Below are 144,179 nucleotides of genomic sequence, written 5' to 3'. Positions count from 1 at the left end.
GTCTCCGACATGGGGAGGGTCGGTAAATGGGAGGGGCGTGGATCTTAAGGCTTGTGTCAGCATTCTCCGTAAAGATTTCAGGATTTTTCTAAAAGCTAGGAATAGTTTGGACTTTTTTTTATTGAACAACGTTGCTATTTAGGAGATTTTTTTTAGATATTTAGAGTGATATTCAAACAATAATGATCTGGAACTTTTTTTATTGCTTAGATGGATGGACGAGCTCACAGCCCACCTGGTGTTAAGTGGTTACTGGAGCCCATAGACATCTACAACGTAAATGCTCCACCCACCTCGAGATTAAGTTCTAAGGTCTCAGTATAGTTACTCTATGGTAGGGTCACTGTGTTGTGTCTCTACTTGTGATGTCTGTGTAGCTGATAAGACCAGTAGAACCTAAGATCAGCCTGATATAATTAAAGCGTTTCGATTATAATTTATGAAACCTGATCATGACAAAGACCAAATTTTTCATTGATACACTTTACGGTACGATCTTGATTTTTAATTCTAAGTAGCTGACCCGGCAGACTTCGTAGTGCCTTAATCGATAAATAAAAGACCTAAACTTTTGTATAAAATAACTAGTCAGGTCATAAGTATTGTCACACAGTAAAAACTTTTCTTTTAGAACGCTGGCCACAAAAAATTTTATTGAATTCGAATTTCGAATTGTTCATGAAAATAAAAATGGATACTTTTAGAATTTTACTCATTTTTAAATATGGAGTGGACGCTTAAAGAAGACCGTGTTGCAGTTATTGCGTTGCATCGTTGCGGTTACGCGCCAATTCAAATTTTTAACATACTGAAAAATTTGAATATAACCAAAAGATTCGTTTATCGTACCATCAAACGATACAATGAAGACTCTAGTGTAGATGACAGTTCAAGAAGTGGTCGCCCTCGGTCTGTTAGGACTCCAGCAGTGATAAAAGCTGTGAAGGCGCGAATTCAAAGAAATCCCTAACGTAAGCAGAAACTGTTGGCCCTTCAGATGGGGTTAAGCAGAACCACGGTGAAAAGGGTGTTAAATGAAGACTTAGGGCTTCGGGCATATCGAAGAAAAACAGGACATCGTTTGAATGCTCGTCTAATGGACCTGAGACTGAAGAGATGCCGCGCTTTGTTGAAGCGGTACGCGGGAAAAAAATATCCGGAAATTCTTTTTTCGGATGAAAAAAATTTTTACTGTAGAAGAGAGCTACAACAAACAAAATGATAAGGTGTACGCACACAGTAGTGAAGAAGCGAGCAACCGTATTCCGCGTGTCCGACGAGGTTATTTTCCATCCTCGCTTATGGTATGGTTGGGAGTTTCTTATTGGGGCTTAACAGAGGTACATTTTTGTGAGAAAGCTGTAAAAACGAATGCAGTTGTGTATCAAAATACAGTCCTGACGAACCTTGTGGAACCTGTTTCTCATACCATGTTCAATAACAGGCACTGGGTATTCCAACAAGATTCGGCGCCAGCTCATAGAGCGAAGAGCACACAAGATTGGCTGGCGGCGCGTGAAATCGACTTCATCCGGCACGAAGACTGGCCCTCCTCCAGTCCAGATTTGAATCCGTTAGATTACAAGATATGGCAACACTTGGAGAAAAAGGCGTGCTCAAAGCCTCATCCCAATTTGGAGTCACTCAAGATATCCTTGATTAAGGCAGCCGCCGATATTGACATGGACCTCGTTCGTGCTGCGATAGACGACTGGCCGCGCAGATTGAAGGCCTGTATTCAAAATCACGGAGGTCATTTTGAATAAACTTTAGTGTCATAAGAATCTATGTTTTGTTAAGTTCATTTTGGTATATGAATGGTTGCATAATGAATAAACTTGTTTCAATTATTTTACATTAAACATGTGACAGAATTTATGACCTGACTAGGTAAACTTAAAACGAACAAAAGGAAACCGTCCGACGGGGGACACATCAAAGGGAAAACATAATTGTTATTTTTATTTAATACCTTTATTTTTTATTTATTTAATATCTTTATATACCTTTTAAACCTTCTCTCGACTTCCAAAAATAATTCAAGACCAAAATTAGCCAAATCGGTCCAGCCGTTCTCGAGTTTTAGCGAGACTAACGAACAGCAATTCATTTATATATATATGGATAGATTGCTACAGTGCAGACAATGGATCACATGATCTTGTAAATTCTTTTTACGTATTCTGATAAAAAATGCCTCGTACTAATAATAACTTAAATATTTATGTAATTCGTTGAAGATCTTTTATCATTGAAATAAACACGCATTTTATTTTTTGGCATGTTACGTCAACAGATTCCTCAGCATATGTACTTGTCTTATTTTATGTTTACCTATTATGTATCAAACATGGATGAGAACAATACTCGGGTCCTCAATCGTCTTCGAGACAGATACCTGCGTATGTTCCTAAGTATAAATTATCACATTTTACTTTTATCTTGGCTGTATGTATATATTATTGCATTTCTTTTCATGCCATATCAGAAGAATTATGAATTCAAAGTATTGGCGGAACTTAGTATATGAATATGTTTAATGCACATGAAACAAAAATCTTTTGGTTTGTGTCGATTGCATTTTTATGTACTTTATTCAATAGAAAGTAGCTCTGACTTCATTATCACATTTTATTTTTTACTAACGACCCGCCCTCACTTCGCTTCGGAAACTGTAATTTATTATTGATTTCTCCACTATTTAATGGATGTTATTATACATATGAACCTTCCTCTTCAATCACTCTATTTAATAAAAAAAAACCGCATCAAAAACCGTTGCGTAGTTTTAAATATTTAAGCATACATAGGGACAGACAGATATAGGGACAGAGAAAGCGACTTTGTTTTATACTATGTAGTGATGTGTCGGAGTTTTATTTCCTGTTTGCAGGTAGTTCTTAAAACAGTACATAAAGTATAACGAATAGCTCTCTATGAATATTCATGGATGCGGTCTCTTCTAGCGGCAACAACATGATTCGAGGATACAACTCCGGAAAATATATAGAACTTTGGCTAGGAAACTGTATGTAGCAATACAGCCCATCTACTTCGACCTGGAAGCAGCTATTCGCAAGCGTAGACTAATAGTAATACTAAGCAATAGAAAGCGTCGATATTTTACCTCAAGATGAGCATCGACATTAATGTTTTTGTTGTGGCTCTCAGAACCACTTAACATCAGTAAGACTGAAAGGTACCTCTGTTATTTAATAAAAATATAAATGGCGATCTACTTCTGCAACTACAGATTCAGACAATGTAACTATAAAGTACACATTAAAACACAACTATTAGCAAAATATTGACACGCCTTATGAATAGTGTTGAAAACAATTATTATTTTATTTTATATTATTATTTTGATTGAAATATCTAAATAATTGAGCAATAGTGATAGGATCATCAGCTTTATTGTACACTCCTTATCATTAATTACTTTTGTAGACCGTTTGAATGATAGCGACCGCTAGAACATTGTTGATCTGTTGTCATAATTGAAAAAGAAAATCAAACAAACTGCTGAATGTCTCATACACTCTCCCGATTCACAGAGGCTGAGACTCATTGAGATACGGTGACCTCACGAAAATCAGTCTCCACCCCATTATCATTTCACTTTTATGCCGTACTCCACGTTTAATGTAATTGCCCGACAAGTGGGCATGTGGGGGATCCGCACCCGCCACAGCTAATTAATTTGATGGTAGCGGTCCCGCTGCTTTTATGGGAATTAAAGATTTTATGTGGTATGTTGAATTAACGTAACTATTCCTGCAAGTCTATACGTGCCTGCTTTTAGGTTTTAAATAAAGCAGCAAATACTGAAATATAAAATAGTACTTTATTTGATTGGAATATCATCGAAGGTTTATCCGATAATCATAAATAATAAATACGCAACTTCTGAAGTATCTTGAGGATTAACTTCTTCGACGGCTTCCGTGACGGTCGCTCAGCTGATGTTCTTTTTGTATACCTTATTCAAGGGAAGGCTGATGCCTAAGAGAGCAAGGGCGAGGTTCTCACTGTGAACCCTCACATGGCGAATACTTTCGAGAGGATCTGGCACAGGGTACTTCTGCCAAAGTTACCATCTTACAGAATACCTGTAGGACTCTGCAAGTGAATCCTTAGCTTATTGGATTAGCGGAGAATCACAGCCTTGATGCTGCTGCTCCGATTCCATTATTATTTCATATCTCAAGTTACCAAATCCCATATAAGAAAGTACCTAAAATTTTGTTGTATTAATATTTATATTAGATTAGATTATTGATAGAAGAGTGATTTTACCCTATTTTTAGTATATACTATAGCAACACATGACTTTTTCTAAATAGTTGGTATAATCGATTATACAGCATCGAACCATAATAATAGTAGTTAGTCGCTTCTGTCCAAGTCTGAAGTGAAAAAGTTATCTGAAATAGACACACGTAAATCAGTCAAAAGTTTTAGTTAAAACTAAAACTAAGTCAAACTACAAACTAGTGTGTATTCTATTGGCAACATCGGTGATATTCAAATCGAGCGGAATGAGGGATGAGAGTGGCAAAAACCCTGTGCCCTCACCTCATTACCATAGTCTGTGTCAACTTTGCTTCAGCACATTGTGCAATGAAATTTTTGGATGTGGCATCCTTAATACATTGTAAATAGTTCTAATAGTCGTTTATAGTCGTCGTGGCCTAAAGGATAAGACGTCCGGTGCATTCGTGTTGAAGCGATGCACCGGTGTTCGAATCCCGCAGGCGGGTACCAATTTTTCTAATGAAATATGTACTCAACAAATGTTCACGATTGACTTCCACGGTGAAGGAATAACATCGTGTAATAAAAATCAAACCCGCAAAATTATAATTTGCGTAATTACTGGTGGTAGGACCTCTTGTGAGTCCGCGCGGATAGGTACCACCGCCCTGCTTATTTCTGCCGTGAAGCAGTAATGCGTTTCGGTTTGAAGGGTGGGGTAGCCGTTGTAACTATACTGAGACTTTAGAACTTGTATCTCAAGGTGGGTGGCGCGTCTACGTTGTAGATGTCTATGGGCTCCAGTAACCACTTAACATCAGGTGGGCTGTGAGCTCGTCCACCCATCTAAGCAATAAAAAAAAAAAAAAATTATTGATTTTACATTTTCTCACTACTGCCCTAGGAGCCGGTTTATACTAAAGCAGATAGATAGCTATGGATATTGAAGTTTGGAGTATTTATTCCAAAATATTTGTGACTTGGCTAGTTGGTGACTTGGTAGTTCGGTTGTTTTTTTGATTTTCTTAATCGAAGAACAACTTCAGCTAATCAGCTTTGATTATTATGTAGCTTTTAAGGATCCCCCGAAATAACATTTTTTTTTGTGGCAGTATCTAGGCTGCGAAAATGCCACATCAACATCTTTCATACGTTCTACAACAAAAGCTCGCGTAACTTAGGTGCGTAGTAAAAAGCATCTTCTCAGCATCGTGCGGCGGACAGGCCACTCGTCATAAGTGACTCGGTGATAAACGACCTCCCCGGCACTCCCTATGTACGGGGGATCTTCGCAACATTCTGACGCGAATAAATAACACAAGAAAATGGTCGTTACAAATAATTTGTGGTTTTTTTTTATATCTTTGTTTTCGGAAAATAATAACAACGTTATTTCGTTTATATTATTGATTGATGATAGTGGTTAGTGACTGCGTGTAGTGAATTCGCTGGTTTTACAATTGGGCACCAACTATACTTTTAGGCAAAACTAGACAGACGAGCTCATAAAACAGCCGATATGAAGCTGTTAGTGGAGACCTTAAATGTAAATACCACCGGACAGCTTAAGGCGACACTATGAGGCGAATTCGTACACTATTGTATTTGTAATTGTAGAGGAAACCAAAACATTTCAACATAATGACCAAAAAATTTATTGATTTCTTGATGTTCAAATAATCAATAGAACATTTTTTGTACGTTTATTATTATTTATTTATTGTTTAGGTGGGTGGAAGAGCTCACGGCTTACCTGTTTTAAGTGGTTACCGGAGCCCATAGACATCTACAGCGTGAATGCGCCACCCACCTTGAGATATAAGTTCTAAGGCCTCAGTATAGTTACAACGGCTGCCCCACCCTTCAAACCGAAACGCATTACTGCTTCACGGCTGAAATAGGCAGGGAGGTGGTACCTACCCGTGCGGACTCACAAGAGTCCTACCACCAGTAAAAAGTGGTAGCCGGAGCTCATAGACATCTACAAAGTAAATGCCGCCACCTACCTTGAGATATGAGTTCTAAGGTCTCAGTTTTAAAAGTACAACGGCTGCCCCACCCTTCAAACCGAAACGCATTACACTTATCCGTGCGAACTCAGAAGAAGTCCTGCCACCTGTAATTACGCAAATTATAATTTTACGGATTTTATTTTTATTACACGATGTTATTCCTTCACCGTGGAAGTCAATCGTGAACATTTGTTGAGTACGTATTTCATTAGAAAAAGTGGTACCCGCCTGCGGGATTCGAACACCGGTGCATTGCTAAATACGAATGCACCGGACGCCTTATCCTTTAGGCCACGACGACTTACATAGTGATTAACCGATGACGCTCCGCCTTAACTATTGCTTATTGGATTATAAGGATTGATTTCCTGTGATTACTCACGAGCCATCTATCACTCGGTAATATAACGGTAATACATATATCGGTAATATCACAGAAGCCAACTTGGGAGCGTCAATAACCATCGTACCATCACAATCGGATGGACAGGTTAGGGATGCATTCAACTTTATTTTAACAAATAGCTGATTATAAGTCATGAATTGCTGTCACACAGAAATGTGCTGATTGGGCGTGATCAAGAAGGAATTAACCAAACAAAAGACCTAACTACGAAATAACATTTGAATAGGCGTCAAGTGAAATATGAATACGAAGCTCCTTCAAACTTGCTTTCACCTTGACGTCTTAGATTCGCGGAAAGCTTAGAGAATACATTTCCACAATAATATTTCTGGCGAACAAAGATAAAAACATATTAATTACAACACAGTAAATCAAATACAGGAGAGCAATCGTTCACAGCGGTCGGCGATCTATCTTCCCACTTCGCCGTAATTTCGTTCCTAACCCCGATACTAGATGGCGCGCAACTAATTTATTATGCATACTGATGACCCCCCTTAATGAGCGAAGGTTTATTTCCTCCGTGGTTTTCTTAAGATTTTTGGCAACAGTTTCCGAGATTGCACAAAATGGGTTGATAACGGAGCCGGCTGGCTATGGTTTCTTTGTTTTAATTTGTGATGGGGAGAAGTACAAGTTTTTCGGGCGGGAAATATAACCATACCAGTCTGTACTTATGTGTATTTATTAGTATTTGGCAGAATATTGAAATATCGAGCTTAGTACTCGGTGAGGTCAGATGACCCACCCTATTTTATGGGTGATAGAACAATGTTTTACTTTAACCGATTTCAACCAAAGCAAAAAATCGTGGTTGTGTCAGTATTGATGTGGAATTAGCAGAAGGGCATCTGTGAGTGCCTTGAGCACAACTTGTACGTTAACGCCTTTTTTTTTTTTTTTTTTTTTTTTTGTCAGGAGGAAATCGCCGGACTCCCACCCTCCACTGGGGATGGAGGGTGGGGCATGTCGGAGTCGAACCGACTAAAACCTCCTGTCGCTCAACAACCAACGTCCAACCCTCGCATGAGACAGAACTCATGAAAGGCAAGGGGAGGAGAGTGAAGCGTTTAGTGCGGAGCACATCTCTCCCATCACCCTCCCCCTCGGGACGCCGGACTGGCGGTCGTCGGCGCCACGACCACCAGCCCTCTCGGTCGGCAGGCTATCCGAAGCCCGCCTAGATGGCGCCGGTTAGAATGGTCTATCCTACGGAATACCCCGCTGGGTCAGAACCAGCGTGGGTTGAGGATAGCCGGCCTTCCATCACCCGGATGCTCTTGCGTAAAACGCGTGCAGAGCAGCTTGCACGTCGTCTTCTTAGGCCCCCTTCGCCGGGCCCCAGACCGACATATGAGGGGGACCCGAAACACTTAGAGGGCCAGGGCTAGGGCGAGATCCGCCTCCCTGGCCCCCGCTCGACGGCGGCGGGCTTGTGCGTCTCTCACGCGCCCCGCCGCCTCCTTCTGCGAGATGGTGCACTCGCAGAAGTCGAGCATCGCCTTCCACGACTCGTCGCTGCCGAGCATCGATGCCACAACACTCGGCAACGACAAGTCGTTTCCTATTTTTGCGACGAGGACACGGCGCCACCCCTCCCATGCGGGGCAGGCAACGAGCGTGTGCTCCGCCGTGTCCAAGTCGCAACCACAATGGTAGCACTCTGCCGTCGGCTCGGCTCCGATCCGGTGCAGGAACTCACCGAAGCAACCATGCCCAGTGAGCACCTGCGTGAGCCGGAAAGTGAGGCGTCCTCTGTCACGATTCACCCAATCCACAAGAATAGGGCGAATCGCCTCGACGGTCCTACGACCAGCCGAAGGATCGGCCAGCCGCCTGGACCATGCCTCCAGCACGGACCGCCGAGATTGGGCCCTCCGCGCTCTGACCACACTGGGGCTGGGACGCGCCACGCCCCGGGCACGAAGGTTAGCTCGCCACTGATAGTCAGCGGCGAGCGCCTCCGCCTCCAGGACCCAAGGCGGCGTCCCAGCCAGTACACACGCCGCCTCAAAAGAGATGGTGCGATAACCACGGATGACCCTGACCGCGATGGTGCGTTGCGGCCGTTGCAGCAACTTCGCTACCCCCACGGCCAGGGACTGGCCCCACACGGGTGCCCCGTATAGGGCCATTGATCGCACCACCCCCGTATAGAGACGGCGCGTCACCTGGTCAGGCCCCCCGACGTTGGGCAGAAGCCGGCTTAACGCGCCGGCCACCCCCAACAAACGAGGGACCAGGTGCTGAAAGTGAGCACGGAAGGTCCAACGACTGTCCAGAATGAGGCCGAGGTACTTTAACTGCACCCCGACCCCGATCCGGACGCCTCCAACCACGATATGGGCATCGACAGGTGGCACTCTCCGGGGCCTGTGGAACCACATGGCCTCGGATTTACTGAGCGCCACGTCGAGGCCCAATCTCCTGATTTTGCCGACGACATGCGCTACCCCAGCGGTGGCAAGACGAGCAGACTCAGCAAAGCTCCCTCCCCGGGCCACGACCAGCGTGTCGTCTGCGTAACATATTACGCTTAGGCCCGGGAGGAGGGCACCCCTCAGCACCCAGTCATACCCGATATTCCACAAAAGAGGGCCGAGTACCGACCCCTGTGGAACACCGCGCACGACCGGGAACCGATGTACGACCCCATCGTGTCCGGTACACGTGACCGATCTGTCCTCCAAGTAGGAGCCGACCAGCCGGCGAAGGTAGAGGGGCACTCCGTGTCTTTCCAGCGCCCCCCCTATCACGGACCAGGGCAGGGTGTTAAACGCATTGGCGATGTCGAGCGACACCGCCAAGGCCACCCCACCCCCACAGACGGCCTCCTCCGAGAGGGCCCGCACGCGAAGGATCGCGTCCACTGTTGAGCGACCCTCTCGGAAGCCATACTGCTCCGCCGACAGATCGGGTCCCACCCCGATCAGATGCTGGATGATGCGGGCTGCCAGAATGCGTTCCAGCAGTTTGCCCACCTCATCCAACAACACGATGGGACGGTACCCGGCGGCAGTATCCGCCGGGCGCCCCTCCTTTCTCAATAGCACAAGTCTGCCCGTCCTCCACGATGAAGGAAACCGTCCCGACTCGAGGCAGGAGTTATAAAGCCTCAAGAGTCGGTCCCCTAGGGCACCAAGAGCCAAGGCCCAAACCCGGCCATGGACGCCGTCCGGGCCAGGTGCAGTGTCCTTTGCGCACATTTTGCGTACTGCCACACGGAGCTCCGCCCCTGTTATATGGGGCACCTCAGCAGGGGCGTCGCCGTCGTATTCCGGCGGCGCGCCCATAGCGGGAGCGACAAATCCCCCCTGCTCCTGCGGGAACAGCGCCGAGACGATGTCCCGCAGCTGCTGAGGCTGGAGACGCTCCGTGATTGGGGGGGCCCATGGGCGCATTTTATTGCGCACCATGTGATAGGGTCGCCCCCACGGATCCTCATCCAGCGTCTCCAGGAGACTCTCCATGTGTTGGTCCTTGGCTCTTCTGATGGCCAGCTGCAACGCCCTCTGTGCGACGCGAAATGCGCCGTACAGCTGGGCCTCTACCACCGCGAACGCCACCGGATCGTTGCGCCGCGGCAAGCGACGGCGGCGATGCCTCGCGCACTGGCGCCTTGCCCGAACGCACTCCACGCGGAGTTGCGCGATTTCGGGCGACCACCAGTACACTTGGCGATTGGGAGGTCGAGGGCTAATCCGGGGCATCGACACGTCACAGATGCGACGCATCGTGTCCCGGAACCACCTCGCTTCGTCCTCGACCTCAACTGGGTGTGGACGCATGGGCGCCCACGCCGCCACCGTAGAGGCTTCCATCAGGAGCTCCTTATTCAGGCGCTTCAGTGCCCACTTGGGGAATGACCGGGACGCACCACGGGGGTGGTCCCCGTGGACGTCCGCGACTGCGGAGCGGGCGGAGAGATCAAACCGAATATATCGGTGATCTGACAGTGTCTCCGCCCCCTCCAAAACTCTCCAGTCGCGGATACGGCGTGCGATGGCCGGGCTTGCGAACGTAACGTCCACAACAGACTCGCCCTGCCACCGCACGCACGTCGCAACCGACCCTCTATTCACCAAATAGAGGCCGGTCACGTTCGCCCACCTCTCCAACAGCCTACCACGAGCGTCCGAGCGGGGGGAGCCCCATGCGACAGACTTCGCGTTGAGGTCCCCCGCGAGAATCACTGGACGAGGAGCGAGGACGTTAACGCCTGAGAGAAACAAATTATTTTCAGAGCAATAAAAATGTAAAATAAAACATAGTTGTTCGATGAAGCGTTAACATTCCCTTTGAGGATATTTCTTATTGAGGGATATCAAACGGCGATCCGAGGGTACACGGGGGCACCTGTTTACTCGGTGCTGAGGGGTATATTTGCTCGGATGAATGGTCAAAGAGAGCTTGTATTTTAGATAACCTTCTGTTTTTATTTTACCTTTGAAGATAAATAGAAATATCGTTGTGATTATACAAGTTGTAGGTGGAAATTTGTGACTAATCTTACGGAGGCACAGGATAAATATTTATGGGATCATTCAGGATGAATACCATTTTTTTGTTAAAATGAATAGAATATTTTAACAAAAAACTTTAAGCTTATGATAAAGTAAGGTCTACTTTAAATGGTGAGTCTTATTTTTGTTAACGTACAAAAGTTAACCAGGTCGGTATCTTACAGCCTTCATCAAGAGTATGGCTGTCTGTTGTGGAGTTCTCGGGGTGGCTTTAGCTTGAAAACCATTCAGACGATACAAAAAATTATAGGTTTTCATAAGTCAAGTCAAGTCATGCAAGAACAGTTCTAGCTGGATCACGCTACAGTGGGTTCAATTGGTATTCCACGAACATTTCGTTAAATATGTCTGCTTCCATCAAATAGGCATCATATGTAAGAATGGCGAAAACTGTGGCTCCTGTGATGCAGTTTGATAACTGTCTTTATGCATAGGATGATGGGATGCTAAACCTCTTTACACTGGTACTGGTGATTTGGACATCATTCCTTTAGGTGAATGACGTGTGTTTATACGCCCACCATTAGATGTTTACAAGCTCGTCCAAGCATGTCTTCATACTATTAAAAAAGCACCGTTACCTTGTGATAGCCGAACTTCATGCAAACATTCCACACATCCTTTCTTATAGCCAACACATGGTACCGGACGGAAAGCAAACAAAGTCAATAGCTGATTTATTGCCTCTGCAGACCTGATCAATCTTGTTGCCATATTAGAAATACACTTACATATTCACCCCAGCGGACCGTGGCCAGTTCGAATAATGAAATGAGAATTTATTGAAAGCGTAACAAGAAAAGCATCGTTATGTTTTATTGTTATTACGATATGCGAGTGCGTTTTTATATTTTTATAAATTGCGTCAGTTTCTCTATTGATTATTTACAGTCCTTTATTTTTATTTGTATACTTTTTTTATTGATAAAAAGTATGGTTTGAGTTCATTAGTATAATTATTAGTTGGCTTCATTTTTTTTAATGTATTAAAATAAATCGATGTTCAATGTTTCACCGTCTTCGATAAAAACTTCTTTGATATTGACGAAGTGTAAATTATGGAATTATCAAATTTAGTTTCCACTGACTCCACACGTATTGACGCCACTGCCTGCCGCCCACAGAGACTAGGCCGAAGACTCTATACGGGCATCCTAGTCTTCAGAACAGAACTGACAAAGTTTTGTGGTTACAATCCGGGTCATAAACAATACGGATCAGGGAAATACTTGCTCATACGATAATAGAGATACATAATGCTATGTACCTATTTCGTCTTCTCGCATTGAAACTGTATAATTTCCAAACTTACTAATTTTACAGGGGAGTGTTTTAAAGGTATGACATGTAATATTTTTAATATCAATCATCTTTGCAACATTTATTTTTTATTTTTTACCAGTTACATTATCTGCCTTTTAAAGTAAGAATTATACTAATATTGTTAATAGTAGTCAAAATATGGGTAAACTAAAAAAAAAAAGTAAACCTAAACTACGCTCTTTTGACATTATCTATGATAACAATATTGGTGATAGATACCAAATGTTTACGCATATTAACTCAATTTCGAATATTTTTGGAAATTGTACACTTTTAATACCAAAAGGTGATTTCAGCTAGTATTTTCCTTTCACTCTCAGTAAAACCTGCAGGGATTTAGGGTTGAAGACATCAACAGTTGGAAGGAGTAGGTAATTGAGGAGATGATAGTACCACCACGAATGAACTAAGGTATGTAGTAGCAGTAGCAAGTGGTGACCAGGATCACGTACACTTACTAAATAGCGGGCGAGGTTATGGCAAAAATTTTTTAGATCGTCTGACCAAGAACTGATGAGTAATATGCATATAGCGTATGGCGAGGGCAACGGTTGCGGTCCAGTGACGTTCAGCACTAGTTTCAGTGACATCAAGCATAAAAATGTTTCAGTGCGAACAGCAAACAGCGTCCGCTTTTGCCTTCTCTAATTACTCGCTCAATTAACATGCTGCTTCCCCCCTACTAATCCTCCGCGTTATCAGTAAGCGCTAATGTCTTCGTATTTGCATTTCAGTGGGAGGATCGCGTAATTTAAATATGCTCTGGTAAGAAAAGTATTGTTATTGTTAGATATATTATTTTAATACTACAAAAGAAGAGCCACGGTATATGTTTGGGAGATAACGACAAAGGGAAGATTTTTGACCGAGCGGGTGTAATTGCTCGGCAGACCGACGCTCCGAATATTGTTGTTCGGAACTTGTATAATTTAAGCTTATGTTGAAAATGTCGTTAGCGAAATTCAGCTATCTATCAAATATGCTCTATGAAGCTTACCGTCTCATATGCAATAGTCACTACTAATATCAAAAGAAGCTCCAAGTGGCTTAGTGTATTTGCTCAGTCGATTGTTACAAATAATAAAAGCTGTGAAAATAGCATCCTTGAAGCGGAAACGGAAAACATTGTTCAATTACTACACCGAGCATGGATACTCATTGTTTTAGTTAGTCTAAGCTTAGTGAGATCTCAATGGATGCAATGACAGCTTATAGATGCCCGTGCCTACCCTCGAGACGATAAATCTTATGTGTTATGCCAATATGAGAAATGTAAATTTTAGAGGGTGCTGGTAATCATCACCTGTTATCTTTGTTTTCTTTTTTTTTCAGTCCACTACTGTGTAATTACGATTTCACAGACACGATGCCGCTGTGCCCGGACAATGAATATTTGGAAGATCTTTCCGAATGTCTCCTTAACACTGCGGGACCATATTTGAAAGACTTTCAACTAGTGCATATGAGGTATTTTCGAGACAAGAAGCCTATAAGCCTATAAACAATAAGCCACACAAAGGACCCACCTACACCCATAGAACTCTGGACATAGTCGCCTCCCGTACCGAGCGAAAGAACACGGCTATAACTACCGCATTAGAGGACAGTCGCGCATGGGGCTTATTAAACCGTAAATGTGGGCCCCGGGTAGTTGAAATTCGACTATAATTAACTGAAATTATAAGTTTGTACACTATTATGATTCTATTGTCAAAGACTATTAAACTTCTATACTTACGGATTTCGCCAAATAATATTAAAGACAAACAATATTAGTCTATTCTCAATTTGACCACAGACTTTTTTGGTACAGTTTTTCCTTATTAGGAAAGGCAAGGGGATCTAAGCCCATACAGCTTTGTCTGTTCTGTATAATTTCTGAAATAAATTTTCAAAATTTGACTACAGACTATAAGCAATAAGAAAAGTTTGACAATAAACAAATAGTATGAATGCGTGTATGTGTCAAATACATGGTAGTATGTGTAATGTTTTTTTATTGATTTAACGTATTTTTTATGCATAATTTAAAAAAATATTAACATTCTGCACTTCTTCTCTATATTCTCTATAAGTGTGGGAAATTTCATACTCCTCCGTCCGCGCAATTTTCGTAAAAAGAGGTACAAAGTTTTTGCTTCAAGTATTAATAAACCGTATAACGCTGTCAACGTATTAGGTCACACACGGTAAGGTTTCTTAAAAACCCTTATCATTCCATCAATTGCTTATCCACTCCAGCGCATTTCTCGTCAAATCCGTGTTTACTGGTTCAATTAAACTCTCCTTCGTTTATTCTGTAAATCCGTGTCGTTATCTGTAGGCGTTAATGTCTTCTGATTTACATATTGGAATCAAAAACTCACAGAGTTGAGATTGGCTTCGATCAAGTGTTTAGATGTGAATTTTGAAAGCATGTTTAAGATAAGAATTAAATAAACACTGCGATTCCATGTACAAGATTTTGGTTAGTTCTGTTACATTTCTTATTTTATTTTAATACTAGCTGACCCGGCAGACTTCGTAATGCCTCAATCGATAAATAAAAGACCTAAACTTTTGTCTAGAATAAACTCAAAACAAACAAAAGGAATCCGTCCGACGTGGGACATATCAAAGGAAAAACAAAATTGTTATTTTAATTTAATTCCGAGCATTTTCATATTTATTTATTTACCTTTTAAACCTTCTCTGGAATTTCATAAATAATTCAAGACCAAAATTAGCCAAATCTGTTCAGCCGTTCTCGAGTTTTAGCGAGACTAACGAACAGCAATTCATTTTTATATATAGAGATAATGCAACTTTTTGGTCGGTTTGTTTGTTTTCTTAAATGCTATTGAGGGTCGTTTTCAAATTTGGGGCCAAAAGCGAGTTATTTGATTTGATTCTCATAACCTTAATGTTACCGTAATTATAAATACAGTAAATTTATTGTCATTACAACAGACACGTGCTCCTATAACTATATACTCGTAAGCACTGTTAAATTAGGAGTTATACATTAAAAGCTACCCCAAATCTCATTCGTATCACTGGTTCGAAATTCAAATTCTAACTTGTTTGCTATTTTTCCAATAATGCGTGTTGAAATTCGGCAATTTTATTTAATGAGTATATAACACAATAATAAAGGAAAACTAGCTGGATATTAGAACATTATTAAAAACAAAAGAAGTAAGACTTCTAAGCTTTTTAAAAAAGTTCCTATTTAAATTGTCATCCGTGTTGGCGTTATCAAATGCGTAAAATAAAATATATGAATTAATATTATATAATATTATAACGAAAATGAGTGATTGACTTGATTGTGATGAAGCATTTTTTATTCTGAACACGCCTAAATAAAAAAAAAAAAAAAAAATTCAGAAAGTTTAAATTCATGAAATCGGAACTTTTATGCCGCAAAATTGAAAACGACCCTAAAAATCAAAGATGACCAGCTCTGTTTATCTCCGTGTGATTTCAAGAATTGTCCTAAATTACATAGTGATAATTAGATAGTGAATATCATAATGTTTAACTGAGTGTTATTATTTTATTTAAATTCATTATTTTATTTTTATTTTTGATAGATTTAACTGTTAGGCAGAGACTTGGCTCTGCCCCTGGCATTGCTGTAGTCTATGAGCGACGGTAACCACTCTCCATCAGGTGGGCCATATGCTCGTCTGTCTAAAAGCGCGATAAAAAAATATCTGCATGCAAAATGCTAAATCACATCGAATGACATCTTTTTAAAAATGTACTTTATCTTAGCTTAGGAACTATGGATCTCTGAATAAAATGTCTCATTATACGTCAAGTATAATTTTGTAGTATATTGTTTAGTAAAATAATCTTAGTGATTCTGTAATTACTCTATATTGTTATAAATTGACCTCCCAAAGCTCACTGTTTTTTCAGGCCGTGAGCCGAAATTGGTAAAGGCCAGGGCTAGTCACCCTAACCGCTTCTATTAGATCCCTGATATCTATACCCATCTTTAGTTATTGCAGCTTTACATATTTTCACACCTAGTTTTCTTTTTCATTTAAACATAAATTCTTTGGATTTACCATAGGTATAAAATAAATACGCCATCAAGTTAGATTTCAGGTGTCACTAAAAAACAGATGTCTAATTGTTACATTTTATGTTACTAGATAGATCAAGTTATTAACTTAAAACATTTTATATCAATATCACTGTGATCAAAACATAATATGAATTTATAACTTCGGAAATCTTAAAAGTATCTGTAATTTATTTCGACAAATCACCGACGGCTTACAAAAATATCAAAAAATAAATAAAGGCTTACTTAGCAGGACTTTTTCATTGAAAACTCGTTTCTCTAGTGGTGAAAAACATGCAATACAAACTAAACAATTTTATTAATGGGATTTGGTCAAAACCTCGACTAAATAGGAATCAAACAGTTACAGTATTCTATGGAAGTTAGAGCCCTCTATTGCCGAGTAGATAAACTACTGTTTACTTACATAAAATTAGACATTCAAGAATTCCACATTATGTCTGAGTAGCATTCATGTTATGATGTCTATGGACTCCGGTATCCAATAAACAGCAGGTGGGTCGAGAGGTTTTTTACGCGTCTATATAATAAACATTCAAAATACTTAGTAAGCTTAGTGATTAGTTATAACATATCGTTATTTATATGATGTAATAGAAAAATATGCTATTTAAAAAAAAACGAAATAAATCTTCAATTGGCAGATTTAAAGACAAAGGAGAGACAATTATATTTTATATTCCATTTTCTTAATAACTGACTGTTTCGTTGTCCCGCCGGACGACGCACTCATATAGTAACATCAAGTAGGATTGTATTCTTGTTTTTACAAACAAAATTAAAATTATCCACGTGCGATAACTTTTCCATTAAAAATATTTTTTTAGAAACTTTGTTAATTGACTGTCCGACAGGCGCCGAGTCCCGAGCATATTTTTAATTTTGAATATATTACCGTAATTTTAAAAAGTTACCTTTTCCCCCCATTCCCGGACACAGAGAGAGGAGCCGTTTTAATTTTTTTCCATTTATTAATATCTTCAGTCAGTTTAATGTATGCGGAATGGACTGAACCTTAATTGAAAAGTTTTGCAGTATTTCGACATGCAGGTAGACTTTGATTAACGAGAGTGCCAAAATATCATTGGAGGGTCGGTTTCTGGAATGTATATTAGAATTAATTTGGAATTTTTTTGGGGCTGCCTATGGTTTTGGGCAACGCAGATATTGTTTGAAACGTATCCGTTTTTACTCGACCGCGACAAACTCAAAAGAGGCCTACAATTTAAGCTATATACGCTTAAGTAACAAGTATCTGTGTTTAGGTGTTGTTGTGTTACTAAATTGACCCGAAATTTACACCAGCGTTCCGAAGCGTAAATTTACGGTGAAGACGCAACCAAAAACAGGTTGATTTGTATTCACAGAGCGAAGGAGGTGACTGCCAGTGTCCCCGGCAGTATGTTAGCTGTAGTTAAATGTATCGCAATCGTTTTAGATCGTGAATGCGTCCGAATAACTAAGGCTTTAATATGTTTTTGGGGTTTTCGTGAGTTCTAACTTTTTAACGCGATGAAAACATTGTTAGCAGTCACTTTTCCGGGACCACGGACACTGTACAGAGTCAGTTTTTCAACATAAATGTAGCTGTAGCCACGTTGTGCTTGTACTGTTGGCTCGTACCCACTTGAGGTGGGCTGTGGGATTTCTTTTATTATTGCCTGGATGGTTGGACGAGCTTATAGCACATCTGGTGTAAAATGGCTGTCGTAGCTCACCTCTCAACCTGAATACAACCACCATGAGACAATAGAATGAAGTCTTAATTGTGTTTTACTTTATATCGGATAAGTCAGGCGGTGCATGGTGAGGGAAGCATGTTACATGTCCGTAAGAACTCACATTAAAGCCTATTGTGAGTTCACCGATTAAGGTCAATTGGCGATCCCAGCTATTTGTTAAATACTCAGAGATACAGTACTCTGGTCGTCATGCCCTAAAAGATAAGACGTCCGGTGTATTTGTATCGAGCGATGCACCGCTGTTCGCATCCCGCAGGGTACCAATTTTTCTAATGAAATATGTATTCAATAAATGTTCACGATTGGCTTCCACGATGAAGGAATATTATCGTGTAGTAAAAATCAAAGCCGCGAAATTATAAGTTACTTAATTTAATTAAGGAGTGCTGCTGCCCATTGACCGTCAATGATTTGTAATTATAAGTTCCCGATTTCGAGCAAAGCTAGAGCTTAATGCGTAATATTAAGTCTGATGCAGTATTTCCAGCTCAGAAACAATAGAAGAAGGAATTGGTAGGTTCTATTGCATCTCATTCATGGCTATGTAGGTACACCGAAATACCAAAATACCAAATGTACCTATTCTAACCGATTTTATGAGCATGGCGCTTAGTCTAGTCGCGACACACTGGTGACGTAGCCCATTAAATCGACAGTAATCTATTAAAATAAAACAACCTTACACAATTAAGTTCAAAAATGTTCCTAATTTAAACTAGATCCGTATTATACAGGTTTTCTTTTGAAGGAAATACGGTGCAGCTAGGCAAAGTTTGACAAACAATTTTATCTAAGACTAACCAAGAACATCTCAATAATCATCGACGTTCGAAAACGTAAGTTAAGAAAAATAAACGGTGACTAAAATCAGTTGTTATTTTATTTATTTATTTTTTATTGCATTGATGCGTGGATGAGCTCACAGCCCACCTGGTTTTAAGTGGTTATCGGAGCCCATAGATATCTAAAACGTAAATGCCGCCCCCCACCTTGTGATAAGATCTCAGTATAGTTACAACGGCTGCCCCGTCCTTCAAACCGAAACGCATTACTGCTTCACGGTAGAAATAGGCAGCGTGGTGGTACCTACCCGTGCGGACTGTCAAGAGGTCCTACTACCAGTTAACTCATAAAACGTTGACCGAAAAATAATAGCGTAGCGTTATAAAGAACGTGCCCCTTTCAAACATTTCTGCTCAGTGAATATGAAATTAATGCAAATGTAAACTATATGTAGCCCCACGTGTGGGACTTTTAGGCTGGGCTTTCCGACGCGACTCCACACACAAACCAACGGTTATTTATATCAGAACAGCTGGTTTTTCTTAGATAAGCCTATTATTTTTAATTTATACGATATCTTTTTCGAAAGTAGTCAGCTCTGAAAGTAATACTGTAGAAAAAATATTTTCAACTTTTTTGTTTTTGACATGAAGAATATCTAAAATTATAACATTTTCTAAAATTGGTCAAAGAAATAACATATGCTTAAAATGCACAAAACAAATATGAACATAGTACCTACTTGTTATCCTATTCGTACTATTGACAAAGCCTGGAACTATTGAAAGTAGAACATCCAAGATCATATTTTTATACGTTAGTGCGCCAAGAATTAGTCTTCCAACTGATAAATAAGAGTAACTACGAGTAACTTTATTAAGTGTGTGACTCTTTATAATTTGTGTGTGTCAAAAATAAGTTTCCAAATATAACAAACAGATGACGCCACACGTACGAACAATAAAATGTGGTTGTAATAATTTAATATAAGTAAAACTAATAAATTTTATAGTATATCATAGTATATAGTAGTCAGTAGTTTGTATTATTATATTAATTAAAAATATCGACAACTGTTTATGTGTTATTGCTATTAAAAATGCCCCTCATTAGAGATTAAATTTATCATTTTAGTAATAAAATCACAATAAATAAAGCTTATGATAATCATGAATGAAGTTTTATATAAATAAAAAATCTGGAAAATAAATTAAAGTGCGGCTACTCGACAAGAGATGGCGCTGTAAGTAGTAAACTTTGCATCCTAAGATTTTCGAAGTGAGAGATCAACATTGTGAATTTTTGAAAAGTAAGCACGATTCAGTAATGAAAATTTATGACTTCTAAGTACGTAACATATCTTTAATAGGTGTTGATTTATTATATTTTAATCATTGTGTGGAAATTATTATAATGATAATATTTAATTAGTTTAAAATGACTGCAGAAATCTGAGATTGCTGATGTAGGTAGTAAAACAAAAGTGCAAACCAAATATGTTTCATTATGTCGAAAAATAATCCAAAACGGTTACTTAATAATTCATCAATGAACACGTAATGAACTACAAGCGATTAAGCATTAAATGTTACAAGCATTTTAACGCTTCGAGCAAATGGAGGCAAATTTATTCGTCACAGTAATGCCACGAATGAATAATTAATCCTGAGAATTTCTTGTGGGCCACGCGACTTGCATGTCTGTGCGTTTTGTGGCACTGATCTTGGAACTTATTGTTACGGTCAATATTATGGTTAGACGTTCACACGATTTATTTGTTACGTGATTTTTAGGTTATGTTAATTTTGAGGTTAGAATTTATGTAATTATTGAAGTAATGTGACGTTTATTTCTATTGTATTCTTTCGGATGCAACACAGTAATAGTCCCGTACTTTTTAAATTTACAAACACTACCTTTACTTACTTTGATTTATTATTAACCAAGCCATTGAAAATTGTGGTTTGAGACTTTTCAGTGGATTCTTAGTTATCTAGTTTTTTACACCAATTCATGGCGTAACGTATCGAAGGTAAAGCTTAATTTGCTGGTAAATGTATTTTTATTAGAGAGCACACCTGATAGCAACATAGGAGCCTGCACTAATTACGGGCTACTTCTACCACGAGAGAAATGATTTCTAATTGAGGGATACATAAACTGATGTATTGATTGCAAATAAGATTTGTACATTCATCATTGAATAATTTTATTTTTATATTTTCTTAGTGTCATTTTATTAGTCAATTAAAAGCCATGAAGATGACGTCGTTGTCTCATTATACTCGGCTTGAACACACTTTCTCAGCCTTGTCTATTGTTTGACGTTTAATGTCAAATTGTTTTTTTGTTTGTTTTGAAGTTCAAGGATTTCCATGAGCGTAATTGTTAGAAGCGGGCGCACACAATTTAGCTAGGAAGAAAACAGTGGATTATTCAAAGCTTTTCAACTTCTCTTGTACATTATTTATTTATAGTAACTCTAAATATTTATATGAAATTTTAATTTTGTTTCGAAATATTCGGTTTTCTATATTTTAATATGAAATGACACGACGCCAATGATAAATAAGCCGGTGTTATGTTATGCCCCTCACACTAGTACCTAAGTTATATATCAATTCTCATAAACACATAATGTACTCTAACTCTTAGTTCTTAAGTTCTAAATCATTGTTACTATATAACATACTTATTTCCTCATGTTACTGAATCATATGTATATTGTTTACTTTACATCAGATCTTCATTTGGAATTAGAACATTAGTTAATATTGTATTCCTTTCACATTGGTAAAATTCCGTCATTTATTAATTGTGTCCTTACGGATTCTAAATATGTTTACCAATAAGGTTCATAGTCTAAATGACTCATTTACTAATTGTTTAGTAAATACTATTCATGTATAAATTCTCTTTCTCCTTGAAACTTAAGAGTTCGTCATCAATCTTCAAACTTCTAACATCGTAACTCTGTCCGTGTAACATCAGATTTTTGTAAAGGATAAATAAATTCAGTGTATATTAAAATAAAGTTTTTTTAAAACTACAAAACCGCTCACCGCGTAACAAATTTGGCGCAGTCGGTAGGATTCCGCATAGTAATATCGCCAAGACGAAGTTTTAACGTGCATCACCGCATCGCGACGGGACTCACATCGCCAAGCAACAGCAGCAGCAGCAACTACGGGACACACATCGCCCAGCAGCAGCCAGCGACCGCAAGACGACGTGAATCAAGCACGGTAGCTGAAGGCTTTTGAAATAACTTCGCCGAACAGACGAGAGCCCACATGCAGAATCTAATTTTTATTGTACTGTGGTAAGTGGTTTTTATATGCTCTGAATTCATCCTTAATCCTTAATCTGTTACACAATCCTAAATCTTTTTCCTAAATCATATATATTGAACAAAATCTTAAATCAAATCTTAAATCTTAAATCATCATAAATCAAATCAAATTCGCGACTTTTGGTAGAATTTTTTTCATTATTTCTTAAATCATATATTTTCTTAAATCAAGCCATTCAAAATGTTTAGCGCAGAAAACAAAAATATGGCTTTAGAAATTACGATTGCTACACTCTTACAATTAATTCCAGAATTTAATACATCATCTCCTAGCCAAGTGTATCGATTTATCAGATCATGCGACTCCGCGTTTAGTTTAGCTTCTGTTCAACAACAGATGGTTCTTTTAGTATACGCGTTAAATAAAATCACAGGGCCAAGTTCATCAGACGTTCATGCCAAACAGTTTTCAACGTGGTCTGACTTAAAATGCTTCCTAATACAAAAGTTTTCTCAAACTAAAACGTTAGGACATCTTATGTTAGAACTACAATCCATGTTCCAACAATCAAAAGAAACGGTTACTGACTATTTTCTTCGCGTGAATCTTTGTCGAAGTAAAATAATAGAAAAACTGTGTATCGAATATAACGATGACACCCTAGAAGGACGTAAAATTACTGCTGAGGAAACAGCTCTCAATGTTTTTATTAACGGCTTAAATTCTGATATAGGCATAATGCTTAGAACTAGAGATTTCAATAATCTAACTGACGCCGGGAATTTTGCTATTCAGGAAGAAAAAATTCGAAATATGAATGCTGCTAGACAAAAACTCTTTAATATGAACCCTAGCATAGTTCCATATCAAAATCATGGTCAATCCAGACATATTCGAACTCCACAACCAAACTCTGGCAACCATAATGTTTCAACTCCCGTAAAATCATGTAACTATTGCAAGAAGCCTGGTCATTTAATTCAAGAATGTCGTAAGAGACAATACAATGAAAGAAATAAACAATATCCCAACTCAGTCAAAATTAATGATTTAAACTCGCAGGCGGCCGAACTCACGGGCAATGCTTCGGAAACCGCGAATATTTAAAGCCCAATACGAATTCAAACGACGTCCTAAATCAATTTAACAAACACAATAAGCAAAAAGCTTTAAACTATAAAAATCAAACTCAGGTCACAGAAAATGTTGTTAATTCAGTTCATCGGGAACAAACAACTGTTTTCACCCCTCAGTTCGAGAGCAGTAACTCACATAGTTCAGCAGTCTATCGGAGACAACTTAGTGACGTTGCGACTCAAACCGAAGACAGTGACTTCGAGACTTTTGTAAGCCCTAAAGCTATTTCAACTCAAAAATCATCAGAACCTCTTGACAAAATCACAAAATCAAATTCTAAATCGAGTTCTAAACGAAACTCAAAATCAAATTCTAATTCTAAATCAAAATCTAAATCTAACTCTAAATCAAAAACTAAATCAAATTCTAAATCTAACGAAATCATTAATTTGAATTCTCATTCAAAATCGACTCCTAGCTCAAAAAATCAAAATAGCATAGAAACTTACAAAATATCTTCATTCAATGTACCCCCAGAAAATCTACTTTATTGTAAGTTTCACATCGAAGGACAACCAGTAACCCTTCTTATCGACACAGGCGCTGCTATTTCTGTTATTAATAGAAACAAAATAGGTACAGCCCCTCTAGATGAATCGAACATCGTGTCTATTGTGGGAATATCTGGAACTAACTCTACCATTCGTAGTTTTGGTACAGCACAACTGTCCCTCGATAATCTATCAAAATTCAAATTTCACGTTGCTAACTTAAATATCAGTGTAGATGGTATTTTAGGTAACGATTTTATGAACAAATTCAATGCTACCATTTATGTTCAATCTAAGACCATGCGTCTTAAAGACAAAAATTATAAGTTAACAATTCTCGGTGATAAAGATGAGTCACCGTCCGATTGTAAACAAGTTCTAGGAAAGCGATCTGAAACTGTCATCGCTTGTTTTACAAAAGACATCTGTAATGGTAACGCGTTCGTCGAAAAACAATCTTTAGACAAAGAGTTGACCATACCAAATGCACTTATCTCAGTTTCCAATGGAAGATTCCTCATAACTTGTGTCAACTCAAGCGACCGTGATAAGACGCTCAGATCATTACCATTAGTAGAAACTAAATCGTTATCATTAATTAATAACTCAAATAATGCTAATTCACAAATAAACTTTACAAACTCATTAAATAATGGCGTCCACGATAAACGAGATAAAGTTCGTCAACTCGTGAGAACTGACCATCTAAATAACGAAGAACTAAATTCTCTAGACAAAATTATTTCAAAATTTTCAGATATCTTTTATTTAGAGGACGAACCTTTGTCCTTTAGTAACAATACAAAACATTCAATTCCTACTACTTCTGATATTCCGATAAATACCAAAACGTATAGGTTTCCTTTTATTCATCAAAAAGAGGTAAAATCTCAAGTTGAAAAAATGTTAGATCAAAAAATTATTCAACCTAGTTCATCTCCTTGGAGCAGCCCCATTTGGGTTGTCCCTAAAAAGTCTGACGCTTCTGGAAAACAGAAATGGCGTGTAGTTATAGACTACAGGAAATTAAACGAAATCACTATTGGAGATAGTTACCCTTTGCCAAACATCACCGACATCCTAGACAAGTTAGGTCATTCTATTTATTTTACTACCCTAGATTTAGCATCAGGTTTTCACCAAATTGAACTTGATGAAAAGGATATTCCTAAGACAGCATTCAGTACTCCTTATGGTCACTATGAATTTTTAAGAATGCCCTTTGGACTCAAAAATGCTCCAGCTACTTTCCAACGCGCTATGGATAGCGTTCTGTACGGATTGCAGGGAGAGCGTTGTTTTGTGTACTTAGATGATATAGTCGTTTTTGCTTCTAGTCTTCAGGAACATGAACAAAAACTAACTGAAGTCTTAGAACGACTCCGTAAATATGGTCTCAAAATTCAACCTGACAAGTGTGAATTTATGCGCAAAGAAGTTGCCTATCTAGGCCATATCATCACAAATCAAGGCGTGAAACCAAATCCTGAAAAGGTTTCAGCAGTTAAAAACTTTCCTATTCCCAAATCGTGTAAAGATATAAAATCATTCTTAGGTCTCGCAGGATACTATCGTAGATTTATACCTAACTTTAGCAAAGTCACTAAACCTTTAACGAGCTTACTCAAGAAAGATGTTCCATTTATATGGAGTAAAGATCAGCAGTCAGCATTCGATAAATGTAAAGAAATTTTAACAATGACTCCAATTCTTCAATATCCCGATTTCAACAAAGATTTCGTATTAACTACCGATGCATCGTTACATGCTATTGGTGCTATCCTCTCACAAGGAGATATTGGCAAAGATTTGCCAATCGCATATGCCTCACGTACTTTAAATAAAGCCGAGTCTAATTATTCAACTATAGAAAGAGAGTTGCTTGCCATAGTATGGGCAGTTAAGCATTTCAGACCTTATCTCTTCGGAAGAAAATTCAAAATTGTTACAGACCACAAACCTCTGACGTGGTTATTTTCAATCAAAGATCCAGGCAGTCGTCTCGTAAGATGGCGTCTCAAGCTCGAAGAATATGAGTACGAGATAGTTTATAAAGCAGGAAAAATGAATACTAATGCGGACGCTCTGTCTCGTCCAGCTATTATGAATTCTAACGTTATAGACTTAAGTCAAGATGATCAAGACGATTATCTACAAATAAATTTTGAACATTACAAATCCTTAGATCGTAGCAATATAAATACTTCTTTTACTAAAATGTCTCCAGATCAGTTATTAGATACGAAGCACAAAAATATATTTATCCCTATGTCATGTGAACCTACTTCACAAAATAATTTATTTCATGAAGCTATCAGTTTATGTTCACAAACTGAATCATTTTTAGAAAATCAAAAATCTCTATACGAAGTACATTTGTTAAATTCAAATCATAATCAAAATTTATTCTTTACATGCACTAGACCCAGACACTTCGATCCATGGGATTCTGAAAGTTATTTTAAATCTCTTCTCTCATGTCTTCAAAAACATGAAATCGATACATTGTACGTTCCAGATCTTAAAAATGATAATACATATAAACTAGAAATCAACGAACAACTCTATATATCTTCATATATCGCTGAATCATACAATTGTAAAATTATAATTTGTGAAAATAAAATATCTTATCCTAAGCCTGACGAAATTCCTAATATTCTAAAAACCTATCACGATGAGCCTCTATCTGGACATCGTGGAATCCTAGAAACAACTAGAAAAATTCGTGATGAATATTTCTGGAAAGGAATGACGAACGACATTAAAGAATACATAGAATCATGTGTCGTTTGCCAAAGAAATAAAATTCAACGTAAATCTTTTAAAGCACCTATGGTCATAACCTCTCAATCTACTGAACCATTTGAGCGCATTTCAATGGATTTAGTCTCATATTCAGAAATTAGTGATAATAATAACAAATATGTCATAACGTTGCAAGACGATCTCACAAGATTTGTTCAAGCATATCCTATTCCTGACAAAGAAGCAGTCACTATTGCTAAACAAATTTTACATTTTTGCCAACACTTCGGTGTTCCAAAGCGTTTTCATTCGGATCAAGGTACCGAATTTACCAACAACATTCTTAAGCAACTAACAAAATTTCTCGGATGTAATCATACATTCAATACAGCATATCATCCTCAAACAAATGGCGCTCTTGAACGATTCCATGCGACTCTTCGAAATCACATACGCATGTATTGCAATCGTCGTCATAAAAATTGGGATCAAATCATCCCTCTCGCTATTTTATGTCATAATACCTCAGTTAACTCTTCCACGGGTTATACTCCTCATGAACTGTTATTTGGTTTTAAGCCTCGTCCATTCTACTCGCTAAAACCAATCTCTGATTACACAGCTTGCGATTATTTAAAAGACTTAAACGAACGTTTAAAGGTCTCTAGAGAAACCGCTTTACAAAATCTAGAAAAGATGAAAGAAAAAGCGAAAGAACGCTATGACAATCAAATTAAGAATTCTGTAGAATATAAAATAGGTCATAAAGTTATGCTAAAAGTTCCTAATCCTAACAATCTAGATCCTAAATGGGAAGGCCCATACGAAATAGTTCGTGTTGGCTTCAATGAAAATTACCTAATTAAAAAGGGTGGAAAAACCCAATTAGTTCACTCAAATCGTCTTAGACCTTATCCTAATAACGATAATTCATCCTAAATTCTATTATTTCAAAATTCATAGTTTTTGTTAAAATTATAGTCTACTATATTTCATATTCTATTTTTAAGTTAGAAATATTTCTTTACAGAATAGGCCAATTTACAGCCATCCAAAATACAAATTCTTTTATACAATCCCTACCAAATCCTTATATTAGTTTTATTATTTGTTCGATTTCTAAAATGTTTATATACCTACACATTTACAAAATTTACAAATTTATTCAACATTCTATACAAAATCGTTATAATCGAAAACCGACTTTCGGAATTAAACCTTTACTTAGGCAAAAATTCACGTAATAAATGAGAATTGTTTGATGGCCTTAGCTCTGTTCTTAAATGGTTAATCGGTACACCTGATGCACAGGATGCTGAACATTATAATGAATGCATCAACTCTTTAGAAAAACGAGAATTAGATGTAATGAATCTAATGCAAAAACAATTACAAATTACATCTTCAACAATTAAAAACTTTAACGAATCTATATTCAAAATTACATACGACGAACAAATTATCAATGAAAATATTAATCGTCTAAACGAATATATTAACACTACAAAGAATACTGTATTCGATATTAAAATAAGTGAAGAAATTTCCACAATTTCCCTGCAAATTCTAGAATTAGTAACTAACTTAGAAAACGATATAAACGATTGTCTAACTAGTATTCTTTTTGCTAAATCAAATACTGTTCACCCATCGATAATTTCTCTCAAGCGTCTCTACGAAGAGCTTCTATTGTCAAATCATGTTAGAACAAATAAACGCTTAGTCACATCCGTAACATTAGATAATATTCATACCTTATTAGATTCTTCTACCTTATCAGCTTATGTTTACTCAAATCGCCTCGTATACATCTTAGAATTTCCCTTAGTTCTAAATGATAATTTTAAACTATATCATATTTATTCAATCCCTGTACAACATCCTAATCCCTCATATCACTCCACCATCCTACCAGAGCATATATTCTTAGCCACTAATCAAAATCAAGAAAAGTATATTTCTACAAGTTCGTTGGAAAACTGCAACAATTTCGCATCGAGACAACGGTTATGCAAAAATATGGTCGTCTATGAATCTACTTCAAGACCAATATGTGAACTTGAAGTCCTGCTAACAAAATCAAAATCAATTCCTAAATCATGCACAGTCACATCATTCCCTGCGGCGATAGCAACGTTTCAGCTGTTAGAAAGTGATAAATGGCTCTACGTATTAAGCACAGAAACTCAATGTGTACTTCAATGTAATGGTGAAGTGTCGAACCACAAACTCTATGGATCAGGAATCATAACGCTGCCAGCATCTTGCAAACTCCATACTGGCTACAGCACGCTTACAGCATTTAAATCAACAAATGAAAACATCACATATCCAATCGTCACACCGGATATAACAACTGACGATTGTTTCCAAGAATTAAAAAAATTTGAAATACCACATCTAATTCCAATTCCAATCAATGAGATCCCGTTGGACCCATTACAACAAATCAAGCACCATATTGACAAATATTCAGAGGAAATTAAGAAAATCAAAACACAAAATTTCATGAAGAAACATGAATCAAGTTTTTCATGGATCTATTTCTCGATCGGAATCACAATGCTTACATACATCTTATACAAAGTCTTCAAGAATTTTCCATGCTCATTTGCGACCCGAAGAAGGTCAAATAGCGGATGTATCCAGATTTTTAACAATTGCTTTGATAATTCTTCAAGAAGAAGAAATACACAAATTTCAATTCCAATGGCCAATATAGGTCATCCTACATCATGCATCTCCGACGACGAAGATGACATCGAAAATCCAGAAAATCCAGAAAATTCTCAAAGTTCGAGCACCAACGCTCAACCTTTGTTTTAAGGGGGGAGGTGTTATGTTATGCCCCTCACACTAGTACCTAAGTTATATATCAATTCTCATAAACACATAATGTACTCTAACTCTTAGTTCTTAAGTTCTAAATCATTGTTACTATATAACATACTTATTTCCTCATGTTACTGAATCATATGTATATTGTTTACTTTACATCAGATCTTCATTTGGAATTAGAACATTAGTTAATATTGTATTCCTTTCACATTGGTAAAATTCCGTCATTTATTAATTGTGTCCTTACGGATTCTAAATATGTTTACCAATAAGGTTCATAGTCTAAATGACTCATTTACTAATTGTTTAGTAAATACTATTCATGTATAAATTCTCTTTCTCCTTGAAACTTAAGAGTTCGTCATCAATCTTCAAACTTCTAACATCGTAACTCTGTCCGTGTAACATCAGATTTTTGTAAAGGATAAATAAATTCAGTGTATATTAAAATAAAGTTTTTTTAAAACTACAAAACCGCTCACCGCGTAACACCGGCATTAAGTCATAAAGTGATTATTTTATTTTATTTTGGACTTCAGGCTTTTATAATTAACACCACCACCCTACCTATTTCTGCCGTGAAGCAGTAATGCGTTTCGGTTTGAAGGGTGGGGCAGCCGTTGTAACTATACTTGAGACTTTAGAACTTATATCTCAAGGTGGGTGGCGCATTTACGTTGTGGATGGCTATGGGCTCCAATAACCACTTAACACCAGGTGGGTTGTGAGCTCGTCCACCCATCTAAGCAATAAAAAAAAAACTAATTTTGATCACACAACTTTGATTCTTAACTTTGTTAGTCATTTTCTTCTTCACTATTTGCTGTTTATTGCTTAATTTATGGACGTACTCCCTTAGCGATAAACTCAGAATCAGTGAGGCGTCCACGATGTCATTCCGAGATTGCGTTCCCGAAAGAGCTTTCTCGTATTACCACCGCGCCAATAGACTTAGATCCAGATAACAGCGTCTCTAGTAAACTGCGGTTGGCGAGTCATGCGGTCGACATATGGACATTTCGTTGCTTCATGCATATTTATAACTCTGCCGACCCCTCGAGCGGTGTGTCCGCGTAACGAACGAACAAATGAACTGGCGTTTTGTTAGCTGATACCATCGATAGCTTGTGGCATCTGGGATTCTGTTTTATCGGCAAGATTCCTGCGAAGCTCCCGTAATTGTGATGAATATTTCACGTATCTAGACGAATGTGAGCGGTTTTCATTTTGAATTAAATCATGAAAAGTCGATTTCGTTTGGAGCTTTACTGACCAACTGGGTCTAACAGCCTTGATGATCAGGATTTTAGGCATTAGTAGTGTATCACCAAAAAATAGTGAACACGGTCAAGATACTATCATTGTAACCTGCTGTACTTAACAAGATTGGAACAACATATTATATATAGGTCGTCACCCGAGTCTCGCCTTCGTCTGCCGCGAAGCGATCATGCACTCAAACATTGTTTTGTGTTTCGATATTAACAGCGCCAATCACGGTTTGTGTCCATTGAGTCCAGTAATTGTTTCGTAAGAGGATAAAATACATAGAACTGCTACTTAAAGCACGTTTGATACTCACTAAGGAACTCTCCTTTGCCGGATAGAACGATATTAACATTATTTCATCTCCGTACATACAGGTTCGTTATAATACTAAGCTACTGGTTTGTATAATTTGAAATGTTCCTTCCAATTTTCGTTACCGTGAAGCAGTCGCCCATTTCAATTGAAGGATAAAGTTTTATAAAATTCGAGACTTCAACTTCAAGTTGGACAGAGACATTTTCTTATCAACCTATCGAATGGAATAAAAAATGGTTTTTAATATATATATTTTTTTATTTCTCTTGTAGGCAGACGAGCATACGGCCCACCTGATTTAATGATATATTACCAATAAACCATCGAAAAAATCAAAGATACATTCCAAATATTCTTACTAGTAAGTAGCTAAATGAAAAAGCGAACTTCACGCGTGTATTGAATTCATATTAGTAATTTTATTACAGTTTACGAAACAATTCAAAATGTATTTAAAAACACTTTTGTTTAGCCTCTCTGCTGACGGTCATCTGTGAAATATGTTATCTATTTGGCAATATCTGAAATTTAATCATGTTGACCTCCATCTGATATAAATGCTTTTTGGTGACAAAAACAACTTCTCAATGATGTACATGTCTGTTCAACAAAGGCCATCGCTCCGTTGGTGAATATTCCGAAGGCCGTTTGATTAAATAGTGATTTTTACAATTAATTTTCTAAGTAAAATATAAAATACTCCAATTACCTACCGTGACGGTGCTGTGTTAAATATCAAGTAACGCTGTTTTTATTTAACTGCCACTTGCTATATCTTAATGGTTCATAATTACACTCTATGTTTCGGACAAAATGGTCGGTGAAAATTTTAAGTTCGTCCGTTTGTTTTTAGTGGTGAAATTTTGAATTTGAAAGGATTGATACTTTTTTGTGAGGTTGGAATAATAATTGCCTTTAGTGTGGCTCTCTGGGAATCTAGATCATAATACAAGTGAAGAGAGATGTGATTATTTGGATGAATATAGAATCGCAAATTTAATTATGACGTCTTCGTTTGAATCAAACTTAATCTTTGGTTCTGGCTATCAATGGAAACCAAGAAACCAAATTTGACAGCTGTCAATAATCATTATTTAAAACCCATACGACCCTGTCAGCAATATCATCAGTACCAAGTCACGTACAACCACCCTGACTGATCTTTAGTGCAACAGTAATGAGAACCAGTTTGAAGGGTGGGAAAATCGTTGTTAAACACAATGGTGACTTTGAGCTTTCCTTATCAGGTGGGTGGTGGTATATTGAACTTCTGGTGTACAGGAGCTCCTGTAACCATTTTTTTTGTACCTATTCTAGTAACCTCGAGTGGTTATTCTAGATTCACCGAACTAGTAGGTGAGCTCATTTGACGACGTTGCTCACCCTAGCAAGAGCAGTGTTTCGCAGAATCTACCACCAGATCAGAAACGCGACCCACTGAGATTATCCGGCGAGAAACTCAGTGGGCACCATTTAATAACCGTGAAATCTATTTAATTAAAAAAATAAGGTCACAAAATTTTTTTTTTTTTTTTTAAGTTAATTATGGAATTCTGATTGGATTATTCTTTAGATGATCGTCTTGTTGTCTAAAATGTCATCCGCTTGCGTACGCAAACTAAAAACAAATCAAATTTAATAAGACGCATACAATCCTAAATTCTCAGCGAAAATAAGTGTGTAACAAGTCGGTTGTCGGTTAATGACAGGCGTCGCCGTACGTAATTAGCCGCGGAAGGAAGTGCGCCGAGATCCGAACCGATACATGAATTTGCATAACATTGGCCACGGTGCAGTGGGTCCGTGAGCCCGCGGCGCGGGTCCGACGGGGTTATGACTGAACTGTTTTTTTTAAAAACTTTGTTACCTATTTCGGAAATTAAAAAATATTTAAAAGGTTGTCTGGAAAATACATCAAAATACTGCTATTGCTGTATCTGTATTTTTATAATAAGTCTTTATTAACAGTCTTAGTTAAAAGTAAATATACATACCACTTTTAAATAAAATAATTCAGTGCGATATTGATTTCATTCTCACGATGATTTTTTAATTTTTCAACACGGAACTGAAACGCAGACGCTCAGGAGAGAACCGAAGTCCCTATGTAGATACAGAGGTCTCCAACGATCGATGAGAACAGGATTATTAACAATCCTAAATGCCTTCTTGTATACACGGGTTTATAAGGAGTCAAATGAAAGTACATGTCGTTTGTGAGCTCCTGCCCTTTGAGAGCAGCTCTCTGTTCCAAGTCAGACTTGTATTTTGTAAAGCATAAACCAAAAATACTTGGAAAGTTTCAGATCGTTCCGCACGATAATCTTCTTCTTCTTAGTCGCATACTTCATTGCTGAAAGTCGTGCCCCTGAAAGCCCTTCGTGGCTCTTTGTACCATCAGCTTCCACTTCCTTCGGTTTTCGGCTTCTCTCAGGGCGGTCGCAACAGAGAGTCCAGTGTGCGCAGGTACCTGATCTGACCAATGGTTTGGTGGCCGGCCGGCGGGTCTTTTCCCTTATACCGTGCCCACCACAGTAAATTTTTCAAGGTTGTCTGGTGAAAGCAAACAATGAAACGAGAGTGGAGTAATCAATAATTTCCTATTCTATACTACGGTGTATGTGCTTAATTTTCCTTTATCGCCCTAAAACTTGTATATTTTCACCCCAAACTTAAATAAAGGTGGTAGATAGCAGTAATTACTGCAACAGGATGTGCGGTCGGGCGCTCCGACCAATCGGACGTCGTGTTGACAACCAGCGTAGGGACTGGTATTGTAAGGAGAATTTTATGTATATATGATATACCTAGTGGATCTTGTGAAAATGTTTAAGGCATTTGTGGGTAGCGGCTGTGTGTAGCTGTGTTTCTCTCATTACTGACAGAGTGGTGGTAATCTCTCACTATCAGGTGAACTGTATGCCGTCTCTCTAGATAGACAGTAAAAACCTGTTTATATTTATTTACTGGTGGTAGGACCTTTTTGCCTATTTCAGCCGTGAAGCAGTAATGCGTTTCGGTTTGAAGGGTAGGGCAGCCGTTGTAACTATACTGAGATATTAGAACTTATACCTTAAGGTGGGTGGCGGCATTTACGTTGTAGATGTCTATGAGCACCAGTAACCACTTAACACCAGATAGGCTGTGAGCTCGTCCACCCATCAACACAATAAAAAAAGAATAATACGTGAATGGTATGGGATTAAATGGTATTAAAAATAAGCAGTCCTTGAATATGAGGTATGTAAGATCCCTATGGACCAAGAGCACAAGTAAATGCCAAACATTTCCTTGGGCTCAGCCGCTTAAAGCAAGTTGGCCTGTAACCTCATATGAACACCTATGACAAAAAAAAACACTTGCTTTTGCTACAACGTTATGCTCAAACTTACCAAGAACGTATTTAACCGCGGCTGCAGTCGTGTTGATGTAGATCTTATCGATGATCAACAAGATATAGGCTTTATTTTTGGATCGTGTATTATTTTGATGTCCTTCCATTTGGTGTTAATCTATACTAATATTATAAAGCAGAAGAGTTTGTTTGTTTGAACGCGCTAATCTCAGGAACTACTGGTCCGATTTAAAAAATTCTTTCAGTGTTAGATAGCCCATTTATTGAAGAAGGCTATAGGCTATATAACATCACAGTAAGACCAATACAAGTGGAGCCCCAATAAAGAATGTTTCAAAATAGGGAGTTAAATAGCTCCTTAACACATTCTATAATTCTTTCACTTTCTATGTAAATGAAGTGGGGGGTAAAATTTAGCGTTATGTCAAAGTACCTATTCGACGCGGACGGAGTCGTAGGCAAAAGCTAGTGTATAATTATAATCCTAGATACAGGAAACTCGGCAACATGCTACATATTGTGCACAGGCAAATATTACTTTTTACTTTGCCTTTTATGGCACTTTTTCGGGCTAATAATATTGCTTTTTTTAGGATATCACATGATCTATTTTCCTGTTTCTGTACAATCCAGTTAAGATGTGCTTTTTTCTATCACTAAACTGAATCATTATGCCGGAAGTTAGTCTATGAATTCCTTTTCGAATACAGAAGAAGGAGGAAGTCTAAAGGAAAAATATCCTAGGTGAAAGGTAGCCTTTGTTTTTTTCTGTATCCCTGAAATGCATTCGACAAAATTTCATAATTAGTTAGGGAGTAGTTGCTTGAGCAATTAAGACTTCAAAGCATAGTAAAGAAACTCGTTTTTACGCTTAAAATATTAGTATGGAAATTTATGTAGCTATTATTATAGTGGCCAAATGAAATAGTTAATTCATTACTGACTGCGAACAGAAAATCTATTCCGAATGAAAATAAAGTAAGCGAGTTTTGGAAACGTTAATGTCCGGCGCGTCGTGGCCGCGCGGGTCGCTTCATATCTCCCCGTTGTTATTTCACATCGCGCCGCCTGTACAAATACTGCGCTACCCGAAATTATATCTACCGAATGTCTATTACTGAAGAGTATTTGGGAACTAGACGTGACTCGCGCATGTATCCACTAATCGTGCCCGAATACGCCGTAGTCTAATAACGAAATCGGATATGGTTTAAATTGGGGTAGGAACTAAAGATTTCAGTGAAAAAATCGTATACTTATACAGCAACGCATCGGTCTGCGACAGAAAATTCTGAAAATTGGATGTATTTATTCAAGCCCGTAACATGTGTTAAAAATTAGGAGGTCATCAATTAGGTTAGTACTAGGGGAAGCGTTGGCGCGGACGGAGTGGCCAAGTTGCGGGTTATATCTCCTGATACCTAATAAGTTAAGATCTTATGATAATACTTTGGATCAATATAACATCAATAACGCGGGTGCTATTAACTTGAATGGCTGAGGCTTTAGTTGTTGGCTTTTCTATAAACAAATGACATAAGAATGGCCCGTCTAGATCTATCCGTATTGCTCTGTGGAGTCAGTCGCAGGTTGGCCGGGTATGATTCGGCAGGCTTCATGCGATTACCTCACACCTGTCGCGTTCCCAGGGAATTTATAATTCGTGCGCAAACCCGGATCGTTTTAATTGTATTCACGGTACACCCGGATTTATTGCATATATACTTTGGTAATTTACATAAAACTACGCTTCAGATAATAGCGGTTTGAATGCAGTTTTTGACAATGTTTGAACTTTGAATTATGTAGGGGCTTTTGTACGGGTGTTTTATTGTGAGCTTAAGGAGGAGACGAGACTTAATTAAAATAACAATTGATTGACCATGTAGCCGCTCGCTTTAGAGACGGTACAAAATTGCAGTTTATTATCTTCGAGTCGCGGTCTCAACAGCTTGAAACCCAAAAAAATTGTGCTTCAGTAAATGACTGAATTAACAATCATGTAAATAGGGTCACAAGACGTTCTATTATTATTATTATTTACTAATTAGGCAAATTATAACTTCTGGGTGTTTATTTGAATTTCATGATGCTATTCTCGTACTTCGGAAGATTCTAATTATCTGGGAAGCCAGTCGCGGACAACTGGTGGTTACTGATGGTAGGATCACTTGTGAGTCCGCGCGGATAGGTACCACCGCCCTGCCTATTTCTGCCGTGAAGCAGTAATGCGTTTCGGTTTGAAGGGTGGGGCAGCCGTTGTAACTATACTGAGACTTTAGAACTTGTATCTCAAGGTGGGTGGCGCGTCTACGTTGTAGATATCTATAGGCTCCAGTAACCACTTAACACCAGGTGGGCTGTGAGGTCGTCCAGCCATTTAAGCAACAACAAAAAAAAGTAAGTTACTGTAGCGGTAGCTATCGTAGAGTAGAAGAAATCCTGAAAAACTTGACGCGCGCTAACGGCATGTACAGTCTGCCGAGCAATGACACTGACAATGTGTGGAAGATCTTCTCTCTGTCGTTTCCCTCAAAATACATTTTATTTAAATAAAAGTGGTAACCGCCCGCCGTATAGTCATCGCTCGATTTGAATACCCCGGGCGTCTTATTCTTTAGCAATCAGACGCTTTTAAATAGTTTAACAAAACCTTCGTTTTTTTGGTAGCCCGCTTACTCAAAGCTGCTGTCTTTTAAAGTTAAAGTCTTTGGACTAAGCGCGCTTATTGGAAATTCTCTACACTACATGTTCAAAGGATATATCGTACTTTATCTGAGTTACATAAGTGTTTCAAAACAATACCATAAATCTGCCGCTGTGGCTCATAGCACATCATTATGTGCAGCTACTTATTCGCCGTAAGATTGGAAGGTGTGTTGCAACGATTTACCGGTGGGCCGGTGCGTGAAATGAAACGTCGCGGACCAACAGTCGCGCGCGTGCCCTGTTATATGAAACGCTAGATTATAAGCTAACAAGCAATTATTTGAGGAGAAGATCATTTAGTATTAAAGCTATCTAACTACTAGCCCGATGTTCGAATGTCGACAAATAATGCTTTAGTCCTCCGCGACCACGGACACCATCAAGTATTCAAAACGTAGAAAATTAAAAAAAAAATTAAAATAATCAACGCGAGAATAAGCCGTAAATTAGTGTTAATTGCAAATTAAATTGTTGGCGAGCTAAACTAATATCCTCTGGTCTTATCTTACTGCTGCCAGGTGAGCCCGCATAGATAGCCCTCAAGGTTCTGTACATTTCTTCTGCAAGCCGAGCGTGTGGTCCGGTTGATATAATGAATACCTCCCTCTTACCCCATAGACACAGCCCACTGAGTTTCTCGCCGGATCTTCTCAGTGGGTCGCGTTTCCGATCCGATGATAGATTCTGCGAAGAACTGCTCTTGCTAGAGCCAATGTTAGCAACGCCGTCGGTTTGAGCCCCGAGAGCTCACCTACTAGTTAAGGTTACGCTGAAATAGCCTCTCAAGGCTATCAGCATGGGTAGGAAAAAAAGCGTCTTATTGTGACTGGCAGCATTCACGGCTTGATGTGAGCTCGTCTACCTATGGAACCATTCGACACATCAAAATTTTTATGAAAATTTTAAGAACTTCACTTTCATTCTATATATGTGAAATGTGTAAATAGCTCACGCGCTAAACCAGTACACACAGAGCCTGTACACAGTATGTATTGTACCCCTCTAGCGCGAACAACGACAAGTCACTCACGCATGACCCCAGGTGTCTGTAAGCGGTCATTTCTGTTTATTTCACGGGTCGACGAACGCCGCGACGTGGAATATGTAAATGCACATAGCCTATTTATGTTCATAAGAGAGGCCTCGGAACGTTAAAAGGGGACATTTTGATAGAAATTCAGATCTCCGATATAGGAAGCTATTTTTTTTTATTGCTTAGTTGGGTGGTCGAGCTTACAGCCCACCTGGTGCTAAGAGTGGTTACAGGAGCCCATAGATATATACGACGTAAATGCGCCACCCACCTTGAGATATCAGTTCTAAGGTCTCAAGTATAGTTACAACGGCTGCACCACCCTTCAAACCGAAACGCATTACTGCTTCACGGCAGAAATAGGTGGGGTGGTGATACCTACCCGCGCAGACTCACAAGAGGTCCTGCCACCAGTAACAGATTAGTATAAAGAACTTTTAAAAAAGTTCAATAATTTGAACAGATTTCATTGCTCACAGCATTTGGTTTTTTAACGATAATCTCATAATGATCGTAATAATATTTGTGTGACAATGTATTAATATAATCCGTATATATAATAATAAAGTGTATTGGTCATATGTACCGGTATCGGGCGGGCGCGCTCTGTGGAAACAAAAAATACCGATTTGAGCGCCTCAACTCGGACTCATGTTTAATTTATAAACTTTTAATGAAGCAAGGTCATCTGAATTCATTTCCTTCGCTAATACGTACGGACTTTAACACACATTGTGTTACGTAAGTTATGCTTAATTAAGTTTGTGTGTGTGTATATATTTTTTAGCCCGTTATTTTGAATTAGCATTTTCAACAACGAAATAAATGTACCGCACTGTTTGTAGTTCTGCTATTCGATAATAGATGGCGCTAAGCGTTGTAAAATCTGTTTCTTATTTTTTATAACGTTATTAATTGATATAATATTTTTTTATATTCCATGAAAGTTACACAAAGTGCAAGATGGTTTCTTAAATCCGAATAGAATCATAAAACCGTCATAAATCGTACCACGTCATAAAACAATTTGGAAGATTGAAGATACCATTTTAGTAATTTATTTAGTATTTATTGAGGGAACAGTTATAATATATAAGTTGTATAATGCAATGAAAAGCAATGAGAGCGATGTTACCACAATCACCTTATCAAGGAAATACTTTACCCAAGATATCTTTGGTGTTGAAATCATCATCGCCTACTGACAATGACTCTAAATTATTGTCCCACTTGGAAAATAGTACAAAACTACAAATTCTGTATTTGAATAATTAAATCGGAATTTAACCTTTCTATAAGCACAGTTTTTTTTATTGTCCTTATAGGTAGACGGGTATACGGCCCACCTGATGATGAGTGGTTACCGTCGTTCATGGACTTCATCAATACCAGCCTGCTGCCTTCGTTTAAAATAATATTTCGTTTTACCACCCCTAACGATCTGACTCACACATAACTGCCTTAGATATGAACAACTGCTATTCTAGCCTAAAGCCGGATCAAATTAAACTCAACGTACTAATATCTCAAAGTGCGTCAAATGTCTTAAAGAAACCTGTGTTAACAACTTCAAAATACTACAAAATGCACACACACATTCACGAACACACAGCTTGTGTGCGACGCCGTGGAAATTGACTCGTCTTTGTGCGAGTTTTCCCTCGCGTCTGTGTGTGTGCTTGCGCGCCATCCTTCTCGCACGAGCTGCCACGCGACGCCGTCCTTTCAATATAATTACCTATACGATGGAGATTTCATAATTTTAGAACATCAGCTTCAATCACAGGAGTGCAGGTCAACGAACTCCAGCAATGCACTGGCGGTAATTAAGATTGACGCTAAATTTTTAAGTGAATCAACATTTTTCTTTTTGAATAAATTAAGTTGAAAACTTTATCGAGCTGGTTAAATATTTTACAGCGCTACCTGTGGCTAGTGAAGCAATTATATGATTAACGAGAAACCTGATCGCACTCCGTCAAACGCTTCGGCAAATGAGCATAAGCGGTGCTAATTAAAACGTCATTTATCAGTCAAGTTATAAATTTAAATTAAGGAAGAATATTGGAAGTAAACAACTTAAAAGTCAATATCATCACGAATGTTTTTTTTGGAATTGCAAACTCGCAAAACTAGTTAGGACAGTAGTTACCATTCACATTGACTAAGTTATTGACAAGACTAATTAACTGTCGATTGTAAGTATTCGCGGATACGTCTCACGTTACAGTTTTAAAAGAAAAATTTCATGATCCTGGTATATGTTCAAAATTCTTCTGTTAATTATTACATTAACTGTTAAATAAGTAAAATAGGACGCCATGATGCACGTTACACGTCATATTTTTCTCGACGCCTCGTAAAATAAGCTGCCATTGAAAATTACAATCCGAATTATGTTCATAAAACAATAGTGTACTTCAAATCGGTACGCATTACTATCATGATAACGTTCGCTCTGTGCAAGTTAGACCAATAGTAGTGAATAACTTTGGTTTGGTACGTGGGGGGTGGTGGGGGGCGTTGGGCGGCGCCGCGCATGCGTCCCGTTGTCAAGACAACCGCACGTAACGGTCCGTGTGTGCGTAATCGTGCTTATAGTCCATACCCTGTTACCTGGTGCGGGTTTTTAGTTGGGACGGCTTTATTTTCTTAGAAATTGAAACACTTGCTGAGGTTATGAGTTGTAGATATTAGAGATAGAGAGAGAGAGAGAGAGAGTGTTCTTTATTGTACACCAAAAAAAAAACAATACGATACATTAAATACAAAAAAAGTATAATTGGCTGTCTTATCGCTAAGACTAGTAAGTAGAGTAGACGTTAAGATATTTGTGACTTTTTTACAGTTTATTATGTAGTCTAATGGCGCGTTCGATCTTGCGTTCATTTATACATTAGATCTTCTTCACCGTTTCAAATACAATATGTGTTCACGAACAGCTATGAAAAATGTGGTAAAAAGTTCTCTTCACTTGTTATATTTCAAAATTGCATGTAAAATTAAATCACCGAAAAAAATTCAAACCGAAAACAATGGATGACGTCACAGACGCTCAGCCATCCACAGCGTATAGACTATACAGTGTGTGTGTATAGAGCTACGCACACAGCAACAGAGACACGTGTTGGTGTCACACGCACACACGCCAATCGCTACGCCCAGCCGTAATATGTACGTAGGAAAACTCCTCGGAGACTAGAGTTTTACAATGCGATTTTCTTCAGAAAGCTTCGGCTGTAAAGCGTTCTTAAAGGGCGTCGATAGGCCGTAGAGGCCCTTTGTGCTAAGCTCGAGGGACAGCTTGAAATCGTAAAAAAAGAAATCTATAATGATTGATTTTTATACTATTTTTAATAGTCGATTTTAGTATACTTTGCATAGTTTGAATTAAAATTGAATTGTGCTTAGTGGTTTATGGTCAAATCGGTTAAGAATTTTACATACTGATGTGTGACGTGTCTACATCGAAAAACGTCTTTATGAAAATTAATTAGTGGAAAAACCAAATAAAAGAATTACACTTATTTAATTGCGATCAAACTTAACCTCTTATATTTATGAGCGAATGTATCAGGCTCTATTGGAAGTGCGCTTCAAAATATAAGCTTGACTCTTTTTGCATGAATTTGTTTTGTGGTATTTGCACATTTTTAAAAATTTCCTATTAAACATATGGTTTAAGGTGGTTTAATTTGTTTTAAATAAAACATTTATCTTGTCTTAATCAATAAGATATGAACTGATATCTAATAAAACTCTGACTCTAATGCAGCTCTTGGTCTTCATACACAAAGTCCTTTAGCACAAACCGGCGGCCATGTTAGCTCGGAGACTTAAATGAAAATTATCATGCTGCGTCCGGACGCAGTTATTTGGGGCAAAAAGCCCAAAAAAGCCTTAAAAAATCAATGCAGGAGCCAAATAAGCATCGGGAAGGTCACGGCCTCATCGATCCGACGTAGAAAGTGAGAACAGCAGCCACTACTAACACCGTCCCGCTGGCTATGCAGCCTGAATTAATCGCGCATATATTTGAATACATTTGAACGCGCGGTTCGGCACGGTGTCGTCGCCCTTTTAAGATTTAGAGCCTTTTGTTGACTGCGTTTTTCGAGGAAACTTTGTGTGTTGTGTTGTATGAAGTAAGACTCATAATAATCATATAATTTTCAAGTTCAACCTGGCGCAGCATCGAACAGACACGTACTCATCAGTTCCTGTATATGGGGTGAGGACAGATCTTACACAACAATATTTGCCAGACTTCAAATCAGAAGAAACAGGTATTACGTCCTTGTCTACTCATGTAACATACTCGTTTTACTGGTGATAGGACCTCTTGTGAGTCCGCGCGGGTGGGTACCACCACCCTGCCTATTTCTGCCGTGAAACAGTAATGCGTTTCGGCTTGAAGGGTAGGGCAGCTGTTGAAACTATACTTGAGACCTTAGAACTGATATCTCAGGATGGATGGCGCATTTACGTTGTAGATGTCTATGGGCTCCAGTAACCACTGAACATCAGGTGGGCTGTGAGCTCGTCCACCCATCTAAGCAATTAAAAAAATATATATATTCAGCATCTACAGCAGTAATTCGTAGTAAAGAATCTCAACTACCTACATAAGCGTCCTTTTATTTCCAATCCTGCGAATCAGGAGCGCTGAGATCTTCTTAAGTAAAATAAATTCAACCAAATATTAACTGTTAAATGAAGCGAGGATGATGTAACATAACTTTATTTTAATGATTGTAAAACATATTTATCTGAGAATTATACTAAAGATGAAGTACTTAGAATTCTTCCTAAATAAATTATCCTTAAATAAACAAATTTCCCTTCATCGTACCACAGAGTGTGGAGCAATGTTTAGTCTCCAAGACATTTGACCTAGAAGTATGTTTAAGAGGGGCCCTCGAGCGCTCACCCTAACAAATCTATCTGTCTATCCCCGAATTTGATGAAAATGAACATGACTTTAATCAATTTTAAATGTTATATAATTAATAAATATACAGATGATGTTATAGCTCACCTTAGATCATAAACTATAGATCTCGATAGTATTGATACAAAAGCTGTATTAATTAGGAAGAAATTTCACGGATGATATGGAGGTAGTAACGACCCGTGCTTGCTTGCACCGCGTTACACAGTCATGCTTCAGATAAGAACTGGTCAGTTTGGAGTTAGAGGGTTAAGTAGGAACATAGTAGGGGTACTTAACACTACATGGACCATAGTTCAAATATATACGCAACTAAATTAAATACATATTGTTAACATTATCGTTCCTCCTCCTCAAGTCCTTCCCTCCCCTTTTTTTTCCTACCTATGCTGATGGCCTTGAGAGACTATTTCAGCTTCACCCTAATGTGTGTAGGTGAGCTCACGAGGCTCAAACCAGAGTGTTGCTAACACTGACCCTAGCAAGATCAGTGCTTCGCAGAATCTACCACCGGATCGGAAACGCGACCCACTGAGAAGATCCGGCGAGAAACTCAGTGGGCTTTGTCTATGGGTTAATTCGTTAATCAAGCCCTTTGTCGTAAGCGACGGGTTCGACGAGGACGGTGACCGGTGCTTGTGGTGCCTAAAAGAACCGTTAATGGAACGGGAGGATCCGTAATGACGTGCTTTGGGCGACGTCGACTGTTGACCATTCGGTCTACAGGATCGGGTATGTAGTTTTCAGCGGCCACGACAAGAGGGTTTTAATGTCGTACCGCCTTCTCGAAGTTTTCCCTCACTGTTGAGTATCGTGGCTTTGACCGAAACGCTGCAGTAATCTCCCCTACTTCTATGTATCTTCGCTCTCCATCGTGCCTGATGGAAAGCCTGAGACATTGGTATTTTGAGTTCTTCGGCCATTTGGTCTGACTAACTTCTTCTCCGAGGGCTTTTACCTTTTTCGTTTCCAGTAAGCCCTTTTCAAGATCATTTATATTTCGTCGCGTCATGTGACTGAAGTACCCTAGTGCCCTGTAGAGTCAGATTGTAGAGAAGGGTTGGTGATTTGCGATCTTGAGTTGTTTCCAAATGAAGACATTAATTAGTACGTCGACCCGTTCAGGGAATGCAGAGCATTTTTCACCAGCACCACGTCTCCAAGCCGTCTATTTGTTTCAAGCCGCGTCTAGCCGTTTGTGTCAAGTCTTAGGAGTCAAGCCTTAGGACACCTTACAATATTATGGGGAAGACTAATGTACGGATTATGTGAATTCTAGGGTTTCTTTGAATGTTGTGGTCTTTCTATATCTAGACTAATGAAGACTAATGTACGGATTATGTGAATTCTAGGGTTTCTTTGAATGTTGTGGTCTTTCTATATCTAGGCAAATTTAGTCGTGACGGTCTTGTCCATTTCAATGCATCACCGAATTTCTTATTCACGTCCTCCTCTGTTGCCGATCACTAAGCTAAGATATTGAAATTCATGAATTGTCGCACACTCGTCTACTAGCCAGTAAACTGTGTTATATCAAATCTGTCAACCACCATCAATTTGCTCTTATTTTATGTATACTGAGACCAAGAACTTGGCAGTAGGCATCAGCTTGGCTATGACCCTAATATAAATGACATGCATGAGTGCCAGTGACCAATAAAAAAGTGTATTTGTTTAATGGCGACTTTCGAAGTGACAGCTATAAAAAGGAACTTATTAACACCAATACGTGAAAACATTAAATGATGGTACTCTTAATTTTATTAAACATATCCTATTCATCCAATCGATACCTATGATTGTGTCGCGATAGAACGGCCGAGATATATAATATGTAATTTATCCGTAATATTACATATTCAAGCTCTAGCGGAGTAAGCTTTTCCAATATATGTATATGTTTATGTACCACTCAACATACGAACTGGGCCTAAATCACGTTTATTCGTCTCTAATATGGGCTCGACGTGACTACTCCAACACCATCACGGATTAAAAGCAATCTAGTTTTATTAAGGATGAAAATGTTCAAAATAAAACACAATATGACACGAAGAATCTCGTATATTTATCATAAAGTGTCCGTACGTCTCCTCCGGTCGGTGTCGACAGCCTGCGAACAAAAAAGCCTCCTTTTAATAAAAACCGAAGACAATTGACGTCGCCTCCGTGTCCAGTGAAGGACCCGAAGCGGGTTAGAGTTGTGCTGTAGACATATGAAGCTATGGCTTGCTATATTGTAAAATATTTAGCTATATTACACAGTACACGTGTAGTGGTATCACGTGTGTCTTCCATAAGAGATTGCTTTTTTTTTCCTATCTATGCTGATAGCCTTGAGAGGCTATTTCAGCTAACGTGTAGGTGAGCTCACGGGGCTCAAACCGGAGTGTTGCTAACACTGACCCTAGCAAGAGCAGTGCTTTGCAGAATCTACCACCGGATCGGAAACGGGACCCACTGAGAAGATCCAGCGAGAAACTCAGTGGGCTGAAGAGATTGCAAGTTTGAGACTGTGCAAACTGTTTTCGGTTTTAAAGTCATATTTACGTAACGTGTCTTATTTGTCATATTATTAGTACAAGCGAGCGATTAATATCGAGCGATGTCGGTGTTTCATTTTCACAGGCAGGTACCAATTTTTCTAATGAAATACGTATCTGACTCGTGTTCAAGAATGACTTCTACGATGAAGGAAGAATGTCGGGAAATTAAAGTCAAATCTGCAAAATTCAAAATTTGCGTAATAACTACCTATACAATTGAGTCATAAGCCTCATGCCTCAAAGAGGGAGGTGGTATTCACGTCATGTGTGATTTTTATTGGCTCTGGAACCACTTAACTCCGCATGAATGGGAGCTCCTTAATCAGTTTCTGTAAAAAAATTTTGACTACAACGCGGATACTATGGGCTATATTGAGATATATTGAGGTGGTCTTCATTGTGCTAAAATAATGGGTATCCCCCTTAATACAGAATTATCGAGTCGATCAAGTCACGCGGGCAGAAAAAAAACCTATTTCGGCGCTACCACCGTAATTTCCGAGTACCTATTAAAAATTTTAAATATTTTCGCTAAAACTAGTAGGACACAATCCTAGTCCTCATATCGTCTTCGGAATACGTAACGAATGTTGGAAACTATGGAAAGTCGAGCGATTGTCACAACAATCTTATTACTATTCGAGCCGCGTCACACACGCGCAGACTCTCGTACACGGCTGTACACGCATTACTGAAAGTACACTCTCCGGTACTCTCGGTCGAGGTTGCGTACGCAGACTGGACGAATTAGCCAGAAAAGAAACTTTGTGTGAGATGGAAAATAATTAAATTAAATTTTTATTCGAGCCGTTATGGGTATTCGGGATTTTCCCTTTTTTTAAAAGAAGTTTTCACAAAAAAAAGGATGTGTGATTTACTGTCGGTTTAATATTAAATATTTTAGCATACAAAATTTCGATATTACCCAATAACGTGTTTGTCGCGACGGGGATTGAAAATGGACTGAGCGTACTAGGAACTATACTTACTGCTTGTCCTTGAAAACACTGACTGAGTGGGAAAATAGGGATGCTTCAGCAGTACAGGATGCAAGGACGTCTTATAACAGAATGGTGCATAAAACATCCTATAAGTAGAGAATAACAAAAGCAGAAGCGTCAGTCTTAGACAACGACAACACTACAGGACTGTTGGTGGAATAATTCGAATTGCGTACTAGATATACATAATATAAGTATCTACTATACATCTACTGTAGCCGCAAAATTTTATGAAATTGCATTTCATGAGCCCGCTTTAAAAAACAGGTCTCATCCAAAGAGTGATGAACGGAAGATGGTCGTTTCGTATATGCAATGGCCTCCGTAAGACGAGAAGAAGTGGAAGAGTGATGACATCGTGCAAAGTGCGGGAAATTTGTAGCTTAGATTTGCACAAGAATCAACCTGATATAAATATCCCCACTTTAGGCACAAAAACTGACCATTACACCTAAAAGTACTACTAAAATATGTCACAAAACTAAAAACTAAAATGTGTAACTTAAGTAAGGGACAAATAAAGTTTTTCACAAGTATTGTGATAGTACCGACTAGCTTCCTACCGCAAAGTAGTCATGCGTTCTACGCTTGAACGATGGAGTGTTCTATGGTACATTACGCTTAAGGTCTGGAATTTATGAACAAAAATTAGTCGTAAAATTTTGTATACCGTGAAAGCTGTAACGATTAATATCGCATGTCAACGATTTTTGTATATTGTTGTTTCATATCTAATCTGTGACAAACAAAATCGACAAAGTATCGGAGTGTGTACGCGCTCCGTCATTACCCGCGCGGCCATTCCGGCCTAGTTGTTGTCTGCCGATGCCATCTCCAGATATTGGAGTTTAGCATCCATCCGATACGGTGGCACTTTAGCACTTTATTCCAGATTAAAGCTATCCCTGGATCTTCAGGGATTACTCAAAGATTATCAGGTTCTAAAAGCTTAAAAGTAATGTCGTTTTGAGATAGCTCGGCTACATGAGCTTTCTGGTCTGTTAAATATTTTTGTGGTAGTCAAAAACAGTCTAACAATAAAAACTTAATTTTTTTTCTTCACTGACTCGCGACAAGCGTTGTCGAATCTAAATTTGATTGAATCTTTTTTCGGTCGTTCTGTGAATTTCCGAATACATATTTCGGAAAACCCGATTGTCAACATCACTATTACGGGCTATTACAAATATAATTGAACAACAAAAATTTGCCAAAACGGTTTAGTTGTTCTCAAGTGACCCGTATATTAATAACCAACATTAATTTTTATTTTTTTTATATTAAATTATTTCCTGTCGCACATACATACAATATGTAGTCAGCTGACTGGAGAAGCTACCTAGAATATATTATATAGTACGGTAAACTTTATTGACAACTTGGAACTCATCGACGTATCGACGTTAATGTCGCTAAGCTAAGCTATATTATATTATAATTCACAACACTTCCTATAGCTTTTTGTGATTCCGAAATATACTCAATATGTACAAATTTCAAACTTGATACATATTGATATTAATGCTCGTGTTATTCAATACTAATGAACGAAGAATAAAATTTCTTTTTTTTTACATTATTCATTACGGTTATATAGTTTCTGTCATTGATTTTTTTTTGAAAAAAAATCACTAATTAGTCTGAACTACTAATATTTTGTGTTAGAACAGTGAGAACAGTGTTTCAGATTGCTTTAAAACTGACCAGAAAATACTTTTCTCTCACACACTCACATGATAGTGTGTAACTCTATGATAGACAAAAACATTAGGCAGAATTTGATTTGACTAACACGAATCCTTTGACGGTTGAAGTTAATGCATGAAATATTGAAAACTTTTAAAATATTTAAAAGACATCTACGCTGTTGTGACTGCTGAAGACTACAATGTATCCCCCGCCGCCCCACCTCCCGCCTCCTAGGGCGTTGACCTTGCTATTGCTATGCGAAACACGCGCTATACTTTTCTCGCTAGAATAAGGTCACAGTCACTGCTTTCCGGGAGGTTACGTGGCTTATCTCTGGTTTAAGAAAATAAAATATTTATCTGTGAAATACTAAAGTATTTTCAAAACATTTTAGTATACCGTACCAAATTTTTCCTTAACATGTTAATAAAAAATATATATATTAAAAGTTGATATCCGGAATAGTTTATCGTGTATCAGCGTAAACTAGGCCTTATGAATAAACATAGAGCAGGAATAACTGTGCCGCGATATGCCTTTGCATTGACAACTTCAAACAGGATAGAAAGAGACAAAACTCCGCGTTTATTATATAAGACTTTAAAACCTTATGAAATGCATAAAAGTAGTAACTTTAGCAGCTATAGTTCTAGTTAGACCAGATGAATTAATCGACGTCTAAACGTAATCAGGTATATTTAAGAACCATTCAGAAGAGCTGTGATCCGTCCGTGACCCGTACTCGTGCGAGTTAACATAACAGATATTTTCCAAGTTTCACGGCCACAGAAGTCGGTTTTCTCCTCACATCTGTGCGTAGCGAGACAGTCGCGAGACGCGAGTCCACAGAATCCGAGCCTTATGCATTTTACATGAGCCCCCTCAGCCCGTCGGTGAGAGCGAAACAAAACACCCACACAGCCTAATTACTTGTTTGTAAACACGTGCTCGTGTGTGTGTGTTTGCTTATCGAGGATTCCTCTTGTCTTGAAGATTACAGCTCTTCACCCGTGAAAATTAGATAATTTGCGAAGCGGTCTGTATTCAAAAGATTCAGAATACAGACCAAGATATGAACGCGTGGGAGGCCCATCACCATTTCCGTCACAAGGATCACTCGGAACTCTCCTATCGAATAACGCGACTGTGTGCCGACGTTCAAATTCTGTGTACCTACTCATTTCCAAGTACCTAAACAGCATTATTCCAATATTCCAAAATGTTTTGATTAAATGTCTCGTTCAAAGAATAGTAACATAATAGTGTAATAAAATCATCATGATCATTCTTTCCTATGGGGTGTAGGGCTCGAATCAAATCCTTCCATTTACATCGGTCTTGGGCAATCTGTTCTAGCTCCTCCCGCGTCATGCCCAAGACGCCTAGCTCCTGCTCCACCGAGCGACGCCAAGCTGTTGTGTAATAAAATAAAACGCGCAATTATTTTACTTCATCATCATATAAACTAGACCCTATAAACCTATAGATGATCAGCAGTGGACAATTTGAAGTTGAAATCACAACGAAGATGAGGTGTGAGTCTCTAGTCGCCTTCTTTATTTATTCCAAGCGGAGGAGTTTTTAAAGTGTTACGCAATCATACAGCTATTTGAATCTTTGTATCGTTACAAATACAGACATACAAAAAGAGATTAATACAGACATAAAACAAAGTGAACCTAGCCCAGGTGGTGAAAAGCGATTCTGAACTTTGCACCCAATAATCATGAAACATAAATAATGTCAGTCGAATAATGACTCAAATTTAGAAGCCAGACATTCGTATTATCGCTAAACAAAAGAGTTAGTTACTGGCGGTAGAACCTCTTGTGAGTCCGTACGGGTTGGTACCACCGTCCTGCCTATTTCTGCCGTGAAGCAGTAAGGCGTTTCGGTTTGAAGGGTGGGGCAGCCGTTGTAACTATACTGAGACCTTAGAGCTTATATCTCAAGGTGGGTGGCGCATTTACTTTGTAGATATCTATGGGCTCCAGTAACCACTTAACACCAGGTGGGCTGTGAGCTCGTCACCCAATCTGAGCAATAAATAAAAAAAAGTTTATTATCGTTTGGTCGCGTCTAAAGAACAAGCAGGATGCTGAGGTCCGACAGTAAGTTCGTAATAAAATTGCATTCGTAACTAGAGTATTTCTGTTGAAAACAAAGTCTCGGTTCGCTCGATGTCAAGGGCCTCTCGTTTTGCATACTACGTTTGGGTGAGAGAGGGTTCATTAGCATTTTGGCGTGGTGCGACGAAAAACAGGCGCCCGAGAGTACGACTCGAGTGTTCAGGGTATAATGACGTTCCTCTGTCCATGTTCTCAACAAGATCTCATTCATTCTTAGAGAAAAAAGGAAGCTTTCGACTGCAGGACTAGTTAGGTGAGTCGTCTGCGATTTATTTGATTTTAGCTTGTGGTAGAATTGGTAGAACCGCTATCTTTAATACCTATATTTAAAAAAAAGTTTTACCGTAACTACCTGGAAACATGCAGCAGTTAAATTGCATTAAATTCTTAGCTAATCTACACCAATCATTTTTTTCATTTATGGGTAGATGATGTAATGGATTACCTGCTGTAATGGTTTCCTGAGCCTTAGGACTTCAGAACACAATGCTTCAACCACTGCCCGACTTAGATAAATCAAATTAAAATAACGATTTTTCTTAGTTCCGGAATACCTGATTGTTTTTAATGCAGATATAGACAACATAGTTGAATTATCACAATCTTAGATACAAGCGTTAGATCTTATGCAGTAGGTAGGTAGTAACAGTGTCAAGTGCACAGCTAAATGTACCGCGTGTGGCTGAATTTATACATATATGCATTTATGATTAAGGCTGTCTTTATCAAGTCAATAGACTAATCTATTATTCTAACTAACTTCTTAAATTAGCCTAGAAAAAGGCGTCGAATGTCTATAAACTATAAATATACTAAAATCTGGTTGTAAAATGCAGTTACATTCTATCAAACAATGATAACTGGCAATAAAATTATTGTGGATAGCTATGTATTAAACAATAAATAAAATAAACTAAATTAAAAACCAAAGTATAAAAAAAATTATGATAAAAAAACAAATTATTGATCCATTAAAGCAACTAACGACGCAGCTCGGTGAGAATCACGTATCGATTAAGAAAATCCAATTACAATAAAACCGTAGTCAATAAAATGTCTCCTAAATCCCAACATGGCCTATAACCGTGTCTCACTGTACTGAAAGTATTGCCACTAATTATAGCACGGTACAGTTTTAATGTTCTTTCACAGGCTTAAATAAATTTCGTAGTGGCTTCTTCACATAACTCCTAAACTAAAATTTGTATATTACGTAATAATTTCATTCGCCATACTGTTTTATACTCCGAATTTTTTTAATTACAGTAATGGTTGTTATTAACTGACGCTTTTAAATGAATATTCATAGCATTAACACCGATTTGGAATCCAAATTTACATCCATCACAAAATAATACGAATAAACATATTATTATATAATACAATAGATAATATTTATGATAATAAAAATCCCTGTTTAGATTTCTAATCATTTGATCACATATACGTTTCTACATATCTTGGACCTACTAAGAAGCATACTTTTTTGATGCGCAACTTCTGTACCGCTTCACAGTTCAGAGGCAAAGAATTCGCGCACGGAATGTAAATTGTGATTAATCAGGTAGTATGTGAGTTTGGGTAGCATCAAACAGTTAACACTAATCGTTACGATTAGCTTGTACTGACTCAGGGGTAATCCGTTAATACCTTCGGGAAATCCCGAAGTCGGCTGTAGATGGCCAAGCAGCGCATTTATAGCGATACGTTTTTCTTCCTCAAGGTTCCTGTCGTGTATACATATCGCTGGTCCATTCTTCAAACTGAAATTACAGTATGGAAGTTACTGTTACTGTAAACAACTGTTAACACGATTAATATCTTCTAATTAGGAGTGGATGATTTGAAATGCGAAAAGGTATAAATTGCCCTATGGTCAATATTTCTTACTAAACAATAAATCAAAAGCAAAAACAATTTTAAAGGGCTATTATCTTAAAAATGCTCTGTATCTAACCCCATAAAAATGGCGTGAGCAAAGGTTTTATCGGTATTCCACTTTGTTCAACTTGAATATTTATTTAGATAGCACCGAATTATTTTTTGCCGGCACGACCACAGCCATCGAAAATCAATAAATCCCAAAAGAGTCTTTCCTTGAATACCAATAATACCATCAGCTTCCATCGAACGGCTCGACCGCACAATGCGCGGCTCCTGACGTATGAATGGCCATATCGGAAATTTGTTTGTCTGCAAGTACTCGTTTTGTCAATACGTCTGATAGTGGTACGTTGGATTCAAATACAAAAGTACCGCCGCTGATGAGTAATTGAGTACGATTGAAACGTTATTTGGTCAGATGTTGATGTCCTTCGAAGTGCTTTTATTATGTAAAGCGTGTTATAGTCGTACGGCTCGAAGGATCATATTATATAGCAATTAAAAACGTAACATCGTTATATAATAAACATAACGTCATAATTAATAACAAACTTCAAAACGATTGAGACTATCAAAATTCGAAATTGTAAATAAGTGAGTACGTATTAGTCTGTAACTGTCGTTGCTCAGCATGGTGAGTGATCATAGCATTGGCGAATTTTTATAAACGAGATGAAAAAATACTTCAAAAAGATTATAGGGACGCGCAAGTTGTTCTAATCGGTATCTATGAAAATAAGTGTAAATTCAGCGAAAGATTTTAATTTCCTTTCGGTCTTCTGTCCTTCACAGGCATTCTTATCGAACTGCCACTATCTTCCCCCATTAAACATAATAGATTTATTTGGTTAGAATTTAGGTTGCGAATGATATTCACTTGAAAACACTTTACGTACCGTACTTTATTTGTTTTCTCAACCTAAAGCTTTGGCTATGAAAACCCGAATGAGAAACAAAAGCAATCACCTAATATTATTTTGTGTTATAGCCCAGCCAGTAATCACAACATACACATGAACCGTGAAGGCTGCCCCGTATTCGTAATTACAACACGAACCTCATATCGAAGTCCTAGTAACGTTAAAATCACATTGAACAAAAGCACTTCAGCACCTCAATCAACAAAACGGAGTGCCGCAAAAACATAGACGGCAATTAAACCGAAAATAATATCTGGAACCCGCTGGACAATAACGAATCTAACTATTAAAATAAGAGCGGAATAATAAATGAAGAACGGTTCGAATTCAAAAAAATCAGACTCGAGGGTGATTTTTTGTAGTTGCACTGAGTTCCGCAGATCCCTAGAAAAATGTTTTTTTTTTTAATTACTGGCATGTCAACTAATTGAGAATCAGTTGTTCTTCGGCTGTGTGCTATATAGTCTGCTACTTATTAATGGTGACTTAATTCGTACTAAGTTTTCAGTAGGAAATTCTCAACTTTTTTTTCCGGCATTTTCTGTTTCTAGATAGAGGCTGTCATTGACTCCCTGTCAGATATGCCTGTTTATAGCAGGACTCTTGTCACAGGCAGCAGGCAGCAAGCACATACGAATAAATATTTTTATGCTTATCTAAAGTCAAATATATAGATGCTCTGAAAAGTATGTTTAAAATTGCTTGGTCGATTCAGAAATGAATAAGCTAAAAATGTTCTTAGAGTTCCAATATCCTGTCTATTGAAATTTATTGCCTGGCTTCGTTAAAAAAATCAGCAACAGCAAATTTAATTACGGATCTCTAAATTGAAAGAAAAAAAAAACCATCTCGCTGGATGCATAGAAATATGGCGTCTAGGTACCGGCGACCAATCAAAATTCCTCGTCAATTAAGTGAGTGGAGATCGTGGCAAAAGGAAAATTGAAGGAAAAACTTAGGGTGCCTTCGGACGGTAGAGACGTTCCCAAGGATTCGCATATGTCGATGGTTCGGTATAGCGTGCCAGTCTTGTGCTAAAATTAGTCGGAGTAAGTTGTAGGTTTATCTTTTTCTGTTATTATGCAAATACTTTACGTTATCGCAGCTAATAGTTGACAGCACCGCTCAGAACGTAGAAAAAAAAATCAAAGACGACTTGTTTTTTCCCCCTACCTTTTCGCTGGTAGCCTAGGGGGCTATTACGGCTACACCTGGACTGGTAGGTGAATAGTGAATACTGACAGCCTGTAACTCATCTAAACGCAGAAACCCTGATGAGTATGAAACTCTATATACCTAGTTTGATATTGAAATAATTCATAAAATTTTGTTTCAATAAATTACATTTCCAATCTAATAAAACGTTCTTTAAAATGAATGTATTTAAATTAAACCGGATAATGTTCTTTATAATATTACACGATCTCCCCTTTTACGACAGATCCCTAGTATCGATAGATCTCTGATACGTTTATCGACGTTGGTCCCCGCTCTACATTCCCCCGGCTCTCTAGATATGAAAGCTATGGAAATAAAGTTTGTACGTCCCGCATTGTACGGGACTCGTCGTAAATGGATTTTATCACTACGTACATAAATATTCCGTTATTTTTACGTTACGTCGCGCAACGTCACGTAACTGCGGATTCACTCGTTTAAACGAGATTATATGGGGTGGAGATAGTGCTGGGTTCTTGTTAAGAAAAATAACTTTAAAAGTTACATGTCGATGGATTGCAATTCTCCATGCTTTTGACGACAGTATACTATGCTATTAGGTATCATTTAGATAATACTCGTGCACTAATGGAGGGTTCGACGGATTGGCTGGTGAATTAGTTGAGTTACTCCATAATAAATGCATCTTGTAAGTGAAGTCGTCGTGGCCTAACGGATAAGACGTCCGGTGCATTCGTGTTGAGCGATGCACCGGTGTTTCGAATCCCGCAGGCGGGTACCAATTTTTCTAATGAAATACGTACTCAACAAATGTTCACGATTGATTTCCACGGTGAAGGAATAACATCGTGTAATAAAAATGAAACCCGCAAAATTATAATTTGCGTAATTACTGGTGGTAGGACCTCTTGTGAGTCCGCACGGGTAGGTACCACCACCCTGCCTATTTCTGCCGTGAAGCAGTAATGCGTTTCGGTTTGAAGGGTGGGGCAGCCGTTGTAACTATAATTGGGACCTTAGAACTTATATCTCAAGATGGGTGGCGCATTTACGTTGTAGATGTCTATGGGCTCCAGTAACCACTTAACACCAGGTGGGCTGTGAGCTCGTCCACTTATCTAAGCAATAAAAAAAAAAAAAAAAAAAAAAAAAAAAAAAACCAAATTGTCAAATATTATTATTGTTAAAAAGAAAATCGGAGAAGTTTTCTTTTATGTAAGTTTCGTAAAATCTGTCCTGGGTGCATTGCACATCATTTTAAGTAACATCTCCAAAATAGATTTGTATTATAGTTAAATAATGGCAACAATATAAAAGACGAGTATTAAAGTAGACATAGAAATATTTTTTTCTAAATGTATACACACAATAAAAATATAATTTTACATGAAAACTGAATGCTTCTAAGATACTAACGCCTTTTTGTTGGGTTTGTTATTTTAGTTTCATCTTTTTTGTAGATAACATAAGAGCTACACCTTATTTTCAATAATTACTGTAGTCCATAGACCGCACTGCGTGAATGCTACTTGTTCAACTTAAAATGCAAAGACACAAAATTGTATTCTTTATTAAAATGCACGACGTCTGTCATATTTAAGCAAGTAGGTAGAATATTAATTAAGAAATTCATTATCAAGAAATTAGGATTGAAATAAGGTGAAAAACTTTTTCTATCAACGACCGAGAAGGAAGTTCTAAGGAAAACCAGTATTACGATATATATAATATAATACTTACACTACTTTTTTATTGTCTTTTGAGGCAGACGAGCATACAGCCCACCTGATGGTGAATGATGATGCCCGTCGCGTCAGCATTGTCAGGACTATATCCTAGTCGTTGCCTAACGCAAATTTATATCTCCATATTCGTCTTCTCCGAATATAAGAGTGCACCTGTTGTACAATCTTCTATCTGGTTCACTAATTGGGAATTGCACAATTTATAGTTCGGTAAATCCTAATAAACTACATTTAAAAATATTGGAAGCTAGTTAATGCAATAGAGGAATTAATAAACCGAGACTAAGTAACTAACCAAGTATAACTTCAAAAATGCAAGATATATGAAACGTTAGCATAATTGCAGTTTGTAAAAACCCAGTTCAACGTTCAATTTCAGAACTCTCAAAAAAAGAATCAAAAATCGGTTCAAGGGAGAAGGGCACAGAATCAACACAGGAAACATAAAATCAGGATAGCCATCCGTTTAGGCTGACCGCTCCAAGGACCTCCGAGGGACACCTCGTGAAATTACTCGCAAAATACCCCACGGGTCATTTACCGTAAATGGTGCTTACCTCCTTGACCGATGGGGTGAAAATGTTAATATCTAATAAGGTAATTTGGAGGATATCGGTTTTCGCATCGGAAGGGGGTTGTTGGAATAAGTTTTCTTCAAGGTCATCACTTGTTCATGCTTCACATTACTGAGGTATTTAGATGTTGCTTTGTAAAATAGAATTATCATTGGGACGCAGATCAGTGGGTGTTATAGATAATTAGTTTTCAGCCAGTATACCTTGTACATTACCATCTTGCTGTTAATCTGAACAAACAGACTACTCTTTCTAGTGCATGTAGTATTGACCTTAATTAATTTTCTTACTTAATTTTTAACAGTTACCTCCTTTTCATCCCAGTTTCTATCTTAAGTAACAGTGATAAGACATGGATTATTTTAGGTTCACATGACCTTCACTATCCTTCCTAATTCTACTGCGAAAAATAAATCATGCTTTGTACTTAAACCTTTCATTTTATGTTTCGTTTTGCAAAACAGAACGCAGTTTATGATGTCCAAGGGCTGAACATTATGCGGCTGAGCTCATCTGACTGTCTGACTATCTCAGCGTGTAAAAAACATTGAGTAATTGATAATTTATTCCTTATGATAAGTATTCCATATTTTCGATAAAGAACCAAACAATAAAATGAGCTGAATACGAAAATAATAAATTGATAAATGATATTATAGTGTTTAGATGCATTGTTTGTCTTGTATATCTAATTGAAAATAAGGTCGATTCGGGCCAGTCTAAGCTAGCTCAATGCAAAAAAATCATAATATAGTATTAAATCCATACTCGAAGAAACAAAAACATGTCGATGAATAAACTCAGCGGCGTCTTCCGAGCTCAGGTATACCACTTCAGCATAAACATAAGGCACCTGACACAGCTCCGTGACCTGACGTATTTAGGCTGCATCGCTGCAGCTAACAACCTCATACTAAAGCAGAATATCGATTACTTTCGCTACTATAATGTAATCCCCCGCCCACTTTTCGTTTTTTTATCAGGATGATAGTATAGTGGTCTCTGTCTGGTTCGCGGGAGTACCGTCCGGAGGTCCCTGGAGTGGTGCTCCCTCTCGCTCGCCCGCGCCCCGTATGTAAATTATCGTCTGAGTGCTAGTGTGTGCCACCCCGTCGACGCGGCACCCCTACGCCGACGTTTGAGGTTTACTGGCCGACACGACACCGTCCTATTTTAAATACGCATCCCGAATTTGATAGGACGTGACGACCGTGACGTTTTTCGTGTTGCTTTTCAAAATTGTAAACAGTAGTTTCGATGCGGACATGCGAGCCGATTGTAAAGATACACATTCTTTTTATTATTTTGTTCTTTAGTTCGTTGATACTAGAGCTGTTTGTTCGTTGTCGTCGTCAACGCGATGACGTCACTATGACAATTTTATGAGCGATAATTTACATTACTCGGGTGTAGGTTCGCGTGCCCGATTGATTTTATGTCGGTCTCATCTCGAATTTACGTTGAGTTAAATCGAATCATTCGGTACACGAATCGCTTATTTTGTAATGGTTGTATCGCGTGACAGATTTATAGTTAGTTTTGAATATTTTTTTTCATATTCGTATCTGTAGCTAAGTTTATCGACTAGACAGATCTCAGAACAAATACGTAAAGAAAATGAAGAGCAAATGATTAGTTGAATGACCTGCTGATTTTATACACAGCTTCAAAATTACTTTAGTTTGATTTAAACTTTTAGGTTTTATTCTCTCAATATAGCAATCATGAAATCTAAAATAGCTATTGCCTGTAAATCGTTAGTAAAATAAAACAAGATGACAAGTATGGACTCCCGGGCGACACCCAATTAAGATGTTCATTAGTCGCCTTCTCAGAAAAACGCGAAATTTATTGAGGTTTATTTTGAGAACGCTTAAAAGTAACCAATTCTAACAAGTTGACTGTCAGTTGAAAATGCATCGACATTGTTATCAATCGGGATAATACTAGCTGCTTATTTGTATATTTTGTATTGAATTGTGATGGTTCCTGGATTTTTGGGTATTTTGGCAAAAGGATCTGGTCGCTTGGCACTGGACCTCCTACTTCGAAAGTCTAGACGGGTGATAGTGTATCTTATGTGAATACAGTATATATGCGGTAGACAACGATTTGGTGACGCATCTGGCATTGCCGATGTCCTTAACGACACGGGGGCTATAAGCTCAATAAAAAAATGTATTTGTTAATGGATTTTTTGTACTAAATTAAATTCACGCTTCCTATCGGAACATTTGGGAACATGAACGTTATGCAAATCGTTTTGTCTGGAATACTTGCTCGCGAACACGGCACGCCTGACACGGAAACCAAATCAGAAATCCTGAACTCTGTAAGATAATTTCATGTTAGTCGATATTTTTATTATTTTCAATTAATCTCCGAATTCGTGGTCTATTTGATAATAAGTGGTTCAAAACCCATACGTTCATTCAGTGTTCGCCGCTGTCCTATTAGGTAATATAAATGAGATTAATATTTGTTTTAGCGGTCACTTTCTGGTGCAAACTATTAAATTAATAAACGACTAAATAATTATGTAATCAATCTCAATTTTATTGATACCAGTGCCATTTCAACTCGATTGCATGATGGCAATGCGACAGAAAGAGACAATATGATAGTACCAACCCGTGCGGGATTGCAATACATGCAACCCGTCTCAAAATTGAGACGACTGTCTTTAATAGCTTAAAAAGATTTTGTTGTAGATTAGATATAATTTACTGCTGATTTTTACATTATAAATAAAACTTACCATTCTGTCGTTTCTAAAGCTTTTAAATCGTTTTTTAAAGACGGTTTTCAACTATCATAGCATTGCTAAGTATAAAGTGAGTGCATATAGTGCATATAGTGCATGTAGACAGTAAGTAGTAGTGAACACAGTAAAGTAAACAAGCCAGATACCGTAGTTTCTCGCTGAATGCACGGAACTTCTGCAGATATGCGCAGTGTTTAGCGGGCTGTATCGTCAAGTCCAAAAGCGTTAGTGTCTTGTTTTATACTTCTATTAATTCTGCTCTTTATTGCCACTATATTTATTTGACGGCGCCAGGGATGGCTGAGTGGCAGTTCCGACATCATTCGTATTCGGTGGAACTGAGTTTATTGCAATAGTTAATAAAGCCTTTTGAATAATAATTATTTAAACTCTCAACAAATAATTTTTGGAACGAAGTTCCTTATGGGACGATGCAGAGCGGTACGCTAACCGGGAAAAAATGTCCGTAACGTAAGATTTTTATTAGTAATGCACACAGTGTACGACTTAACTTTGTAATAACGTACAAAAAATAACATATTTTTGACGTGACAACGTCTTATAATTCGATAGAGCCGGCTGCACGCACGAAAAAAAAATGACTCATGCGGCGTTACCTCGCTTGAAGTGCAAGCGAGAGCGCGCAACGAGCGACTAAGAGGCACAATAATTGTATTTATACATACAAATAAATGTAACTTGATCAATTCAATTGTGATTTCCATTTACGTCCTTCTCTATATCCATACATAATATCTATCAAACAAATAAATTTAAAATTTTCTTTTGAAAAAGGAAACCATTCCATCAGTATTTTCTTATGACGTCGTCACGTTCAACTATCGACCGTCAGTAAGCCGACTTTACAGACAACCGATTTTTTTAAATTATTCATTGACCACGATCTCAGAGCGTTCGTTCTTTTAGTTCGACTATCTCTTCAGATTGTCGACTATTTTAATTCTACAGTTGTAATCATTTGATAATATTTTAAAGTTAAGAATTAATTTTTATAGTACTTTTCCACCCGACATTACAAGTATCGACTGATTTATCATATTCCACGGTGCGGGTTGAAGCGACGATTGTGATGTAAGCCGGGAGTCGGAGCGCTGCTGTGTTTGGCAGAGTACCCGACCCGACTCTGGCTGCATATATTTGACTTCAACACGTATGTGTCACAGGAAAATGATTTTACATATTTATTTATTTTGACGGTTTGTCACAATTTATTTTGAGTTGTTCAGTCACAATATTCTCGGTGTTCGGTGATTGCAGCTGTACTTTATTGCAGTTCTCAAGGATATTTTAGAACTTCTGGGTCCTTGGAAGGACTTCGGTTCCCTCTGTAATTTGTACCGTATGTTCCATGGGGAGTGATCGGAGGAATTGTTTGAGATGATACCATCATCTCGTTTTTACCATCGCACCTCCCGCCACCGGAGTAGAGTTCATCCATACTGCCTGGAGCCACTTCGTTCATCCACAGTGCGTTTCCAAAGATCTTTTTTTCCACGTACCATCCGGCTTTGGAATGAGCTCCCCTCCACGGTGTTTCCCGAGCGCTATGACATCTTCTTCTTCAAACGAGGCTTGTGGAGCGCAATTAACGGTAGGCAGCGGCTTGGCTCTGCCCCAGGTATTGCTGAAATCCATGGGCGACGGTAACCACACACCATCAGGTGGGCCGTACGCTCGTCTGCCTACAAGGGCAATAAAGAAAAGTTATTTGCGTTGAATTCAATAATAAAATTACGTTTGATTCGTAAAATTAAAATGTTAACTTAAGTGATATATTATGCTCAATTCTTTTTTGGGAATAAAGAGAAATAAATCATATTTGCAATCGAATTTTTAATTCTAATTAAAAAATTTGGTACTCAACTAAATAAAAATGTGGTATCTTGTAGTACAAAGGGAACCACAAAGGTTTCGCCAACAATGATGTCCGCGCTCGACCTTACGGCAAACAGAAGGGTTTACAAAGAGTCACTAAAATTTTGAATATGAACAATATTTTGTATTATAGTTTTTATTTAACTTTAATAATGAAGTATTAATTACGCATACTCTCATGATATATTATATTATTAAATTACATCTTATGAGACATGCACTTCAATAAACAATTCAGTTGCTACAAGGAAGTATATTATAATATATGCGCAGATACAATATATAAAATACCTACTACATGGTTTTCTCATGAGAAGGGATAAGCACAGATTTAAGCTATTTTAAATATATTAATCATAAATCATAACATAATTTATACAAATTAGCATAAACAAGTGACTGTCAGCAATAAATCAAACTTTTATAGATGCGGCAAAAGGATCCACGCCAAACAGTTCGCCGATTTTAGCGCCACGCTAATTTACATTCAGTGACAGAATTGAACCACCTTTGAAGGCTGATCGCCTTTTGTGGGACAATAAAATAATGAGTGACTAATTTTTTTCACGAGCGTGATTCGCGAACATGCCGTCCATATAGAGGTTTCCGCTATCGTAAGGTTGGCAACAATGCGTAATCTTTGGTTAGGTTTCTCCGCAACATGCTAACTCAAACACTGCTAATTGACACTGCATTTAATAAATATTTATTAAATAGATATTGTGGTTATAAAGTTTGGAGATTTGGATAAAATGTATGTATGTGTTTAATCAATTTTGAATATTCATAATTCTTCAAGTTGTACTAAAATCTAGTTTGTTTAGTCTTGTTTAATTACTTGGTTTCAATAATTTAATTTTATGTTTTTTTTTTATCTTGGCTTTATAAGCAGACGAGGCTGTGACCGACCGATGGTGAATGACCACCGATAATAATCGTTGTTACCAATAATAAAAGGGGCACATCTGAGATGCTGCATACCGCCCAGTACTCTTTATAACCTTCGTGTGTCATAGCGGTCAGGAAGAACTTTGCCCCGGAGCTAATTCCAGACATGAATGGTAAGTGGCAAAAAAAATCTCTGAAGGAACGTAGTCCTTCCAGGTATAAATAATCTTTGCTTTAATGGCAAATACTAAGATAGTAAAATGTAGATGATGGAATTACCTCAATCAATTCCTCAGAGAAATCTCTATAAAAGATACGGTGCAAGTCTTCGTAGAATCGGAGGTTCCAATAGATTTGCGAGAATGGGAATTATTAACAATCACGACCGTCCTCTTCTGCGCTGTAGCTAATATTATCGTGGGTTCTCTATCACTACGCATACTACTATCTTTTGTCGTACCACTCTTGTCAGAGCGGTCTTGGTTGTCATTCAGTATCATTGCTGTGGGCAGATGTTATGCGCAAGCCTTTAAATGCCTGAAATTAAAAGCGATTAAAACAAAATCGAGAGTAACTTTTTAATCAAGACACAATTTATTTAAACTGCCACATCCAAATTTTCTCAACTCGTGGACATCAAAAGACAATGAGCAGAGGCCACACCGCGTCACTCGGTACGTTTTCGCCTTATTTCGCTTTTGTTTCGAGAGCATTTCTTTATTTTGTAGTGAGCTCTTATTATTTCGCTACCGTAGGGCCGGTCGTGTTAGTCTTTTTGCTGCGTGGAAGCGACGCGGCCGAGAGGAATGAAGTAATGCGGACCAGGGTTGTTTGGTATTGTGTACCTTTCGTTTTTTGTTTCTTTGCTGACCGTATTGGCTTGGCCGTAGTGAGTGAAAATTCAATCCGTTTGATTATTTGATAAATATATGTAACTCTTCTGCAATAATTCTGCCTAACATTGGGAACTGACCATATATGACTTTTAAATGTCCTTATTTATAGAATCTTCAATCGAAAATGAAATACTTCCATAATAATATTAAGTTCGACGTAACCTCGCACGTCAGCAGATTATATTTTTTCTCATTTCCCACGAGTGAAAATACGAACATTTGTAAAATGCAATTCTTCAATCACAACCATTTTAGGACATAATGGGACACATTATTACTCAAACTTGTCTTTGTCATAGGTCACCGTTTTTCTGTCTTACAAGAGAGCCTTTTTTACGTTGTGAAAACCAATTTACGAATACCCGGCCGGTGGAGGATCAGGCCGGGCCATGTCGGACGCAACCCATTGGGATCTTCTTAGTGGGTCGCGATTCCGATCTGGTAGTAGATTCCACGAAGCACTGCTCTTGCTAGGGCTAGCAAATTCTCTCAGCTTGAGCCGGTGAGCTCACCTACCCGTCTGGGCGTAGCTTGGAAAAGCCTATTAGGCTACCAGCGAATAGGAATTTAAAAAAAGTCGGACGCATATAAGAGAGCCTAGAGATGTTTTGTATGATTTTAATTATCTAAAGTTCAGAATTTGCATGATATGCAGCTATCAGGACTGGTAAAATCTTTAAAATTAACACATTATGGTCCAGTAGTCAGTTACACCGTGTATTTATAACAAGGTTCGGTTTTAATTCTCGGTCGAATTTAGCATCTTTGTTAAATATGTTTTAAATTCGGGCTTATCTTACTATTGTCTAATTTAGGATGATTGACTGTTCGTTTATATGGAGTAGAAGTAAAACATTCAGGAGTATTCATTCTCTCGCAGGCTACATTGAAAAGATGTATATTTTTCTTCAATCATCACAAAGTTCCAAATCACAACGATGCCAAACCTATATAGATAGTTTTACCTTCAAAACCCACCCGATCATATGAAAGATATGCATATCGGGCTGCATGAGTGCAATTCAACAGGTTTTTCCGAACCACATGCATACCGTGCGTGTTATGTAAGCAGTGTGATACAGATCTTCGGACGTAATTGTCTCAACAATTATTATTGGAATGACTTAAAAGACGGATGTTCAGATGTTTTTATTTGATTATTCGTTAGTAAATGTGGGAGAGTAGGATAGCCTACTGTATGGTCTGATGGGATATTTCAATATGAAATATTTTTTGATTAAGGTCGTCGTGGTCTACAGCATAACATGTCCGGTGCATTTGTATATAGCGATACACCGGTGTTTGAATCCCGCAGGCGGGTACCAATTTTTGTAATGAAATACGTACTTAACAAATGTTCACGAATGACTTCCACGGTGCAGAAATCTATATTATTATGTATAAAAATGAATTGCCGTTCGTTAGTCTCGCTAAAACTCGAGAACGGCTGGACCGATTTGGCTAATTTTGGTCTTTAATTATTTGTGGAAGTCCAGAGAAGGTTTAAAAGGTAGATAAATATGAAAATGCTCGGAATTAAATAAAAATAACAATTTTGTTTTCCCTTTGATGTGTCCCCCGTCGGACGGATTCCTTTTTTTGTTTTAAGTTTATTTTATATAAAAGTTTAGGTCTTTTATTGAGGCAATAATTGAGGCAATTGTAATAAAAATCAAACCCGCAAAATTATAATTTGCGTAATTACTGGTGGTAAGACATCTTGTGAGTCCGCACAGGTAGGTGCCTATTTCTGCCGTGAAGCAGTAATGCGTTTCAGTTTGAAAGATGAATTGGTTTGAATTTGTTTAGTTCGCAAATCAAGGTGGCAACATACCTTGGTAACATGCAGCTACCGCAGTGAGAACATTGCTAAGATGCCGCCTTTGTTGAAACATAAGTTCAAAATCTTAAAGGAAAAGTTTTGGGTCGTTTATATAAAATTTTCGTGTCCCAATGTTAGTTACTATACTCCTCTGAAAAGGTTTGACCGATTTTTATGAAGTTTTATATGCATGTTCAGTAGGTCTGAGAATCGGCTACTATCTATTTTTCATACCATTAAGTGATAAGTGTTGTCCACCCCTAACACGTATTTTTTTATTTTTTTTTTGATATTTTTTTTGTTATAATGAGGCATTATGTGGTTGAATGAGGTTTAGTTATTTTATATTCCCTTATCGTTCACAGCGCTACATGCCTCTTTCACTCATTTACCACATCCTTACACTCAATAAGTTAGTTTTTTTTTCTACACTAGAAATTCCCTATAAATCTTATATATGGCAAAACAACGTTTGCCGGGTCAGCTAGTGTACCTACTATATATACAAACGCTGATGCCGCCCCGTGAATCACAGCGTCGCGTACATAACAGTGATACGAATAACGGCTCCGAATAAATTAACACTATTGCTTTTAAAACTAGAAATAACATAGACACAAGAATAATATAAATGTAATTAATTGAAATTCCGGAGACGACGCAACAGGGCCGCTAAAAGCTACTTTGTGTTCTCAGGGGCGCCACCTCCGAGTGTGATTAACGCCCAGCGCGAGCGCATGTTCCCTTTAATTAGCCCAAACACCACGGCGGCCCTAAAAAGGAGATATCAACAGCCACTGTACACAAGTCCCTTTCGAACATTGTACTCTGCCTTGTGTTTACACGTACAGAAAATTGTTTCGGAAATACTTCGATGTACCTTAATGATGCTACTTGGCACTTCATTTTGTTGAGAACGCTTTTTGTAAGTCTTTTACTTGGCTGCTCGTTTTGTTAAGCGTAATTGTATGAAGTAAGATAGCTTAGATGCATGTTCTATGTGTACCGAGCCATGCTCCTCGCATATATCTGTCACTGGACTCCACCGAGTGCCAGATAGTTTTTTTTGGTATAGACGAGAATTGTGGTCTCCGAAGTTCTTGAAGCGCTGATGATGAAGTGTGAAGGCTGCAATTGTTCCGTCGCAGGTCACCAGTTGGGTGAGGCTTAAACGACAAAGGGAAGATCTTCCACCGAGCGCGTGATATTGCTCGGTGATATGCTCGACGGTCCGAATGTTGTAGTTCGGAACTTGTATAGGTATATGCGCTTTATCTTGAAAATGTCGTAAGCGAGATTCAGGCATCTGTGAATTATCTTGCGTTGTATGATGGCTACCCGCCGCATTGGAACGAAGTTCCTTATGAGACGATGCGGAGGGATAGTACCCTAACCGGGAAAAAACGTCCGTAACGTAAGATTTTAAATTTTTTTCTAGGATGGTTGGACGAGCTCACAGCCAAACTGGTGTTAAGTAGTTACTGGAGCCCATAGACATCTACAACGTAAATGCCGCCACCCACCTCGAGATATGAGTTCTAAGGTCTCAGTATAGTTATAACGGTTGCACCGCCCTTCAAACCGAGACGCCTTACTGCTTCACGGCAGAAATAGGTAGGGCGGTGGTACCTACCCGTACGGACTCACAAGAGGTCCTACCATCAGTAATTGACGAGTCGTTGAGGGTTTTTAAATGGGAGCGGTGGAAAAGTGGGATAGTATTGTGAGATCGACCCGTCTAATCAAACGCAATGCTAAGATTGAATGATATTAAACATTCTTAGACAGTGTGAAGTAAACAACACGTAACTTGAACTGTAAATAATTATACAAAAGAGGTATAGTTATGGTACTAACAAGAAGACATGAAATAAGCTTCATGAATCGTAAACGTTAGATTTTGAATCTATCACGTCACGATTCTTTGTGTAAGTCGATTACGATCAGACGAACGCGTTCTACGTTGTTTTTAACTTAGGATTTGAACAGCACAGTGACAGCGTAAGAGCGATTCAGGTTAATATAGTGAAGCGTCAACTAAACAATGAACAAGCACTAGTGTAGACGTATAGATGTATCGTTGAGAGATCTAGAAGTTGTCCCGTCCGCAGCCGGATGTGTTAGTTATACTCGCGAGATACCATTTAACTGGCATCGCGTGCTCCCGTGCTCCCTACAGCGTGTTCTTGTACAATTACGAGAAAAAAAAGGCTCGTATAAAAGATTTAATTACTTTTAAATGTTAATATATTGGAGTATTTAAGTCTTTAATAAATTTCGGTCTAACTAAATTAAAACATTATGGATTTTACTTGTTTTTCCTTAAAATATTGAGATTAAATAAATTAAGTGAGACTTTTAAATTAAAACATCCTTTTTCTTTTAAGAAACTAACCCTTTGAATTGATTATTTTTGATTTGTATAAATGTTTTTATTGAAAGATCACAAGCTAACTAAGGTTCGAAACAAAAAGTTTGTGTTTGTAAATGAAGTATGCACAAAAATTCGTATGGACTGTTAAATTGACCAGTTTTAATTTTAGATATTTTACAGATAGTTCACAGTCTGGACGACTCATAAAATACTTTTTTAAATAAATAAATAAATTAATTAATATTTACTAACAAGCACGCCACGTTAACTGGTCCCGTGCTAAGTTCGTAAAGAACTTGTGTTACAGGTACCAGCTAACGGAAATAAATGTAAGATTTTTATTATACACATACATATATTTAATATACATCCATAACCCTGGAAAATACATTTTTATATTTATCATACAAATATGTTCCCTTGGTGGGATTCGAACCCGCGACCCCCTTGTGTAGTGACCATGTACACCACTACACCAAACGGCCGTTTTGACGGTAAATACCATTTTTTAGGCAACGTTTTGCTTATCCGATATAATAAATACGATAATCTGTTCCCTGGTTTGCGATTTTGCGTGAAAATGGTTGTACAAAACGGCTGTTAATTTATTGGTGGCTATAGTGCGATAATCTTTTATTCATTATACTGGGAAAATGCAACGTGTTTCATTCTTTCTGTATCACAAATAATGCGGTTGCAACTACGACCCAGGTCTGGCCTCAAAATTAAAATTAAATAAGGGAAAACTTGACCTTGAACCTACGCCTATCTGGAGATTTTAAATAGTTCTTTAACATACGCATCATTAGATACAACGATATATCTACCATATATTTGGAGCACAATTACATTTGACTGAGTAATTATTAAGAGATGTCGTTTATCTTATACCTTTAAACGAGCAATTCTTGTATATATATAATCTGAATCTCGGAAACGCCTCCAACGATTTTCATAAAATTTAGATACAGGGGATTTCGCGGGCGATAAATCGATCTAGCTACGATTTATTTTCAGAAAATGTTGTTTTATTCGTGTTTTCTATAATCAACTTTATGACTCTTCCCGGCATCTATTGGCGAATGATAATACTATTTTTCAAAACGAAAAAACGAAAAACAGTATAGTTTAGTTTTATCAGTCTCAAATATTTGAAAAGAAGTTCCATTATCATGTATATGAAATTCATAATAAATTACAAACGTACAGATATTTGGAGGATTCGAAACACTCTGTACGTAGTTGGAGACAGACAGACAGCTGATGTCTGAGATCAATCCTCGGCTACCGGCGCGACGAGTTCGTGTTCCCTGCATGCACTACGCTATATCTTGGCTAGGGTTCCTTTTGGATGCAGCCATCAATTTTATTAATGAAAGCTCAGAATGGATCTCCAATGATAACGATTGAAAGAAATTTTGTTATGATACCATAGGCTTTGATTGGTCATGCCCCCGCATTTATAAAATTTTTAATTAATTTCCAAGCTTTTTTGCTTTTATCTACAAGTCCTTTTTCCTAAAGGATAAGACGTCCGGTGCATTCGTCTTGAGCGATGCACCGGTGTTCGAATCCCAGTCGGGTACCAATTTTTCTAATGAAATACGTACTCAACAAATGTTCGCGATTGACTTCCACGGTGAAGGAATAACATCGTGTAATAAAAAATCAAACCCGCAAAGTTATAATTTGCGTAATTACTGGTGGTAGGATCTCTTGTGAGTCCGCACGGGTAGATACCACCACCCCGCCTATTTCTGCCGTGAAGCAGTAATGCGTTTCGGTTTGAAGGATAGGGCAGCCGTTGTAACTATACTTGAGACCTTAGAACTTATATCTCAAGGTGGATGGCGCATTTACGTTGTAAATGTCTATGGGCTTCAGTAACCACTTAACACCAGGTGGGCTGTGAGCTAGTCCACCCATCTGAACAACTAAAAAAAAAAAAAAATTTATGCTCTTTGCCGGGAAAAAAATATCGTAACTATGCTGTTTGTCTAGTTTTTATCAAGGGATGATAGATTAATATGGGAAACATTTGAAGCCCAAATACTGTAACAAGTGTTTTATTCTTTTAGAGATATTTGTCTACGAAATACATATATGTATATACACATTGTGTATGTCATTTCATTTTTGGGTTGGACGTTTCTAAAGAATGAATCAGAAACTTATAGCCATCCGAGATGAGATTTTTTAACAAGGTCAAGCGTGGAGCCATAATGTGCAATGGTTCTAGTGTGTTGGGAATTTTCAAATATATATTTCGTTTTCCACTTGTTTCTCTCATTTAGTTAAAAGGAAAATTTACATTATAACAATTTACACCCAAGATTTTCTTAATATTATAATTACAAGAACTATCTAGTTACTTAATATTTCTGTACATTATTTTATTTTTTTAGTTTTAATTAACCTACTACCTAACTACCTAGTTATTCCTCAAAATCGCTGACGGTCGCTGCATAAGTTTAGATGTATATTAAATACACCCCTCTATTTTTTATTTTTATTTTTTATTGCGTAGATGGGTGGACGAGCTCACAACCCACCTGATGTTAAGTGGTTACTGGAACCCATAGACATTTACAACGTAAATGCGCTACCCACCTTGAGATATACCTAAGTTCTAAGGTTTCAAGTATAGTTACAACGGCTGCCCCGCCCTTCAAACCGAAGCGCATTACTGCTTCACGGCGGAAATAGGCGGGGTGGTGGTACCTACCCGTGTGGACTCCCAAGAGGTTCTACCACCAGTAATTACGCAAATTATAATTTTGCGGGTTTCATTTTTATTACACGATGTTATTCCTTCACCGTGGAAGTCAATCGTGAACATTTGTTGAGTACGTATTTCATTAGAAAAATTGGTACCCGCCTGCGGGATTCGAACCCGGTGCATCGCTTCATACGAATGCACCGGACGTCTTATCCTTTAGGCCACGACGACTTCAAACGAAGAATAAAATCATTTATATAAATATTATGAAGATTAGTATGCGTACTGTTACGGTTAAGGAATCGTTAAACGCTAAACACTGTGAAAATAAAAAAGAAGTCGGATGGTTCTGGACTGATACGTCTATCCTGATAAGAGTCCAGAGATACTGGTCCCTGACTACTGCTAGTAACTGCCATCACATCACCTTAACAGGTCTGTAGTTGTAGTATCTTCTGTTCAATTACCTTCTCCTTTCCAATCTATTACCACTACAATATCCTCCTAGTTTTACTCATGGATGTTGACGTGGGTTTTAGCCTGGAGGATAAAGTAGTCGTGACTGTGAGATCATCCACCCATCTAAGCAATAAATAAATAAAAAATGGGCGGTAGCATTCACTTTGTGATATTATTAGGATTGATTATGTTTTGAAGGTCGCCTTATTTGAACATTAACAAGCTATTTCCTGCAGAACCCTCAGAATCGAAGGTGTTCGCTCTCGAGTCGATTCTATATTTATTTGCAATACGACTCAATAAATTCCTAACCCGGGATCGATTGTTCTGAGAGCAAGGCTATTGGAAAAAATGTAGCGACATTGTCTCAGTCGCAGCAACTTGGACATACTTTTTATATTATTTCTCTGCTCTGTCATACTAAATAAGAATTGAGTTTTTCTTGTGTTGATTTGAAACTAAGGTTATTAGCCTAAAAGGAGAGATCGGCATATTTGAGTATTGAAGATAATATTATAGGCGTCGTAACTTTTTTGTATGTTTTCGCTTGGACAAAATCATATGACCAATTCAATATAATTTGTTAGAAGAGCCAAATGAAAATGCAATTTAATGTCATGTAATAGTATTCATATTTTAATAATCACAGAGGAGTGAGTTTTTTACTGGCTACTTGTTGTTGTAAACTTGAAATTGTTGTTCGTGCGATACAATATTTATCAGATCGCCGGTCAAACAATTATTAGTGTAAGATTACTTTTATAATTATATCTTATATTTTTTTGTTAGTTTGTACCCATTCAAGGTAACAAAAGATGCAGATTAGGAATATTAATTTTCTACAGTTTTTTCACTAGAGTTCATGATTACTGGTCCTTTAGTATTTATGAGTAAATTTATGTGTGTTTAGTAATTATTTGTTAAGTTTCATGTAAACTGGTTAAATAAAACATTTTTTTATGGGAAAAGTTATTAAACTTATTTATGGAATTAATACAACAGTGGCAAGTAAACTCAAAGCCACAAGTCAACCCTCGGCGCTCCATCAAAAATAGATAGACACGGATCAAACAGCCAATAAAATATTCCATTTGGCAGTTGAGATCTGTCCTTTGATCTGCTGGACCAATCACGGGCAGCGCTGTGATTGCTTGAGGGTCTGTTAATTACCCAGCTTTGGGGACATTCTCCGTCCGTTAAGGAAATTACCGCGTATGTTTGTTGTCCTATGTATACTTTTATTTCGTTATTAAAACTTCATGACACATTATGAGTTATTACAAGTTGAAGATTTTCAGTACAAGTATCCTTAAATGGAACATTACCGACTCGATTACCTGAAGTCGAAGTTTAAACAGCTTTAAAAAATTTAATCTTCTAGACATGAATAATAATAGCTTTGAGGAAGAAATATTCCTGTTGGTGGCTCAACAAGCACTTTTAGTGCAATTCTGCACATTATGTACTTTTTCTAAATTCAATGCCTTATTTAGAAACGAAAGCTGTCATTATAATAATTATCTAAATTCGAACTACCTACCTACTGTACAAATGGAGTCGTGTATATTATTTATCGCACAACATTTTCCTTGAGAAAGTGCTAAGCTGCGTCCCTTCAGCAGGACAACCCTTTAAATAGTGTACCATTATCGGGGTGAGAGGGTGGAAGGGGGGGTGAGGAAGGCGAAATATCTTTTAGTATCTGCAAAACGTCTAATTTAGTAGCGAGGCTTTGACGTTGGAGCCCGGGTTTCATAGTGTGATGGAGCTGGTGTTTACTTGTGTGTTTTTATTGATCAGGGTTGACACGGTAGTTCCTTTCTGATCTTCTTTTCTACTGACATTTGACATTTCTGACACTTGTAATGTAGGTTAGTTACGTTTATAAAAATGTTCAAGGGCATCCTCCACGTTAGTAATAGGTAGGTTAATGTAATTGTTTAATGTATTGTATTATGAATTAAAAAAAAACCTTATATTATAAGTTAGATTAGTTTTCGTTATCGTGTTGTTTTGTCGTATAGCTGTAAGGAACTTTGTGTACAATTTCAGCACTTTATCTTGTTTGGTCGTGCGCACATGGCCTATGTTGCAACGCCAGATTTTGTTTCTTTTTACTTGTGTTTTTATTTATCTTTTTAGCTTGTGATGTGTGGTGTGAGCTTAATAAATAAATAAAATAAAAATAAATAAGTACGACGGTCTTGTCCAGAAACACGAAGAATATGTTCCTCATTAGATATCTCTATTACTGGTGTTAGAGCTAGTAATAAGCTCACAAGGATCTATGTTACAAATTTTCTACCAAACAGACTCTGAATAACAGATTCGTATGTATTGTATTGTAATCAATTACATTGCTTGATGATAATTTATATCCTTGTTAAAAGTTGTCGAATCAAAAACGCTTTGATGTCTGCTGTACCGATATTACAAAGAGATACACCCTGAGTTTCATGCCGATTCTTTTCAGTGGTGAAACTGCGGTCTAAACTTAAACATGACGGTAACGGGTTATAGATAATGGTAGTACATATATTAAAAATCAAAAGTCCACTCTACGGAATTATTGTTCTCAGACTACATAGAGTCGTTCTCTAGGGAGAGTCCTCTCGTTCACTTATCCATCTCTATCTCGATCAACACGAGAGGAGATTTCAATGTTATTTACTTTGTTGTGTTTCATAACTGTAATCGGAAATAACAAGAGGTTGTTTGAACCCGTCATGTCTTAGAGGAGAACACGCTTTGTGAACTTGCATCAAGCTATGAGACACTGCCAGGGCTCTAAGCCTGTAGGCAAGTACTACATTTTGGAATGAAGTTCCTTACGGCAGGCTTGGAGGGGATATGGATTTTGCTGCGCGACCGAACTGAAAAAAATGTGATAGTAAAACCGTAAGAAAAAATCCGTGGAAAAAAGTGCGTGGAATAAAACCGTTAAATGAGACGTGCGCAGGCGCGACAGTCGTATACACAAGCGAGTAGTGTATAATACCTTTCTCTTTCTCCCTCTTTCTTTTCGTTCTCTCATCCCTTCTCTCTCTATTTTGTAATTATTTCTATTTCTATGTAATTTTATGTTGTGAAACAAAAATAAAGAGACATATTTTGTTATTTTAATTGATAATTTGAATTACGATTTTATTTTTATTTTACGTAATTTATTATTTCCTAAAATACTGAATTTCCTAAATACTTACCTGTACTTAAATAAAAGCTAATCAGCAAAATTTAAGAGAAAAATCAAGAAAACCAACATAAAATTGAGCACGATTTTTTTTTTGCAAATTGTGTCGATTCTACATACACAGCCGAAGGAACTTCGTTCCTACCTGGTGTCCCACGACACCACATTTTTTATACAAATTCGTACTCAATACGTACTCATGAACGACTGACAACGATGAAGGAATATCATCTTCATCTCTATACATAAAAATGAATTGCCGTTCGTTAGTCTCGCTAAAACTCGAGAACGGCTGGACCGATTTGGCTAATTTTGGTCTTGAATTATTTGTGGACGTCAGGGAAAGTTTAAAAGGTGAAAAAATATAAAAAAGCTCAGAATTATATAAAAACAAACAATTTTGTTTTTCCTTTGATGTGTCCCCTTGATGTGTCTTTTATTTATCGATTGAGGCACTACGAAGTCTGCCGGGTCAGCTAGTTAATGAAACGTCTTAAGTACGAATTATAATTTTATGATTATAAGATTCAATTTCGTATCGTCACTAATAGAATGAATATAAACAGTAGATAATAAGTTGAACATTTTGTCGTTTAAACATACGATGCCAAATGGATAAATTCAAATATTAAGTTAAATTGAACGCAGCTAAGACCAGCCAAGATTATATGTTGTGGGTTAAGACCCTCGAATGAGGAGCTAAGGGGTAGTGAGGGTGATTCGCTGTTACATAGTTAACGAGAATGGTATGAGTATTAGGAGTTAATGAATATTGTTAATGGTTGAAGTAAGGCTTTAGCCGCGCTGAGCTATGGGTATGGATAAAATGGATTTTATTTGTAAAAAAAAGGCGAATTTAAGTCTTAATTATATTGCAGTAACGACTGTCTTCACCAAAACAGGTGAATCGTGCGGAATTACAATGGCCTTCCCAGAAGTAGGTGAGCAAATTAAGTAATTTTACGAGATTTCTTTTATTATTCGATATCATTCTTGCATCGGGGAAGTTATTGGAGAGTAAGTTTAAGATGCTTATTTTTAGGGCGAAAACACATTAGACCACGCTTCAATCATGATGCGCTGAATATTAAGATGCATAAAACGACGTCGTTCCACTGAGAATTAGAGAGCTGTGAAAAGGAGCGTCTTCTTTAACTAAAGCTCAAAATGAAGCCTTTAATTAGGCAGCAGCTTGGTGATAGCATGACAGTCCTGGCGCTGTCAGCTTCCGCAGCAGTAGTACGCGATGAATATAAACACTACGTTTCTTCAGTCGCTACGAGCAGTCTGAGATCACGTCGCTTGGCTCTAGAAAACATGCTGTGCATTGATTGGTACCATTCTCGAAGACAAAGAAACGTGGCTAATTCCTTGAAGCACAAATTGAAAGATGTTAATCGAAATAATATTCAGTGTCACTAAAAATTTGTATCATAGTCATCCTGGTTAGGATATGGAGTCAAAGAAGGTTAAATAGCCTTCTTAGTACTTTAAATGGACTACTTAGCGTTTGTACTAGAATATTTTCGAATAAGCATGATTATGTATTATAATAATTTGAATTGTTTTTTCGAATTCTGGTTAAGAAATTTTAATTAACTAATTATTGAAGCTTACACATTTTCACTCTCTTTTTCCTATTAAAACATCGTCCCAAAAGAATGACAAACAGTCGTTGAAATCACGAATAATTGAATTTTTATTATTCAAGAAGACTAATAATTCAATCCACCAAGTCAACTGCTAGGCGAGACTAATGTGAGTTTCGTAACAACCGCCCTCTTCCTTTAAGATGAAGAATTATACCTCTTATCAGTACTTCACGAGTCGTCTCGATACTTCACGAGGACTATCCAAACTTTTCATGTTACAGACCGAGTTGTGAAGAAGGATAATTTTGATGTTACGCGAAACAAATAAAATTTAGTCACTATTTGGTACTCAAACGACGTTACAGTGTCTTTCATTAAGCCGAGGTGTTTTTTCACTGCACTTTTTTTCCTACCTATGCTGATAGCCTTGAGAGGCTATTTCAGCTTCTCTTTGACGTGTAGGTGAGCTCACGGGGCTCAAACCGGGAGTGTTGCTAACACTGGCCCTAGCAAGAGCAATGCTTCGCAGAATCTACCACCGGATCGGAAACGCGACCCACTGAAAAGATCCGGCGAGAAACTCAGTGGTTGTGTCTTTGGGATAATTCGATAATTCACTCGTCGAGATCTTTGTCGCAACTCGACGAAGACGCTGACCCGTGCTTGTGGTACCCAAAAGCACTGTTAATGGACCGGGTGGATCCGTAATGACGTGCTTTGGGCGACGTCGACTGTTTACCATTCGGTCTACAGGATCGGGTATGTCCACAGAATCGGGTGTGATGTCTGAGCCGTGTGCTTTGCTATTCACTCCAAAACATAAACTTAGGCATAATTTCACTGAATAACTATGAATGTATGATTGCTTTGTAGCAGCTGACATAACAAGATGGTATTACCCATTCGAACCCAAAATACGTTTTATCATCATCGAAATAAATTATTTTAATCACACTCACAGGTGTCTACATTTATATTTGAGTAAACTGAACTGAATTATTTATGAAAATAATGTTATTAATACTTTTATGCCTACTAACTAGTTTATCGACAAAATTTAAAATGTAAACTAAATTTACTTACCAAAAGTAAGCTTACATTAATTATACATTTAAAATGTTGAATATATAATAATTGTCAGAATTGTCGTTTTATACTAACGATTGTACAAAGCCCGCTTATAGTCATCAAAGAAAATAGTACTTAAACAATCAAGGCATAATGTTTACATTCGTATGACAACTGCGCATAAAAGACGGGCGATTAACGAAAAGCCGGGAAACAGGGAAATCATTTGCGAATACCCAGAAAGGGACGGTTGTTGTTATATGGTTGTTTTACGTGAGAGTGAAAGAGACAGCGTGACAGCAAAGTTCAGATAGACGTCTCAGATAAATACTCGGATGAAACGATTTATTACAAAAGCGCTGAGTACTGGAAATTAATTACATAAAGTTTAACGCTGCTTTGTGAGAGCTCGACGTCGGCTGCCTTGCAAATTTATTCAGTATTTACGATATTTTTTCAGGAACTTTGTGTGATATTTTACGGTATCTATCACGCTGGGTTGTGGGCTGATGCTGAATAATTTTACTCTAATGTAAGGCTTGGGCCTGCTTCGGTAGAGATGTGAATTGGAGGCTCCTTCATAGCAACTATTAAAAGATTACTGCTTGAAAGTTGGATCAAATGCACCATAAAGTTGCTTAATGGAAAAGAATGTTGTACAGTGATATTATTCTAAACAGTGATACCGCGGTAAGCTGCGGATTTGCTACGACTCTAAGATTGTCAAAGTCAATGAGCGCTGTAACCACTCATCGTTAGTTGGGTCGTATGCTTGTCTAATAACAGTGGTAGTAAAAAAGGAGCTTTCGCTTGTAATAGACCCTACAGTAAAATTTACAACACTCCAACAAGAAATCAGATTTAATACAGACTTATTATTTTGAATTGTTTTTTTGATCACGATACCTTAATTCAGATGCTCAAAAATACTACACGCAGAAAACGTTTTCCGATAAACTATATTTTTCCATATTCGGTTATGGTATTCAGCGCAAGAATCACAGATAAATAAAGATATAAATGTAGTTGGTGTGTAGGTAACGCATGATACGTGACGATTCCGTACAGATTAGTTAAATAATGTTACTGTTGCTCTTGGAATATGCCCACTGAGTTTCTCGCCGGATCTTCTCAGTGGGTCGCGTTTCCGATCCGGTGGTAGATTCTGCGAAGTACCGCTCTTGCTAGGGTTCGTGTTAGCAACGTCGTCAGGTTTGAGCCCCGTGAACTCACCTACTAGTTAAGGTTACGCTGAAATAGCCTCTCAAGGCTATCAGGTTAGTTAGAAAAGAAAATTGGAAATATTGGTTGTGTTACGTGAACGAATAGGCTTTGTTATAGTTTCAATGAGCATACAGGGTGGCTGTCGGTCTGATGTTCAGGGATGCTGCCGTCTGCACGGAAACTTGAGGTTAGAGTCGATGGTAGTTACGTCACTATCATACTCAGTTGGCCGGGAGAAATTGTGATTTTCACGAGTAAAAAGACTGGGCCATGGTATTTATCCGAGAGGGTTCCTACCTTTGCGTCTCCTAAGAAATTTTTTTTGCTAAATACCATTTTATTTTAGATAATATTTTTAATAAGAGAAATCAAATGCCAAATATTCCTTTTCTTGAAAATTTTAAGACGTTTGGATTAGATAGAAAAAGAAAAATGAAAAAATTCCAGTTCTGCAATTGTTTATTGTGCTTATTATTATGATTTATAATATCTATGTTCACATTAATAAAAGCGAATTAAACATTTCCAATTTTACTTTGATATCACCTTAATTAGATAAGGATATTCAATATCACAGGTCGTTTACCTCAAGTAAATCCGTTGGTCAGATATCGTGCAATGCGGCGACATCCGGTTCCGGCAGGCGGCGCCACTGTCTACTTCCGGTGTCCGCCGTGACGTCACAGCCGGCACGCGCGTGATGAACTTCCGTCAATAGAATCTGCAATTTATGTCTCATATATCTCATATATCATAAATGAAATATATTTTTTTTACAGTTTCCTTGACATAAAACGTTTGTTAATGAATGATTTGAAAGAAACTTGTTGTCCAAAGAGTCGTTTTTTATTATTTGGGATTGGGATCTCGTTATTTCATATTATATAAAGATTTTATTAACCATACAAGAATTATTGAAAGAAAAATGTATTTTTTGAAGAAATGAATGTTTATAAATTTATGGAAATAAAAATTCTAATGTAACAAATGTATAACCATACCCCCACAGCCAGGGACCACAGCCTATCTGGTGTTAAGTGGGTCCTGGAAGCCATAGACATCATAACGTGAATGCCTCCACATTGGGATATGAGGTCTAGGTCTCAACTACATATGTATATATCTAAGAAAAACCTTATATAATTAACTACCTCCTCCTAGATTCCCTGCTTTATGATGCCATATGCACATTTATATACATACCTACGAGACAACAAGAGAACATCCGCTGGTAATGACTCATCCAAGATAACGAGTTAATCCCGCGATACTATATTCCAGGTCACTGAACTTTCGAGTGTTACAAAGTGTATATAACAATGACGTCATTATTCACGTAAACAACCAGACTACATTCATACATTAGGTTACATCGCATGTACCCATTCCAAAAAAACCCGAGATCACTAATCCAAAAACCATAACAGTCCGCAAATATCGTCGGAAACGTAACGGAGAAAGTGCGGGGGTGCATCCATGAATATGTATGAAGGGGTGGCCTCCGTGTAAATGGAAATTTCGAATACAAAAAAAAAAATACGTAAAATATTAACACGGTACCGAATCGGTGGGTTTTTTTTCTGCTAACCGTACACGTGTGATAACGCCGGACCAAAACGATGCTTTTTTTGTTTGAGAACTCAGATTCGCTGGACGGCGCGTACGCGAGGTTTTGTTGTCGCGTAACTTGGTTTGATTGGTTGCTGCCCGCTGGTTCATTGTGGTTGTTCGGCATTTAATGGGCGGGCGGTTTGAAGTTGATAGCACTCAGGGCTTAATCAGGATTTTTGTTCTATCTAAACCATTATTTTTGGAATTGAGATTAATGAAAGCTGTGCTTTTTGGAACTTTAAAGAAATATGTAATCTCTGTCGCAAATGTGTCTTTCGTTCTAGTTCAAAGTGAAACATTTAGAATTCTATCTCATTCTATTGCTAATGAAATGCTAACAATAAATGTGTCATATATTTGCGTCATCTTCATTTCACAGAGACTTAAATAACATCGGATTATAGATGTTTTCAGTTCGGATCCCATGCTTACGTATTGCATCAAATTTTACATACATTGACAAAATACGTTGAATAATAAGATATGAGATACCTACGTACTTAAGTATATTTTTTGACCTTTTTCACTTGGTTGTGGTTGGGTAAAAAGCACTCGCTGTTTTTTTGTAAGTCGTCCTTGTAGGCAGAGATACGGCCCACCTAATGGTGAGTGGTTACTGTCACTCATGGACACTAGCAATGCCAGAGGTAAAGCCAAGCTACTGCCCATTTAAAAAAGAATACGTTCAGGGAATCTGTGCAGTGAGTGTCAACCTTACCTATCTTGCTAGCAATGAATCATAATAATCACATTTTTATAGAAAACATTTATTACAGCGTACATGTACCGTTAACAAGTTTCCAACTTTAGAGTATACATATAGTATGTATACTCTAAGTTTCCAACCGATACTATAATAATATGTAACTATTTAAGTTAGTCGATTAACAAAAACACGTCGTTTCACAGTAAATTGTTTCATTACAAACTGTTCGAAAGTGTGTTTAGTTTCAGTGATTGTTATATTACCATTTAATTATCGTCATGCTTGAATTGCGTTGTTTCGTGTACAGAGTCTATTAGTCATACCTTCGGCGCGTGGGTTCCGTTATTTTTCTTAATAGTTCAGTTTTAATCACACTACGTGTATGACATGACTGCAGGGACCGAAAAATTGGATTTGTGGACGAAATGCGCAAATCAAATACGGGTTTTTACATGATACCGTAACTGTATTGTTGGGGTGAGCGATGTCTCGACTGACTTTTGGGGTTTCAGCGGAATCTCCCGAAAACGGAGTAAAAAGCTAAACAGATTTGTCTACTTCTAACTTCTTACCCGCAGCTTTTAGTTTACCCGATGATGGCGCTTGCAACAGCACCAAAACATTCGGAGTTCATGGATTGTGAAAATCGTCGTATGAAGATTTACGGAACAAAGGGCTGAATATTTTGTTGATATTCATTCGATTTTTTTGTTGGAAATTAAAAATTTCCACGTCAACAATTAAGCAAAGACAACATCACAAGAAACGAAAATTGGACTGACAAAAATAATTAAGTCTAGTAATATATAAATAAAAGGAGGATGCTTCAAAGAAACCTCAAAAGTTGTCGGCATTAGTCACACCACGCATGTCATTAAAAGTGCTCTTGAGTATATCTGGCTTGCCACTTGAGCCTCTACTAATAAAACGCAGACGGGCTAAAAAACTGATAGTTTCTGTATTTGAGTGTGGAACTAATTGTAGTTCAGTAGGGGAAAGAGAACTTAGAACAGTTAATTATTTATAAAAAAAACCTAGATCATTTTATCTAGGTACGTTAGGAATGTATTCTGCTAGAATAGGGTCTTCTGTATTTCTTACCCTCAGTAGCCAGTTCCATTGGGGCTTCGGAGAAAACTGATAATATGCATCTGTAGTTGATAACTTGCAGCCTGAAGCAAGGCTTTCCCAGCGACTTCTTACACTCCTCTCAATTTTTAAATGTAGTTTTTTTATTACAGTATAATTTTTTCGGACGCATTCCTTTTCTTTGTTTTAAGTTTATTTTATACAAAAGTTTAGGTCTTTTATTTATCGTTGAGGCACTACGAAGTCTGCCGGGTCAGCTAGTCAATAAATAAAATCGAAAAAATCATAGGGAATATATTTTGTTATTAAAATCGATTTCAAGATTATTGGCAAATGATCAGACGGAAAAGAAGGAACATTAATTTAAACGACTTGATGTTCTTATTGAAATCCCAGTTAACTTGATAAAAACGGTGGTTGATGTGGCCAACACAATGTTTGCAGAACAAGAGATTACATTACAACAACGGCCGTTTCCACTACAAACTACTGAGAGCATTGAACTTCGAAGTAAGGAAGATGCACCTGTCGATCCCTAAAGGACTTTGGAGTAAATTTTAATCACACGTCAGCCTGTAGAGATGAGCAAGGGTTTGTCCCGACAAATTGCAAAATTAAAAGTCCCATGATAATATCTGAAACTGCATCAAAAAGGGGAGAGTGTGAAACGAATAAAGTCGTCATGCATATGCATTATACATTCACGACGTGTCCCTTAAGGGGTGAGAGGAGGCTGGATGAGTGACACTTTCTATTGACGAATTTGCTTACGGAATTTGGTGGTAAGTTCGTTAGATATTTCTTAAGCTATATGCGCTTTTTTAAGAAAGTAATAAATGCCACTACTATTACTACTAATGTGGATGTTGGTTTAAAAAAATAAAAATAATGGTTAATTTCTGCATTTCAGTTGGCAGAGATATTGGTGGTTTTAATTTTATATTGTAATTAGGTACATTCCTAGCTTGTGATGACACTTTGTGTCTTACATGATTTAGGTAACGAAAGATTTAGAAAGACTTATTTCAGTTTTGTCCAGTTTTGAATTTGAGAATTCTCGAATAAGCAACGCCACGTTAGTGACGCGAAGTAGACCGCTGTTATTGGTCCTCGCTCACTGACGCTACCAGATAAAAGTTCTGGTGTTTTTTGGTCCTATGTTTAAATAAGAATATCTCAATTTTGTGTTCACTTTATCCTATGAATAACACGACCAAAATGAACAAAATCCAATCAATACCCGGTCCCCGGAGCAACAAACTTATCTTTTTATCTACAATTAGGATTTCGTCGCCTCCCCTGCCCGGCATCAAAGGCCGTCCTCTGTTACTGCGTTATTGAGTTATAAAACACTGCGAGGGAGATTAGTTCATACTTCCATACACAAATCCTATCATGCAAGCTGACGCCTTTCACCGTAAATACTCGCGTTTTGGTCTACCGCAGAAACCAGAGCAAAGTCCATGCGAAAATCAGCCATACTGCGGTAGGTTAAAGGCGAAGGTTCATTGATGGGTGTGATTGTGGATCCCCTTGATTCTCTAACAAGGAAGTCGCCAGGGCGTTATTTGTCAATGCAAAGGGATAATTCAGTCCCTTTTAATTTAAAACGACCGATAATGAGATGCACATTAGATTATGTTTTCGTTTTCGTTGGACGTCTATAGTGGGTTGCTGATTAAGTTTTTTGGGATGGCTTCGTGGCTTTGTTGGGTGATGAGCGAAATTACGAGGCTAATAAACAGTTTCGGAATACAGTGCTTACGATTATTATTTACTGGAACTTTTTTTTGCGCCAAGCATTATGCTTTGTAAGTATTAGATTTTATAATTTACTAATGGTATAATATAAAACTTAGAGCTTGTTGTGACTTTTTTTAGATTTATTTATGTATAGACTATTTGCAGCTTTAGCACGTGATTTTTTTATGTTAATATGTTGGAGAATGCAATAAATTTCCTTTTATTAAGGGAAAATCTAAAGTTTGATTTAATTAATGCCTATAAATATTGAAAAAACCAATAAGACTAAAGGCATCAATGTAATTAAAACCAATAATAAAAAAAGTAAACTCAATAGTGAAATTAAACACGAAAAATATACTTTTTAATTCGGCCTCGTTAAATCAATTGTCAGTATTTGGAAAGTACCAAATGAAACGTGAATCATAACCCAATGCGACGACAAGATCGTAATTAACACCGGTACAGTCTCTCCCCTTTCGTTTTCCAATTGGACGCAAGCGGGGCCCAACAGACCCGACGAATTTGAAATTGGAATCTTGTGCATATCTCTAAATATTCGCTACGTATAGCTAATACCTGCAGGTCGGTATCTAGTCGGTAAACATAGAGGGCGAGCGATTCGTTAAGAGTCAGTCAAGCGTTCAATCGTGAACGGGGTCGGGGCTATGTGCCTACCTGCTATGTGCTCTCTACTCTGTACTCTCATAGTAAATATTTGCATACATATCAAACTTGAAGTGCTTGGGGTTGTAATTCGTTGCTGATTTAGCATTTTTCTCGAACTTTGTATCAGACTTGATGTTTTAAACCGATGCTTTAAATTGGGAAAACCATATCTGTATAAATAACTGTATTGTTCGGTGGAGTGATGACTCGACTGACCTTGGGGGTTTCAGCGAAATCGCCCGAAAACGGAGTAGAGAGCTAAACGGATTTGTCTACTTCTAACTTCTAACCCGCAGTCTTCAGTTTACCTAATGCAAGTCAAAAAAATTGATTTTTTTCATTCTTTCAGTAGATAAATGCGATTAAATTTTGTAATATAGAAATTCAAATAATTTGTCCAAACTTTTTTAAAGAAGCATTCATGTTGAAACGATGGGTTCGGATGCTGGAATGCTGCCTCTCACCTTAAAACATGAGGTCTGCCTCTCAAGTGCTTAGTATAATTTCCATCCCTTTGAATTGGAACACATGACTAGAAATAGGCAGAATAATGGTATATATAAATACGGGTGTAAATTAATATTGTTTTTTATTTATTTTGGATGCGATTTGCTTCGTGTACCTACATACGTCATTAGAAAAATAGGTATCTGTCATTGTCTGCAATTATCTGCAATATTGGTATTTGAACATTATATTCGTATTGCTTAGGCCGCAACGAGAGTATTTTTAGTAAGTTAAAACTAATATCACTCTACCTACCGTATATTATTATAATAAAGACCCTGCAGTACTAATTACAACTGTCCAAACCTACTATACTCGTAGTTTTCACGAATCACAAACAAACAAACAGAAATATAGTAACATATTATAAAGCTGAAGAGTTTGTTTGTTTTGAACGCGCTAATCTCAAGAACTAATGGTCCAATTTGAAATTGTTTCAGTGTTAGATAGCCCATTTATTGAGGAAGGCTATAAGCTATATAACATCACGCTAAGACCAATACAAGCGGAGCACCAATAAAGTTTCGGTTCTCGGTTAAATTTTCGCTAAAATAATGTATGACAGAATTGTTCCTCTTTAAAAGATCTAAAAAAAAGTCCGCGACAGCATATGTCTATATGTTAAGGTTGGCTCACTATATCGTTTTTATGCTAACCAAATTTGTTCTAAAATAAAGCATTATTTGTGAACTATTCCGTGCGGACGAAGTCGCGGGCAAAACCTAGCTATTTAATATAATGACATTGTTTCACATGAGATGATTTATTTCGGACAGTCGTAGCTACAAGAGCAACTTGGCGTCACTGCTACAATCCTATTGAATATCTTTCTCGGTATGAAATTTGTATTTTCGCACTCGCCCTATTTCGGGCCCTACAGAAATCCGATCCGCGAGGTCTCTTGGTAATTAACTACCGATTTCATTTCTTGATGCATTTTTAAAAGCGTCCGACGGCTTTTTAATGGTTATTTTATGGTGACGGATCGCTTATTAAGTTTTTATGGCGGCGCGAGCAGTGACAGATGGGATGTAGTTTGACACCAGATTTGAGGGTTCCGTTGCATCGATACAAACGATGCGGCACTCGGTGTTGCCAAATTCAAGGAATCATTCGTATTTCATTCCGCGTAATAATACACCGGAAGTCTAAACAATTATTATCCTGACGCTATAAAAAAATTCCAGTTGTTTTGCTGTAGATACATAGAGTCAATAATAATGATTCAATATATCATGTAGTTTTCTATAATTTCAGTTCTCCTATCGATACCGGAAGGTATGATAACTTTGTGACATACCTAAGTAGACATGATATTGGCATCACACGTGTGGGCTTCCTCTACGGCTTACCAACCAGTATTTACGCAATTAATTTTAACTTGTTCCATTTTTATCACACGATGATAATAATATTAGGTTTCGACGCTCTTTAGGTACATTTTTTATTATCTATTACTATTCAATAGAATTCAAAAAAACTCATAGATTACCAGTAGCTAGTTAACTGACTGGCACTAAAAAGGAATAAATTCACACAAACGCTACTACGATTTAAATAAATTATAAAGGCAATAAAACACAAGTAAAACGACACATTATTACAACTCCTGGTCCTGACATACAAACGTACGCACAACTTTATCGCGCTCCCAACGGACGCAGAGAAAATTAAAACAGATGATCTAACGGAACGGTCGTTCTGCCATAATTAAAAAGATAAGGAATATTTTCCTTTCACAGCCGAGGAAAACCCCTTCTGAACCGGACGGGGGATCCGGTACGAACCGGCTAGAGGGCCCACGAGACCGCACGAATAGCTCGCGTTCTGCTGATTAAGTAAACTAAGATAACATAGCCAATATATTGAAACGTCAAAAGTCAACAAGGGCTGGAATGAAATGGTAACGCGATTTAGTATTCTCAAGGGTTGAACGTTATATCTGGTAGTTACTGTTTGTGGTGATTGCATCGGCTGTTAAGAGAGTGTTTGCTCAGACGATTCCGAGTCTGAGGGAACTTAAAGTATAATTGCAGTTTAACATAATATAACTGAATAAAGAGATTGTTCGTCTTTTAAAGATCTAAGTTGGCAGATTGGTAAGCAATTTAAATATATAAATACTAAGTTTTGAATTATCAATACACTGTTAAAAGCATTCAAGATCGATGTAGCGACTTACTCCACGTTTCGGGGATATTGATTTTTGAGAATGGATGCAAATGTAATACATTGTCAGCCACTGGCGGACCCTATGTGAGATTTTTAATAATCATAATGTGTTTATATAAATATTATTATTTTGCTTAGATGGGTGGAAGAGCTCACAGTCCACCTGGTGTTAAGTGGTTACTGGAGCCCATAGACATCTACAACGTAAATGCGCCACTCACCTTGAGATATAAGTTCTAAGGTCTCGATATAGTTACAACGGCTGCACCACCCTTCAAACCGAAACGCATTACTGCTTCACGGCAGAAATAGGCAGGGTGGTGGTGCCTACCCGTGGGGACTCACAAGAGGTCCTACCACCAGTTCATAAGGGCATAGATGTGGCAAAATCGCAATAGTGCAGGCCTTTTCAAATCGGCTACTTTGTCAATACATAGTCGATGTTTACCAGTCTCTCGACCACTGCGGTGATGACGATAATGTAATTATGCTTATGTAGAATTTTAGGGCAAGCGCATTCCGAATTCACATGTGGTGTTTCGTTGCACGCTATTGATCCGGCTGCAGTGGTTTACGTTCAAGTAAACAACCACAGTTCGTGACTGATAATTGGAATTCGCGTTTTGTATCTGTTTCGCTGGCGGTTAGATTGTATTTATTTGTAAATTAAATCTTTTTAAGGTGTGAAATTCAAGGATTGTTAATTACCTACTGATTTATCTTGAATTCATTAATGACTAGAGGTCCCGCAGTAGTCGAAATTCGGCTATAATTAATTGGAATTGTAAGTTGGTACACTATTATGATTGTATTATATACTTCTATAATCACAAATTTCGCCAAGACTACACTATAAAAAATATTAACAAAGGTAAACAATATTCAATCTATTCTCAATTTGACCACAGACGCCAAGAACAAAAGTTTGACAATAAATAGTATGCATGCGTGTGTGCGTCAAATACATGGTATGTAGTGTGTGTAATGTTTTCTTTATTGATTTAATGTATCTTTTATGCATTATTAAAAAAAAATATTACCATTGTGCACTTCTTCTCTATATTCTCTATAAGTGTGGAAAATTTCATACTCCTCCGTCCGCGCAATTTTCGTAAAAAGGGATACAAAGTTTTTGCTTCACGTATTAATATATAGATGACAGACTTGTGAGCTGATCGCAGTTTTACACACAAGCAGCTACCGGAAGCACTGACGAACGTAATGTAACTTAAATATTATCCGTTTTTGGATACGCCACTATTCTTGTTATTAACCTTAACATCTGCCAACAGACCATTGCGATCACGAACACTATGTAGTATATAAAAAAGTTATGAAAAATGTTAACAAAATCTTGTGCGAAAAGTGCGATCGGTATCTATGAAAATATTCCATGAACCCAGCTAAATTACAGGAGTACCTACTACGCAAACTAAAAAGAAATGAACGAAAACGTAGCAAAGTATAGATTGGAGCCATCAGTTGCAACAGACGCAGAAGCAGGTAGTGCCTGTTTAGTATGCGAGGAGAGTGCGGCCGCGTATTGATTGCGACCCTCCCTCGGTCCCTCTCCGCGGACTTTTTCAAAACAATCCCAGGAAGTTATGGTTTTTATGAATTCCGCTGCTTGGAGATGAACGAACATCAATATTTTGGTTGATAGTTGACGTCAACGATGATGGTGTATAATTGCATTTGTCTATTGATTTTCTTGTTTTTTGTAACGAAGTTCCTTATGGGACGATGCCGAGGGGTACCCTAACCGGGAAAAAACGTCCGTAACGTAAGATTTTTATTAGTAACTAGCGACCCGCCCTCGCTTCGCTTCGGAAGCATTAAAACACACGTGAAACCAAAAAAATAAAATAAAAAAAAATGAAAAAAAAGTAGCCTATGTTCATCAGGGACAATGTCGGCTTCTAATGGAAAAATAATTTTTCAAATCGGTCCAGTAGTTTCGGAGCCTATTCGAAACAAACAAACAAACAAATCTTTCCTCTTTATAATATTAAGTATAGATGCACACAGTGTACGACTTAACTTTGTATTAACGTACAAATTAGTAATGCACACAGTGTACGACTTAGCTTTGTAATAACGTACAAAAAATAACATATTTTGTTATCATTCATTGACCACGATCTCAGAGCGTTCGTTTGCGCAATACACTAACTCTTATGCAAACAACCGTGAATGAAATGTACCACAATAAGTTTGCACGTTACCGAATGACCGTGGGTTGTTGCGAAACCTCCAGTTTTATTTCTTTATACCTCGAATAGAACTTAAAATTAATATTTTTATAATAAGGAGCTTCGTTCCTATCCGGTGTCCCACGACACCACACATCTTTTTTTTTTAATGAATGCCTCCGCTTTCCTTGGGAAATGAGAAAGGTTTTAATTGCATTTGTATAGCAGCTGCCCATGTCTTCACTGCTGCATTATGTTTACCGTTACAAAGAAAGAGCAATGTGGAAGTTGCAGAATTAGCTGGAGGATATTTTGCGATTCATTGCTGGAAAGACTAGAGATTTCAAGATCAATTTGCATGTTCGGACGAGCAAATACATTCATGTCTTTACTTTAATACTTTTTTGTATGCTTGTGATTTTCTGGTATTTGGTATAAATCACTTTTAAAATATTTCAGATGAATTCTTTTGTTTTTGAAAATAGATCTTTTAGACATCAGAATAACATAGATGTCAAGATATCTATTAAAAAAGAAAATTTTACATTAGTTGCAGCAAAATTGGAATTATTAAACTGAAAATAGAATAGTAAACTCGATAATATACCATACAATTAGATTCAATCATCAGTAGAATATCTTCATAATTACTACTAGTCAATAGTGCGTGTTATTATCTAAATTCAAAACCTCCGGTGTAATAATATCAGCAATAACAATGGACCGGCATCCAATCTCCATTCTTAGAACATTTTCAAGTAATAAAACGTCGATGTCACCATCCGAAGTCACTTTAACACAATTCCCTGAGACATTCCTCTATCTGATGTAGTTTACGAAGGGGCCTGCCTGACCCCCGGCCATTTAAGGGTTGAACACTAGAGCGAGTTAAACTCGTGTTTTATCGAGATGCTTACTTCACAATAAGAGCTGTTGTGCTTCTGTTTTCACTTCTGAACTCTTTTCTCTTTTTTTTATAGCTTAGATGGGTGGACGAGCTCACGACCTACCTGGTTTTGAGTGGTTATCGAAGCCCATAGACATGTACAGCGTAAATGCTGCCACCCACCTGGAGACATGAATTGTAAGGTCTCACTTTAAACGGCTGCCCCGCCCTTAAAACCGAAACGCATTACTGCTTCACGGCAGAAATAGGCAGGGTGGTGGTAGCTATCCGTGCGGCCTCACAAGACATCCTAGCACCAGTAATTACGTAAACTATGATTTTGCGGGTTAGATTTTTATTACACGATGCTATCTCTTCACCGTGGAAGTCAACCGTGAACATTTGTTAAGTACGTATTTCATTACAAAAATTGGTACCCGCCTGCGGGATTCGAACACCGGTGCATCGCTAGATACGAATGCACCGGACGTCTTATCCTTTAGACCACGACGACTTCAACTTATTATAAATCTTGCTTAAGCTGATGCGATGTCAATCATTAACGGTTTTTGTACGAGTATACCTACTGTTGATATACTGTTGAATATTTGTGAAAAGACAACGTATTGCGTGTGCTTCAAAATATGTTGTGAAATAGTACAGTTTCTGTTTAATGTGATGTAACCTCTATGTTGCTACAACACAATTGAAATTTTAACTTTATGCCGGTATGTGATGACCATGGACTCTTATAGGTAGCGTTTCACCCAATTGGTGCACTAATATTATACTGAAACACAAAGACTAGTAGTGTGAGCTAGTAGGGTGTGCTAGCCACTGTCCTTTCGTGTGATGTATTCGATAGCTGATTGGACGCAGACATTCCATAACGTGCTTCGCAAATCGACCAGTGACATATTTTAAAAATATTTTGAAATCAATATTGATACATCGCTTCGCTTTGCTTAGCTAGGACTGCAGGTGAAGCGTGAGGTAAAGCTTGCCAAAATCGAATTTTAAAGCTATGACACAGTGCTTACCCAGTAGCAATCGAATTAGAGTAAGCTAACTCCATTAGTTGAATTGGGTTCTGTAGAGATAAATATAGTTTTCAATTATAGTAGATTTAAGAACCTTGATAACGGTACGAGATTTCATTGACTTATGTTGGTTTATGATCAAGTGCTATCTATCCATGACATGAACAATGTGTAGATATACATTTTAACATGCTTGTAATTGCGAATTGTGAGGACACATCACAAGCACCTTCTGAACGGGAGTTTTTAACAATTTGAGAAGGTTGTGAAAATGAATATCTATACTAATATATAAATCTACAGTGGTTTTTACGGATGTTCCGTTATAACTACTGAACTATGCATCCGATTGACTTGAAACTTGGTATCCATGTAGAAAATACATGTACTTAATGAATAGGCTAATATTTATATGAGTGTTGGACTCTCTACACCAGTGGCGGGGGCGTTAATGATGAGGATCTTTGTGGGGGTGAGAAATAATAATGTTAATTTTAAATTGCAACCGAAGCGGACGGGTACAGCTAGACTACCTATATAAAATTATGTAATGTCAATGTGCCAAATCGTAGTTGTCTAAGAATAAGGCGTCGGATTTACTCGTCTCAAGGTATGGAATTTTGTAGTGTTAACGTCCCACATGCCAGTCTATTTCTTCTAAAGAAATACGTACTCAACAGGTATTCATAGACGATTTCGCGATGTACGAATGGCATCGTGGTGTAAAAATCAAACCTACAAAGCGAAATAATTTGGGTAAATACTCATGGTACGATGCACTCATGGTAAAAGGGAAGATATATAAGACCTTAATAAGGCCTGCCGTCTTGTATGGATCAGCTTGTTGGACAACAAAAGTGGCGGTTGAAAGGCGATTGCATGCAGCAGAGATGCGAATGTTGCGATGGATCTGTCTGTGGAGTAACGAGAATGTATAGAATACGGAATGAATATGTTAGAGGAAGTCTGAAAGTGGCACCTGTAACAGAGAAGCTGAAGAGTGCGCGTTTGGGATGGTATGGACATGTGATGAGACGAAATTAAAATGAGGTTGGTAAGAGAGTGTTAACTATGAATGTGGAAGGATATAGAGGAAAAGGTAGACCTAAGAAGAAATGGATGGATTGTGTGAAATACTGTTTTTTACTGGTGGTAGGACCTCTCGTGAGTCCGCGCGGGTAGGTACCACCACCCCACTTATTTCTGCCGTGAAGCAGTATTGCGTTTCGGTTTGAAGGGTGGGGCAGTCGTTGTAACTATACTTGAGATCTTAGAACTTATATCTCAAGGTGGGTGGCGCATTTACGTTGTAGATGTCTATGGGCTCCAGTAACCACTTAACACCAGGTGGGCTGTGAGCTCGTCCATCCATCCAAGCAATAAAAAAAAAAGACGATATGGGTAAGAGGGGAGTGAGCGAAGAAATGGTATATGATAGAAGAGCATGGAAGGAGAAATCATGTTGCGTCGACCCCAGGTGACTGGGAGAAAGGCAGGATAATGATGATGATGAAACTCATGGTAGGATGTCTTATAAGCCCGTACGGGATCACCACCATCTTGCCCTCTTCTGCCACGACGAAGTCTCGCACTTGGGTGTGGAGTATGGAACAGCTTCATTTAGAGTCATTCAAGCAGTAAGGTCTATCGGCTTCTATAACTACTTAACACCAGATGAATACATGGCTTGTACAAACTACAAACGCTCGATTTAAAGTTTGCGCATAGTTTTTTTTTTTGATGACTTTTTTTTGTTTAGAAAGGGAAATCGATAGAGGAAATACAATTTCGGACACAAAAACGAGATTAAGCCGACCTTATCCCCGATTCGATCTAAATACCTTCTATACAATAGCTCGGGTAATAATAAATATGTGTTGTTCCCGCCCACTGGCACAATCGCGTGACACGTTGTTTTGTGTCGTATTAACGAGGGGAATAAAACAAACTAGGGTGCAAATGTCAGTGATATTGCACAAAAATATTATATGTTATGTTTGTTACTGACCGCGTGTGTTGTGTCGAGTTTCTGCTAATGATCTGCGTTCACTGAATCATTGTTGGTGCTATAATAAGCTTGGCATTCGACACCAAGTACGTTGCTTCTAGAATAGTCTCTTTTGTTTTAGATACCAATATCTTTGAAAGTACTTCATTTTTACTTATTACGCATTTTTTTTATTGCCCTGGATTGGTGTTCTACTTCAAAGCGCATCTGTTGTTAATTAATGTGAAGTCGTCGTGGCTTGAAGGATAAGATACCCGTTGCATTCGTATCAAACGATGCAAATGTTCCCGTGTTCGAATTCTGCGGCAGGTTTCAATTTTATCAAATTTTTTTACGCGTTTGACTTCCACGGTGATGGAATGACATGGTGTTGTAAAAATCTTGTATTATAACTCTTGTCTCAAGTGGGGGGCAGCACGTTGTATATGTCTATGGGCTATGGTAACAACTTAACACCAGGTGGGACGTGAGCTCGTTCACCCATCCAAGCAATAAAAATTAGTTACCGGAGTCCATGGACATCACAACGCGAGTGGTGGTACTCACCCACTAAGAGCATAAAATCGCAATTTCAATTCTATTGTATAATGGCTGCCACACATTCTCCGAACTGGGACATGTCTGCTTCGCGGAAAAAGTGGACAGAATGGTGCTGCCTCAAAGTGCGGTCTCACAATAATACTATTACCTACCCCCCTACCAACCAACCGCCAACCCACTCCCGCTATATTTCACCCTTGCTCAGCGTAGCAGGGAGCCCATGCTCCCGTAAGGGGGTACCATGACCCCTGATATGAGTCAATACTGTTTGTAGTATTCACAAATTTCTAATGTTGCGGTTTTTTATTTTTATTACACAACGTTTTTCTCTTGTTGTGGAAGTCATTTGTAAATACGTATTCTGACTAGATTCACATGACGCACATTCGGTGCCTTTGTTCTCTACTAATTCTGACGATAACAGTAGCCCAATAACCGGCTACTCTACTCGTGGAGGAATTCGATATGACACTTAGCACATGAGCGTGTTAATTTCCTTAGTAAATTGGGTACCTGCTGGGAGATTACGGGACAGACACATCGATTCGTACAAACACTCCGGCCGTTTCATCTTCTAGGCCTCGATGATTTAATTTTGTGTCCTATATGAGCAGGTCCGTACGACACATGCATAGTCGCCTCAATTGATGCGAGTACACGGGCGTGACATAAATTAGGCCATGAACGTTTTTAAAAATAGTAGTAATGGCGCGACCGTCACCCCAGACTCACGCCTAATCCGCAGACAAAACATTTCGGCACCAACCATAATGAACAGCACGCGGCCAGCGCCATGGTAAGCGGCCCCGGACAAAAGGGCCACGCGTCGATCGCTATCGATGAAACGAAATGACGGAAAACAAAATGCTCGTAACGTACATAAAACATCGGATCAATTGTATTAATGGCAGAAGCGGAGGATTCTCACGTTTCCTATGGGACGCTATTACGGGATTTTTATTGGGGCAATTTACGCCAAGACGACGATTCAATTTACGGCAAAAAAAATCGGCCATATCTTTTGGCCAATGTGACCTAGCTGGTGGGCCAAGGATTCCTCTGCCTATTTATGGAGGAAGATAAGAAAAATACATATTAAACGACTAGTCACAATAATGTGACTTCCCGTCCGACTAGTAGGTATAAGCACTTCCTCATCACCTGATGCTATTATATTCTCATTTTATTTCTTGGTTTTTATATTTCAGTTAGAAACTGTTGCTATTACTTACAAGCTAATATCAGTCCTCTTTATTTCACCTGCGAAGTAATCGTGAATTTCGGTCTATTTTCTCAAGGTGATCGCAGTAGTCCACTCAATATGTATTTTAGGTTTTTTTTATTGCCCGGGCAGACGAGCATACGGCCCACCTGATGGTGAGTGGTTACCGTCGTCCATGGACATCAGCAATGCCTGGGGCAGAGCCAAGCCGCTGCCTACCGTATGTCTTCAGAGATCGGACATTTGTCGGGTTGCAACAAGTACACGTGAGTTTCTATTGTATTTTAGATAATCGATGAGATGATTGCATTCACTGCCGGAAAATAATGTATTCTATTGTTGCTGTGCTCAGTATATTTTACAATTCAGAGCTTAACCCTTTAACAATAAGTGTAAAATGTTAAAATGTATCGTAAAATTGACAACAAATCAAAACCAACTCAGAGTACGCTCGTGCACACAAATCCTACATATAAACATTTATATTTTACTTGTTTTAATTCATTGGTACTAATTGGATTATTGATTGTGCTTCCCTTGCGTCGTTAACGTTTTGTATTATTTAGCATATACTATGATTGCCTAGTTTAAATTTTATCCTATATTTATTTACTGTTTGTTATCCCTAATGAGTAATAAAAAACTGATTCCGTAAATGTAGAACAATATGGGAGACACAAAGCTCCTCCTTCTTAACCTTTCCACAAATTGTTTCTTTACGAGCTAGTGATACAGTGCGATGTAAGAGTCTCACTATGTCTGACTCATAAAAATAATGCGTTCGATTGAGAAAACTATTGTAAAGTTGTATTTCTTTGATTTCTTTGACGCTTTGCTGAAAATTTTTTTGGGAGAGGTGAGTAGAGATTAAATCTTGTTTATTACTAGCAGGAAATGATTGCTGAATGATCTGCCGATTGACGCTAGTAAGTAAACAAATTATCTATATTAAATAATTATTGTTTGTGGATCTACAGGTGACAACATTTTTATAGGTTCTATAACATTTGCATTTTTTGGTATTAACGATTTTGTAACAAGTATACACTTTTGTACACCGCTTACAAGAGTATGGATATAGAAGAGAAACAGTATTTACAAGTGAGAAATTCATGTAACGTTAAAGTAATTGAACCAATGAAAAACGAAGTCTGTGGAACGGAACAAAAATTCAGTACACTTTTGTCATTCACTGTACATACATCCCACGCGTCTCAAGACAATGAGACGGCGATGAAAAGTAAAAACTAAAGCAAAAAGTCACGCACATAATACACCCAATATTAAACATGACTTGCACACACACACTGCAATAAAATAACAATTATAAATTTTTAAATACATTTACTATGTATTCAAGCGAATATCATCCTTGCGTCTATCCGGATAGAAGTATAGTTGCTATAAAATAATTCAGGTTTATGTGATCTTTTCAATTTATAATTTTGAGCAATAAACATAAATAGATAAACCCTGTTTTGCGATTCCTGACTTTATTACAATAAAGGTTACAACTATTGTTATCTGAACAAATTGTTGTAGTTAAGGCGTTTTTAGTTTTTGGTAAGTGATAGTGGAATAACAAAAGATTGAACTGTGCTTGTATCATTTGTAAAATGTCCATTTTGACGGCGACTGACTATTATTTTATGAATGATGCGTTTTGTATGGGAGTATACGCAGTTTGGCGTATTTCAAAAGGTTTATTGGCGTGTTGGATGCGAGTGGGTGCTTTGGTAACATAAGTTTTAGGTACGATTCTTCTCTAGAAAGGAGAGTCACGCAAATATAACATGTACCCCAAACGGTAGATTGGGAAGTAGTAGGTAGTAAGCTGCTCACGGTGACCTGGCCTAGAAATGTACTGCTAATTCTAAAATTATTGATTAGCATTTAATCTTAATAAGAAAATTCTTTAAAATTAAATATATTAAAAGGAAATTTTAATGTTGAAAATTAAAATATTAAATTCTATTTGATTCTTTGATTAGTTAATGACGCTCTAAGCCGGTAGAAAATGGAAAAGGATTATGAACCTTGCGAATGCGTAAGAAATAAGGATTTAATCCATTTACATAAGGTCTAAAATTAACTGAAAATAATTCGAGTTATATGACTTAACTGATAGACTAAAATTGTGAATTGACTAACGACAGCTTAATACAGTGTATTTAGCTAAGGGCGGAATGGTTGCATTGTAAACGAGCAATGTATCGTGAACTTTTAATTTTGGTTTATGTTTGTCGTTTCGACCCCTTCGCTAGAGATCCTGTTTAATCGTTTTTTAGGTTCCGTAGGTTTCGTGGCGGGAACGCTAGGAACGAAATTGTCAGATTTGTTTTGTTTTGTTCATTCAGTGTTTTTTCAGGTTTAAATGTTTAATAATGATGGGTTGTTAGCTGTTTAGTATCTGTGAAAGTGCAGAAATGTGGGAAAATGAAAACCGCTGGTAGTAGATCTTCTCGCTAGGTTTTTTCAAAAAGCCTCAACATATAACTACCATTTTACCTACATTTGCCCTTGTAGGCAGACGAGCATACGGCCCACCTGATGGTGAGTGTTTACCGTCGCCCATGAACTTCAGCAATGCCGGGGGCAGAGCCAAGCCTCTGCCTACCGCTCAATACTCTCCACAAGCCTTTTGAAGAAGGACATGTCATAGCGCTCTATTGTATGACGGCCGTCCTACCCTCAAAATGCTTCGCGGCAGAAAGCAGCAGGTCGTTGGTACCTACCCGTACGGAAGTAAAGTTTTGACTGAGACTGCCAGTAAATCTAACACAGTTCGAGTGATATCTGTTTACCGTTTTAGACAGACAAAAATTATATTTAGTAAATATATTTTATTATAAAAAATTCGACTTAAAAAAAAAAAAAAGTAAATATATTAACATTTTGGAAAACAATAATGAAAACTTCCGTTTTTACGGTGGTCATGAATGACTGAAAATTGTGCGTGACGACGAAAACTAAAGTATTGGAAAGTTCGAAAAAAATACGACATTAGCACGAAACAGAGATTGAACCGTAAAAACATTTTAATTATAACTGCGACATACGAAAACCGAAGAAGATATATTTGCACATGTAATCTTTGGAAATAATCATAATCTAAGGCTCGGTCCATTCCTCAATTTACCATGGGCTTAAAAAAAGCTAATAAAGCTACCCCTGGACAGGATTAACCGTTCTACCGGGATGGTTACAGGCTCGCTGCAGGGCGTCTTTGTACCGTTTTATTGGTCCCGGGAACCCCGGGGATAAGGGAATCGTTGCTAGCACGATCATTGGCACTCACTTACTAGTGACGGGATTATGTCAGTCAGCTTAACGCGACAATCACCCTTTTGGTAAAATTAAAAAATCTTTTTGTTTACGACCGATTGAATTGCTTGCGAAATATTTTAAAATAAGCTAGCTGTCATTCTACTGCAATTAGAACTTCGATTAGATTTGTAATTGAGTTCAAAAAAAACAATTCAGAATAGTAAGAATTACACAATTTCTGATGCGTTTAGTCCCAACTCTAGTCCACAATGTCGAGTTAACCATTTCAAACATTTCTGTACTGTGTCTTTGTAGTGTTCATTTATGAATAGTGCGATATTATGGCGTATTAGTTAAAACGGGGGTCGTTTGCAGCTAATATTAATGGGGCAGTGCTAAAAATATCCCTTGAGCATCATATATTATTATGGGTATAAACTAAAACGGGCATTGGGTGTCCTTGGTTAAGAATTTAACATTGGTACTTTTGACAATATTCAAAGCTCAATAAAACCTGTTAATTAGATTGATTGAGTCTTTGTTAGAACATATTTCCAGACACCTGGATTCTTAAAATGTATTTAATGATATTCTAGTTCGGTACGCATTGTTAGAAAATAAACTGTGAGGGCGAATTTACATACTAATCTGTACTAATATTATAATGCTGAAGAGTTTGTTTGTTTGAACGCGCTAATCTCAAGAACTACTGGTCCGATTTGAAAAATTCTTTCAGTATCAGATAGCCCATTTATTGAGGAAGGCTATAGGCATATAACATGACGCTAAGACCAATACAAGCGGAGCACCATTAAAAAAATATGGTCGAATTGATTACTTCCTCTTTTGGAGTCGGTTAAAAAGCGTGACTTTGGTACCTTAAATAGCTCCTTAACATTCTATTATTCAAAAATATTTTCACTTTCTACGTAAATGAAGAGGTGGGTAAAATTTAACGTTATGCCAAAGCTTAGAATAATTACACAAAAGTAACTATTCCACGCGGACGAAGTCTCGGGCAAAAGCTATTATTAAATAAAATGCATTAATTACATATTACATCGTTCATATTACTTTGACGGTGGTCCTACCATCGTTACGTGTGATGAGTCCATACAAGCTTACGTTTTAATCACAACATCATCCTGCCTGTTTCTAAAATAGCAAAAATTCGTTCAAACTATCTGACTCTTCAAGGTAAAACAGCTACTAATATAATGCTTAAGGATAATTTCTAAGCTGGGCGCAACACTCCAGCCGTGATGTCCACAAGACCATGAAATAGCAAATATATTTCGCATCCACTTAATTTTTTAACGAATCCTTAAATACACTTACCTACCCCGCTTGACTATTGAAGGCAACTCGTCTGTGTATAAGTGTAGCCTGGGGGTATCGATGCCAGCCCTTACACATAACAAGGGCCCTTCTTATATTTTATAACAAATTTAAAGTATTTTAAGTGCACTCGAAGTGAGTACGTATTTAGGAAGTTAATTTTTACCTTCGTAAATTGAAAACTATAATAATACTGGATTTTCTTTTACGGGTATTATTTATATACCTATAATACATAGTTATATAAATTACTTTAAAGCCTAAAGTAGTGATTTGTTCTTGCATTATATTCAAAAACATGATTTTAAATAGTCACGCTGAAAATCAATCCGCTTGTGGTGAGCTTTTTTTTTAAGCATGTTGTAATGTTGTGTTTGTTTATCCAACTGAATCAGTTGTTTTCAGATAATGCGAGCGATTCCAATTCGACCATCCTAAGATTTGCTTACTGCTACGACGGTCCTGACATAAGGCCTGGGAGTCGGTAAGTTGTGCGAAGTTTGGTCTTGTTTCAAATCTTCATGCCTTTAGTTAGAAATGTCTAAGGAGTTTTCGTAATAACTGCAAAGCCAGTCAACGCAGCCCCCTGCAAAGACGATCTGGTCAAATCAAATGCAAACAGAAGATGGAGGCAAGCTTTTCAATAGTGAGATCATAATTTTTCTCAAGCGATATTTATAACATTTTATCATGCTATTTTGCATATTTCATCATTTACCTTGAGTCAAACCTTTTAATCCAAATGATTGCTTCGCAGTATATATGTATTAAACTAGTAATAAAATAAATTTAATAAAGTTATTCTGATTAGTGATAATAAATAAATAAAAATTTTTGATTTTGCTAGCTGATTGTATTGCTTAATTTAGTCGTTGCCATCAATAAGCAGAGTGGCGCAGTGGAAGCGTGCTGGGCCCATAACCCAGAGGTCCGTGGATCGAAACCACGCTCTGCTAGTATCGTTTTTGTTTTCTTTATTAAACAAAATGTTACAGCATGAAGCAAATCGTGAATTGAAATAAATAATTGTTTTTTGACATTGTTTTTTTTATTCGTTGTTTTTCTGGAACGCGCATGTTGAAACGGCAACTCGCTCGGCAACCGAATTTTGTTAGTAAACAAGCCAAACCAACCACATTCAGAGGAACCATCGTTTGTTTTATCATGGGATATTGATAATTTGCAGCACGTGCGCACATTCGGTTGAATGCTTTGTATTTACGAGAACGCCGGCGGCGCTAGTGACGCGCTTGTAGAAATAAATTTTTTAGTTGGTCTATTGCATTTACTGTGTATAAATCAATGGTTTTAGTACATTTTATGGTTCCACAAAGTTTTTGCACCTGTTTTTCTTGTTTATTCGTTTAGTGTTTTTTTATTAATAGCGCCATCTATTGATCGCTACAAGAAGTTACTAGTTGATTTCTTTTCGGAAATTGTGTTTTTAACCGACTGCCGATGGAAGCATAGAAATAAAACATATTTGTCTGGAATACAAAGCAATACCTTTACAAAAATTATTTTATATTTAATTTATAGTATGTAAGGTTTACAGCTAGGTTTGTATTATAGATCTTGTTTTTCACTTTTTACTTAATTAGTAAGGAATGGTGTCAGGATATTTCTGGTTAAAATTTGAAACTGACATATAACTCGAAATATATCCGATTTTTATAATTTACTAAGTCATTCTTTTATTTTGTGTACATGTGTTTTTCTTAAGAAAATTATGAAATCAAATGTAATGGAAAATGTATGTATGCATATAAATGTTGTGAAATCCTTAATAGAATGATGCTTGCTGGTTGGTAGTAGGTGTTAAGCATGGGGAAATTCTATAGCCAAATTTGTTTCTTAAGCAGATTAGATTAGGTTAAATTCGAACTCTTGTGCCAAGCTAGACAGCCGTCTAGTTAGAGACTATCAGGGCTTCAAGATCGTATGCCTACCTAACTATCTAAAGCAACTGAATCATACAGCTCATTAAAATTATTGTAATAGTACATACATTGGCAGTAAAGGGCGCTATTCATTATGTGTATAGTTCATAAAAATAATTTAAAAACTTTATTTACGGTAACTACGGTCAGTTTTACGTCAGACATAATTCCGGCGAAGTTGGCGAATAAAATAAAATAAAAACTATTTGCGTTTTCTTTTCCAAATACTTTATATACGTTTTATTCACAAAACAAAATCGAACCTACCCGCACTCCGGGAATTTCATCGTCCTGCCGCCCCTCAGTTCATTACCGGCCCCCCAACGCAACGCATTATTATGTAAATTACAATTTAAAACCTCTTGTTATCTAGTTAGCCCCGAAAAATACCTAACCTACGAGATTAGCCTTAGGCTGGTAACTCCAATGGAAATAATCAATTGTCAAACGAAGCGTTCGCGCAATTTTCGAGTAAGTGTATCACAAATTTAGTTTTGCTGATGCTTATATTACATTCTCAGTGTCAAAAGGTAACATGTACATGTTTCCTTATAAACCAAATCCATGTTAACTTAGTCAGAAATTAAGGCGATTTTTCTTTGAGGCATTAGACAAACATAAGCCTTTTTGGTAATCATAACAAGAAATGTCATTCATAGTTAGTGTACAGAGCGGCCTATTTGGATGGTATGGTAGGCTTGTGGGGCCTGTGGAAGCGTAATGGGGGTCTTGTTATGGTAATCTATGCCTCAGGCGATGGAGTCTTTAGTGAATTGATGTTGGAGAGGTCATCGATTGGCGAGAGAATCGATTCAATTAAACTAGAGTTATCGTTTGATAAGAGCTCTCATAGTTATTGTATTGTGCATTGAAATAGCTTGTAATACTACATATGCTTTTCTAAACGCAAAAAAATACCAATCAGCATAAAATATATTAACAAATAATATGAACGTCGCTGCCGCTGCTTAATGAACAAACAGCAAAACAAACATTATTATATTAAGACAAAGGATATTCCTCGAGCATGCCCAGGATGGATTTTAACAACTAGTGGCCACCCAATCTTTTGGTCTTTCAAATCTAACAAATGTGTTAATCTGTTAATAGACCACTGTCTATTAAAGATCATGGTCGGTCTAGACTACTGATAATCTTTTGGAGACGCGACAAAACTTACGAAAGTGTTAACCATCTCTCTGTCAATAGACCACTGCTTATTTGATCTTCGGTCCAAACTAACGATTGACCTTTGAACTCATTGTCCTTTACTACTGTAATCGGGTACAATTTGTAACCAGCATCCTTGTTAAAGATATCTCGATCTATATTTCTAAAGCACTAAGATATGTTCAAAAGAGGCTTGGGGAGATTCGTCACCAATAGGCAACGGCATGACTGTGTTCCCGGCAACAAAAATCCATGAGTCGTCGTCGTCGGATAAGACGTCCGGTGCATTCGTGTTGCGCGATGTACCGGTGTTCGAATCCCGCAGGCGGGTACCAATTTTTCTAATGAAATACGTACTCGACAAATGTTTATCTTTCACTTCCACGGTGAAGTAATAATATCGTATAATAAAAATGAAACCCGCAACATTATAATTTGCGTAATTATTGGTGATAGGACCTCTTGTGAATCCGCGCGGGTGGGTACCACCACCCTGCTTATTTCTGCCGTGACGCAGTAATCCGTTTCGGTTTGAAGGGTGGGGCAGTTGTCGTAACTATACTTGAGACCTTAGAACCTTAGACCTTATATCTCAAGGTGGGTGGCGCATTCACGTCGTAAATGTCTATGGGCTCCAGTAACCACTTAACACCAGGTGGACTGTGAGCTCGATCCCATCTAAGCAATAAATAAATAAAAGGAGCGGCATGGACTGCTCACCAAGTGGACCGCCAACTTTGTGCCTACAGTAGAAAATATTGATACCTACAAGCTTTGAATTAATTTTGTTGCTTATATTATTAGGCGCTCGCGATACGACTGCACCGCGCGAACAATACGCTAAGAGACAATAAAACACAGACTAGACGTTTTAATAAAATGGCGCGTAACGTCACGTATTGGGCCGCATACCGTGTGTCATGGCGGCCACGCGATGAATTCCGCCAATGAGTTATGGCGTTTTACGAAGAATGTCGTCAAAGACAATTGGTATTTTTTTATGTGGAACGAAAATTAAATTGTGGTCAGTTATTTTTGTTATTTGAGCGCTGAATTTTTTATTATACATCTTGCATTGTTTTGTAAATTATTTACGAAGCGAACAATACCTATCTATATACCTACTCATAGATTATAAAATAATTCAAACTATTAATTTACTATTGCTTCACAACGTCCACATTCTTTTGAAAAAATACGATAACGATATAAATCTAAAGTATTATTAATATTAGACTTAAATGTCATTTTATTTAAGTACCTACCTTTGACATTTCTTGTCTCTTTCGGACGACCTTCCATCTCTCTCACTTTTGACAGTTGATAATCACGTGACACTTGACTGACGTCATTGATAATTTTACATATCATTTGACAGTTCAATAACACGTGACATTTAACGTCAATTTGAATAAAATTACCGAGTTCTTTTACCGTCTGCCTAAAAGTGCACAGATAATTATTAAAATTGTTTAAGTTAGAAAGCTGTAATGGTTTTCGTTTAGAGTTTTCGCGGGCAGAAGCGGGTTGGCTGAAAGACGTGCCAGTACTGGCTGAATGTCGGTTACTCTCGCCTCGTTCGACTAAATTTTCAATTCAAACAGGGCCTTTATAAGGGTAGTGACGCTGCACATTTACATATCGACGTAATAAACCAGCCGGGTGTCTGATTTGTATTCGTAAAACGTTTTGTTTTTACATTACCTACACCTATCTGATTCAGTATTTTTGTAATATTGTCATGTTTTGATATTTATAACTTTGATCACTTAGTAATCGAAGCAAGGTAATTTATTAGATAAATTGAAACGTGTTTTTTTATTGCCCTTGTAGGCAGATTAGTATACGGCCCACTTGATGGGGAGTGGTTAGTGTCACCCATGGACTTCAGCAATGCCAGGGGCAGAGTCAAGCCGCTGCCTACCAAATTTGATTTGATTTTAAAGAATAGGATAAGCTTTTTCCTGTAGAATTAAGACTTCGTGCTATTAGTTCAAGCTGGGCGACGTTATTTTCGGATATGGTCTATGGGTCTATTAGCTGCCTAACCCCAGGTGTATCTTAAGCTTTTTTACCCTTCTAGATTGATGTAGCATATGATGTAACAATTGTATTGATGTGTTCGTCGTTTATTTTTTCTATAATTTTCCAAACGACGGCCGTTAGATTGCATTACATAATTTCTAATATATTTTGTGTCTAATATTTGTAATCTATGTTTTCAATGACATATAAGTGAAAACTCAAAGACCATAGACCTATACCTATAGTATCAAAGACACATTGATCAGTAAGTATATACGTGTGAAACGCGCCTCGAACGCTAAAAGAAGTAGGTATATGTAAGTAATTAAACAGACCAACCACCAAATTTATTATTGTATTGTGTGAACCACATTAAAATAAACGATCTTTTAATTCGTTGTTTTTTAGCACTGATTGTGGTATCGTGGTGACTTTTTGCACAATGCCCAGTTAGATTATATAATTGGCTTGATTAGAACGTGTTGCTAGTGATGTGAAGGTATATCGATGAACTGTTGTTGTCTGTTGACCTTGGAGATAGATTAAACGAACACATTCGGTTATTGAATACGTAGCTTATCTAGTATAATTATAGTTGAATGTATGTACACTTGTTGAAAAGTGGTTACTTTCGCCCATAAATATCGTCAAAGTTAGTGGTAGTACCGTGAAGATCTCGGAACGCGTGACTGCCTTATGGCAGAAATAGGCGGGACGGTGGTACCTACTCGTATGGGCTAATAATAATTTGACTTGAGATATTTCTATTTGTTGTTTTTCACGCTTTGTTACTCCATTATTTTGATATTGAATGTCACTTGGCAGTTAAAAAAATATTGTTAATCGCTGTCACCAATTTGATAAATGTCAAATATACATTGGAAGCAGCCAGCTCTCTTCTCATCCACAGAGATTAGTAAGTTTCAATGAATACGTATGTTAATAATTGTACATTATAGCCGGCTCATAAATCTATACACTAATTCATACTTTAATTTTAAGAATATTAGACTAGTTAATTGTGTAACAATTACAGATTTAGGACTTGACTATATTAGATTTTTTACTTGGTGCTAATGCCGCCCTAAAGGATTTAAGTCTCGAGTGCATTCTAATAACAGCTTTCCTATCTTTTGAATCGGTACGAATGCTTACAGATTTGATGCTGTACCATAATTCACAGCAGACACCACAGCAAGGTCGTTGACTTAGTCTCAGTATTGAAATTTAAAAATTTAAATGAAACACAAATGATCGAAGACAAGCAAGCGATGATAGGAGTCCTGTCGTTCGTGGCCACTATCGATTTTTCCGTCCGCCCCCAACTTTGTTGACAAAGGCTGGTTCTTAAGCCAAATGAGATGCACCCCAAAGAATATTATGGGCAGACATCGCTCCACTATCGCTAGATATATTGTTGTACGTGTAGATATCACTGAGACTCATATCGGGTCTTTATTGATCTTTTAACCGTTCCGACTCCGCGTCGGCTTTATTAAAACGTTTTGTGTTTGTTGCAGATCCAATGAGTTTGGCGGGAAATTCAATTATTTGTTATAGCTTCGAAGACACTTTTTTGACAATTAAGGTGTGGCTTCTCTAATTGCTTTAGATAGTAGAAGAATTAACAGATAATCCTGAGCTCAGTGGTTACTGGAGTTGGTATAAATTGTCAAGTGAATACCGCCACACACACTGAGACGAGAGGTGAAAGTTTCGATATAAGGCATACTAACAGCTGTCACATGATTGAGATCGCAAAATGCACGGTGATGAGTTATAAAGTACGGACTAAAAATGCTACTAGTAAAATCAACTATGAATACCCTGATGGACAGCCGAGCAGATGATTGTAGGTATCTTCTAACCCTACTCTCTACTTCTAAACTCCAAGAGAAACTAGGGTTTTAAAACATTGGTGTTAAAATAAAATCATTAGATATTGATGGTCTTTTGATTTGTCGATGTACAGACATGTAATGAATGTTTCCAATTACCTAAATCAAATCGATGATCAAACTCTCATTGAAATCCCTACACATGAATATATGAATAACAAATAGTCGCTCAGTTCAAAAAGTTAAAGGTATTGAATTTCTGATAGTTACAGTGAAAATGATAAATATAAGTCGCGTTGTTAATAACAGTTTCCAAAACGCCACCCATGAAAATACGGACGATAACAAATCCTAAAGTGAAATGATATGGATTGAGTCGAGCCTTTATTCTCATATGATTTATACCGAGTGGGAATCCTCATATTCAATGTAAAAAAATCCCAAAATGTCCCGTCCCTCGGTAATGTTTATCTTTATTTATTTACGTGTTAGCGAATACATCGGCTATAATGCATCTCTTTGATCCGTTCGCATGCAAAACATTCCCACTGTTGCCGAATGCAAATTCGTTACGTACAAAAACAAGGGTGTCAACGTAATGCTCTTAATGCCTAAAACTCCATTAATATTTCAAAATAAACTAGATAAAAAATATATTTAAATCTGAGTGTTCGAGATAAGCCTTGTTTTGTGTTTGGCGACGCGTGTCGTTATGTTTTCCTTAGGTTTGAGCTGTGTTTGTTTTTTAGAAATTTCAGTGGTTACTATTAAAATCAAATGTTCATTATTTAATTTTACAAATCAATACATATCTACAAGGTGAATTTGAACGTCATCTCCGAATCGTCAAGTAGCAGCACAGTAACTGATATTATAATCTAAACAACATGCAGATTCTGATGATCGTTCTTTAAGCACTACAAGTTCGTAAGCACCTTCCAACATATTTTTTATTAGCTCGTACGCTCTCCAATTAATCACACATTATTTTCTGACTTCCTCTATTATTGAGGTCACAAAGACCCTTCAAAAACAGGACCGTGAGTTTCTCCACGGAATCGAACCGTGAAATAATGAATTAACAGACAAGTCGCCCGAATGTCAGTGTCCACGGCCGATTAAAATCTATTAGTGGCCGCCACCAAAGGGGAGAACGAATTAATATTCACATCACGCACCATTCGAATACGCAAACGTGTAATCTTTTTATCGACGGGTCTCGAGTCACGGGCGTTGGTTGTACAAAGCGGTACATCGGTACATCGATAGTCGACACAGAACCAGGCGCGTCACTATAAGCAGTGTCGTAGCGCATTAGCGATCTCTGAGTTTTTGCTGCTTTTTTGTCATCATATTGAAGTTTAATTTGAGTTCTAATGTTTTAATTTAAAATGTATCTTAAGTTTTTTTTATATTTAATTTTAATATTTAAAGTTCTATAATGTTAATAGGGTTTCTGTAGAGATAAGAGATTTAAAAGTATTGCGATAACTTTTATGATGTTATAATAACCCCCAAATAGCCGCATAATTATTTCTTCATTTGAGCTCGCAAAGCTACTCATTTGATGGAATTTTTCTGGCATAATACATATTTCTGATTAGACCAGTGGCGCTGCTGTTATGAGGTGCGGAGAGTAGTCGGCATAAGCTTCCGTTTCATGTTACTAATATACCATTTATTTAGTTTCAATTTCTATTGTGCACTTAGTTTCATCTTTAGTAAAAAATAAATGATACTAAAATCACTTTACTAAAGTATTTCTATTACTATAACTAATAAAATGTTTTAGGTGATAATTCAGAGCATCTTACCGATGGATTTTACACCATAATAGACAGTTTTGTAATCTAGAAGATGGAATATTAATTTTACTTGCTTTGTTGGTCGTTTTCGATCGGGGTATTATCATTGAGTATTATCATTATCATTTGAGGCCTGATTATAGTTGACTTTATCTCGTATTCTGAGGAAAATATCATATTTTGGGGTCGTTCAGTGGACAACTTCGTTCGGTTTGGGGCTTCAATGGGCTCCTGTGATCGCTTAGGTGGGCAAAAAGCTCCCATGAATAAGCAAATAAGCTTTTATTTTTTTATTGCTTATATGAGTGGACGAGCTCACAGCCCACCTGGTGTTAAGTGATTATTGGAGCCTATAAACATCTACAACGTAAATGCGCCATTTAACTTGAGATATAAGTTCTAAGGTCTCAGTATAGTTACAACGGCTGTTCCAACCTTCAAACCGAAACGCATTACTGCTTCACGGCAGAAATAGGAAAAAGTGGCACCTACCCGTGCGGACTCACAAGAGGTCCTATCACCAGTAATTACGCAAATTATAATTTTGCGGGTTTAGTTTTTATTACAGGATGTTGTTCCTTCACCGTGGAAGTCAATCGTGAACATTTGTTAACTAAGTTTTCATTAGAAAAATTGGTACCCGTCTGCAGGATTCGAACACCGGACATCTTATCTTTTAGGCCACGACGACTTCAAAAATCTTTCAAGTGAAATAGTCAAGTATTGAGGCTGTGCCTCAACTTTAGTTATGTGATCTTTTCGATATCACATGAAATTGTTACGTTCAAGATATAAATAATCATACTCGATGCCCCTGTAGAGATTGCTTCTTAAAATTTAATTGTAGATTGTAGAAATTTATCTGTTACCATTCTTGTAGGTAAACAAAGCAAAGTTGGCCAAACATCCTCACCTACCTGCTCGTACAATTGTCAAAGTTTAGAACAGTTCGTAAGTCCGGGATTAAACGGATGTGCGTCGTGTTTCTATTTACTATATTTGTGTATATTATGTATTCTAACCACATAGCGTTCGTTTCAGATATTAAAATGAATTTGGATGATAAATAGTATTTGTTGCCCTTTCGGACTGTTTTTGTAAGGTGCTGTGGTTTGAACGGCAAAAACCAAAATGACTTTTGCGTCAATTTTGGCCATTAACTGAAGAGCACAAAATTGTATTTTTAGTACTCATAAGTCCTCCACATAAAGCCCAGCTCACATCTCAAGGTCAAGTTCATGTGGGCTCCTTTATCCGCTTTTACCATAGGTCTATCATAAGGTATTATTTACTAGATAGTAGTTTATTGGGTAGTGATACTGCATTGATGACCATCGAGAAATTTGCAACACAAGTATTTCTTAGATATAAACAAATTACTAATTCAATTTGATAATTATTCAAACGAATTTAAATAAATTTATGTTTATAAATGTTCCATGTAAAAACACACGATGTAGACTAGTCTTTACACAAAAGTGAGCTTCCTAGGACTAAGTGGGTTTGTAGGATAGTTGCTCAGTACGTTTTAGTGTAGCCGACACAATTTTTTTTACTTGCAATATGATGATTGTAAAATTCAAAATTCTTTTTTCTATAGGTAAATTGGGAGGCAAAACCACTTAAAGTTATATCGAATTACGATCGACAGACATAAGAAGATAGAAAGCCGCTTTATCGCTAGACTTTTTTTTTTATTGCCCTTGTAGGCAGACGAGCATACGGCCCACCTGATGGTGAGTGGTTACCGTCGCCCATGGACTTCAGCAATGCCAGGGGCAGAGCCAAGCCGCTGCCTACCGCTTAATACTCTCCACAGCCTCGTTTGAAGAAGGACATCTCATAGCGCTCGGGAAACACCGTGGAGGGGAGCTCATTCCATAGCCGGATGGTACGTGGCAAAAAATATCTCTGTAAACGCACTGTGGATGACCGCAGTGGTTCCAGGTAGTATGGATGAACTCTACTCCGGTGGCGGACGATGCGATGGTAAAAACGAGATGATGGTATCATCTCGAACAATTCCTCAGAGCACTCCCCATGGAACATACGGTACAAAATACAGAGGGAACCGAAGTCCCTCCGCAGACCCAGAGGTTCCAAAGGTTTAAGCATGCTGTTTGCGTTATTATCATTAGCATTCTCGAATTATTTAGTTCGTGCAGCAGATTAAGTAATTGCAATTGGATAACATCTTTTACTTTTTGATTTCTTGACCTAAAAAATGTACAATAGATTTTTTGTAATAAAACAAAAAAAGACGTATCGCACAATGTGAACGAAACTTTGTAGATTCAGCAGAATAACTTTGAACTCAAAACTCGATTAATTCACAACTTGACGTATGCTGAACATACAATCTGCAGTCACCCTTGTTTTCACGCTACTCTGAATCAGGCATAGGCAGACTTATAACAAGAGTATAACGTGCAATCGTTGCAAACGAAACGAAATCAAAAGTAGAATGAGCATTACACAGCGCTGTACTACTTTCACAGTTTTTCCTAGCGCACTTCGGACTTCAATGTCGCAAGGTGGCATCATGATTTACTGGTGGCAGGACCTCTTGCGAGTCCGCGCATGTGGGTACCACCACCCTGCCTATTTCTTCCGTGAAGCAGTAATGCGTTTCGGTTTGAAGGGTGGGGCAGCTGTTGTAACAATACATGATACCTTAGAACTTGTATCTCAAGGTGGGTGGCGCGTTTACGCTGTGGATGTCTATGGGCTCCAGTAACCACTTAACACCTGTTGGGCTGTGAGCTCGTCCACCCATCTAAGCAATAAAAAAATAATAGAAAATAAAAGAAAAAAATGTACTCTGGTTTTCACTTATTCTCTGATCGGATCATGTGTGCGTATACTCTGTACAAATCCTTCTTCAAAGAGTCATCAGTGGTAGAGAGCGACTTAGCTGCGTCTATTGGCGAAAATTCTTCTTCCTCCGAATACATTAAGTAATAATCATTGTAGAAAGTAAAGAAGAATTATCGAATTAAAGGTCCAATACCACTAGGTTTTCAAGAGCGTGCGTTCTCTGACAGTTATCGTGGTGCACTTGTTTGTTTAACCCGTAACTGAATCCGCAACTTTGCTATAGTTTCGATAATTTCGGTATCATTATTTCTTATTAAGGTAAACGAGAAAAGAGATCAAAGCCCACCCGGTGTTAAGTTTAAAATGAGTTACTGGAACCGACGTAGAGCTTATGTCACTGCTTATAATTATCACAACATGCATTTGATCATTGTTTGTTCTGCTTTGTTCGATTGAAATATACATTGCCTTTCAAACAAGAATTCATACGAGGTTACATGAAAAATATAATGCCTGAAAATTTACTGTGAATTAACGTAGTTTTCCAGCCCGTACCCAGCTTGTCATGCTTATTCTTCCCACTCAATGTCCACATTAATCCACCCAATACAACTTCAAACATACTCCTGTCTTCCGTGTGTGAGATACATAAAACAATAAAGCAAATCGTCTAACAACCCAACTTCAGTCACAACATTGAAACACAAATAACGGTTTTTTAAGTTCAAAATGAAAAAAAAAAACAATTACGTTAAGACCAAAAATATAAATTACTCATTTTATGTTTCCTTAAATCTATTAAAATGTTCATTTCAATATAAGTTTCCGCATTTAAACAATAAGAAAATATCTAGACTTAATGGCTTTTATATTAAATGTTTATTTTGCGTGGCCATCGCAAATTTAATGAGCTTAATTGTCGGTCACATGAGAACTGTAATTTGATTATCATCGTTAGTACAACAGTTGTAGTTTTTGATGATTTTAGCGTAAAAGCTGCATTAGAAACCCTCGTAAAAACAGAGAAGTCTACTCGTTTTTTTTTTTAAGGATTACTGGTGGCCCGGAGGCCTTTCCAGTTACATCAGGACAGGTGGGCGAGCAAAGGCTCAGCCAGGAGGGGTGGGATTTGCTAACAGCTACCCGAGTGCCTCCGAAGGAGACCTAACAACTCAAGAGCAACTGCTTCGCAAATCTACTACCGGATCGGAATCGCGACCCACTGAGAAGATCCGGCGAGAAACTCAGCGAGCTGATTCACGGGTTAGGTTCCACGTCGAACTCTTTGTCGAGCTCGACGAGTACGGTTACCGGGGTCCCTAAGCTTGCTCCTAGTGTTGGAGCTGAAGGCGTCTGATGCAAAGGTTATTGGATCTGATGGATCCGTAAGGATATGTCTAGGGCGTCGACGGTGACTGGCTCCTGCGTGATCAGGATTCGGGGAGTAGTCAGCGGCGGCAACGATAAGGCGCTTATCATGACGCATAGCCTAATCGAAGTGACTTCCAAGTGTTTGACTATAATAAGACTAAGAATAAGAATACTAAGACGCAGAAGAATAGGAAGGAAAGAAGACTATAAGAATAATTTTTCAATGTTATAACGTGCCTAGCATATGCTCACGAATGACTACCACGATGAACAAATTAGGTAGTGAAATAAAAACCATATACCTACATACCTTGATTTTCTATGGCAATAGTAATTAATGGTTTTTGTTTCCCATTTATTTTCTACTTCCGCTTAGTACTCAGATTTTTTTTTCAGAAAAATACCAGATTTTGCAATTGTTTTGTTATGTTCTTTTAATTTAATTGATCAATCACATCAGCCTTCTTGTAGCACAAGCTCGCAAAGAGTTCCAAGAGATTGGTCTCCGTTGTGGTGTGACAAAAAATATCTCACTAAAGATGTTTATTACTAGTGGGAGGTCCTGAATGCCAAAAACGTTACATACTGGACATTACAACTTAGAAAATAAAGAGCTTTAAGTTGAAAAGTGCAAATTCCGAGCCAGAGGATATAAACTACAGAACTTCGAATTATTTCTGAAGCTCATCCTTGGCCGCCAGTTTAATACAAAAATAGCCGTTATGCTTAATGAATTTTAATGATTTCTAATGTTTTATTGTTTTAATTATCCGTCTCCGGACTGAACACGTCTCGTTAACTTCAAGAAACACATTTTAGATTTTTTCAGTTAACTTTTTTATGATACGCAAAAAGTTTGGCTAAGAAGGCTCTACGTTAGTGTGTGTGAATGCATTGATGACATGTCTGTTTTGTCATAATGCTCTCATAATGTCTCGTTTGTGAAATCACAGCATGTCCCATGAATATATAGAACCATTTGAGAAATTCTTGGGTTAAAAACAAAGAAATGTATAAAAACAATATCGGACATATGTGGAATAAGTACACAAGCAAATGGTTTAACAAATACCACCAAAAGTAAATGATCCCTTATTGTAAGCGCCACCCTTGTGTGTATTTAGCAGTGGATAAGGATATCTGTTGATACATCGAGTCCAGTCGGCCATTTTTATCCTTTTATGGCCAGTTAAGTGGCCTTCACCTTCGCCCGAGAGTCTCCGGGATAATTTCGGAAGATTATCCGAATGTCGTTGATATCTGAACATTTAGAAGTGGCCTTTTCGTTAACTTTTATTCAGTAGGTCATTTACGTTGTCACAATACTGTATGAGAAGATGGAACTTATTCTTATGCACGGAATAACAAATGGCCTTTTATGTATAGAAAGCTATCTTGAGGGAGGGCTTATAACTGTGAATGTTTTATTTTGAAAAAAACGATAAAATAAACTCAAAGTTTCAATTTTCAGCACTTGCAGTGTAAAGCATTTAGTAAACAACAATATATTGGTTTTAGTTAGATCATTAAGAGATACTGTAACTCAGGCCATTCGTTTTGAGGCCTCTCAACTGCAAGCACCGATGCAGACACACAGTTAATTGAAATTTCCACAGAACTCATCGCTGCCGTATAATAAATTTATAAATCTATCAGAATTGCTTATTTACTTAAAGATAATAAAAAAAGTACCATGTTATGGACGCTAAGAGCGAATCTGAAAATGTGTTATGGTGTACGGTACTAAAATTTGTCGAAATCGAACACTCAATTCTGAATTTGGAAATATTAAAAAGCTCTAAATGAAATTAGCCATATTAAACATACCGAAGCCAAATAAAAGCTCTTTAGATACAAACCTTGTTTTCTGTGCCATATTCGATTAATTTACTTAATTTTTTTTATATAGCTCTCAATGGTTACCAAAGAGGGATTTTGGGCATCAGCTTGAAACTTATGTAAGTGAGTTCAGATTCTCATTCCAGAGCGCTGCGTATTTTTATGACCAATTGCACAACATAGATACATCTATCAAGGACCTTTAAGATTTTAAGACATGAGAAGAATTATTTTCACTGGAATAACAATTATTGATGATTGCTTTCCGGCAGACAAAGAGGACGGTAAGGTAAAATCGCGGTGGGTACAGTGAAACAAAGGTTTGTGAGCTAGTATACCTTACATCGAACGGTAGTTCTAAGTATTTGCCGATTTCTTGGGAATCTTTAATAGCCCGACAAACGATTAGTCCGCCATGTATTCTACTTCATTATTTCAAAACACGAATTGGAAAACCTGCCTCCGATAAACAACCGCCAACGAAATAGACCGAAGCGATTATCAATCATCGCTCGGACAAAAACACGTTACAATGACATTATTAAAGTAATTATCGTGTGTAAAAGTGGTAATATACACAGGCACGTATTTAGACCTTGTGGGGGTCATGGATATTTGGTACACGTTCGACTATTTCTTTGGATATGGCCAACATCACGCACAACCTTCCTACATATTTAGATTTACAAAACAGAATTAGCACGAGTATAAATCTAAGTCATGGCTACCTTTCTGCACGAGATAATCTTATGAAACGATAGAAAGAATCTAACTTTTGACTACTCTAAGCTGATAGGCTAGTTCCCAACTCATCCAATGAGTATCATAGCCTATTGCCAATTGCCATCATACCCAATTAGATAGCTCATTCATATTTTTAGTACACCATTGGATAATTTTCCCATGAATACATTTTTACTGCATAAACAGTCTGGATAATAGTACATATCTGTATGAGCTCATATTATGCCTAAACGTCGTATATATTAGCAACATATCGATAAAATGAAGCCGCTGACTTGTTCAAATCGCCTGTTAAAAACACTATTTCAGTATCAAGAGTAATATGTCTTTGTTAGAGACCTTGAGATGTCAGCATGTTGTGTGGTCCTGTGATGTTTGTTAGCCGTTTATTGGCACATACTACGCTTACAGGTTAACCACATTTATTACAGACTAGCCGTACTCGCCCGCTTCACTGGGCATTTAAAGTTAACATTATTATTTATTGTCATTATTATTAGGGACTCCAACACTCATATAAATATTAGCCTATCCATTAAGTACATGTATTTTTCTCCTACCTACGCTGAAAGTTCGGTTTTCCTCCCGCTGTACAGGGAAGAAAGTGTAAATTTTCCTCCCTGGGTACTGATAAGTGCGCATGCGCTTTAGTGTCTACGTCTGCTCCCACGCACCTAAAATTCTCCGCCATTGTTGTGCTCGGGTAATTTGCAATATTGTGTTTAGTGTAAAAGTGAAATAAACAAAAGGCATGGATCTACATGGATACCAAGTTTCAAGTCAATCGGATGCATGATCCAGTAGTTATAACGGAACATTCTTAAAAATCACTGTAGATTTATATATTAGTATAGACTAGGTATGCATAAAACACAACTTTTATGTTCGTTTGATCATTTCACGTTCCTTGGTGGTATGACTGGTATGAAGTTTAAGAACAAATCAGATTTTTCCCATTTTATATTGACACGACGTGAATGCGACGAGTTCATTTTAGATAAATTTCATAAATATTTCTCAATAGCAGTGTATTTCAGATTTTTTTTCTTTTATGTGTACTGTTGATGTCTTCGAGGTACAACCTACTTTATGGTGAGTGGTTCACTCTCTGCTATGTCAGCTGACGTTAGCAACGCCAAAGCCATAGAACTTCCAATAGAATAGAAGAAACCAATAGAATTTTCCTCCAAATTTTCTTATAAAAATAACATGTCAAAGCTTCCAGGAAACACCGAGAAAGGGAGCTCATCCCATGTGGCATTATCTCTCTGAACACTGGGGAAGAATGCAATGGTCCCAGATAATATGAGTAAATGTTGCAGTGATAGATGGGTTGGGTGTTGGAAAAAATAATAAGTCGGGTTATTCTCAAACATTCCTTAAAGCACTAACATTTGGGGGCGATTTAAATAAGTTTGTGTTACTGGATTAGACCGCGTTGTGGGCGCACAGCCATATTGGTTTTGTTTTTATTTCTTGAGTGCGTCCCTGCCACGAGTTCACGGTTCGACGTCCACAAATTGGGCCGGTGTAATTACGTTTCACGGTGATAATAAAAAATATATTAATTCCTAAATAAAGGAAGTCGTTGACAGCCGATTGTTGGTTTTTGACCCGAAAACTACCTTCATTTTACTAATAATATAGTTTTTAAATTGTATTGATGGGTTAAAATTTTATATTACACTAGTAATGGGCGACGGTTATGCCCGTGAAGAATTATGAATATCTCTATGTATATTATTTTGTAAAAAACTTTGGAATTGAGGTGTATCGTTGCTTTCCCTTGGTTAAAAAACAGTAATTTTATATCTATTTTTTTATCGGTGATCGGACTGAGGTACACCGGCCTATGTAAGTGGGTAATCAAACTTTGAGACATCTCAGTTTGAATATCTCTACTCAACTTGAAGGATGAGATTTCGGATCTCAGCAATTGTAGCTTCAGAACGAATTTGCGGTAAAAAAGGCAGAATTGTCGTGCCTACACTACGGGTTCAAAATGATAAGAGTAACAGATTTTTGTCATAGTCCTACGATATTCATTATGTTGTCTTAAAATAACTGTATAATAATTCTATCGATATAAGGTGTTGTTTTCGCCACCTAATCTTTAAAATAATAAATTATTTAGGAGTTTTGTACAAGCATAACACGTAAACCTAAGCTCCTTAAATCACAGTCACCTAAAAACTTTGGTCGAACATTTCTAATATAAGCAGGAGAATGAGAGACGTGCTGTCACTGTGTTTTTTTTCTTTTATTGCTTAGATGGGTGGACGAGCTCACAGCCCACCTGGTGTTAAGTGGTTACTGGAGCCCATAGACATCTACAACGTAAATGCGACACTCACCTTGAGATATAATTTCTAAGATCTCAGTATAGTTACAACGGCTGCCCCACCCTTCGAACCGAAACGCATTACTACTTCACGGCGGAAATAGGCGGGGTGGTGGTACCTACCCGTGCGGACTCCCAAGAGGTCCTACCACCAGTGTTGTATTATAGCCGACAATTAAATTTAGACGACCATTAAAACAAGTCCGAACTAAATATATTATTAACGTGAAGGGTATATAGCACTTGCGGGGTCTTCATTGCGAAAAACAAAACACGACGGTTTCGCTTTCATAGACGCCGATAACTCGAGGCTCTATACAGTTGAGGACAACAAAAAAGGGCCACTTTTGTTCGTGAGTCGCGGCGCGTTTCTTCATTATTCGTGGCACGTGGACTTGAATATATAATGTTTTATTATTAGAGGTTACGACTTCACGCCTTTAGCGGCGCGGACCGACTGATAATACTTGCATTCGTTCCGAGAAGCAGTTATCTGCTTGGTTCTGTTGCACACTTTATTTGTACTCTAGTGTATTGGCGCTGAAATGTGGAATGAATGTTGATATTAGAGCCAGTTTATCGTTGGCCATCTGCGAGTGGCTGCGTGACGTCCCGGTCCCTAGATAACAGATCCAGCAAAGCTATTTTAGTTGTCGCAAGAAACAATCTTGCTTAACGCGATCTCTTAGATTGTTCTAACTTCTAAATATTTATCATCATTATCTTGCCCTTCTCCCAGTTACCTGGGGTCGGCGCAACATGTTTTCTCCTTCCATACTCTTCTATCATATATAATTTCTTCGCTCACTCCCCTCTTACCCATATCGTCTTTCACGCAATGCATCCATTTCTTCCTAGGTCTACCTCTTCCTCTATATCCTTCTACATTCATAGTTAACATTTTCTTACCAACCTCATTTTCATTTCGTATACTTCATAACTTCTAAATTATTTATGTTTATTTTCAGTTAATATTTTTGGTCTACATTCCTCGCCCACGGCTCTAACGGCATACACCAGGAGTTAAGAAAAGTGGTATATAGGATTATTTCATCCTCAAAATAGACATGACAGCGGTACGAACCAGTGCTAAGAACACATTCTGTTCTTGGCAATGTGACAACGATGTTTTCTCTTTGTTTGTAGATAGCATAAACAATATAGTAATATCTGTGTGTTCTAAAATACTGTATAACAAAAATGAATATATATTTTATAGTGTACAGTCTATTGAAATAAAAATAATTACTAATTCTCACCTAATAACGTCCATGCAACGAAGTGACAAATAATATTAAAAAGTCCGCAATTATACAAAGAGTCGTCAGAGATTAGTGAGCACTTCTCAACAATCATTCAGTGGGCACAAGCGAACCGAGGCGCAAATCATAGTCCTCGCGTGTCACGCTGACACCGACTTCCCGCTGCGCTGCGTTTTCCAAAGAACAGTATGTAGATGTGACACATGAATTTTTTCAATTCGGAGCTATATATCATTACTATCTGCACCGAGTGCCGCGCAAAGCTATAAAAAGCTATTTTGCATTGAAGAGCAGAAATTGATAGTTTGTCGTAGAAACAGCAATTAGAGGCCGGTGGCCTCGCCTTGAGTGCTGCGAACACCCAGTCCATATCTTTTAATGACCCAGACTCAGGTGGCAACAGTCCAATTTCCATCGACGGTCAACTTGTAAACGTGCGCGATCATTACTAATGTCTAGGTGGTATGATGCACAGATCTGGGAGCTTAAAATGCAACATTCAACACAGAAAAGCCGCCGCGTGGCTAAGTTGGCGAGAAGTAACTGGGCACGGGAAGTAAAGAACCTGTGGCAAGAAGGTGCCTGACATACGCAAGAGTTTGGCTTATAAGATAATGATAAGGCCAGTTCTCATGTATGGCAGTGAAATATGAGCTACAACCCAAAAGAACGAGCATACCATCCAGGTTACTGAAACAAACATGCTGATCTGGATGTGCGTTGTGGCCAAGCTCTGCAAAATCCGCAACAAGTACATGCGAGGAAACCTCGGCATTCGCGATATTGGCGACAAGACGCAGCAGATCAATCTGAAATGGTTTCGTCAAGTAAAAGAAGGCCACCAAAATACACTGGAAATTTGGCGCTGCAGCTCGATCTCCACTGTTGGATACCTAGGGAAAGACTCAAGACTAGATGGAAAGATGTAGAGCTTAAAGGACAAGACGGAATGATACTGATGATAATGTCGAACGCAGAGTCAAGTAGAGGAAAAACATTAGGAAATCTGACCCTAGCACCATGTGGAATGAATAGCTAGGAAGAGAGAGATAAATATAGTTATAGATTAAACAACTATAGATAACTTAGTCGACAGGTTGTTTAGTGTAATTCCGCAAGCAACACAATGAAATGACAATGAAAATGACTCTTCACCTTTCGACTTAAGACCGAAGTGTCAATTGTGTGAACTGAGTGGAGTGAGTTTCGATGTTAATTCGTATATAGAGTAGTACTAATAACGTGTGTTAGGTAACTCTACTGCCTTTAATGGCATTGCGCTACTTGGAATATCCATGTTAGTAAAATCAGAATCGAACTCCTTAGTGCGCGAACTCTGGGTCTACAGGCGTAAACTTTTTTATTCCCTTCTACATTCCGACAATCATATTCTGTGACTGACTGCGCCAGCGCGAGTTGTGGGACTCGTCGACAATGTACAGGAAGTGTCGACTAAATCGAATTACACGGACGGACATTCCGACAAATTCTATATATTTATAATCACTATTGTCTACATTGATGACTTTTAGGTTTTCGTGTGTGACTGATTTAATTATCGAGTAGTGATTTTTTCGGAGCTTCCAAGGAAGAGGTGGAGGGTGCTATTGTCAATACTTTCAAATCTATCTAACGTAGCTTTCATGAACAGAGATAATCGAGCTTGTTGCCTACCTGATCGGAAGCGATTAACGAATTCCATAGAGGAGAATATCGTCAACCGTCTTTGAGTTTGAGCTTCTTGTACTGTATAAGGTTGTCTCATTATATAACAAGCTGCTTTCAAGCTGCAAGCTTTCAAAGCTGCTTCACGGTAGATGTAACCGGAAATTGCATGTATTTCAATGCCTGCAAGGATAGGTAGGTATGCAAGCCACATTTGAAAGGCATCTCCATTATTATGAGTAACTTAACAATCCCTTTTTAAAACTTCACTTTCGATTGATCATTGACAACCTCCATATTATTATCTGAACAATGAACATAAAACAATAGAGGGACAGATCGTAAAACATAAGCGACGCCTACACGTCGTTCCCAACTAAAAGACAATAAATATATTTTGCATGAAGAATACGGGTTATGGTGCACTTATAATATTGTAAGAGTGATTTTGGATTTGATATATCAAGATTTAGGGCTAGTTGCATGAATTTAATTGCTTATTTATAAAATAACATGAAGCTTATTTGAGAATGTTTTTCAATTACAATCAAATGATATCGATATATGAAAAGGCAAAAAAAATATTTTTGGTATAACTATATCCAAATATGATTATAGTAGAAAAAATAAAGGTTACCTATCATCAAATCTGAAAATGGATCGAATCGATTTTTTAAAACACGAATCCTTTCAACAAAACGTCGTTCGAAAGCAATTTGAAATCGCATTGCAGACAAAGCACTCGCAATAGAACGTTCTGAGAAGGCAGCGGGCGCGCCCTTATCGCCGCTGTAAATCAATATATGATTACAAATTTAATGCTACTGTTGGACTATAAATCAGAGATTTTAAATTACGACCTACAAGGGACGTATCACTACGCGTGAGGCCCCCTAGTGATGCGTTGTGTTGTGTCGACACTCGATAAATCGAGATGAACTGGCGTGTACACGATGTTTATAAATAGAACGCTATAATTGTTTAAGATGTGTAAATCATATCAAAAAATTATTTCTGCATTGCAGTGTAAAAAGGTTGTCGTTGCTCCAAGAATTTATAGCCCATATTATCAAATGTATTGGAGACTTATCCATAAAGTTATTACAATAGAATACAATATCTTTCTAAATTTCATATTATATGTATAATCATTTGTGTTGCGATGGACAGTGTCAGTCGTTGCGGAGCCATTAAAACAATCATCAAGATCAATATAGCGATTATTAAAGAATTTTGCTCGTATTTTTTATATGTAAATTTATAATAAGTGCAATTTGGATAAGTACATCTACATAGATGATCTTATAGTTCGCCTATTTATAAGTAGTTTCCAAAACTATAGGTAGGTACTGTAAAAGTTTTAATATGCCCTACCACCATAATAATGGGTAAGGGATGAAATAAGATAGGACATAAAAGGAGGATTAAGCAGGACGAGCCTGGCCTTAGGTCCTATTTTCACCGATATAAATGACACGAATACTAATTTTAAAAACTTTGACTTTCAAAAATAAAACCTAAAAAATTTACAAAATTCTTTTAGTTGAATCAGTACATCGAATTGCTTTTTCTAAGCCAACGTTTCTAACGAAAAAAATATAATTTCAACAAACATTCAATTTTTTTGTATAAACTAAAAAGATTTATAGTGCGATATCGACAAAGGACATCACTATTTCTGTCAGCACTATTCGCGATTCCTGTATGATGGAGTGCGGACAATATCCGAAGCACTCCGCGGTACTGGCTCGGTACAGTTTTATGTGTTACGAATATTTCTGTAGACTACTTGTTACGCTGTTTGTTACGATATAAATAAAGACATTTTGTTTGATGGATATTTGAATTCTGAGGTGGTTGGTGAGGTCGTTAATGCCAAAACACTGATGAAATTCGGCCAAAGATTGGATGGTTCCAATTAACATGACTTAAATGTAACTCTAAAAAATTAAACGTAATGTGACTTCTTAATTTTACCCTCTAAAGTATTCTAACTAGTCTGGCCATAAATACTGTTACATAAAAACTTTTCTTTTTTTTTTCAACTCTTTAATTATTTTGAATTTGGAACACGTATATTATTTTAAAGATTTCTTCCTCGATTTTTCTCCATTTATAGATATAGGATTTGCATAGTTGCGTTTTTTTATTTTTACTCTTACCTTTATGTGAATCTTTCCAATCTTCATACTTTATATATATTCAGTTTTCATCTAAAAAACTACCTTGTATATCTGTATATCTGAGTTTGGTTTTCCGGAAGATAGCTTTTGTCTGAGTTAAGCTCGCCTTTGGTACATACTATTTAAAATGTTTTTCTTTCTGTTTACCATCTATGTGAAATAATAATGACACGAGCAGCGTGAGCATGTATTTTTGTAAAAAATTTTGAAGAATCTCCAATCTTTCACCTTGTTAACACTTCAAGTCTGATTATCAAACAAGATAAATGGTAGGGAAAGCTCACTGATGACATTTCATAAAAATCGTATGAGTTATACCAGATAATTGGATGAAACAATGGTTACGATTCAGTATAAGATTTATTACGTACAATTTTCGCTTTTGATGAACACAGTAAGTTAAGTCACCGATCGTCAGGTCAATTGTTATTGATTGCTGAATTTCACTGGTTCACGTTTTTGGGATTTATGTTGAAAGTTTTTCGAGATTTTGTTTTTATAATAATATGGGGTCATTGCAACAATGACCTATACACGCATACAATTTATGCCTTATGCTTTTACATTACAGTAAAGAATCGTACTGTTTGATGGTTTAATTTCCACTCTACACTTACTTGATTTCGTTTAGGATACAATAAAAGTGAGTAGAATCAGTTAACGCGGTTGAGAGTTGCAAAGTTTGAAGGACTGCGATGTCTGTGTCGTCTACCAAGCGATGTGAGCTCGATCATTTTCAGATCACGTCAGTTCTTCGGATCCTTCTTGACCAATCAATCAGATATACACAGCAGTATCTTGTTCATAAAGGTGTTCATCAACATAAGAACTTATTGATAATATTCCCGGCCAACGGGAGTTTTAAAAAGGCACTTCAACGTTGCGTTGTCAGCTGGCAAGTCATCTAAACTTGTTCAAAAGGCTTTGACTACGATCAACAAGGGCTGTCAAACTGGAACAATAAGCGTCAAAAGCGAGAAACAGGCCCAGCCACTAATGACTTGGCGAAACGCAACAAGCACCTTCCAAAATTAAACAAGGTAAAAAACGGGCAAACCATCGATCACCCACCGGCTCAAACAAAACACAGAAAAAACCACGTAAAGGATGCATCGAACAAATTAAATGCCCAGCATGAGGTTCTCCCGGCCTCGAAGCAGCGCAGGGCAAATATTAAACCTGTCAGTTTTGTGTAATTTGAAGGCTCGTTTTCGGCTTATAACTTATGTTATTGAATATTTTCGAGCATCTCGTGTGAACTCGACTCGGACGCGTAATGAGCTTCCACTGGACACGTGAAAGTTTTTAAGAAAATTGAAATAATATTGATACAATCAATGTGTTTACGAACGTCGATTTACCGCTATAAATGCATGGTGGTATAGTCTTCTAAGCAGGCATATCGATATCCAAACAAGTATTAAAGTGTTTGTTTCGTTGGTTGATGCAATGCTTACAGTAAAATACCAATAAAATGTGTTGCCATATTGTAAAATAAAAGTCATGATAAAAAGTTTCCGAGTTGCCACTAAGCGTAAATATTACTGTCGATGAAATGACAACTGCATTACTAGACGCACCGCTAATAGCAGATGTCAGGACACGGCCGCTTCGCCAAATTGAAAGCAATTATCCGAATGAATTTTGAAATAGGGGGAAAGATGTAACGATAAAGCCTACGTCAGGTGGTGAGGCGATGCACTTGTGTCGATACGGGCACTTTTTCAATACAAAGGTAATAAAAAGTTGCGAGTCATGCACTAAATGCCTTCTCGACTGCGCTCTCGAGGCGTCGACCAAAGAAACAAACAAAAGTGTTAGAAGTGCAACGTCATGCGCCCACGAAAACATTTTCGCTCCGTAACACGTGTCAAGTTTCAATTTTATTAACGTCGAAATTAACAGTGGGCGTAAACAGATTATTGATATTATAGACGATAAAAAAGTAATCGATGATCGTGCAGAGCGAGCTGGTATTGTGAACGAGGCCTCTCCTATTGTTAGGTGTTTAGACGGTGTTCTTTCTGAAATCGAAATTAAATAGCCGATCGAATTTTGACAAAAAACATGCTTCATCAATCAGGGAAGATTTTATTGGTCCGACAATGGATTTTCTCGTGATCGCCACGTGAAATCTGACCTGGTTCTGATATATTCCTAGAAGTAGAGTTAGATTTTTTGTACTACTTTGTGCTATTTTGATTAAATTAAGATTTAGCGATTTTTACGGATGAACTCGTTATCCGATGTAAATAATATAAAACAGATTTACATAAATTATATTAATGTCTTTCTACTCCAATGTTTCTAAGTTTGATATCTTAATCATATTAGTCAACAACTTCCAAACCTCCTATTTTTGTGTTGTAAATATATGCGGGCTAGCATTATCATCCTACCTATTTCTGCCATGAAGAAATCATTTGTTGCGGATAGAAGGAATTTTTCCTCTACCTGATCGCTAGTAGCCTCGATGGGCTATTCGGCTTCACCGATTTGGTTGAGCCCACGGGAATCAGCCTGAAAGAATTTGCCAATACCAGCCTTAGCAAGAGTAGTGCTTCGTTGAATCTACCACCAGATCAGAACAGCAACACTCTGAGAAGATCTGGCGAGAAATTCAGTGGATTGTGTTTATGGGTTAGGTTATACGTCAAACTCTTCGTCACATTCGACGAGAAAGAAGGTCGTTACTCCGATATGATACATACGAAGAAATACCTTTTTGTCATAGCCCCGCATTGTTAAGGAGTATCTTGCAGCCTTTCGTGAGTATGGAGATTCATGGGGTCCATGCTTTGACTGGTGTTTAGTATTGGAGTAATTCGGACGTTAAAGCTCAATTGACTTATAAAATGTCTGGAGTCCTCACCAGAACAAAGCGGCATTTCATGGCCTCCGGGCTTGTAAGGCTTATAGCTTTACAAAGAACAGATCCAGCCTAGCGTGAAATAAATCTCTGGGCCGGGGCTCTCAAGTATTAAAAACTTCCATTTGACTTCACAGAGAAAAGAGTCGTTCGGATTGTCGATAATCCCGTGTTCGCGGATCCTTTGGCACCTTTGCGTCTACGGAGGGACTTCGGTTCTCTCTGTGTTTTATACCATAAAGTATGTTCCATTTTGAGTACTCTGAGTAATTTTACGAGATGATCCAATCTTATCTCCTTTCCCATCACACCTCCCGCTACCGGAGCAAGGTTCTTCGATACTATTTAGAAATGCTGTGTTCATGGAAAGTGCGTTATTTTCCACGTTTCCTCCGGCACTGGAATGAGCTCCTCTTCACGGTGTTTCCTGGGTGCTATCACATGTTCTTCCTCCAACGAGGCTGGTGGGCAGTAGACAGTGAATTAACTGTATCTCTAGAGTCCATGAGTGACGGCAATCACTCCACCATCTGGTGCGTCGTAAGCTCGTCTGCCTACAAAGGCAATAAAATAAATATAACTGTAATATCGACCAAGTTTCTCAAGTTATCAGCATTTAAGTTCTCTACGAGCTCTAGCAACGGCTTAGCAATAGTTGGGCTCATTTACCAATGAACGCAATAACATAAAGTATAATAGAGTTTCTGTCAGGATTGTATAAATACTATATTCTGCAAAAGTGAAATGTTCTAGAAAATGCTTTAAAATACCATAGTTAATATGATTTTTAAAAGCAAGAATCCAAAGAAAAGGAAAAAATAAAATTGAAACAAATCAAAAACGTTTAATTGCGATTTTATCAGCAAGAACGGTTCATTAGAACACCAGTGAAACTGCAACGTTTTTTCGCCGCGTTGTTCTCTCTAATAACTCTCTAATCATATGTTTGACACCCAAATCCCCCCAACCTTGCATATTTTATTGAGATCATCGCCTCGTTTTTAATAGATTGCTGCTAATGTTAAGACTTTTCTACAAATTTCACTTTGGTATCGGCAATGGACTAAAAATTTGTCATATTATAGGGGATCGGGTAATACAGCCCCAGGGTCCGTACCGTCTAGGCTTGTTGAAAGGCGAGGTAGCTAATGCGAGGGATTGTGGCCACACAGGGGTAATTACAGCAAATGTTCCGTGTTTCTGTTGACAATAGGAATGGCTGCTGACTGTGTACTTTGGAATTTAAGTCACTAAATACGATAAACGTTACGGTTTCTTCTTTGTTCTTTTGTGTTCTTTTCATAGGCTTATACATTTAAATATAAAGGTTTATTTACAATTTTGTCAATCTGAAACAATGTCGTGAACACATTCAAGATTTACGTACCGTTTTGACTACTTGTTAGCTTTTAATATTATCATTAAAAGAGCTCACAGTTCCTCTAAATTTGCAGAATACGCTTATATAAAAAAAAACAGACTGCTATTGAAACCTGATCACTTTGTCTTATTCTGTTATTGCTACAAAGAAACGCCAAGATGAACCACTTAATCCAAACCCTTATGCCTTATAGTTTTCACAGACTTATGAGACTCTCTACTTCCATTCAACCTACGACTACTCGAAATGGACCTGTATTCCAAGTGGCCGTACCTAATACTTTTAAGATATCAAACTCTTTTCTTAATATTAGTAGTGTCAGAACTGACTTCTTAATATTAGATAAAGCTATGTTGTATTGGTCACAGAAATATTAATAGTTTTATAATAGGTGTCATATGTGAATTGTTACACCGTACGTGCATACTTTCTAACCATGTTACAAACCTCAAAAACTTCTAAGATCACATCCAAATACGACAGCCAGAATCTTATCACATATCCATAAAAGTCACAGAGAAAGACAATAAATACCCCATTACATTACCATTTTATACCATTCACGGCCCACGGGATGTTGCGACATCGCCTACCCAAATGTCATAACAGCCATTGACAATTTTTAAAGGTACAGGATGCTCGCCTACGTGTTAGGAGACAAAGCCTGGCATTAGCATACGGCTGGGCGTGGCTGGGTGTGTCTCGGGATTAATTGCATCCAGACTGGCGTGACTTGAGAAAAATGGATGATCAATTCCTTTAACATATTGTACATATGTGTAGAGAAAATATGGCTTACCATTGAAATCGAATTTGGCACTAACGAATTTCAAATCATTAAAGACTTAAAATAATATTCATTAATTTATGTAGTATACTTTTCTTTTCTGTCAAGTAGTTACAATAAATTTTTGGATTCAGATTATGATTGTGTTGAATAAGCGTTCTATTTATTTGCGAAAATAATATGTAATTCTAATCCTTTAAAAAAATTGTTACTTCACAATCCGTTAGTGGATAAAATTGATAAAGATAATTTGTTAACAATAAGTAGTTGAACTGGATCAAATTACTAAAAATTAAAACTGGCAAAATTCTTTAAAAAATACATTATTTGATGAAGGCTAATTAACAGTTAAACATTTTGAAGTTCAATTAAATATAACAAAACATCACACTTAATTATAATATTTGATTTAAAGTTTACGATAGATCAGAATACATTGAATCGTTCATTCAAACTTCAACTTCTCAATGACCTTCTTGAATGAGAGACATAAAAGGTTAATGTACAGCATACAAAACATCATGAATTAAATTGTTATGTCTAAGTGCTGAAGCTGTTCATTTCGATTTTAAACCTTAACACGTTGACTTTAGATCTTTAAGAAACACTTTTTAAGATCTTAGCCGTATACGAACGTATACCGAATATGTAACCAATTGTTGTCTTTATTCTGTAAGCATTAAAGGTTAAAACGAAAGTTCGGTTGGAATTATTTAGAATGTTACTAGTCACGAAAACATGCGCGGAGGCAATGTTTCTGATTTTAAAGTAACATCATCAGTTATCATATTGTTATAAAATATATTGGTGATAACAGGATTGTGTTCAACATTCATTTCTCCGATGGTACTGAAAACATTTAGAAAGAGGATTGACATTGGATTTAATGCGAAAAATCGAATACAATTGCAAATTCGCTATTTGACCCTCACAAGAATGTTTAAATCAATTAAATTGAAAAACTAGCTATTCGGAGTTTATTTAATTTTAAAACATAAAAGATGTATTGCAAATATGTATAAATAAATAATATAGGTAGTTTAAAAGAACTAACAAAATACGTTTTTATAGAAAATCCAACTAAAAAATGGAAAATAATTAGTTTAGTTGGATTTTCTATTAAAGCGTATTTTGTTACTTTTTTAAACTATTATTTATTTTTCATTTTTTAGTTGAATTCCAATTTTTTCAATTTTTTTTTAAATATTGAATTGTCATCGGTCCTCAATAAGTACCTATACCAAATTTCGAGTTAATCAGACGTTTTGAAGGGGTCAAAATCATGTTCAAAGATTCCGTTACAAACATACATACGTCTGAAGCTAATAAAAGCGTATTAAAAAACAAACTCTTGACCTACAAGGATTCTCCATGGCCGACGAAGTGAATCGGTAACACCACAACCTCAATCTCTTGTCACGTTGTGTATCGTCGTTAATCGTTTAAGATTTTAATACGAGGGGGTCATGATCGATTCATTGTGGCTCGTGTCTGCTGACACACGTGACCTCACCTCGAGACAATACCAGACGTCTTGTGAGGGCCAAAGTTTTTGTATTCTCTCATTTTGTTTCCGACGAATCAACGCCCTAAGGATATGTTACGTGACGGATACACTCGGCCCTTTCTCGGAGATATGACTCATGGGACGATTTTGGATTTCTTCGACCTTAATGAGGCATTCGATCGTGATTGCACGATTGATTTTGTTGATTTTTTTAGCTACTGTTGCGGTTTGGAGTCTGTGTTTTCGCGTCCAAAACGATTTTTTTTGTTGCTTTATTAATGCATCTTTTTAATGATTTTGATAGCCTTAAGCTATTAGAGGTCTATTTTGCAACAAACTTTTTTAAAACTAGAAGGAGCGTTTTATTGGACACTTGATACTAGCCTATGGCACAGACAGTGACGAATGCTTGAATGTTGCAAAGAAACTAAAGAAGAAAGAAACTAAAGCCCCACTACATGAAACTTAATCAGCTTGCAAACTTAAACACCTTGGCTAAAAAATAAAAGTATGAGCAGTTAACAATGAGTCTATTTATTTATACATACATTATAATTTTGTCACGTACAATAGAAAGTAATTAACTCAGTTTAGCTATCAACTGTCTACTTTTGTGCTTACATTGCTAAACTACCACCTTTTTATAGTTGACTAAGATATTTTAGGTTAAATAAGATAGTAGCATCAACGTTAGCGATGACGTCGATGACGTTCGTCAGTAAAAGTGATCATTAAGCATTATTACGGATTGTATTACAACATGAAAATAAAAAAAAATATTTAGTATTCTAACGCGCGATTTTTTATGAAAAAAAATCCGTTCGCCATAAATAGATTCATACATATTATGCAATTTAAAATGTATTAAAATGTTTGCTTCAACATTATGTGAGGTCGGCCGTGTGTCGTCGTCGCCTTGCGAACAAAGACGTTTAATTGTTGGTTACCTTTCGATAAATCTACGTAACCATTCATTATTGGCTTTATCGAAGCATTGTTAATTGAAATTTTGAACTTATTTTTCGCTGTCGTGTGCTTATTAATTAATGTGGATCCAAGCCGCTAGCAGTCTTGAATATACTTCGAAGCATTTTCATAATTATTATTTTTACATGTAACAGTGGATGTAGGTTACCTACTAAATTATTCCAACATTACTCTCAGTTTACCTTTGACTTCGCATAGTGGAGTTCTCTACAGGTTTACGTTGTTCAGACTACAGGCTCTAGTATCAATTTGGAATAAGACCGTGACTAAAATAAAGCTATATTATAAGTATAACAGAGATTATATAAATCCAAGGACGACTAAGATCCAACAACACGTCATAAAAAAATCAAGTGGAAATAGAAGCATAATATATCTTTCGCACCTCGACTTCCAATCGGACATTGATTTATAGGTGCTTTATTTTATTCGATTGTATCATCAGAACGTCATAAATCGACTTCCCCCCGGCTTGGCGCGAGAGGAACTGCGTAACTTGAAATATTGAGGGTTTTGTTTTATAGTTGTTTTAGTGATATTGCGGTTTGGTTTGGTTGCATTGTTTACTGTTTGGATTGTTTATATTAGCTCAAAACTAATGAGCTGACGGCCCTGTTGTTTGCAACTTTAAGACCTCTGCTCATTTTAAGGCAAAAGGTTGGAAGTAGGCTTTGAACATGTTCTATTATTTTAAATAGGTTTTTTTTTTTTAATAAATAATTATAAATAAATATTTTACTAACAATCACGCCACGGTAACTGGTCCCGTGATAAGTTCGTGTATATTTAATATACATCCATAACCCTGGCAAAGTTGTGTAGTGACCATGTCACTTACCACTACACCAGACGGCCGTTTAATTGCCGTAATTTTTAATCTGCATCTATATTAATAGTAAATATTTTTCAGAAGTTTTTAAGGTACATAAGTAATACTTTACGTATTCAAGATTGGCAAAATATAACCCAAATCTATTAATGCATATAATAGCAGATACCCGTAAGAGATGATCCTAACTTCTTAGCGTAGATTGGAAAGATCGTGTTGTTTCAAGGAAGGTTCTTATAATCCACAGAATTGAGGAATCAACAGTGGATCAGGGGAACAATGATAACTACTTATATCAATACGAGCTAATAACAAAACTTCAGCTGATATCGCTCACAACATCGTAAAATTTCGAGATGTGGTAAATTATTGCTGCAACGTAATATATCGAATATTAGGGAGATATTTTTATCAGAAATGTACTGTTTTACTAAACAATTTTGGTAGAAACACGTAAATGACAGAATAAACTTATTTTTGTAAATCTGATCTTAGATGTGCAATGTTCCAAAACATCGTGAAGTGGGTTTTTTTTTATTTTTTTTTTATTGCCTAGATGGTTGGACGAGTTCACAGCCCATCTGATGTTAAGTGGTTACTGGAGCCCATAGACATCTACAACGTACATACGCCACCCACCTTGAGATATAAGTTCTAAGTTCTCAGTATAGTTACATGATACAGTTCGTTGTAATATAATGTATTATGTCTCTTCAATATATCTTAATTTTCATACTTACCACATTCTTCCCCGTCTAGTTGCGTATCCTCACCATGGTATAATTCCTCGATACGACCCGACTTTTCCTGATGTCATTATGTCCATATATAGGTGATAACTGATGCTGGGGTCGGTTGTTTGTGCTCGTATTAGTAGGATCTTTGGTTTTTACTTATATTTTCCTGTTCCGGTATCTCGTTGATAGTACCTATAATTCAATCGGTGGTGTAGTACTAAGATTATAGTTAAGTTTTAATACCTCAAGCTTCCTTCACATCTTTATCATTTAATATTTACTTGATTACAATAAATCATCTTTCGTTCTATGATAAGATTAGATTATCTTATTTCTTATGCTTTCCATTTGCTTAATCTTAAGTAAAAGAAGTGTTTTTTGATTATTTTTGTACCTTTTATACATATTTGTCTCTGTTTATCTGATGACACGTACGTTCGTTGTTTCAGTAAAGGGTCGTTTTAAGCTTTTTGTTTTTAATTTATTCTGCTGATCTACACCGAAATATGGCCATATTTCATCACTAGTGTGTATTTTATCGTAAAAATTACAACACTTTCTGAACTTTACAAAGTTATAGTTAAAACACAAACAAAATATTTGCTTCCCCTCAAAAGATAGATAATTTTACTGAAATGGTACATATTACCAGAAAGAGAGGTAGCCTAATAAGTTATAAAAAGAAAACAAATATTGAAATCCTTCTTCTACTGCTCAAGTAGACGGCAGCAACTAGACTAATAATTATTCAACTGTTCTAATTGTATCACTAATTTATCTGTGGTGAAAATGTTAGTGGTAATATATATTTATTTAAATAAAATTAAAATGGCATACAAGTTTACTAAAAAGGAAATATTATTGATTTTAGGATTCCCAGATTGCAGCACAATTTGAAAATCCAATATCAGTTTCCAAAATACCCCGTAATGCGAGCAAATTTTATAACGGTTCCGGTTTGAATGGTAGTGTTAAAGTTCAACCAACGGAGATGAGACTACAACCTATGTGCTATCTACCCGTTTTAGTAGCCTCTTAGCAGCATATGGTCTGTGGGTTCATTGAAATAGAAATAATCAAAAAATAAAGAAACCATCTCAAAATAGCTACTCCACTTCATAAGTTGTATTCCAGAAGCTATTACCCAATACCCTAAACTTACCAATTTACAAAAATGCACCGCCGATCACTCACAACGGCTGTTACCCTCGTACACCAAACTTCTCCACTTCCCGGCCACATTTTTTCCCGTCCAAATAAATTAATACAGCCGTCCCGGGGCCAGTTTTGTACACTTGTCAAATTAATTTCGTTTCTCAAGACAATTTGTCTGCTTCTTGGAGGGAGTCGAAAAAACTTCGGTAATCGATTGCTTAGCGATTTGTCAGGGTCTCGTTCGAACTTTCAATATTTTCGGGACTAGTCGTTTAGGAATATTCATAGTTTTCTTCGGGGGATAGTCGTATTTTGTCTATTACTTCCTTAGTTTGGTCAGTTGACTTAACGACTTGAACATTAGATGCTACTGCCACTTCAGCTTAGGTATATCACAGCTATTTTTGGAATTGTGATAGATACGTGCCACATAATACTGGTGGACTATGTTCACTAGGTCCACTCAACACAAATCAAAGGCGTTTTGTTCCAAGCTCGGCATCTTTAATATTATTATACAAAATTAGCAAAATCTTTTAGAATTAGAAGCTTAAAATATTATACAAGTTTTTAGTGACACATATGGCAGAGAAGCTCATCCAGATGGCATAAAAGTATATTTTTTAGAAAATCACAGCCACAATATGCCAGAATTTCTCGTGTATTTTAGGTAGCGGAAATACATACGAGAAAAGATCAAGCACTCCTAAACTCTGAATTAGAAATACCTTTAACAAAGCTGCTGGCTTTGACCAGACCCGTCGCCAGTGAACAGGGTGACCTAGGCCTAGCGCGAGAAATACTTTACAACATCCTGATAAAGCTGTCAATCTAATAACAACTGTACATTCCCTTAAATTCCATTAAACTTTCCATTATTATTGTAACGTAGAAAAGATAACGCCAATCCCCCAAAACACCCCACTGCCAATAAAAGCAAAGATTTACTAAACCCAGTCAAAACTTTTAAAGGTAATGAAATAAATAGGCGACCGATATGCACGGATGCTCGGGCGCCATTAGCCGCGTCCGAAATTAAAGTGAGCTTTTTTGAAAGACACCATCTTTCGGTTACACTCGATAAAACAGCTTCGTGCCGATTGCGGTCTCCCAGAGTTACGTGGATCGTCTGTTTAGGGTGTACATAAATTTGGGTGATAAAATCTGATTAAAATTATTGTACTTTTTATTCACGTATCTGATTTTTGTTGAAGTAGATCTACTCAGATAGTTTCACGATCACCTCAAGCTAAGTGATAATCGGAGTAGGTACACAGGCTTCAGACACGAGGTCGAAATTTTGGATAGTAACTTAAATAGTTCTTAATTCAGGACGTATTACTATGTTCGTCTTTGTTGATGCCAAATTTGTCCTAAAAAGTAAATTCTTTATTTGAAAATATATAATTAAATTGCGATCAAACTGCTATGTATGTGTCGAGCCTTACGCGACTTTTGGTATTGCGACTGACTCTAAGTACCTCAGAGGTTCACAATTTGACTCGCTAATAGTACAAGAACTTTATTGTCTTACCTCAATTTCTTTTTAACGTTGTTTAGCATTCTAGTAAGCTTCATAAACAATAACGAAAGAATAAATGAGTTCTGATACAATATATTATGTATATTTGATTTTTTTTATTATCTAGCGTACGGTAATAATAATAATAATAATAATAATAACTCTTTATTTATATAACACCTTAATATGTACACAGTAAAGTAATAAAACAAAAGTCGGTATATAAATCGGCGGCCTTATCGCTGAAAGCGATCTCTTCCAGGCAACCTTGCAGGGAGAGGAATAAGTTAACTGGACGGTGCTATATCTTAATAAACTTACATAAAAATATATACTTAAATACACATGTGAAAAATAAATACCATATAAGATAAACTTACATACGATTAAATACAAATAAATACTAAAAATATACAAGATAAAATACAAAAGAAGTAGGAACTTATACAGTTATATCATAGAAGCAAAGTAGTGCGATTTCAATCTGGACTTGAAAATTTCCGGCGAGGAAGATAGTTTAACGCTTAAGGGTAACGCATTCCATAAACGGACAGCCTCAACCGCAAAGGAATGGTCATAAAATGACGTCCCGTGAGCCGGAAACTTCAGCATTAAATTCTCCGATGACCTGAGTGAATGAGAGCTTGCAGTATGTAGGAAATCAAAACGTTCCTGAAGGTAGCGCGGGGACGAGGAATTAAACAGGACACTGTAAAGAAGAGACAATATATGAACATTCCGGCGATAACGAATAGGAAGCCACTTGAGCTTAACTCGATACTCAGAGACGTGGTCATATTTGCGTAAACCAAATATAAACCTTATGATAAAATTTTGAAGCCGCTCAAGTTTATTTAGCTGGGCCTCGGTTAGATCAAGATAGCTGGCGTCGGCATAATCAATAATGGGGAGTAACAGAGACTGTGCAAGTGCAATTTTAGTAGATGTTGGAAGAAAATTACGCAACCTACGTAAGGAACCTGCAGAGGAAAATAGTTTGCGACTGACTGACATCAGTTGTGGTCCCCATGACAAACTGCGGTCAATGATAACACCAAGATTTTTAACGGTGTCACTAAACGGGATGTTTATCCCGTCAAGAGACAATTGGGGAAGATGTGTCCACTCTATCTTACTGCATGTCCTTTGGCTGCCAACAATTATACACTGCGTTTTTGTTGGATTCAGTTTAAGGCCGTACTCCACTCAGATAAGACGCGTAAGTCGCTATTCATAGTTCGAATAGCATCATGTAACTGAGGAAGTGGAGCTTGACAATACAGCTGAAGATCGTCTGCATAAAGGTGGTAGGACGAAGTGAGATTACAAGATATTGAATTAATGAAAAGAGAAAACAAAAGAGGAGATAAAACGCCACCCTGAGGCACTCCGGCAGATGTATTGCACCAAGATGAAATCGATTCACCAAGGCGAACACACTGTCGGCGTCCGTACAGGTAATTACGAAACCATTCAATCACAGTTGGAGATATGTTGAAGGAGCGAAGAACGGCAAGTAGTATGTCAAAATCAACCGTATTGAATGCATTGCTGAAGTCCAGCAGTGTCAACACAGTTAACTGACCGTTTTCCATACCCAGGCGTATGTCGTCGGTGATTTTTACCAGAGCAGTGACTGTACTATGGCCAGGACGAAAACCGGACTGAAAGGGGTTCAGGAGATCATGACTATTAAGGAACGAACTCAACTGGTTATGGATAAGGCGTTCGAGGACTTTAGATAGGAAAGGAAGAATGGATATAGGTCGATAGTCGGAAAAGGATTTAGGGTTAGGTTTTTTTGGCAGAGGTATTATCTGTGCTTCTTTCCAAACAGAAGGAAACACACAGTTGGAAATTGAAAAATTAAGGATGTGGCAAAGAATAGGAAGCAGGATATCAACTAATGGGATGACCATATTACGACTTATACTATCTGTTCCGATAGCATTGGACGCTATAGAAAGGATACTCCTTCGAACATCACAAGCTGTGAATTGACGAAATTTAAAAGAAGAATGGTCAGGAGCGGTAATGTTAGAAAGAGAATTAATGGTAGATGACTTAACAACGTCATCTAATAAAGACGAAGAAGTAAAGAAAATGTTCATCTGATCAATGTTAATGTTTGTAGAATTACACTCTTGACGAGATTTACCAACTCCTAATGACCTTAGAAATTTCCAGACTTTTGCTGGATCCTCAACTTTAACGGAATCATGAATGTGACGTCTTTGAGCGTCTCTACACACCATATTGCAACGATTTCTGATCTTAACATAACGTGTTCGGTTAAACTCGGTTGGGCGCAACTTATACTTAGTCTTAGCCGCAGACTTCCTCCTCTTCAGATCTCTAATATGGTCAGTGATCCAAGGCGCCGGCTGATGTTTAATTTTTATCGCCCTTAAGGGAGCATGGATGTCATATAAACGGATCATTAGTGAATTAAATATTGCCACTTGGTCATCGATTGAGCTAGCCGCCATCACAGGCTCCCAATCTACAGTTTTGGCATCCGCAAAAAATGCATCCATGTCCATTCTACCAAAATTGCGTTGCAGAATAACGGTAGGTTTACGTTTAGGAGGCCGAATTTTGTAGGATAAGAAAATCAGATGATGATAGGAAAAAGGAAGGATACGGTACTACTGCATAAGTAAAATTATCATGGAATTTATTCCGTAAAGTAATTGTTAAGAGTGCATTATGGTTGTTATTCCTATAAACTCCTAAATAAAGTCGACCCGAACCTAATAAAAGTTCTGCGTTTAAACGTGAATCTTCACGAATTCTTAATAATGTAGTATTATATTATATAGTATTATATACATAGTATTTATTCTTAGTACATAAGAACAATAATGTCCCATCAATATGATTAGCGTCTCGTCACAGCGTGAGCGCCTGTTGGTTCTGACATCGCGATGACGCGCGTTGCGGTTGGGGGTTGGGGTTGAGAGGAACAATTGAATGAAACGATTCTGAATTTTTAAATTAGATTTACAGCTACGAGCTTGAGCTTGATACTAAATGTTCGATTGGATTTTATAAATGATCCGCAAAGAAGTATGTAGAGATTTTTTTGAAACTTGCTGTAATCTTTTAACACATCGCTTCATATAATTTTCACTATTTTATAAACATAGAATTGTAAAGCTTAATCGCTACTCATAGATATAAGTCGGGTCGTTAGCCCATTTTTAGAATAACCAGTTTATTTTACGGATCCAATTTTCAAAATGTTTAAAAATTGAGTGTACAAAGCCAAAGTACCATATATTGACAAATATTTCGACACGCCGACATTTATTAACGACGATTAATAATATCGTGTATGTTTTTTATTGATATTTCAGATAAACATAATGGTTAAGTTACAACGGTTAAGTTATTTATGTACAACATAATATGGATTAATATTTTATCTGAAATAAAAGAATTTAATAATAAAACCATGCCGCCACTAAAGCGATTTTAATACGACTATAGATAAAATAGGCAAATGAAGAAGAGGCTGTCCAACGAACAGATGAATCGACGAAATAATAGGAATAGAATGGAATAGGAAGGAATTGGAGAAGCAAAGCAAACAAGAGGAAAAAATGGAGTACGCTGGAGGAGACCTATACCCGGAGAGGTGCTCCATTAACAGAATAAGTTTTATATTTGTAATTTTAAGAACAACTTGTTTTGTGAGGCTTTTAAATAATATATAATTTCCATTTCATTACTTGCGGAATAAATAATAATAATAATAATGGTTGGTTCGAAGTAAGTATCAGTTAAATGGAATATTTGAAATGTATTCAACTGATAATTATTTTTAATAAATGTATCTTTTTTATTTGATTGGTTTTGTTAGTTTTAAGTATGTTTCAATGATACTATGTACACATATGGACTTGTTGTTGTTGTTGTCTGAAAATAAATAAATCATTCATTCATTCATTTCAAAATAATTTCCAAATCTTATTTACCTATATTAAAATTAGGCATTTTTATCTTCAACAGTAGTTTAACTGACGAGATAGTATTAACTCAAGAACGCAGTTAAGAAAACATACAACAAGGATGCGCGTTTCTAAATGTATCGCGGTAAAGTTGAACTCGCGGTTTGTGGAGAGCGCCGTTCTGGCTCGTGTGCGGTGAGCTCTTTGCGGTTTCAACGCACTGTAGTTGTTTGCACTGCCGCAATTGAGTTGTATGTGGTTAGTTGATGTGGGAACTTGCAGTCTAATTCAGTAATTGAGGTAATTTATAACACAAGGTTGCAGGATAATCTCTGGCGTAATCTTCATCGTTTATTTAGCGTAAATGGGCTACAATAAATAACTATCGCAAATGTCATAGTTTTAAGTAATTTCATATTTCATTAGCTTTTATGGCAAGGATAATAGTATTTTTCTGTATCTAATAACCAAGGCTAACTTAGCCAGCCCTTTTCAAGTACTACTTTCCATGAACCTTCCATAGTTGTATTCCCAACTCATTTCCTATGTTACTTAACGTGTGTGTTGTGACTCCGACCTGCCTTTTTCTGCGGCAAGACAATAACATCAGATCAGACTCCAATCTAAAGAGCGCGGATATTTAATAAAAAAAAGATTACAGCTTTTAGTTAAGTGCATCGATTTAAATACAGTTATAACACCTATTGTGTAACTTTAGTATCTGCAACAAGTCTTCATGTGATAATACAATATTTTTGATAATTTAGAGCGACCTGTTGTACTATAGGTCATAAATTATATTTTCAGCAATATTTCTTCCGGCAATCGTCACATTCCTTAGCGTTCGTCAAGCACGCGTCCCGTTCATCCATCATACGGATCATCAGCTAAACTCCCCTGTACATCTTGCGGGGGATGTTCCTCTGTAATTTCGCCAAACACAGGCATTTTTTTTTCTAATTCCCTTTTTTTATTCAAACTATAATCTAAACAGATGTAGTATTCTATGTTAATTACAGTCACAATATGTGGCGTCGATTGACCAAGTATCCCAATAAAAGTTTTCAAGACATGACAAGATGTAGCACAATCTCTTAATTAGGACTCCAGTATTTAAATTTTTCAGTATAGTTTAGTTTATAGAGTATAGTTTAATATACAAAAAAATTTGATTATTAACTATTTCATAAAAAAAAACTTGTAGATAAACATATGAGTTTATGGCCCATGGTTGTAAGCGTGAACCCTGCTTCGCTGCAGGCATAAGCTGAATGGTGGTTCCGATCAGTACAGGCTTGCAACAATGAACTTAAAAAAATATTAAAAACTGTAGATGTAAAGTAAATTACAACAAAATGTAATAATCACTATGATGACAACATAGTGATTAATTTACGTTTTGAAGTATTAAAAAAAAATGCTTCCTACCTTCAAAATATTGGCAAAACGAAGGCCAACTTGAAACAATATCTGTTATTAAACTTGGTTTGGAGGGCCGCAATCACAGCTACCCTTGAAGCAGAGTAAGTTAATTAGACACGGCCCGAATCAAGGAAACAATAACTGCAAACAGAAGGGTTCCTGCAACATTTGTGTCAATACAAACCCTTATATTGTTGTCAACTGGGTGGAATTAGACTCGCCCTTATTGCGTTAAAGATATTGGCTCTGGCTGATTAATTGGATTTTACCTTGATGAACACGAAGCCAACATAATAACACAATATAATTGAGACTTTAAATTCATGTTTCTGGTAACCCCTTAACATAAGGTGAATCGTGAGCAACTTCACACACAAGAATGCAAAAAAATGTGGATAGATTAGATACATTTAAGGTAATTTTTTCGAATTAGTAACATGAGATTGTGTACCTAACATTTCTTTGGAGCTATTAATCAACTAGGTTATTTTTGCGAAACTAAAGATAATAAGATAAATATATTTACCAAAATATAGTATACTTTGGGTTTTAACCTATATGTACATATATATAAATGAATTAACGTTCGTTAGTCTTGCTAAAACTCGAGAACGGCTGGACCAATTTAGCTAATTTTGGTCTTGAATTATTTGTGGAAGTTCAGAGAAGGTTTAAAAGGTAGATAAATATAAAAATGCTCGGAATTAAATAAAAATAATAATTTTGTGTTTCCTTTGATATGTCTGACGGATTCCTTTTGTTTTTTTATACAAAAGTTTAGGTCTTTTATTTATCGATTGAGGCACTACCAAGTCTGCCGGGTCAGCTAGTTAAAAATAAAACAAATCATACAAAAGCTTCAGGAACTAATAGATATGTTGATTGAGGAGATCTCTACTTTCCGGTGACGCCAGTGCATACAGTTCACGCACGATACGGTACGGTTGCTACCGGAGTCGCAGGGAGGATATTGAAGACGGAGTGCCACCGTTGTCACTGCGGCTGGGTCATTGTGGACCATACGATCGTAACCCCAGACACACGTTGTCGTATTCTCATTGCTCTATTGTAACCAGACCTGTGGCTGCCGACCGTCGAGTAAAAATGTAATGTAATGAATGTCTATAATAAATTCTAATGTATATAAAAATACTAATGTTCCTTATAAGGAATAGGTAAGTTATTAAATTTGTGATGACGTGTTGGACGTATCTGTGAGTGTGCGTATGATGAGGGATGTGCGCATGGGTGGGTTGGATGGGCCAGTCTGCTTGAGTCGTACGATTGTAAGCTACTTACTTTTTAATAGGTTATTAGTAGATGAAGTTGCCAGATTTACCTAATGTTAAAGCGGAGTCAGTCTGGAAGTATGTTTGAGAAATGTAGGAGATTAATCGTAAACTGCGAGGCTCATTATACGAGTAGTGAATGAAGAGCCATTTATTAATAGATATTTATTTTTACCCCAGTGATCCTCGACTTTGTGGTATGCGTTTAATAGGGAATATGCGTCATTGCGTCTTACCATCAAGTACTTTCGGAAGAGCTATCTTGTAGATTTGTCTACACAAAATTGCATCGTAGTTTGGTCGGACTTAAATACTTCTATGGATATTAGTCGTTGCGCTAACTAAGGGCTGCCTAGCCCAAAGACCCTTCGTCTCTACGAAACTATATACTTTTATAATATTTCAAATTTTTTCGTCACTAGTGTATCCTGTGAGCAGCATCTGACTCAAATGACCATGATTAACTTCTGGCACCCTTGTTGAAATTTTGTAAAATGTGCGCGCTATTATGGCGAGGATTACGGTTAATTCGACGCGTCGACTCGCACCAAAGTGGATATTGAGCACATATGGCACTATTGTACACCCCCATGGAACTACCGAGTTTGTTAAATCATTGCTGGATTAATACCTAATCTGACAGACGAGAAATAAATCAATTTAATCGATTTTTTAGCGTATAACAGTATTATCACAAAATTCATTTTGACTTTGTGGACAACTGAGCTAATCACTATATACGTACATTAGAATAAGCAGCGTGAATTCTTAATATCCATTGCTGAAGATCACACGGTTTTCTATTGTTCAAATATGTGAGCGTGCTCACGACCCGGGTGATCGGTTAGAGTGGTTATTAGAGTCCATAGACGACGCTGTGTGGGATGTATGTAGAATCTGAATTCCTGAAACAATTTCCTCTACAACTCATACTTGTCCTCGATTATCTTCCTATAATGAATATGTCATTGTGATAAATGAATCACTCTAAATGTGTTTATGATATAGCCACCATCCACCAGTAGAGCAGAGTACCTACTTTTTCCTTTTTGGACCACTGCGTTCATCCACATGTGACACTTGAAGAGTCCTAAACGTTAAGAAGTGGCCCACCTCTGCCATTGGCATTACTGATTTACATCGATGTCTAGTCTGTCGTGGCGCGCAGCCTCTTTAACAGGACATAAGACCTACAACGACTAGACATAGACTAAGACAGAGACTTGACAAGATTTTGATAAGGAAAAAAAGAAAGAAATGGAACGAAATGCCTTCCTAAAAGACGAACACGAAACAGACGACAAGGAACGAATTCATGGTTCTCATATGTACATAAAATAGATGACAAACGAACGAACCGACAATTCACATTCATCATCATGTCTGGCGTCATTTTTTTTTATTTTTTTATATTCCTACCTATGGTGATCGCCTTGAGAGGCTATTTCAGCTTCACCCTAGCATATGGGTGAGCTCACGGGGCTCAAACCGGAGTGATGCTAACACTGCCCCTAGCAAGAGCAGTGCTTCGCAGAATCTACCACTGGGTCGAAAACGCGACCCACTGAGAAGATCCGGCGAGAAACTCAGTGGGCTGTGGCTGTGCGTTAATGCTTGATACTAAGTGGCCCATGGGCTCGTCAGCTCATTTACTACAATAAATATATACAATCAGTAGATCTAGCTAATCCTAGAATAATTTTATATCTATTACATAGCACAGCATGTCTTTTAATTCATTCTAATCGAATGAATAAAGCTAGAGTGTAGTACTTGTGTGTGCATACGCTTTCTGCAACTAAAACATCAAGCGAATCTAGCTCTTACGCCTTCAAACGAAAGCTCATTTAGCATTTTACTTTGTAAGCAAATCGCCAGAAATTGTGCTAAACTTGTCTTTTTTCAAAAATGTCACTTGACTCTGTCAAAAGCTCTTGTTGACGACAAAGGGAATGTTTTTGAGGGAACAGAATTCATCGTAATCAAATCCTTTTGTAGCCGTTTGTTTGTTAATAATCGTTGTTCTGACACTTAATAATTTTGATATTAGAAGCTTTGTGTTATTTCTTGGTACATTTTCGTTTGATTTGGATTTATACTTTTACCCACTAAAATTGGAAAAATATTTTTTACCTTAAATTTTAATTCAACGTTTTTTTTTAAATTATTAATCTATATATTAATACGTGAAGCAACAAAGCTGTACCCCTTTTTACGAAAATTGCGCGGACGGAGGATAATGAAATTTCCCACACTTGTAGAGAATATAGAGGAGTACAGAATGCTTATATTTGTTTAAAATTATCCATTAAAACACATTAAATCAATAAAAAAACATGACACACACAACCACGAATATACTCTTTTGTTTGTTGTTAAAGTCTGCGATCGGCTCCCGGCGTTTACAGATGGCAGGACGCATTATAAGCCCGCACGGGCAAGCACCACCGTCTGATTAATTTCTGCTGCGAAACAGTCATATGTTTCGCTTTTAATACCATACAATTGAGTTTTTTTTTTATTCCTTAGATGGGTGGACGAGCTCACAGCCCACCTGGTGTCAAGTGGTTACTGGAGCCCATAGACATCTACAACGTAAATGCGCCACCCACCTTGAGATATAAGTTCTAAGGTCTGAGTATAGTTACAACGGCTGCACCGCCCTTCACACCGAAACGCATTACTGCTTCATGGCAGAAATAGGCAGGGCGGTGGTATCTAGCCGCACAGACTCACAAAAGGTTCTACCACCAGAACAAAAAAGCAGTTGATGGTCTTATAACACTGTTATTGTATATATGTATTTACATACATAATAATATGTTTAGTCAAAAAACATGACTATGAAGCAGAAACGTAATAAAAAGATTATAGGTACTGTGATTTATATTTTTGGGGTAAGTCTTGATTTTTTTTTTAAATTATAATTGAGCATATTATTCTTTTTCAAGCTACCTATATGTAGGGAAAACTAGCCTTCGAATTTTTGCCCCTATTTTTATGAAAATAAAATTTTTCGTTTACATAAAAGTGCTTTTATGCACAAAGAAGCAAATTATTTACATTAGAATATAATTAGCCAAAAACTCACTGTCCAAATAAAAAGTAAAATCGTAACAAAAGCAGACATTTCATCCCTGCGTAACACGGCCATAGACTAAGGACATAGAAGCAAAAAAGTTTTAGCTGTAACCGTGTTTGAAACAAAACAGGGCGATGTGTTTAGACTGTGGCGTCGTTTGGGAGTATATGACTGCGGTGTGTAGGGGACAAGCGTGTCGAAATTGTATGTGCAGAGGGTAGTTTAGTGATGCAACCCTTCCGTACTCGTGCACCGCTATCTGCTCGCTCCGGGGATATTTGTACAACGACTGAATAACTTGATACTCGATAAAAGCACTGGTGTAAGTTTTAATTTTTTTTTGTTTTTTTTTGTTTTGCCCTTGTTGGCTAACGAGCATACTACTTGATGGTGAGTGGTTACGGTCGCCCATGGACTTCAGCAATGCCAGGGGCAGAGCCAAGGCACCGCCCAGCAAATTCAATCGAAGACAGCTGTAACATAACTGTTACCTGTACCAGCAATACCAGCCAAATGACTGTCTGTGATGTTTAGAATTTAATTTTACTTTTATATCGAAACCAGTAAATAATACGGTCTTCGCCTACTTTCACAACCATTCCAAAATTTATGCGGCAAAGCAATCAGTTGTCTGTCATCACTTTCACTGGCACATCAAGGCTTATAATCATCTGTACATTTTGCTGGTGTTAATCGATTAGTAGCGAGGGTAGGCCTCCTACAAGATAGACCGACGATCTATTGAGGTTCTTGAGGATCCGCTGGATGCAGGCAGCGATCGATCTTGGTGGCGAGGCTTGGAGGAGGTCTATGTCCAGCAGTGGACTGATAAGAAGAAGAAGAAGA

The 144,179-nt window shown here is 37.4% G+C and overlaps 3 long non-coding RNA genes and 1 other non-coding gene across 7 annotated transcripts; 3 read left to right on the top strand and 1 right to left on the bottom strand.

Moving 5' to 3' along the window:
• Nucleotides 1-45,309: 45,309 nt before the first annotated feature.
• Nucleotides 45,310-103,516, bottom strand: LOC105841354 (uncharacterized). The gene is made up of 3 exons (XR_001139530.4): nucleotides 103,189-103,516; nucleotides 78,410-78,544; nucleotides 45,310-45,376 (listed from the first exon to the last, which is right to left on the bottom strand). It is a non-coding gene; the product is annotated as an uncharacterized LOC105841354 (long non-coding RNA).
• On the top strand, nucleotides 99,698-99,769 carry TRNAM-CAU (transfer RNA methionine (anticodon CAU)). The gene has a single exon. It is a non-coding gene; the product is annotated as a tRNA-Met (tRNA).
• LOC110384901 (uncharacterized) lies at nucleotides 101,080-105,892 on the top strand. The gene is made up of 2 exons (XR_005246019.2): nucleotides 101,080-101,224; nucleotides 105,469-105,892. It is a non-coding gene; the product is annotated as an uncharacterized LOC110384901 (long non-coding RNA).
• Nucleotides 105,893-112,685: 6,793 nt separating this feature from the next.
• LOC110384909 (uncharacterized) lies at nucleotides 112,686-117,948 on the top strand. 4 transcript variants are annotated; one of them, XR_002430273.3, is made up of 3 exons: nucleotides 112,686-112,859; nucleotides 113,765-113,907; nucleotides 117,672-117,948. It is a non-coding gene; the product is annotated as an uncharacterized LOC110384909 (long non-coding RNA). The 4 variants fall into 4 exon arrangements; XR_009976168.1 differs by having other exon boundaries at nucleotides 112,686-112,876; nucleotides 113,765-113,902; XR_002430274.3 differs by having other exon boundaries at nucleotides 112,686-112,876.
• Nucleotides 117,949-144,179: the final 26,231 nt, after the last annotated feature.

Source organism: Bombyx mori, chromosome 22 (genome assembly GCF_030269925.1).
Source record: "Bombyx mori chromosome 22, ASM3026992v2".
In the NCBI taxonomy this organism is placed as follows: Eukaryota; Metazoa; Arthropoda; class Insecta; order Lepidoptera; family Bombycidae; genus Bombyx; species Bombyx mori.
Note: the sequence above shows the minus strand (reverse complement) of the source record. Positions and strands in the feature narration are given on the sequence as shown.